Source organism: Oncorhynchus keta, chromosome 31, assembly GCF_023373465.1.
Source record: "Oncorhynchus keta strain PuntledgeMale-10-30-2019 chromosome 31, Oket_V2, whole genome shotgun sequence".
Taxonomy (NCBI): Eukaryota; Metazoa; Chordata; class Actinopteri; order Salmoniformes; family Salmonidae; genus Oncorhynchus; species Oncorhynchus keta.
In genome coordinates, this window is record NC_068451.1 from 14,559,509 (window position 1) to 14,703,687 (window position 144,179).

Sequence of the window (144,179 nt, forward strand, 5' to 3'; positions counted from 1 at the left end):
CGAGGTCATTGAATTAGTGCCTCAGGTAAGGAGCTGTAATATGCACAATTCTACATCATACACACTCACAGTTCTAGCTTTCTGTGTTCTATGGAGAGGTTAGTATAATAATAACCATCCTTCTCTTTTCTGCCTGTAGAGATGTGACTCTATCACTGCTCCAGTGATGGTTGTTAAGGGTCAAGCCCCCCCAGCGCAATGCCAAGTCCTCATCGAGCAGCCCCCACCATGCCAGCCTGGCACAGGCACCGGCTAAAGCACCCAAACACCACTCCACTTTACCCCCCCAAGCCCAGTCCCCTTAGCCTGAGAAATGAATGGCTGTTCTATGGTTCCTCCACCTCACCTGCCCACCAACGCCTTAGCCATAGTCTGCCTATTGCAGCGTCCAGTCGTAGTTCTAGCAGTGAATGAGAGAGAGATTGAGAATGAAACTGAGAGTAAGAGATGATGTGTTGAGGACTTCTGTTGAATGTCCAATACCACAAACAAAAAAAGGTATTTTATAATAGCTTCAAGTAAAAGTAGTACCAATGTAGTCATGAGTAACTATTGAGATTTTAACCCCATGTATTTTACACCAAAGCTGAAAGCCTTATTTTAACATTTTATTTTTAGTTCCATGGAAATGTATTGATAGCCATAGAGGAAATGGGCACAGACCATTTATTATTCAAAATGACTCATTAGGTAAAATGCTGCTGGCTCATCTCTGAAGATAACTGCAATATTACTATATTCCTTATATTTTCTATGTGGTATTGGACATTGTGCATCTTCTTAAAACCAAAACCCATAAATAGCTTCATTTTATGTCATTTTAAGTTAATGGCCAATGGTGCCATTTTCAGGTTCTGATAGATATATTGAGGCCTTTCACCAGTTTGAACAGTAAACGTGGCTCTCAGATAATTAGATGTTGAGCTTGAGTTAATGGATGAGATAGAAAGTCTATCAGTCTTACATTGAGGCCAGTACTAAAGTGATTTCTCTGTTCAGCTTGTGAAACAGTAGATATAGTGACTGTTTTCAGTTGATAGGTGTTCTCTGGATAGCTCCACAAGATTGTACCTCAGGGCTACGTAACGTGGTCTGCTTTAGCCTTGCTAATTGATTGTTGTCTCACCATGTTAGCCTTGAGGCGGTCTGGTGTCGAGTGATCACAGATTCAGCCATTTCTGTTCAACCCCCTATCCCAAACTCTTTGTTAACTTTCTGCTCCCCCACCAAAACGTTTTACCTCCAAAGATAGCTACCTCAGCCTGACGAGAACGTCAGAGCTATCAAGGTAACCATTTTGCCTGTCGTGCTGCTGGTCAAGCATACCTACCTCAACCAAAAGGGTACTTCTGTGCCCCCTTTTCCTTTTCTTTTTGGGTGCCAATGCCAGTCCTGTGCCAGCTGCCACTCCTTGTGTTCAGAGGGTGGTACACTCTTTCTATTCCTTACTGTCAAGAAAAGCAGGAGGCCTTGGATTGTGATTGAATGTCACTAGGCCCCTCTTCTACCCAGAATGTAACTGGTTGGATCTGTGGGTTTGCCAGTTCACATATGTTGTTTGACATTGTATGATTCCTGATCGCCTATTCTCTGCAAGAATCGCCTACCAGCTTCCAACCCCACAATTGGGACTCAACACCATGTCCAAATCCTGAACGTCTGCCTTAATTTAAAGCGGTTCATTCAGAGTTGGGTCACTTCAGCTACTGACATGCAGTATGGAAGCACATGGATATGCTTCAAGTACATATTCTACCTCAGACTCATCAGCTTCACAAATGGGTAATGGAGAGACAACCATCATTGATGATGTCACAACAAGCTGTCTCGGAGCCCAGCTGTGGAGCACTACAAGAACAACAGACATGTCTCCTCAGTCAAACAGGAAAAGCGAGATGAATGTCTCTTTATTAAGGCATCACCGGCTGGAGGAAGACATGACTCAGAAACGTGGAACAGGAAACAATGTTGGAAGCCTGACCAAAAGTGAGCGATAAATATGAACGCACAGCATTTTTTCAACTTTGAACATTGCATGAAAGTATGGACATTAAGGAATATAAAGCCCAAGTTTCACCATTCTGTTATGGATGAATTTGCTGAATTTTTTGCCCTTTCCTGCAGAATTCCAAAATGTAATTAGAAATGTATATTGTTGCTGAGACGGCCATTTTCAGGAAGCTTTCTGTCACCAACTAAAGGTGATTGCTTTGCAGTGCCTCAAATACCTTTGTTGTCATGGGAACCTTCTGTTCAGCAGACCATGGTTAACTTTCTTGAGTGACTAATTTGTTTTGTATTTTGTCTTCATGTCTACTCATATTCAATTCTTACCTCACACTTACCGCACAAATGACACTAGCTTTTACCGTAGATCGCTGTTTCAACAAAACTTTCCAAATATTCTATGAAAACCAAGTCGAACGATATCCAAAGATGTATGATTGTTAGGGTTTTCAGTCTTTCCTCGATTAACCTTTTCGTAAAAAAGTTGTTTTCAGGTGGGTTCCTGTTTTAAGGGGCTGCCATTAGCCAATGACGAGACAAACTAAGAAACACAAGCAGCTTACATAAACAGCTTACGTAAACCAAAAAAACTAATTAGAAAGATAATTCAAGAAACCACCTGTAACACTGTAAAATGTTCGCAGGTTGTTTTCCATGTATCTCACTGGCAGACCACTTGAGGCATGGAATTCCACATATTTTCAGTTTCCAAAAATGGGATATTTTCATATATTGTTACAATGATGGAGTTGAAATGGCCAAATAACTGTCCTTTGAATTATACAAATACTATGACCAATACTATGACCATATTCTAACATTTTCAATCATTTCTGTTCCATTTATTAATGACCTAACCACATGAATATCCATGTTGTGATAGAGCACCGCCTTTCCCCTTTTTGTAACAACTGAATAAAACCCCAGTCAATTTGCTGGAGATACTTGAGAAAGTCTCCATCAAGCATGAGAGAATTCCATTTAAGTACATTTGTTTTCAGATCCTCCAAATGAATTGTGTTGTAAAACTGTGAAAAACTTAGCCTCACTACAAGTTTATGTCTCTGTTTTGTGTGGAGGTCCGTCTTTCATTGCCAGTTTCTGAATCTAGTATTCTGTGCAGAATTGGATTAGCTGCCGCCACATACCCTAATGAAGTCACATAGTGCCACTGTCCTCAAGGTTTTAGATCAACTGTTTACTCCATGTATCACTGATACCTTCCTTTTTATTACTGTTTACTGTGAATACCTTATCTACCATTTTTGTTTATTGGAGTATGCTAAAATAAGTGTGATACCAAAAGGAAAAAATTAAAAACATTATGGTCAATATTTTATTATTTGAATAACAAGGCATAAGTTGACCCAAAATGTCTTTGAACAAAACAAAAAAAGAATGGAAAAAAGATGATATGCTTTTCTTTTTATAGAACTTTTCTTATTCTTTAATTTTATAAATGTTCCCTCTCAAGGCTGTCCTGCTGTGTATGGGAAATCTTGCCAAAATGAAGACGTTCCCTTTTAAAATGTTATTATTGTTATTAATATTATAATTATTGCCATTTTTGGATTCACTCCCTTTCATTTGGATTTTCATATTGGTTGGCTCGTTTTGTTTCTGTTTTATTTGTAGTTGAAGGATGTGAACATGTTTGATAGAAATGTGAGAATTCTAAATAGAACGGTGTGTTGTCAGAAAAGGGTTGTGTAAAAAACTGTATTTTGACATTGAAGGAACGATACCTCAAACTGTCTTGTATTCTCCAAATGGACATTTCCTCTCTTAACTCCTTTAGCAGCAGCTCAGCCACAACCATGTTAAGTTCATTTGCAAAGATGGACACTTGCCATACTAAAGTAAGCCATATAGGAGTTTTCCTAAGCCATAATTTACCCTACTGTCGTGTATTGTAACCTGTCAACTGAGTACAGTAGTTCTTGATGCCAGACGCACAACCAACCTGTTGCTAAACATCTACACATAACAGAAAACAGCTGAAACGTAGAGAAGTAGTGAATGAATTCTAGAACCGATGAAAAAATAAATGCATTAATGTTCATAATTTTCTTTTCTCTCAAAAAATATGTTTGTGTGTTTCATAAGAACCCCCACAAAGCTTTACACTGCTTTTAAACTAGTTACAGACCAGATGAAAGAGAGGAAGACGTGTATGTGTACCATTATAGCATAACTAGAGACGTAACATTTTTCAAAACTTTACAAATGGATGGTTTGGTTATTAATTGAATTGAACTAACGCAGAGTAAGATCACATTGTGGTGGTTTTTGTCCCCGACTTTTGAACCGTAGGTCTCTGGTTGATATGACTGTTTGAATATGTCAGCTGTTTCTTTAAGTTTCTCCTTCTTTCAACTGAAATGACACCTGTACGCCAAATACAACTAAGATCATTATGTAGACATCAGTCTTCCTGGAGAGTTCATTTATAATGCTGCTGATACCCTTAAAATGAATGAAAGTTTAAATGTATTAAAACGATTCAAATGTTCATAGCTTCCAAGCACTTTATTGATGATTCAAATATGTTAATTGTAGACTTTTATCAAAAAGCTATACGCCAGACCTGAACCAGCTCAAATTTGAATATTATAATGAAATGGTTCATGTTAAAACCAATTTCATTTAAAATAAGTGTTGCCTGGTTTCAACCAGTCAACCCTGTAGAGACGCCTAGTTTAAAGTTGATAGGCCACTGTGGAGTGGATTTAAAGTGGTTTAAATGGACACATAAAGTCTTATTTTTGATTTGTCAATAACTCAATAACATATTTTGACCAATCCCATTGCTTTCTCAAACTAAGTTAAGAAATGTACCATGGGCCTACATTACAAAGGTGGTGTCTTTAGGTTCTATGGTTCATGAAAATAAGATTTTGAAGTATTGTTAGCAGCATCTACTGGTCATCTGGTCATCTAGCATCTATCTTCTCAAACTCTTTAGGGACTATTATGATGAGTCCAAAGACCAAATCTGGAGTGAATCTACGTTTAGCCCATGAGAAGAAGATTTTTAAAGATTATTTGAAGCATTACATGCTGACCAGACCGCTCGTGCACATGTGGATTTTGTCCACACACACCAGATGCGATCAGTACATGCAGGTCGAAATATCAAAACGAACTCTGAACCAACTATATTAATTTGGAGACAGGTTGAAAAGTATTAAACATTTATGGCAATTTAGCTAGCTAGCTAGCTTGCTGCTGCTAGCTAATTTGTCCTGGGATATAAACATTGGGTTGTTATTTTACCTGAAATGCACAAGGTCCTCTACTCCGACAAGTAATCCACAGATAAAAGGGTAAACCGAGTTAGTTTCTAGTAATCGCTCCTCATTCAGGCATCTTCTTCTTTGGACTTTATATGGCGGTTGGCAAACAACTATAAGGTGCAATAACACTACCAACTGGACTGGAGTGTGAACCTCAGTTCATCTTTCAATCACCCACGGGGGTGTATGCCCCTTAAGGCCAATGAGGAGATGGGAGAGGTGGGATTTGCTGCGCGGTAAGTGTCACAAATAGAACCAAGTTCTATTTAAGCATCTGACTCGAAAACTATCAGATGCTGCTACAGTGTAGAGTGTACCAGCCTACTCAGCTCTGGCATAAAGTAGATGTGTGTTTATGTATGGCCTGCTGTCCCTACACTCTTCCCAGGGAGTCCAGGCTACTGCCAGCCCCAACACCTGCTGAGAACCCGATGAGGCCTGATGCCAGGTAGAGGAGAGAGAAGCTCTTGCCAAGGTGAACATTGAGTCAGCATTTAGCAATTAGATTTACCAAGGGACTGAAGAAAGTTTTTCAGATAGGTTAAAATACTTGTTTAAAAGTGTTTTTCTTCTGTTGGTTTGCAGTTTAATGTCTCTGTAGACTCAGCAAGGGGAGAGAGAGCATTTCTTCAAAGGTGTTTTGGGGTTTGTATAAGGCCTTAGAAAATCATGAAATGGATAGAGCTCATTTTGTGGTGGCAAGTAGCCTAGTGGTTAGAGCGTTGGACCAGTAACCGAAAGGTCGAATCCCCGAGCTGACTAGGTAAAAATGGGTCTTTCTTCCCCTGAACAAGGCAAGTTAACCCACTGTTCCTAGGCCGTCATTGTAAATAAGAGTTTGTTCTTAACAGACTTGCCCAAGATAAATAAATATAAAAATCTGATAGTGCTGTGTGATGAAGAAATCTGCTTAACCTGTGAAAAAATTGTCATTTAACTATAGTATACTGTACAGGGGACAAATGCCATTTAATGCCCTTAAGTCATATATGACCAGGTGATCCCAACATGTATAGTGTCATCTCCACCGTTGCAAAATCAGTCTAGAAAAGTCCAGCCCTGTGTATAATAATAATAATAATATATGCCATTTAGCAGACGCTTTTATCCAAAGCGACTTACAGTCATGTGTGCATACATTCTACGTATGGGTGGTCTCGGGAATCGAACCCACTACCCTGGCGTTACAAGCGCCATGCTCTACCAACTGAGCTACAGAAGTGTATGGTAGTATTCAGTGGTAATGTGATGCAGACAGCAGTTTGAGCAAACTGCCTCCAACAACCTGCTTTATCAGAAATATTTGAAACATTTTCAAGATAATTAGCGGTCTTAATGTTGACATCTGCAAGCTGGAAAATGTCTCCATGGGGAAATAGATAGATAGATAGATAGATAGATAGATAGATAGATAGATAGATAGATAGATAGATAGATAGATAGATAGATAGATAGATAGATGTTTCACTCCTTGTACCTGCTTCGTCTCTCCAGCATCAATTACTTGTGACAGAGGCTTCTGCATTCTGTCACATAGATGACGCTGGAGAGAGGAAGCAGTTACGGGGAGTAAAACATCTAATAAAGAAGAGACATGGAACAAGGCAGGAACCGCATCAGCAAACTAATAATACAGACAAAAAAGTATTAATCCAGAAGCGGGGCACAGAGCTGAGGAACTGACCAATATAGGGGAGGTAATAACAGGTGATGAGTGAGTCCAGGTTAGTCCAATATCACTGATGCGCGTGACGAGGGAAGGCAGGCATGCATAATGGATGATAGGAGTGCATGATGCGGGGGAGAGAGCGGGAGCAGATGTGACAGATAGATAGATAGATAGATAGATAGATAGATAGATAGATAGATAGATAGATAGATAGATAGATGGGGAAAGGAAAGCTAATTTGACCATTATCTGTAATGCTTATGATCGTTTCACCAGGCATGTTCTCACCTGTGTGTGTAATTGACAGGATATAACTTTGCTCAGAGAATAATGACCATCCACAGTGTGTGAATCCTCATGTGTATTTATAGCCATTATGAATAATAGATATGATTCTTAAAAAGGGGAGAGAAAAAGAGGAAGGGGTGAGCTTAGGTGACACAAAAGTGGCAGGCTTAACGAGACGTCACTGAGATATCAACGAGACCCATGAGAGGCATAAAGCTGTCTATACGCTCTTGATGTCCGGCTGAATCCCTCTCTCTTGTTCTCGGCAGAACTAAAGTTAATGAGATGCTCAATGCACATTGCTTACCTCACAATCAGGAATAACGTATTTATTTGAAGATGTCTCTCAGGAGATGTTTCTCCGCACTGGGATTTCTTTCATTAAGTTTACTGTGGGTTTGAATCCTTTCATGACTTTCAGACAGTTAACTGAAAATGTCTACCTTTAACATTGTTAGTGTTCCTGCTGGACTACTGTATTTGAGTACCACATTTTTGTGGTTGCAGTTTTATAATGCTATTCTTGTCATGAGGGTAATAAAGATAATTTCCTGCAATTCTACACTTTTGCCATGGGTCATAGAGAAAATGTTGCAGTTTTAAAGCTAATTTCCTGCTATTGTTCCCATTTTGCGATGAGGCTGAGAGAGAATTTTGTAGTTTTAAAGCTAATTTCCTGCTATTCTACACATTTTGCTATCATATGCTATCTGGGGGGTTGGGGGGTGCCTGTAGGTTGGGGGCCCCAGTGCCCGTTTCGTAATCTGGCCCTGAACATACATGACTGAGAGACAGATACTCATGGAGCTAACTTAATATTTGTATACTACGAGCAGCGATGTGACTATTGGAAAGAAAAAGGGGTAAAGATATGAGAACATTCCTCTCCATGTCTCCTTTCCTTTCTGAAATGATGTGAACGAACTGGATAGGTGAAAGTTAACTCCTGGTAGTCATCATTTGTCTGTTCTTTCATGTCAATGCAGTAAGGAAAGGAGATGAGGAGCCATGTTAGAGTGAGATGCACCCACTTTCTCTTTGGAGTTTATTTTGTTGTTTTGTCTGGTATTGAAATCCTGCTGGTGATAAAATGTAGAGTCTCATTTTGGATTACAGGCCATTTACCATTTCAATCATACTCCAATGAGCTTAATGTCATAACAGGTTAATGGCCAGTCTGACTATTAGCACTATTAGCCCAGCATGGCACTTCATATCCTCATCTCCCATGGACACAACTGGGGACAGTTTTTTAGAATGTGTAATTCAGATCAAAATGATCCTGCCATGCCCATGTTATACTGACATTGTCAAATAAGGTTACCAAAACTTCAAATCAAAATTCATTTTGAAGGTCGATAACCACCATCTGAAAACCATCAATCATGTTGTAGTGCAGTGGTGGCGTCTTTCGACATGACAACTCTCTGTGGCAGGGAGAGGTGAGGGGAGTGGTTATTGAGGGGAGATATTTTGCAGCCCCCCTGGCTCCACGCCAAAGCCTTATATGGACATCCTGCCCCAACTAGGCGAGGCTGTGGGTCATTAAGCCAGGGAGTGCCTGGTGATAAAGGAAGAGGCAGCCTGCACAAAGGTGCAGAGAGCGGGAGAAGAGAGAGCGGGAGAAGAGAGAGCGGGAGAAGAGAGAGCGGGAGAAGAGAGAGCGGGAGAAGAGAGAGCGGGAGAAGAGAGAGCGGGAGAAGAGAGCGCAATATCTTTGTTATTGAACTTGGTGACGTGGAAACCCCACACCCTTGAGCCTGCTACACATCAAACATTTAAATATATTATTAGAATATTAGAATATACTACATAAGACCTGACAGTCACAAACTGTTCCCGACACAACAATAAAATAAAATCAAATCCAAGTTATCTTAAGCCTCATGTCAGTGGAATCTTCCATCTAATTTTCCATAGGACTAGGAACAGGGATTTCTGGTAGTGTCTGTTGTCACATGTTGGGTTGTGTGGGGAATACATATGTTTTCATCCATTTGCCCCTTGACCCCACAGAAATAGACTGTCATTTCAAATTCAACTTGGCATTTATTTGATCTCTGGCAGGTGTGACTCTTCCAGACAGGATCCACTGCAGCTTCTGGCCCAGGGCGCCCTCGGGGAATTGCGTTCAGTTTACCCCAGAGCATACAGTACTGAAGAAGACAGGACAGTACTGTATGAGTGCTTGAAGTTGCACAGCTATCTGTAGGCTCTTTGGCAACTGTTCCCATTTTTTATACTGAGTTCACGCTCTGGGTTTATATGTTAATACTATGGTCATCAAACCTCATACTGAAAGTATGAGAACAGGAAGCTGTTTGTGTGTGTACTGTTTTACCAACTTTTGTGGCACAGCTTTTTTTTTACACAAGATAAGACATTTGTTGCTCTGTTGTAACAGACCTATGACAGACAGGAATGACAGAGCTATTTTGGAGGATCGTCAGATGATTAACCCAGGTTAATTATCAGTCATAGAGAGTGGAACAAAATATGATGAGCAAATAGTTGTCATTTCACCTTTCTCATCATCCTCATTTTGAGAAAGACATAAACATGTCCTCCTACCTGACTAGCAGAGAAGCAGGCATAATGAGCAAGCTCACTTTAGTTGCAGGTAAAAACACTTAAATATGTTCATGTATGTTCTGTTTGTGTAATGTGCAACATATCTTTATTGACTCTAAATCTGTGCTCCTGAAGGTTTGTTCTTGGCTCTGTGCCACTTGGGTGAGTTTCCATTCTTTCCCACGCAGATTAAATCAACATGAGACATGTTTTATTCAAATTGTCACTCAATATTATCAAGATGATGAAGTTGATTTAGTTCCATAATACTTTGCATTTCCAACAAACTCAGATCTAGGGGCTATATTCAATACGTATCTTGTAAGATTAAGGTCACTATTGGTCACTCGCACACTATTGGTCACTCGTCCAACTGAAACTTGACCTCTGCTTTTAACCCATCCCCTCCTACAGGTTTTGGAGAGACTTGGCGCCCCCCTATTGTGAGGGGTTAAGTGCCTTGATCAATGGCAGGCAAAGGCCTCAAGGATTTGATACCAGCAATAACCCTCCAGTTGTCAGCTCACTTCCTGTCAGATTTTTTCCGTCGGACCCAGGATTCAAACTGGCAACCCGCAGTTGCTGGCGCTCCTCTAACCACGAGGCTACCTGCTGGCCATCTAGCATGTCTGAAATGTTCATGTAATTTCTGAATGAGCTGACATGAATGCGGGAAAACTTCCTTCATTTCAATTGTGCTATAGTGCGGATATTCCGCCATGCGTCTTGTATCTATGCCCTAATTGCTATCCCTCAACCTTTCAGACCAAACTGATGACAAATCCCCTGCCCTTTCGTCAGCAAAGCATGCGCAAGATTAAACATTTCTGGTTTATGTAATCTGACTCCGGTAGACCCTATGTAGGTGGTGGTAACAAGTATTTTTTAAAGACAGTAAAGAGCTATTTGATCCTCCTTTCCTGTTAGGAAGTTTACCTTTAGTTGACTTGACAGTGTGTATGGAACGTTTTGGGAGTCTGCTGTGACATGGTATTGATTTAAATGTTTCAGTCTCATCTCTAGAGGGTCATTATGTTATACAGGCCTAACCATGGAAACAACCTGCAGATAACACACAATACAGTCCTGGAATGGAAGGACTTCTTCTTGGTGTGCCCCTGTAGTTGTAATCGCATTCGCAAACTTCCAACTTAATAATTACAAGCAATAATTGCATCTGTACAGCTGTGCATTTCAATTTCACATGCGCAGACTGTTGGCAGTGTTTTAGCGCCCTACCATGAGAAAAATATTTGTAGATGTCCAAACAGGAATTTGCAAGCAAGGAGAGATAGAGCTAGAGCTCTGGGAGGGGGGACCTGTTTCTTCTAACCAATCAGATGAGATTTTCATAGACCAACATACTCTACACTGGTTGGTTGGTGACAGCTCACATGCATCGGCCTTGTTGTCTGACGCAACCACCTGTCAAGGCCGCTTGGATGCGAGTAGGCTAGTGGAAGATGGTGGAACAGGAAATAAGGAAGAAAGTAATTGATGAATTAACATGGAGTGGGGAATTGCACAGGCCTTCTGACAGATCTGGTGAAGGAGAAGATGGACAATAAAAAAAAGAGACATGGAATATTTTTTGATTGAATATGGAATGGAGGATCACACAACTTTTGGAAGAGCTTCAGGAGGAAATGGAACATGACGAGAGTGAAGATGAATGGTGGCAGGTGAGGGGTGATTGCTGAGAAGAAGTTGAGTGTAGAGGGAAGTAGTAAGGGGAGGAAGGTGGGTGTCAAGTGCAAAAACAAGGAAATGTGCTCCAGTAGTTCAGAGACGGAACTTGTTGAGAGTGAGGGTGAAGTACCTACGGCTTTCGGGCCTCATCCCAAGGATGATAAAGAGGATTTTGTTGGAGTGAGATTTATAGAGAATGGATCCATATGTGGTGTCAGGTTGGGTGGAGGCGAGGTTGGGGACTGTTGAGATGGTGAAGGTAACTCTGAGTGGACTCGTGATGATTTATTGTGTTTCTTCCACCCAGAGGGAGAGGGAGTGCCAGATTATGAGATTAGAGACAAGAATTGTGACATGCTTTGCTCTATAGAGCAGGGTGCCGTTGAGAGGAGTGATAATGGGTGTGGCATTACAGTAGGTGTTAAGGAGGAGCAGTTGAAAGTGACGATCCCGGTGTCTGACACCCGCCGCTCGATGAGACGTAGATCTGGTGGGAAACTGAGAAGACATTATCTGTCATGCTGAGTTTTGATGCAGAATCATTACCAGATAAGGTCAATGTAGGAAGTGTCAGTTATCCTGTTAGAGTTTATGTTCTGAGAATATTAAAGTGTTTTAGGTGTCAAGGTTATGGCCATATTGTAGCAGTGTGTAGGAGGGCATGAGACTAAGGAATGTGTGGTATCGGTGGAGAAAGTTGTGTGTTAGTTGTGGGCTTGATCATGGGGCTTATAGATCAGAGGTGTCCAGAGAGAGTAAGGCAGCTTGAGGTTCCCAGGGTTAGAGAAGTACAAAAAGTATTATATGCCAAAGCAGTGACGAGAGTACTAGAGGAAGATGGGTACAGGGTGAGGAAACCTGAAAGGATTCCTGTGAGTAGGCAGAGATCAAGAGAGAGTGAAGAAAATGTGCTTCAGTAAGGTAGGCTTTTTAGCATTCACAGCCATGGTTGTTAACTGTACTGCAGAAATTAATCGAAAGACCGAAAATAGTGGTTGTAGTGGCAGCGGCACAGAAGAACTTGCGATTGCGATGATTTACTGCAGAACAGCTGCAGGAGGTGTTGAGTGGTAGTGTTATGTCCTCTCAGACTGTTTGTCTGGAGTAGGACTAGGTAGGGTTAAATAGTGGAATGTGTGGTGTTTTTTTAGATAGGGCTAACAGGTGGTAGGGTCATTTTCCTTTCTCCCCAATCACGATGTGCACAACCAGGTTACAGCTGAGACTGATTGCACAATGTCCACCAAAGAAGCCCAGCTATTAGCTCTCATGGCTGGTAAAGTTTTAATGTCTTTCTTTTATGGCTAGGTAGCATTATTTGTTTCTTATTTTTAATGTTTTGGGAAACTATTGTCCAAGTCATTGTAATTAAGAGTTTGTAACTAACATTGGAGTCTGATGCTAGCTACTGAAATTGACTAGGTAAAGTTATGGAGCCATAGCTAGCTACAGTAGCTAGCATTATTATTAGAAAATTAGTTCTGCTAAGAACTAGCAACTGACAGAATACCATCCAGTTAGATCTGGAGTTTTAGTAGAAGCATGACTGAAGGAAGAAATATATTTGTTTATCTTTGACATTGGTTGCATTCTGGGAATGTTGTCGTGGAAATGTCCTCTATTTACCAAATCATGGGAGCAAACCACACACACAAGTCAGAGTTAGTTATCAAAGTCCATCTTTAATTATATGAGCTCTATCACAATCCTGTGACTCTCAGGTAATTCAGTGTCCCTCAGTGAATTCTCTGAGAGCCCCTTCCACATTTCAAATGAGGTCCTTTATAGCAAAGACACACACAGGATAAGACAGCATCGGCATAATTCATCGTTCAGCTTTGTCTCCTTTCTCAAACCCCAGAACCATAAACCAATCCTCCATATCAACAGGCATATATCAAATTGTCATTTAGATACAACCAATTCTAAATACAACCAATCCTGGACAAACTCACGGAGAGTAGAGTGAGGCTATAGGTTAAGATAAAAGGGAGCATGAGAATGATTCCAGACACTGCCATCCTCCTTTTCCCCGATGGGAAACATAGGGAGTGACTGTCACACACACAGTGGAGCAAAAGATATGTTTACACATGATGACACTTTGACCTCTCCCCTCTCTGCGGCCCATGCAACTTAGTCTTGACATAGAACAGGTAACTGCAACCTCGCCACAGTATTATACAAAAATACCATTCTGATGAGAAGTAACTTACACACATTTGATGAATATAAAACATCTTACATATGTTACCAACAAATTCTGATTATTCCCTAACAATGTGCACTGCCCTTTGATTAATGTAAAACCCTATCTAAACCATTTACAATTGTGTGTCCCAACTCTCCTATTATATATTTATTGCAATTCGATACTGATTTTATTGCGTTCCAAACATAATTCTCACCATATTGTTTTCTGCAGAGAGCCATATGAAAATGAGTTTTGATCAGTCTTGGAAATGCAGAATTTTTTTCTTCCTATTTTACAAAAAGATGGGGGGAAATATTGCAATTTTGTGTAGGTACAGCCAACTAGCGAAAAATAATATTACGATTTTCTCAAAATGATACGATTTATTATCAAAAATAATAACCCGATATGTATATTTTTATTTTATGTACTCTATCACTAATCAGTGATATCTGGGCTCTAATCCAAACTATCTACCTCGCTGTCTACATACCACCACAGACCGATGCTGGCATTAAAACCGCACTCAATGAGCTCAATACCGCCATAAGCAAACAGGAAAACACTCATCCAGAGGCAGCGCTCCTAGTGGCCGGGTACTTTAATGCAGGGAAATTTCAGCATGTTAAACGTGCAACCAGAGGGAAAAAAACTTGAGACCATCTTTACTCTACACACAGAGACACGTACAAAGCTCTCCCTCACCCTCAAATTGGCAAATCTGACCATAATTCTATCCTCCTGATTCCAAGTAAAAATTCAAGCAGGAAGCACCAGTAACTCAGTCATTAAAAAAGTTCTTCACTCACACTGCTGCTACTCTCTGTTTATTATCTATGCATAGTCACTACCCCTACCTACATGTACATATTTCCTTAATTACCTTGACTACTCTGTAACCCTGCACATTGACTCGGTACCGGTACCTCTTGTACTTAGCCTTGTTATTGTTATTTTTATTGTGTTACTAATTTTCCTTTAGTTTAACACATTTTTCTTACTTACTTTTTTAAATACTCTGCATTGTTGGTTATTAAGGACTCGTAAGTAAACATTTCAGGGGTAAGGTTGTATTCGGCGCATGTGACAAGTAAAATTGGATTTGATTAGGCCTAACTACTTGACCTGAACACTACACTATTACTTCCTGTCACGTTCTGACCTTTATTTCCTTTGTTTTGTATTCATTATTTAGTATGGTCAGGGCATCTATGTTTGATTTTCTATGATTTGGGGATTTCTATGTTTCGGCCTAGTATGGTTCTCTTCTTCTTTTTTTTAACCCCTTTTTCTCCCCAATTTCGTGGTATACAATTGTTGTAGTAGCTACTATCTTGTCTCATCGCTACAACTCCCGTACAGTCTCTGGAGAGACGAAGGTTGAATAATATATAATATAATATATAATAATAATATATGCCATTTAGCAGACGCTTTTATCCAAAGTGACTTACAGTCATGTGTGCATGCATACATTCTACGCATGGGTGGTCCCGGGAATCGAACCCACTACCCTGGCGTTACAAGCGCCATGCTCTACCAACTGAGCTACCAACTGAGCTACAGAAGGACCATGCGTCCTCCGATACACAACCCAACCAGCCACACTGCTTCTTAACACAGCGCACATCCAACCCGGAAGCCAGCCACACCAATGTGCCGGAGGAAACACTGTGTACCTGGCAACCTTGGTTAGCGCGCACTGCGCCCGTCCCGCCACAGGAGTCGCTGGTGCGCGATGAGACAAGGACATCCCTACCGACCAAGCCCTCCCTAACCCGGACGAGGCTAGGCCAATTGTGCGTCGCCCCAGGGACCTCCCGGTCGCGGCCGGTTACGACAGAGCCTGGGCGCGAACCCAGAGTCTCTGATGGCCCTTAACCACTGCGCCACCCGGGAGGCCCTAGTATGGTTCTCAATCAGAGGCAGGTGTCATTAGTTTTCTCTGATTGAGAATCATACTTAGGTAGCCTAGGTTGCACTGTTTGTTTGTGGGTGATTGTCTATGTTGATTGCTTGTTTCGGCACAGTTCTCATTAGCTTCACGGTTGTTATTTAGTTTATTGTTTTTGTATAATGTTTCAGTGTTCAGTGTTTTCTTTATTAAAATTAATGATGAACACATACCACGCCGCATTTTGTTCCTCCGATCCATCTCGCCTCTACTCTTCAGATGAAGAGGAGGACGACCGTGACACTTCCATTTTCCCAGATCTAAACCATTATAGAGCAAAGGAGGCATCTTTATTCAACTTCATTCCCACATCCAAGAACATTTTAATGTTTTCTTTCTAATAAAACAATCCTTCTATCACAGTTGACGGATGATTCTTAGTTTAGAGGTTATTCACATAATACACTTTCTCTAATTTCAAGCCAAATCTGAAATGTAGATAATTTCAGTTTACAAGGAGTGGAATGCACTTGACATGAATGGACTTCTGTATAGTGAAAGTTCCCAGAAGCCATGCTGAATTTCACAGATGACTCCATGTCAAATCTGACCATAATTCTATCCTCCTGACTCCTGCTTACAAGCAGGAAAGCATGAAGCACCAGTGACTCGGTCTATAAAAAAGTGGTCAGATGAAGCAGCTGATATACTACAGGACTGTTTTGCTAACACAGACTGGAATATGTTCCGGGATTCTTCCGATGGCATTGAGGAGTACACCACATCAGGCACTGGCTTCATCAATAAGTGCATCGATGACGTCGTCCCCACAGTGACTGTACGTACATACCCCAACCAAAGGCAACATTCGCATTGAACTAAAGGGTAGAGCTGCCGCTTTCAAGGAGCGGAACTCTAACCTGGAAGCTTATAAGAAATCCCGCTATGCACTCTGACAAACCATCCAACAGGCAAAGCATCAATACAGAGCTGAGATCTAATCATACTACACCGGCTCCGACGTTCGTTGGATGTGGCTGGGCTTGCAAACTATTACAGACTACAAAGGGAAGCACAGCCGAGAGCTGCCCAGTGACACAAGCCTACCAGATGAGCTAAATAACTTCTATGCTCGCTTCGAGGCAAATAACACTGAAACATGCATGAGAGCATAAGCTGTTCCGGACGACTATGTGATCACGCTCTCCGCAGCCAATGTGAGTAAGACCTTCAAACAGGTCAACATTCACAAGGCCGTAGGGCCAGACGGATTACCAGGACGTGTACTCCGAGCATGCGCTGACCAACTGGCAAGTGTCTTCACTAACATTTTCAACCTCTCCCTGTCTGAGTCTGTAATATCAACATGTTTCAATCATGCGATGCAATCTATATTGCACTCCACACTGTCCTTTCCAAAAGGAACACCTATGTGAGAATGCTATTCATTGACTAGAGCTCAGTGTTCAATACCATAGTACCTCTCAAAGCTCATCACCATGCTACTAAACACCTCCCTCTGCAACTGGATCCTGGAGTTCCTGACAGGCCGCCCCCAGGTGGTAAGGGTAGGTAACAACACATCTGCCACGCTGATCTTCCACACGGGGGCCCCAAAGGGGTGCGTGCTGAGTCCCCTCCTGTACTCCCTGTTCACTCATGACTGCAAGACAATGATGAGACAGCCTATAGGGAGGAGGTCAGAGACCTGACCGTGTGGTGCAAGGACAACAACCTCTCCCTCAACGTGATCAAGACAAAGGAGATGATTGTGGACTACAGGAAAAGGATGGCCGAGCACACCCCCATTCTCATCGATGGGGCTGTAGTGGAGCAGGTTGAGAGCTTCAAGTTCCTTGGCGTCCACATCACCAACATACTAACATGGTCCAAGCACACCACGATAGTTGTGAAGAGGGCATGACAAAACATATTCCCCCTCAGGAGACTGAAAAGATTCGGCATGGGTCCTCAGATCCTCAAAAGGTTTTACAGCTGGAGCATTGAGACCATCCTTACGTGTTGCATCTCTTCCTGATATGGCAACTGCTCAGCCTCCGACCGCAAGGCACTACAGAGGGTAGTGCGTACGGCCCAGTACATCACCAGGGCCAAGCTTCCTGCCATCCAAGACTACTATACCAGGCGGTGTCAGAGGAAGGCCCTATAAGTTGTCAAAGACTCCAGCCACCCTAGTCATAGACTGTTCTCTCTGCTACCGCACAGCAAGTGGTACCAGAGAGCAAAATCTAGGTCCAAGAGGCTTCTAAACAGCTTCTACCCCCAAGCCATGAAACTCCTGAAAATCTTAGCAAATGGCTACCCAGATTATTTGCATTGCAAGTAACCATTTCACTGTAAGGTTTACACCTGTTGAATTCTGTGCATGTGATAAATACAATTTTATTTGATTTGTTATTGTGCATCTAGTTCCAACCACTGTCAGAAACATTAGAATAGAAAGGTATGATTGGACTGGTGCCCATATCACTGATGCTACATGAATCATAGAGAGCACAGTACAGACTTACTTTTGTAAATATGAATTGAGGACCCAGGTGAAGCGGTACACAAACCTTTTGGCCGTCAGGTCCTCTGTAGTCAGTTCCTGCACCCTCACGGACATAGTTTTGTGGATTGAGCTTGAAGAACCTTTCCAGGTGTTGTAATGTGTTGGGAAGCCTTGTCCATGGCGCACTGCAGCACTAACCACAGTTGCTTGACCAGGTCGTCCAACAGGCTCTCCACCCTGCCAAAGTAGTTTTGAATGAGGTTCATGTTGTGCGTGTTCTTGCTGCACATGTGGTACTGATCATACATGAGGTCATTCCATGAGCACTCCAGGTTCATCGGCTTGTGGTGGCCCTCCAGTAGCCCGGCTTGCTCTATCATTAAACTCAGTCACTGCACAGGAAAGTATGAGAAATATTACTACACAAATACATTGTAATTGTACAATGTCACATAAAATGTTATGCAAGGCAACAATAATAGTTCCCAATCAAGTGGCATGTTTGCAGCTGAACATACCTGAAAATATATTCTTCAGATTCACCACGACTGAGGCTAGCTGACTGTTGCATATTTTACATCCTTCAGGTTCTCAATAGTGTTGACGCTTTGCCTCCAGTCATTGCCAATATCTCCCAGGGAGATCTGAATGTCTTTCACATCCCCCAGGGCATTGTGGAGCTGGCGGAGGCCTGAATGGACCCTGTCTAACTGGGAGTGGATTGCAGCCTGGAAATTGTGGACAGACAAATGGTAAATGGTTTAGAGAGGGCTTTACATTTATCAAAGGGTAGTACAGATTCACAGAATGCAGCCAATGTCAAAGCTAAACCAATTATTTTCTACCTTCAGTCCCAAACAGGTCCCACCTCCCAGAGCTTCTTCTCTCACACACAGAAATCACTGTTTGCAGATCTACAAATATTTCTGTCCCAGTAGGGCCACTGTCTTTGATATGGCGCTAAAGCCCTGACAAAAGTCTGAGTGCGTGAAATGCTGGCAAATATTAGAATTCGATTACAACTACAAACTCATCAGTTACATGTTTGAGAATGTGCTTACAACTACAGATTATTATGTAATGTTCACAAATGATCAGTTACACACTGGACAATTGTGCTTACAACTACAAATCTATTCCACACACTCAAATCATCACGCCAATGACTTACTTTCAATGTTCTCTGTTTTCCACACCAAGTGTCCTTCTGAAGGACAGTTCCCTCTGTGTGGATGTGTGGGTCCTGCCTATTGTCATGCCTCGCCTCAAAATAGCCCTGTTAGACAGCCAGAGATTCATATCTCTCATCTACCTTTCAGCCAGGAAGATTGCACGCTGAAAAAACACTCCCCTTTGGAGTGTCCTTGTTAGCGTCAAACATTGCTTTTTCCCCTCCACACTCCAGGATATTCCCTGTATAGCTCATTTAAAAGGAATGAAAGCATTCAAGTGTTCAAAACATTCAAATGAAGCACTGTGCGTAGTGAAGCAATTCATAGTCAAACAATGCCAGCAAAGAGATCATTTCTAGAGCCTGTTTATTCAGTAGGACAACTGCTGCTTTGATGTTACGTTTGTATATTTCTTTCATTCATTTCCCTTAAAATCAAAAGGCATACTTGGATACATCTTCATTTTGGAGAGATCTTTTTATTTTTCCCCTTTCTATTCAGCTATCAAGACAATACATTTGAAGGCTGTCATATAGGATCCAGTAGTCTCTGAATGACATTTCTTCTCCATATCGCTGTCTCTTCACTAATAAGAGCTGTGCTTGTGCAGCATTGCCCTGAGAACAGTCTTGGTTTCATTGGTAGTCTGTCCTGAGCCTCATGTTATCTTTCAATTAAGTATCAACCAGGAAGGACATCAAAGAAATATGTAAAGATCCAATTAGTATTCATGGCTCTGAACTCTGGATTTTAAGGGTTGTTTTACCTCCTATTCCAGGGTTTGTGAAAGTACGGAGGTTAAGCAGTGTGTCCTCAAGATTAGGGTAGAATAGGCTGGCGATTGACTGTGGTGTTTTACACATCATGATGCTGTATCATGGTGAAGGTCTTGGCCGGTGTAATACATCTCTCTGTTGCTGCTCAGGTATTAAGCATGAGCCCATATTGGTTATTCTCAGCATGTGATGGATAAATAGGAATAGAAGACAGCCTCAAACAGATCACCCTTAATAGTACAGTATATGCCTTATAGGGAATGGAATGGATATTTCCAATGTTTTCAGTCCCTAGCTTTTTGGATTTGGGAGTAGAGGACTTCTCGGGTGCAAAATACTTGTCCTCGGGGCCATCAGACCCCGAACCGACTTGATAGTTTTTAATATAGGGGGACCCGGACAGACCCTGAGAACAATCAAACCCCAACCCGAATGGACCTGACAACAACCAGACCTAGACCTGACCCCTACCCTAACCAGTACCTGATTGGATGCGAGTGACAAAAACAATTATGTTAATCAGAAGTTGCTATTCTGGTTAACAAATAGGTCTTCATATGTTGGCTAGGCCTTCTTTAAGTCAATAAATTATTAGTGTAAAATAAATATGCTATAGACTATGCAGAGCTGTGGTCGGGTCCACTCAGGTCCATCAGCTGTAGTTACGTAGACCCGAGACCAGATAACACTCAAACAGGACCCGACCCGGACCTGAAAATAATTTTGGACCTTGACCCTCTCGGGTATTCGGGTTTGGGTGGACCCGTGAAGACCTCTAGTTGGGAGCAAACCACTTAAGTGTTCTGTTGCTTCAAATGAGTTTTCAAGAACAGAACTCCATAATAACATGTTAGGGCATTAGATGCTTTAACAGCCCGCTAGATTAAGAATATTATCTTGAGCACTAATGTTTGGGGCATTTTAAACTCTGTTGAGGAATTAAAAACAGGATTGATGTGGCAAATCCTCAGAACCTAAAGCCTGGAAAATTATGCCATGGAATCAAGAAAAGCAACAGGGGAGAAACCTTGATGGTACTTGCTTAATTATCAAGACGGAGCTCGACGCGTGTGTGTTCGCGAATGTAATGCATCATTGTTATTTACCCAATGTGAATCCTTGCGTCTAATCACTCGGCAGGGTGTTGTATGAGAATTTGTTTCTTCTAAAACACAGCTTGGCCTTCCACACTCTGCCTTCTTCAGCACCGAGCATCAATCAAACTCAACAGCAAGTATTCTGAATGTACATGTTGTTCCTACAACCTCCTCTAATGGCAGACAGCACACTTTTCTAGCCTGTAAGTGCAAGACTGCTGTCAATCTCTTCCTTACTGTATGCACAGTGCTTGACTCAACTCCAGCCACTTTAATAATGGGAATTGATGGGAATGATGTAAATTTATCACTAGCCACTTTAAACAATGCTACCTTATATAATGTTACTTACCCTACATTATTCATCGCATATGCATACGTATATACTGTACTCTATATCATCGACTGCATCCTTATGTAAAACATGTATCACTAGCCACTTTAACTATGCCACTTTGTTTACATACTCATCTTATATGTATATACTGTACTTGATACCATCTATTGTATCTTGCCTATGCTGCTCTGTACCATCACTCATTCATATATCCTTATGTACATATTCTTTATCCCCTTACACTGTGTATAAGACAGTAGTTTAGGAATTGTTAGTTAGATTACTTGTTGGTTATTACTGCATTGTCGGAACTAGAAGCACAAGCATTTCGCTACACTCGCATTAACATCTGCTAATCATGTGTATGTGACAAATACATTTGATTTGATTTGATTTTTGATTGGGACATAGTCTGTCACTCACACCTACACTTTTTGTCACCATTTTGTTTTAGATAGTAGTATGGAAAGTATGAAAAAAGATAGTATTCTTCCTATGAAAGATCTTAGCACATGTTTCTTATGTGTGTCAGACGGTATGATGAATCCTTCTCATGGCATGTAGTAATGATTCCTTTCGTCTCCATGTTCACACTTGAATGTTTTCACTTCCCACTGGGCAAAAAACGTGTTGAATCAACTTTGTTTCCACGTCATTTCAACAGAAACATTCAATGTGATGGCCTTGAATCCAGTAGGTTATTACCCATAACTAGCTGGGAAGGAGGAGGCATTTCATATTCCGGTATTCCAGGACAGTCTTCCAAGCCTCTGGGAGAGTCCCTCTGCACATCCCCTGAGCCTGGTGCTTTCTTCCCTTCTTGGAATATAATAATCAAGAGACAGCAAAAAGCACACACACGCTCGTGCTTGCACATGCACACGCTCACCACCTGCCCTTTTTAATGAGCAGCCTCATCCTGATGTCAGCACTGTGTGAAGGTGTAGGCTTGTGTGTGTGTGAATGAAGTCAAGTCTGACAGTATGGCTCTTTTTTTACCCCTTTTATCTCCCCAATTTCATGGTATCCAATTGGTAGTTACAGTCTTGTCTCATCGCTGCAACTCCTGTACAGACTCGGGAGAGGTGAACACAACCCAACCTCACTGCTTCTTGACACAATGCCCATCCAACCCGGAAGCCAGCCGCACCAATATGTCTGAGGAAACACCGTACACCTAGCTACCTGGTCAGTGTGCACTGCGCCCGGCCCGCCACAGGAGTCGAAGTGCACGATGAGACAAGGATATCCCTGCCGGCCAAACCCTCCCTAACCCGGATGACGCTGGGCCAATTGTGCGCCAGCACATGGGCCTACAGTATGGCTCTTTGAACTGTATGGGGAGCCATTATGGAGACCTTCCAGTAGATAAGAGGGCTGTTCTGTTCCTGGTTAACTAAACCCAGTCAGCTCAGCATCCTCTTCTGCCTCTATGGACCACAGGATGGTTGTTACCCCCACATATAACTAACACTGGCAGCTATGATAAATTCATTGATTCTAGTTGACACTGGTTTCCTACTCCATCCCTTCCTTTATCTCTCTCAAGCTCTATTTTCACGGTGATTATTCATGACACGATTCATTCATATCGAACACATGGAGCAATTCAATAAATGTGCAACTTCTGTGACTTCTGGAAGATTTGAACCCACTTAACCCCTAACTTCTCCATGTTTTCACAATCATTGTAAAGCCCTAGATTATTATTTATTTAATGTGATTTAGTATTCAATTAAAGTATGTATGGCCATCATTTTAAGGTCAATCTTGTTACGTGAACTGATCTCTCGTTTTAATATAGTGAAACGATTCCTTTTTAAAAATAAATAAACATTGTACACTAATAGTCAAATCAGCGTAAAAGCAGGTGGGAAACTGAGTGGGTCGAGCATAACACGTCAACTCTGTTACCCATAGACAGAAAGGCTAGAAATGTTTAAACAAATGTTTTTATTTCATTTTTAGCTTGCATTCAGTTGCCACTCCCTGTTGAACACACAGAACAAGCTTCCATTCCCCCTGTCACAAGGGGATTTTGTGGCTGATTTTAATACTGCACACTGAACATTACAATCATTCCAATGCCTTACACAGACGTACATTGTGTATTGATTCTAAATGCATTTACACACCTTGTTATCTTGCTTTATCTTGCTACCCTGCTTCATAAACAACGTCAGTTACTTGAAGTGGGTAAAAACAATTGTGTCGACATTCGTATAATTCTCTTTTTTTGTATAATTTGGCAAATGTCTGTTCAAGGCAAATCTCAAATCAAATCACATTTTATTTGTCACATACAGATGCAGACCTTACCGTGAAATGCTTACTTACAAGGCCTTAACCAACAATGCAGTTCAAGAAAGAGTTAAGAAAATATATACTAAATAAACTAAAGTAAAAAATATTGAATAAAAAGTCACACAAAATAACAATAACAGGGCCATATACATGGGGTACCGGTACCGAGTCAGTGTGCGGGGGTACAGGTTAGTCAAGGTAATTTGTACATGTAGGTAGGGGTAAAGTGACTATGCATAAATATTAAACAGCGAGTAGCAGCAGTGTAAAAACAAAGGGGGGAGGGTTCAATGTAAATGGTCCTTGGTGGCCATTTGATTAATTGTTCAGCAGTCTTATGGCTTGGGGGTAGAAGCTGTTAAGGAGACTCTTGGACCTAGACTTGGTATTTCCGTACCGCTTGCCGTGCAGTACCAGAGAGAACAATCTATGACTTGGGTGACTGGAGTCTTTGCCATTTTTTTGGGCCTTCCTCTGACAAGGCCTAGTATATAGGTCCTGGATGGCAGGAAACTTGGACCCAGTGATGTACTGGGCCGTATGCACTACCCTCTGTAGCGCCTTACGGTCGGATGCCGAGCAGTTGCTATACTAGGTGGTGATGCAACCGGTCAAGATGCAGTTGTAGAACCTTTTGAGGATCTGGGGACCCATGCCAAATCTTTTCAGTCTCCTGAAGGGGAAAACATTTTGTTGTGCCCTCTTCACGACTGTCTTGGTATGATTGGACCATGAAAGTTCATTGTTGATGTGGACACCAAGGAACTTGAAACTCTCCACCTGTTCCACTACAGCCCCGCCGATGTGAATCGGGGCCTGTTCGGACCTCCTTTTCCTGTAGTCCACGATCAGCTCCTTTGTCTTGCTCACGTTGAGGGAGAGGTTGTTGCATACTCTCCCTTTACGAGAACACTTAACAGCTCAGGAACATACAGATTTTGGGTGGGATGGAACAACCCCCCCATACCTCTCTGTATATGATATTCGGAACATTCCATAAGAAGGTGGGCATACCATATGTGTACTGTGTATGCTCCCAGGATAGACATCCCATGATATTCTTCTTACATGACCATCAATCTGGCTGCCTCAAGCCTCAGAGCACACCGTAGCTACAGGAGAATTGATTGGCTTAGCCCACTACTTGTGACCCTACTAACAAGTATCTTCTTGGCCCTTTAGCACAATGGTAAGATTAATGGGCTTGATGCATTATTGATTCCACCTGTCTACTCTCTGCTGCCATGTACAGTGAGTGTACAAAACACTGCTCTTTCCATGACATAGACTGACCAGGTGAATCCAGGTGAAAGCTATGATCCCTTATTGATGTCACCTGTTAAATCTACCTCAATCAGTGTAGATGAAGGGGAAGAGATAGGTTAAATAATGTTTTTTAAGCCTTAAGACATTTGAGACATCGATTGTGAATGGACAAGGGAAAATCAAATCAAAGTTTGTCATGTGCGCCGAATACAACCTTACAGTGAAATGCTTACTTACAGGCTCTAACCAATAGTGCAATTGCTGTACCAGGCAGTGCTCGGTGCTCCTTTTCTTGCAGTCCACAATCATCTCCTTAGTCTTGGTTACGTTGAGGGATCGGTTGTTATTCTGGCACCACCCGGCCAGGTCTCTGACCTCCTCCATACAGGCTGTCTCGTCGTTGTCGGTGATGTACTGGGCCGCGTCGTCAGCAAACTTAATTATGGTGTTGGAGTCGTGCCTGTCCATGCAGTCGTGGGTGAACAGGGAGTACAGGAGGGGACTGAGCACGCACCCCTGGGGAGCTCTAGTGTTGAGGATCAGCGTGGCAGATGTGTTGCTACCTACCCTCATCACCTGGGGGCGGCCTGTCAGGAAGTCCAGGATCCAGTTGCAGAGGGAGGTGTTTAGTCCCAGCATCCTTAGTTTGTTGATGAGCTTTGAGGGCACTATGGTGTTGAACGCTGAGCTGTAGTCAATGAACAGCATTCTCACATAGGTGTTCCTTTTACCCAGGTGGGAAAGGGCAGTGTGGAGTGCAATAGAGATTGCATCATCTGTGGATCTGTTTGGGCGGTATGCAAATTGGAGTGGGTCTAGGGTTTCTGGGATAATGGTGTTGATGTGAGCCATTACCAGCCTACCAAAGCACTTCATAGCTATGGACGTGAGTGCTACGGGTCTGTAGTCATTTAGGCAGGTTGCCTTGGTGTTCTTGGGCACAGGGACTATGGTGGTCTGCTTGAAGCATGTTGGTATTACAGACTCAATCAGGGACATGTTGAAAATGTCAGTGAAGGGCCTCCCGGGTGACGCAGTGGTTAAGGGCGCTGTACTGCAGCGCCAACTGTGCCATCAGAGACTCTGGGTTCGCGCCCAGGCTCTCTAACCGGCCGTGGGGCGACGTGCAATTGGCCTAGCGTCGTCTGGGTTAGGGAGGGCTTGGCCAGTAGAGATGTCCTCGTCTCATCGCCACTGCGCCACCCGGGAGGCGGCAGGGTAGCCTAGTGGTTAGAGCATTGGACTAGTAACCGAAAGGTTGCAAGTTCAAATCCCAGAGCTGACAAGGTACAAAATCTGTCGTTCTGCCCCTGAACAGGCAGGTAACCCACTGTTCCTAGGCCGTCATTGAAAATAAGAATTTGTTCTTAACTGACTTGCCTAGTAAAATAAAGGTTAAAAAAAAATATATATATATATATATTAAAAAAATCGCGCACCAGCGACTCCTGTGGCGGGCCGGGCGCAGTGCGCGCTAACCAAGGTTGCCAGGTGCACGGTTTCCTCCGACACATTGGTGCGGCTGGCTTCCGGGTTGGATGCGCACTGTGTTAAGAAGCAGTGCGGCTTGGTTGGGTTGTGTATCGGAGGACGCATGACTTTCAACCTTAGTCTCTCCCGAACCCGTACGGGAGTTGTAGCGATGAGACAAGATAGTAGCTACTAAAAACAATTGGACACCAATTGGGTAAAATAGGGGTAAAATAATATTTTTTTAAATAAAAAAAATTAAAATGTCAGTGAAGACACCTGCACATGCCCGGAGCACACGTCCTAGTAATCCGTCTGGCCCCGCAGCCTTGTGTATGTTGACCTGTTTAAAGGTCTTACTCACGTCAGCTACGGAGAGCGTGATCACACAGTCGTCCGGAACAGCTGATGCTCTCATGCATGCCTCAGTGGTGCTTGCCTCGATGCGAGCATGGAAGTGATTTAGCTCGTCTGGTAGGCTCGTGTCACTGCGCAGCTCGCGGCTGTGCTTCCCTTTGTAGTCTGTAATAGTTTGCAAGCTCTGCCACATCCGACGAGCGTCGGAGCCGGTGTAGTATGATTCAATCTTAGCCCCGTTTGATGGTTTGTCGCAGGGCATAGCGGGATTTCTTGTAAGCTTCCGGGTTAGAGCATATGCCTTTGAAGGGGGTACGGTAGTCGGTGCCAGGCGCACCAGTTTGAGTGTGTCAAGAACTGCAACGCTGCTGGGTTTTTCAGGCTCAGTTTCTCTCTCGTGTGTATCAAGAATGGTCAACCACCCAAAGGACATCCAGGGTCGAAAAAGGGTCATTGATGAAAGAGGACAGAGGAGGCTGTGACACGAATTGTGTAGAGCAGCAACAGACGGGCTACAGTTAGTCATGTTTTCGTGGCGCACATTGGGCCTATTGATAAAAGTGGAGCAAGTTTTGAACGCCACAGGATATCTGAACATCATTACCAATCAGATGCATCCCTGCAAGGCAGCAGTGTATGACTCATGGCACAAGGCTGGGATTGTCCAGGAATGGTTCCACAAACATGACAGACACTGCAGTAGCTGAATTGTCTTGCACAGCCACCAGATTTCAATCCAATTGAGCATCTGTGGGATGAGATGGAATTATCTATTCAGAGTAGAGATCCTCTACCAGCCAACATAGCACAACTGTGGGAAGCATTGGAGTCAACATTGGCCAGCATCCCTGTGGAACGCTTTGAAACCTTGTAGAGTTCATGCCCCGACAAACTGAGGCTGTTCTGAGGACAAAACGGGGTACAACTCAATATTAGGAAGGTGTTCCTAATGTTTTGTATACTCAATGTGTTATATTATACTGTCGTTGTGCTTTGGTTTTCAAGCCTGGATGGCTGAAGTGAATGCATGAATAGTAAATACAGTACAAATTATGTTGTTCTCCATGACATGCACTGAATGTGACAGTTCTCTGGACTGTTTGTCCTCCGAGTGAAACGGCCAACCATTTTATTGTACCATCAAATGCATTTGTAAATTTGTTTGTAATTTGACAGTTCTGTATAGTGATGTGTGGTTATGGAGATCATCTCATGCAGCCTGGCATTGTAAAGACACAGTGTTGCATGGAAAAGCAACCTGTAGGCAGACAGCGAGCAGTGTGACATACTGTAAGCAGCATGGTGAATATATATATATATAGATATATATATATATATATATATATATATATCAGGGGACAGCCAAGGGTTTTAATGGTTCGTAGAAAGTTGTGGAACGGCCATTAAAATGAGTTTGCCTTTCCATGTGATAGTAATTGAAATAGAATGGCATGTGCTTAACTGTTGCTGTATAACTGGATATCCAACGTTGGCAGGAACGTGTTGCAGCCCAGTGGGTTCTGTTCTGCCTCCCTCTGGACCTCTTGGAAACAACAAACCATTCATGTAAGTTCACAAGATCAGAGTGGCTCCAATGCTGTAGATTAGGCCCAGAAAACATGTATTTTCTGGGTAAAGTAATCCTGAAGGATTTGAACCCTTCAACCCTTGACTTCCAATATAGTTTTGTCTCTTTATCCATCTATCCCCTTTCATCTCAGGTTGGGCTTGACCCCTAACTCAAGTGCCTCCTCCCATGCTTCAACAATGTCCTCAAAATGTCAAAGATGGGCGTACAATCAGAGGGGAGACATTTTTGGTGGTGCTGTTTAGCCTGTCACTGTCTTCACCTCACAGAATAAGTAGATCGGTCTACATACTCCTTAGTAGCGCTCATTTCCAGGTCTGCTCTCCCTCAGCTCTCCAACCTTACAGATGTACTTACTGTCAGCGCCAGTCATCTAACGTCACCTCCAGTCTCTTTGGTCTGTTCCACACCGGGGGCGTCAGAGTCCTGCTCTCTACTGTGGGGGCCCTGGTGGGTGGACAGGCGGTCCAGAGACCTGGGCGACATATTAATGTCCCTTCTTCTATAGCACCAGCACATGGCCAGGTCGGCCCGGAACGAGGGCGTGTAGAAGCCATAGATGACCGGGTCAAAACATGTGTTCAGGTTGCCGAAGACAAACAAGGCATGGTGGATGTATTCAGGCGTGACCTGCAGCATCTCCGGCTGGAACCAGTACCAGATACCCAGGAGGTAGTAGGGCGTCCAGCAGACCACGAAGGACATCACAATGATGATGGTCATCTTTAGAGTCTTCATTCGTGCTTTGGGGATCATGTCTGTGCCACTGCGTCTCAGGCAGGACTCGCCAGCTGGAAATGTATGGCACTGGTTAGTAGCTTCCTAAAGCTAATGTATCTATCATATCTCGCCTAAACATTGTCAATGTATAATATCATGTTGGAACAGCATATAGGCCTACTGAGGTTGCCATTTTGGACATGCAAGTATTTTGGTTGCCAGATTGGAATAGCTAGCTTGTACCTTTGTTCCTGTGGAGTTGCTGATTGATCTCAATGAGGATGTGTGTGTAGCAGAAGCTCATGACCAGCAGGGGGAACACGTAGAGAGTGACGAAGTAGAACATGTTGTAGACCGTCTCCTGCCATCGCTCTTTGAAGCTGCCATGGGTCACACACTGGGTGAAGTCTACGCCCTCTGCCTTGATGGCCCGGAAGATGAACAGCTGGGGAACAGGAAGTCACTGAGTAACAACAACATCTAAGATGTATGACAATCCACCTACTGTAAATACAGAAGTACCTTTCACACAGGCATACACTGGGCTACTACAGTACTACTTTAGGTTGTGTTGAGGATCATTTAATCTACCTTCAAAGTATAAAACTCAGTTGAGGTCTTGGCTGCTATTTTGTGCTGGCACACTGGCCAGAAATGGGTGGTTTAATGAAAAAATGCAGTGGCTGAGTCATGTCTGCAGTATTTTCTGATTAATGAATGCAGTGGTCAGTAGCATCACAATAGCTTTCAAGGTGGATCCATATTCTGCATTGGCTTTCAAAATGATTTGAGGACATAAATCACCATGACAGACATATATAAATACTGAATTGATTTATGATTTTATACTTTCAGTTGTATCCAATCTGAGTTGTTAGCCTTTTGCAACAATGCAATTTTACTTGTTTTCCAATCCCCAATGTATTAATAAAATGTTAGATTGTTTTCAGTGTTTAAATACTTGCTTTTACATCTCCCTCCTCCCTCTGCTGATGTTGCACATTCCTAATTCTCAGGAATATAATCACATTTCACACTCTGGGGGGCACAATTAACTAACTAATATCAGCATGCCAGGAATTTAAAGATTTCTCGCTGAAATGCCTCCTCATTTCCAGGAAGACTCCAGAAGGCATGTCCCCCTATCTGTCTATCTACCCCCTTTTCCGTGCCCCAGTGCTGCATAGGGGCGGTGATTACGTGGGATCTCAGACGGTGTGGCACTGATACGTAAATCCTGTTGTGCCCCTCTGCTGCATAGGGGCGGTGATTACGTGGGATCTCAGACGGTGTGGCACTGATACGTAAATCCTGTTATGCCCCTCTGCACTCTGCAGCCCTGAGAATTAAATTACAGGGGAAGAGCCTGAGGCAAGACGTTCAAGATGCTCATGCACTGTGGTGAATCACTCGCCTACCAGCAGGTGCACTGATAAAACTCCCAGCAGCCCCGGAGCCACTCTGGCAGCAAATTAGGCTTATTTGTCTACTCAGATACATAAATATATCCTCATGAGGGACGCATGCTGTTTCTCCCCCTTTGAATCTCCCGTTCCACACCCTGACACTCTACCCCCTTCAAGCAAACAGTCACTCTCCTGCAGCTTGAAGTAAGCCATCCAAACAATGTAGAGAAGCCTGGACTACTTTGAAGTTGTGGTGCAGTAGTATGCCATTACTCTTTGAAACCATTTTACATACTGTGCAAGAATATACCCAAGAACAATCCAAACTACGGTAAGTTAATAACTGTACATTTTCTATTTCCTTAGGCTACATTCTAAATCAGATGACTTGTAATATATTTTCTACAGGGGAAAAAAAGATGCCCCGCATTGTGAGCTTGAATTGGTTGTAGCCAAAACCAAATTCAAGATCACACTGTGGGGCAGTTTCTTTTTTATAATAATAATATATTACAAGACATAAACCACTCTGTCAAGTTCAGAGGAAATATTTAATTTCCCTGTCAAAGTGAATCCATGAATGCATCCATCCACATTTCCCTCTACACCGGCTGTCCTTACAGACCAGACCATTAACTATCACTTTCACATAATCCTTAATGCACTGCTTTTGTCAAGGGGTTTTCAGGAAAGCATTTTTCAATGACACGGTGGACAGGACTGTGTTTTTGATTCAAGGAACACATTGCCAAAGAGCCAGGGAGATCCTCAGCCTATATTCATTAAATCCCCATCTAGGTCCATCAGTATGTGTGCACAGTAGGCGAAGCGGTTTCAATTTCTGGATGAGATGAAAGTTGAGTACAGCACACCATGCAGGAACAGAATCGTAGGTAATGCCACCTCGTTTGTCACTGTGTGTGTATGTGTGTGTGTATTAGATGTACGCTTGACCTTGACCAGATTAATTCAGTATCTGTCACAAATGGTGACCTCAGCCATCCTTTCACCTGTCATCATTCACCACAGTGCATCAGCCACTGGGTCGAGAGTGTTAAACTGGCACTTGAAACATCTGTGCAAACTGATTGATTATGTGTACACTCCCGCTCAGCCCAGTCAAAGCTCCTCTCTGTCCTGGCACCCCAATTGTGGAACAAGATTCCCCCTGAAGCTAGGACAGCAGAGTCTCTGCCCATCTTCCAAAAACAACAAACCCTACCTCTTCAAAGAATATCTTAACAAACTTCTGTATTGAGGCAAAATGTACTTACGACAACTGTGATATGTGGTTATTTCACCTAGATATCTATTTATTTATTAATGTCATTTTTACCCCCTTTTTCTCCTCAACCTTGTGATTAAGATCATGTCTCATCGCTGCCGGGCTCGGGAGAGGCGAAAGTAGAGTCACGCGTCCTCCGAAACATTACCCGCCAAACCGTGCTTCTTAACATCTGCCTGCTCAACTCGGAAGCCAACTGCTCCAATATGTCAGAGGGAACACTGTTCAACTGACGACCGAGGTCAGCCTGCAGGCACCCGGTCCGCCACAAGGAGTCACTAGAGCGCGATGAGCAAAGTAAACCCCCCCCCCCGGTCAAACCCTCCCCTAACCCGGACGATGCCCTATGGGACTCCCAGTCATGGCCGGTGATCAAACCCCAGGCTGTAGTCATGCCGCAACACGGTGATGCAGTGCCTTAGACCACTGCACCACTTGGGAGGCCCCCACCTAGCTATCTTAAGATGAATGCACTTACTCTAAGTACCTTTGGATAAAAGCATCTGCTAAATTACTAAAGTGTAAATACACACTTCTAAGTGCCTTGACTAACCCACAGCAATGAGCTGCACTTGGCATGAACACGTCATCTCAACAACATACCTGGAATTAACTAAATTACTTTAATTTGAAGGAATTTACCTTGAATTTCTTGGAGTGCCACACTAGTTATAGTAAACAAGGCTACCAGGGTTTTAACTCACCTGTGGTAAGGCCAGAAGCACGCTGAGGCCCCAGGCCAGACCCAGCATCCTCTTGTTCCGGTGGTGGGAGTTGAGTGAGTCCAGCGGGTGCAGGATGGCGTGGTGCCTGTCCAGACTGACCACCACCAGGATGAAGGCTGACGAGTGCATGGCAAACAGCTTGAGGAAGCATAGCATCTTACACATGGCGTCCCCGCCATACCACTGCACCGTGATGTTCCAAATGGCATCCAGTGGCATCACCACAAAGGTCATCATTAGGTCGGCGGCGGCCAGGCTCATGATGAGGGGTCGCAAGTGAGAAGCCAGGCGCCGGCCACGCCCCCGGCACACACTGATCAATAACGCAAGGTTGCTGCAGGCAGCAAATAGGAAGAGGATTAAGGTGGCGCCGACACGGAATTGGGCAGCTCGGGTGAAGGTGGGCACCTCCCAGTCAACCAGAGGTGGAAACTGGGACATGTTTGAGAGGGTGGGTTGCATTGATCCGGTGGCACCCACTAAGGGAGGCCTCAGGAGGGACAGGTTGCCAGACATCCTGGGTTGGAAAAGACAAGGTTTATATGAATGACAAAGTAAAACATGTATGTCATTATCGTGATTACATACATTATTATCATATACACATCAAAGTTTTTATGCGTCGTCAGATATTCTACGTTGCTCTTGATAGTATACGTGATTATTAATGTAAAGACCACAGTCCACCAACCAACTCAGAGAGAAGCGTACCCACTGGGTACACCACATAATTTCAACGTGGATAATATTTGGTTGAGACATTGAGACATCAATTAGATTACAACGTATATTCACCCACTCAAAAAGCAGTGGTGTAAAGTTCCTCAGTAAAAATATTTTAAAGTACTACTTAAGTAGTTTTTTGGGGTATCTGTACTTTACTATTTATATTTTTGACAACTTTTACAAAATATTGTACTTTTTACTCCATACATTTTCCCTGGCAACCCAAAGAACTCATTACATTTTGAATGCTTAGCAAGACAGGAAAATTGTGAAATTCATATACTTATCAAGAGAACACATGGTCATCCCTACTGCCTCTGGTTTGGTGGACTCACTAAACACAAAGGCATACCAAATACTTTTAGACTTTTACTCAAGTAGTATTTTACTGGGTGACTTTCACTTTTACTTGAGTAACTTTATATAAAGGTATAATACTTTTAATCAAGTATGACAACTGGGTACTTTCCACCACTGTCAAAAAGAAAGTCAAAAGTTAGTTGAATTGCCAGTGTGTTATCACTATGCTTTCAAACTTCTAAAAGCACAACCAAATGCCAATGGAAAAACAATGTCTGATTTTTGGTTTAATTGTCACCCAAATGTCGATCACTGCACTTTTAACCATCTTAAAGCACAGCAAAGTTCAAATGGGAATACAGTGTCAGATATTTTGTTAAATGTGTTATCACTGTGTTTAATTAATCTAATAGCAGAATCAAACCTGTATTGCAGTTGAGATTACATTAATGCCATTTGAGATTCTGTGCAGATTGTGACGATCTCCAAAGACCTGCAACATCCTACGCATACTATCTTGAACATGCATGCTTTATGTGATTACATAAGAAGAAATGTATAGTTACAGTAACATCAACGTGCGAATGGACGTATTACTAATTTTAAGGTGGAATGTTACATTAGTTTGGAAGATAACTTTAGGCTAAGGCTATTTTACTGTATTACAAAAGTGATATTAAATTCAGTTTGGTTGACAATGCAACCAAACACCAACATTTAAAGGAGATGTACTGTATATATCAAGTATGAAGGGAAGACCCAGATGCAGACCACGTCAAATAAACAATAGTTTAATGTTCCAACAGGGGCAGGCAAGACGGGTATGGGTCAGAAAACCAGAGGTCAGGCAACGGTACCAGACGGCAGGCAGGCTCAGGGTAAGGCAGGGTGGTTAGGCAGGCAGGCTCAGAGTCAGGACAGGCAAGAGTCAAAACCGGGAGGGCAAGAAAAGAGAGACTAGAAAAAGCAGGCGCTGAGACACAAACCGCTGGTTGACTCGAACAAAGACGATGAACTGGCAACGGACAAACAGAGAACACAGTCTCCACACCTGGAGGGGGTGGAGACAATCACAAAGACAGGTGAAACAGATCAGGGTGTGACAGTATATACTGCTTGGATAGTTAGATCTAAGTCACTGTCTTAATCCTATTCTTTAATTTATATTTTTGGTTGAGTTAGAGACATGAATCCAACATATCATTTGTTAACTTGTGGACAATTTCAAAGGTGATATTGAATTGTTTTTGATTGTAAATGCAACAAAATACCAACATTTGAAGGAGATCTATATTCTGCATGGATAGCTCCATCTGTGCCACTGACTTAGTCTGGCTTTAATTCCAGTTTGTCTAAAAATTAATAATTGATATGTTGGATTCACGTCTTTATCTCAATAAAAAATAAAAGTTAAAGAATAAGACTAAATCAAATCATACTTTAAATGCATTTTAAATTAAGTTTGTATTGTTGAATTGTTGAATTCTGGGTTTAATTTAAACAATAGCTGTTAACTTTTCAAATGCTACAGGCCTAAATAGCATCATTGATGTTATATGATTGTGTAACGGCGTTCTTCGTTTGTCGAAAGAGAGTCGGACCGAAATGCAGAGTGGTGGTTACTCATGTCTTTAATGAAAACAATCGCGATACATGAAATAACTTATACAAAACAACAAAACGGAACGTGAAAACCTAATACAGCCTATCTGGTGAACACTACACAGAGACAGGAACAATCACCCACGAAATACACAGTGAAACCCAGGCTACCTAAATATGGTTCCCAATCAGAGACAACGAAAATCACCTGACTCTGATTGAGAACCGCCTCAGGCAGCCAAGCCTATACTACACACACCCCTAATCAACCACAATCCCAATGCCTACAAAAACCCCAATACGACAACACAAAAAACCCATGTCACACCCTGGCCTGAACAAATAATATAACGAAAACACAAAACACTATGACCAAGGCGTGACAGAACCCCCCCTAAGGTGCGGACTCCCGGACGCACCTCACAACCATAGGGATGGTCCGGGTGGGCGTCCGTCCATGGTGGCGGCTCCGGCTCGGGACGTGGACCCCACTCCATTAATGTCATAGTTCCTCCCATTCGCGTCCTGGGATAATCCACCCTCGCCGCCGACCTTGGCCTAATAGTCCTCACCCAGAACCCCACTGAACTGAGGGGCAGCTCATGACTGAGGGGCAGCTCGGGACTGAGGGGCAGCTCGGGACTGAGGGGCAGCTCGGGACTGAGGGGAAGCTCAGTACTGAGAGGAAGCCCAGTACTGAGAGGAAGCCCAGTACTGAGAGGAAGCCCAGTACTGAAATGAAGCTCAGGCAGGTAGTAGGCTCCGGTAGATCCTGGCTGGCTGGCGGATCTGGAAGATTCTGGTTGACTGGCAGATCTGGAAGAGACTGGTTGACTGGCAGATCTGGAAGAATCTTGTAGACTGACAGCTCTTTGCAGACTGGCAGCTCTGGCTGCTTCATGCAGACTGGCAGCTCTGGCTGCTCCATGCAGGCTGGCAGCACCTTGCAGACTGGCAGCTCCTTGCAGACTGACAGCTCTGGCTGCTCCATGCAGGCTGACAGCTCCTTGCAGACTGGCAGCTCCTTGCAGACTGGCAGCTCCATGCAGACTGGCAGCTCTGGCTGCTTCATGTAGACTGACAGCTCTGGCTGCTCCATGCAGGCTGACAGCTCCTTACAGACTGGCAGCTCCTTGCAGACTGGCAGCTCCTTGCAGACTGTCAGCTCTGGCTTCTTCATGTAGACTGACAGCTCTGACTGCTCCATGCAGGCTGGCAGCTCCTTGCAGACTGACAGCTCTGGCTGCTTCATGTAGACTGACAGCTCTGGCTGCTTCATGCAGACTGACAGTTCTGGCTGCTTCATGCAGACTGACAGCTCTGGCTACTCCATGCAGACTAACAGCTCCTTGCAGACTGACAGCTCTGGCTGCTCCATGCAGGCTGGCAGCTCCTTGCAGACTGACAGCTCTGGCTGCTTCATGTAGACTGACAGCTCTGGCTGCTTCATGCAGACTGACAGTTCTGGCTGCTTCATGTAGACTGACAGCTCTGGCTGCTTCATGCAGACTGACAGTTCTGGCTGCTTCATGCAGACTGGCAGCTCAGGCTGCTCCGAACAGGCGGGAGGCTCCGGCAGCGCAGGAGAGTCGAGGCGCACTGTAGGCCTGATGCGTGGTGCTGGCACTGGTGGTACTGGGCCGAGGACACGCACAGGAAGCCTGGTGCGGGGAGCTGCCACCGGAGGGCTGGTGTGTGGAGGTGGCACAGGATGGGCTAGACCGTGAAGGCGTACTGGAGATGTTGAGAGCAGTGTTGGCACAGGACGTGCAAGGCTAGGGATGTGCACAGGAGGCCTGGTGCGTGAGGCTGGCACCAACTTCACCAGCCGACTATCACGCACCTCAGGACGAGTATGGAGCGCTGACCCAGGTGCCATCAAATCCCTGACACGCTCCGTCGGACGAATCTTGTACCTAAAGCACCAAGCTAGCAACTCCCTCATTACTCTCCACTCCACTTCCCCCCCAAAAAAACAATACGACAACACAAAAAACCCATGTCACACCCTGGTCTGAACAAATAATATAACGAAAACACAAAACACTATGACCAAGGCGTGACAGATTGATAAAGTATGGTCACATTTCATTTGCTCTGTTAAACCTACCCTGTGGAATGACTTTGATTGCAACAGTGAATCTATTTAGTTTTAAGTGGAGATCTCCCCACAATAATTCTCATGATCGCACATTAGTAATAGTCAGTGAACAAAATCATAGCTAAGCAGGGCTGGGATTAGTTAAAAACTTAAAACCCTGGATGGGAGACCAAAGGGTAGATTCTCCAGTAGGAGGTGCGGCCCAGCCTATTGTTGTTTTCTGACAGTGGATTTTTTAACTTTGAAGATCTGACGTTGTTTTAAAGGTACAAATTCAACATATTTTACACAAGTAAAACAAGTGTTGTCTATGTTTACATTTGGTTACTGTAATGAGTTTCCTCCTCTTCTTCCGAAGAGGAGAGGCGAAACGGATCAGAGGACCAATACGTTGCGTGGTAATTTTCCATGGTACTTTTTAATGCTATAAGGTACACATGAACAAAACTAACAAAACAAGAAATGTGAAACTCAAAACAGTCCTATCTGGTGCACACACAGAGACAGGAAACAATCACCCACAAACACACAGTGAAACCCAGGCCACCTAAGTATGATTCTCAATCAGAGACAACTAATGACACCTGCCTCTGATTGAGAACCATACTAGGCCGAAAACATAGAAATTCCCAAAACCTAGACAAACAAACATAGACTGCCCACCCAACTCACGCCCTGACCATACTAACTAAACACAAAACACAGAAAATAAAGGTCAGAACGTGACAGTACCCCAAAGGTGCGGACTCCGGCCGCAAAACCTTGACCTGGGGAGGGTCTGGGTGGGCGTCTGTCCGCGGTGGCGGTTCTGGCGCGGACGCGGACCCCACTTCACCCTTGTCTTTGTCCGCCTTATTTTCCGCCTCCGTGGCTTTCTCACCATGGCAACCCCTCTCAATGACCCCACTGGACAGAGGGGCAGCTCGGGACAGAGGGGCAGGGGCTCTGGACAGAGGGACAGGGGCTCTGGACAGAGGGACAGGGGCTCTGGACAGAGGGACAGGGGCTCTGGCGCCTCTGGGCTGAGGGGCTCTGGCGCCTCTGGGCTGAGGGGCTCTGGCGCCTCTGGGCTGAGGGGCTCTGGCGCCTGGGCTGAGGGGCTCTGGCGCCTCTGGGCTGAGAGGCTCCGGCAGCGCGCCGGACAGGCGGGACGCCCGCAGCGGCGCCGGACAGGCGGGAGGCTCCGGCAGCGGCGCCGGACAGGAGGGACGCTAAAGCAGCGGCGCCGGACAGGCGGGACGCTTCCGCAGCGGCGCCAGACAGGCGGGACGCTCCGCAGCGGCGCCGGACAGGCGGGACGCTTTGCAGCAGCGCCGGACAGGCGGGAGGCCCGCAGCAGCGCCGGACAGGCGGGAGGACTTCCGGTAGCGGCGCCGGACAGGCGAGAGGCTCCGGTAATAGCGGCGCCGGACAGGCGGGAGGCTATCCGGACAGGCGGGAGGCTCCGGCAGCGGCGCCGGACAGGCGGGAGGCTCCGGCAGCGGCGCCGGACAGGCGGGAGGCTCCGATCCGGCAGCGGCGCCGGACAGGCGGGAGCACCTGCAGAGAGGAGACAGAGAGACAGCCTGGTGCGTGGAGCTGCTACAGGAGGCAGCGGCGCCGGACAGGCGGGACGCTCCAGCAGCGGCGCCGGACAGGCGGGAGGCTCCGGCAGCGGCGCCGGACAGGCGGGAGGCTCCGGCAGTGGCGCCGGACAGGCGGGAGGCTCCGGCAGCGGCGCCGGACAGGCGGGAGGCCCGGACAGGCGGGAGGCTCCGGCAGCGGCGCCGGACAGGCGGGAGGCTCCGGCAGTGGCGCCGGACAGGCGGGAGGCTCCGGCAGCGGCGCCGGACAGGCGGAACGCTCCGGCAGCGGCGCCGGACAGGCGGGAGCACCTGCAGGGAGGAGAATGAGAGACAGCCTGGTGCGTGGGGCTGCCACAGGAACTACCAGGCTGGGGAGACTTTCAGGAGGCTTGGTGTTAGGAGGAGCCTGAAAGACCGGGCTGTGGGGAGCACTGGAGCTCTGGTGCGCAACCTTGGCACCACTTCCCCAGGCTGGACAACTACTCGAGCCCGGACCCTCAAGAGTGCAGGCACAGGTTGAACCGGCTGTGGGTAAGCACGGGAGATCTAGTGCTTACTACACGCACCTCTCCCCTAGGCTCCACTCCCACAGTTGCCCGGTACGAGCGGAGCGCAGGCAGAGGACGCACTGCACCCTCCCAGCGCCCGGAGACACAGCACGCAGAGCCCGCAGGATAACCTGGACCAAGACTGCGGTCACCGGCGACCAGACCCGCTGAGCAGGCACCATACGCCCTGGCTCAATGCCCACACTCGCATGGCACTCTCGGGGCTGCCCTATAGCGCACCGGGCTATGGACACGCACTGGCGACACCGTGCGCTCAACCGCATAACACGGTGCCTGACCAGTAATGCGCTGCTCATAATAAGCACGAGGAGTGAGCTCAGGTCTGCTACCTGGCTTAGTACCACACCTCGTGTGCCCCCCCCAAAAAAAAAATTTGGGGCTGCCTCTCGTACCTGTCGCACTGCCGTGCTGGCTCCTCATATTGCCGCCGATCAGCTTTCGCTGCCTCCAGCTCTGCTTTGGGGCTGCGATTTTCCCCAGCCAACCTCATTCTCCTGTAACCTTCCTTGCATTGCTCCATCGAATCCCAGGCGGGCTCCGGCACTCTCCCTGGGTCGACCGCCCACCTATCTATCTCCTCCCAAGTTGTGTAGTCCAGATTCAGCTCTGATGCTGGCCGCTGTTGTTGTTGCTGCTGCTGCTGTCGTCGCTGTCCTTTACCACGCCGCTTTCCGATTGTGGTGGGTGATTCTGTAAATGAGTTTCCTCCTCTTCTTCCGAAGAGGAGAGGCGAAACGGATCAGAGGACCAATACGCGGCGTGGTAATTTTCCATGGTACTTTTTAATGCTATAAGGTACACATGAACAAAACTAACAAAACAAGAAATGTGAAACTCAAAACAGTCCTATCTGGTGCACACACAGAGACAGGAAACAATCACCCACAAACACACAGTGAAACCCAGGCCACCTAAGTATGATTCTCAATCAGAGACAACTAATGACACCTGCCTCTGATTGAGAACCATACTAGGCCGAAACATAGAAATTCCCAAAACCTAGACAAACAAACATAGACTGCCCACCCAACTCACGCCCTGACCATACTAACTAAACACAAAACACAGAAAATAAAGGTCAGAACGTGACAGTTACCATAATGACATAATCCTGAGGATGAAATACCACCCTCAAAACAACAGTTGATGACTTTTTTCAAATCCAATGTATTTTCCATGCAGATTCCACATCACAATACGTTGACAAATTAAGTTGAAACAACGTTGATTCAGCCAGTTTGTGCATGGTGGGTAATGGTATCAAGATGATAAACAATTATCCCACTGACAGAATCGCAGGGTAACATATTGTAATATCTTGGTAATCAGAATATGACGCTGCCTGTTATTGCTCAACTATACACAGAAGGCCAGTGGAGAAGTATGGGTATTCAACACACTGTTGTCACTAATGAGACATGAGGCAGCCTCCCCTGCTAATAACAAACCTCTGCAATATAACTCGCACAGTAGTCGCACAAGCACTGCATCTTCCCTACTCATTGCTGTTGTTTGTATGGCTCTAGTTGGCCTCCCAAATATCCCTCTATTCTGTTAGCTAGACACAGGTTTGGCATGTCAGCTAAACTCTTGCCCAGTGTAACATATTCAGCTGAAGTCCTGAACACCAAGAAAATGGCCATATAGATGCTACTGTACTTTTCACGACAGATGTTTGTGAGGAAATGTACATAGGATGTATGTTTGAATGGAAGGCTCTGTGTGGAATTGGACTTGAGATAAATGCACTGTATTGAAAAAACATACATTAAATCCTATGCTCAATAAGAAATACAGGACCAGCTGTTTCAAATAAGCTGTAGTGTTGGTGAGAAGCATTGCAATCATTAATTTGCAAAACAATGATGCAACCTGATCCGATTCAGTGACCCCAATTGGGTTGTAATAGAGGCCTACCTACCTGTAAATAACCACGTTGACTCTGACCATGATGGATCTGTATTTATACCACTTTATGGCCAATGCAAATCAGCCCACACACAGAGCACAATAACTGGCCTGTGTTGTGTCCTAGCCCCAGAGGACTGCAATCAGTACCCTAAAGCATCATTGTGTGCACTGTTTGTGGACTGATTCATAATGGCACAGTGATGTGCAGAACACCATGGATCATAGTGGGGGAGCGAGATGTCTTTGCATATCAAAGTGTAATGACAAGCCTAAAGCCTAAAGTGAGAGGCTGATCCAGGAGGACTTCATGTACTGTATATCACACACATAGAGGTAATAAGGTTGGAAATAGGATTATGATGAGATAAATTATCAGTATTCATCATTCATTTGATCTTACAGCTTAATATCAAATGAGATAAGATGATCCGTTCATTGACCTGGCCAAGGCTTTCGACTCTGTCAATCACCACATCCTCATCGGCAGATTCGATAGCCTTGGTTTCTCAAATGATTGCCTTGCCTGGTTCACCAACTACTTCTCTGATAGAGTACAGTGTGTCAAATTGGAGGGCCTGTTGTCCTGGCTTCTGGCAGTCTCTATGGGGGTGCCACAGGGTTCAATTCTTGGACCGACTCTCTTCTCTGTATACATCAATGATGTCGCTCTTGCTGCTGGTGAGTCTCTGATCCATCTCTACGCAGACGACACCATTCTGTACACTTTTGGCCCTTCTTTGGACACCGTGTTAACAACCCTCCAGACGAGCTTCAATGCCATTACATCTCTCCTTCCGTGGCCTCCAATTGCTCTTAAATACAAGTAAAACTAAATGCATGCTCTTCAACCGATCGCTGCCTGCACCTGCCCGCCCGTCCAACATCACTACTCTGGATGGTTCTGACTTAGAATATGTGGACAACTACAAATGCCTAGGTGTCTGGTTAGACTGTAAACTCTCCTTCCAGACTCACATCAAACATCTCCAATCCAAAGTTAAATCTAGAATTGGCTTCCTATTTCGCAACAAAGCATCCTTCACTCATGCTGCCAAACATACCCTTGTAAATCTGACCATCCTACCGATCCTCGAATTTGGCGATGGCATTTACAAAATAGCCTCCAACACTCTACTCAGCAAATTGGATGCGGTTTATCACAGTGCCATCCGTTTTGTCACCAAAGCCCCATATACTACCCAACACTGCGACCTGTACACACTCGTTGGCTGGCCCAAGCTTCATACTTGTCACCAAATCCACTGGCTCCAGGTCATCTACAAGACCCTGCTAGGTAAAGTCTCCCCGTATCTCAGCTCGCTGGTCACCATGGCAACACCCACCTATAGCACGCGCTCCAGCAGGTATATCTCTCTGGTCAACCCCAAAACCAATTCTTCCTTTGGCCGCCTCTCCTTCCAGTTCTCTGCTGCCAATGACTGGAACGAACTACAAAAATCTCTGAAACTGGAAACACTTATCTCCCTCACTAGCTTTAAGCACCAGCTGTCAGAGCAGCTCACAGATTACTGCACTTGTACATAGCCCATCTATAATTTAGCCCAAACAACTACCTCTCCCCCTACTGTATTTATTTATTTAGCTCCTTTGCACCCCATTATTTCTATCTCTACCTTGCACATTCTTCCACTGCAAATCTACCATTCCAGTGTTTTACTTGCTATATTGTATTTACTTCGCCACCATGTCCTTTTTTTGTTGCCTTTACCTCCCTTATCTCACCTCATTTGCTCACATCGTATATAGACTTATATTTCTACTGTATTATTGACCGTATGTTTGTTTTACTCCATGTGTAACTCTGTGTTGTTGTATGTGTCGAACTGCTTTGCTTTATCTTGGCCAGGTCGCAATTGTAAATGAGAACTTGTTCTCAACTTGCCTACCTGGTTAAATAAAGGTGAAATAAATTTTAAAGATCAGACAGTATGTCAGTGACTATACATCTTCTCTTAGCAAGTGCAGTAGATTTAAATACCACCAATCAACAATCGTCAAAACATTATTAACGAGTACTCAAACACATGAACTGTTCACCTAGAGTAAGATGGAATGACGCTGAACCTGGAAACAAGAAAAGCCAGTGTTGTTTAGACTACATGTGTCGTCTGCCTGCTGACTATTGGCTTGAAAGTCAATGTAGAGGACTGCAGAGCCTTTACCTTACCCCACTCCAGAGCTGTCAACACCCTCTCCAAACACATTGGCCTGTGAATACTAAAGAAAAGAAGAAAGATAATGTGTTTCTACAGCAGGGACATTGGGACAGGGAGACTTCTGCTCTTCGCCAGAGAGAAATGTCACACCAGAATGTGCTGAAAAAGCCGACTGGTGCAATGGATTTCTCGTCAGCTCATTTCGTTTGTCAGCCTACCCTGGGAATTAACAGAGTTTATAAATATTTTACAAAGGGCATTGTCATGTGTAATGACTCATATGCAGAGATGGTGTTCGTTCTTGGTTTGTATAACACAGGGAAAGGCACATTAAATTGATATAATGGTCATTTTCAGCCTCTTCTGACCATGACTTGTTTCAATTCGGCCCCTTCAGATCCCTGATGGCCCCAGTACTGATGCTGAGAACATTGACACAGCACTGCACTTAAAGTAGCAGCACAAAGACAACCTTTACCCTTTCAGTTTAGATGACTGTGGACTAAGTGTGTGTGTGTGTCCTATGCCCCACACACACACACACTCCCTCTATCTATTTGTGGCTGTGGTTGTTTTCCCATCCACTGAAGAATCCCTGGCACCGGCACGCAAAGGTGTCTGAAGGACATTGGGATCAAGTTTCACGCAGTAAATCGATCATCCCAGCATGCACCAGTAGCCTACTAGGGTCTTCAATCAGTGTTTACGATGTACACTCATGAATAATTGTTTTGCATCACTGCAAAGCAGCGGCAATGTAAGTCCTACATCGAAACCCCTGAGCCGTTCTACTCTTCAGCAAGGCAGTTAACCCCCAACATCAACTGCTCGCCGGCCGCCGTTTACGTTGTAAGGCAGCTCCCCGCACCTACCTGATTCAGAGGGGTTGGGTTAAATGCGGAAGACATATTTCGGCTGGCGTCACTGTTTTTGCTATATTGGCGTGTATGTATTCACGTAAAAACGTCAGGGTCGATTCGGAAACAACAGCAATCTGATGGATGGGTCAATGGGATTCTAAACTTTAAGTGGGGCGAAAATCCTTTTACTTAACCTTTGAAAATGGAAGGTAAAAAAATGAAAGTATAAGATCTATATATTTGCAACGTTTTGCCTTTATATTTTGGACATTTGTTTGTTTTCATGGAGTAAATGGACAAGAAGCGTAGATATGCAGGGTTATTGCATATTTTATTATATTGATTGTTTCGTACCATATAGTCCTTTAGCAAATTAGGATATGTATTTTTATGCCACTATAATGTAGGCTATACAAGTTACTCCAATGTATCCTATAGCACGTTTATGTATGCTAGTCATCTGTCCACATGATGACAACATGCAGTGCGATATATTACAGGACAATGCTCACTCTTACCTTGTTTAACGCTCAACTCACTTGGAATGCGCGCATTCCCTCACAATACGCCACAAAGCACACTTTCTCTCCGATACAATGTTGTGTATTCCAATTGATCAGCTCAGCCGTAATGCAATGATAAATCTGTATTATCTTCAGTTGCCGCAGCATCAAGGATCATTGAAAACCATAATTACGTATTCGTCTCCAAAGTAGACCTACAACAATTTCAGCGTTTCGGTTGATCCATCTTTCACTCAGTTTTCTTTTTGTATATCTCAATATCCATCGGAGTTTAAAAAGAATGATCCAATGTCCAATCCTTGTCGGGCTCCGAGGTTGGCGAAATAGGTTCTGCAGCTACAATGCAATTCAACAGACCACTCTATCCCACTACTTGCCTTCATCAAAAATAGACATGGGAGGGGAGCTGTCCATAGACGCAGGTGCTGAAGTGCTGAAAAGAAACCTGGTGCATCAAAAGCAGACTACAGATTATTTGGCAATACTGATTTGCAGGCGCGTGCACAATATGGGTCTACCTGTGCCAGAACACCTGCCCCTTTTCCCTCCCACTTGCCAAGTGGTCTTTTGTGTGGTGGTATAATTTAATATTTTTGTACAGTTTGTCATTGTTGTTCTGAACCCACTTCCACCTAGTTGTCGTTATGACGTCAAATTCGCCACCCCCTGTATGGAGATTAGTGCTGAGCGATTAGTTTTTTTTTGGAGGTAGGTTCAGTTTCGATTTCAGTTTATTTTTTATACATTAAATGCACTATGCATTATGTGGGTCGAATGTTGTAACAACACATATAAAACAATTAAAAGTAAAAATGTTAGTGATAATAATAATAATAATATATGCCATTTAGCAGACGCTTTTATCCAAAGCGACTTACAGTCATGTGTGCATACATTCTACGTATGGGTGGTCCCGGGAATCGAACCCACTACCCTGGCGTTACAAGCGCCATGCTCTACCAACTGAGCTACATAAGGACCATTACTGCTTATCACTTAACCACAATGTATTCACATTACTTCACTTTATTTCATTCCAAGTCATCTCATTTCTATAGAGCTGCTGCCTATAGTCTGCCAAATCAACATTTTAGTAGTTCTTCAAAGTAAATAAAACAAACATTTATGACTACTGAATGCCATGTATCAATCACCAATCTGCTCCACACGGTTCTTATTATAATAGCTCAGTGCTCCACACAGACCGGACAAGTATGCAGGTGACCAATGGATTATTGTCATTATAGTTAATTACCATGTTTTCTGTGCTAATATGTAGCCTATTGGCCTGTTGGAAACTAAAATAACCTACGACATTGCATAGTTCAGGCTTGATCTGATTGATCTCTACATAAACTGCACATTGAGCACACGGAAAAAAAACCTCTTAAAATGAAATTCAAATCATTTAAACTTGGTCAATTAGTTGTTTAAAACCCCCAAAACAACCGACATACCGGTTAATTTCTCAGCACTCATGGAGATTGCGCTCGCCCATTATCCAAACATGCATGGCTTTAAATGCAGTCACTGGTGGAGTGTGTGTAGCAAGCTAACTAGTTTAAATATAAACAGTAATGCCAGAGCAGCATAACATTTGATTTACACTTTATGACACTTGATTTACATCATCACCAAAATTCGGTCTGGATGGCTGATAATAGCCTATGTGCAGCAGCACTTAATCATATTTTTCCTTATACAATCGTAGCAGCGGGAATGGTGCGGTAGGTGCTGGCAGCACCCCTGATAAGGGACTGCACGTTATTGATAATGAGGGATACCTGGAGAAAATCGGACCTCTCTGAAATGAAAATGGATGTCCCCACCCTGAACGCTTGAAAAAAAATAGTGACCCTCCCCTATACCCAAAATAATAATTAAAACAAAGTGGATAACAGAGAACATGCCTACGTTTACCCTCACTCCTATGACAGACCAGGGTTTCCCAAAAGCATCGTAGCACTGAGATCATCCTAATTCCACTGACACTAAATGGACAGAAGAGTATATTCGTGCTACGATGCTTTTATGAAACCGAGCCTTAGATATGCAGTTTTAGAAACTGCTCTTCGATTTGTAAACATTACATACCAAAATAGCTAGAAGATTGTGGATTTGCAGACAAGGGTAAGGATGTGTAACGAACCTCGAACCTCGAGAAGCGAGAAGGATCGGAGGACCAAAACGCAACATGGTAAGTGTCCATAATGTTTATTTTAAAACATAAACGTGAAATTAACGAAACAGTCCCGTGTGGCGACAAACACTGACACGGAAGACAAACACCCACAACCCAAAAGTGAAACCCAGGCAACCTAAGTATGATTCTCAATCAGGGACAACAATTGACAGCTGCCTCTGATAGAGAACCATACTTGGCCGAACTCAAAAACCAACATAGAAAAACAAATAGACTGCCCACCCAACTCACGCCCTGACCATACTAAAACAAAGATAAAATAACAGAACTAAGGTCAGAACGTGACAGGATGAAAATATAATAATTATAATAAAAGCACTGCATGAATCCACCATCTTATTTGCAGTCCGATTTTTTTGTGGGCCTTTTATTAACGCATTTCTTGCAATTCTACGTCATTTTACATGACTGGAGAGGAGCAGAATATTTTTAAATGGCACAACAAAGTACGACAACGAATGAGCGAATGCTGCAGCACCAAAGACATTTAGATTTCTATAAAGGCTATTGTTAAAGAGTATAGTCTAAGTTTGGAACAGTGCTAAAGTTGTCTATCAACTGTAAACATTTTGCCAACAGAACCAGTTACAACTTTAGTATCTGATCATCAATGACTTAGAGAAAAAGCCATTTGTTATTTAACACAACCTAAAACCTAAGGTTGAATTTATTTGCACCGAAGAAAATAAGTGATAAACAACAATACAGTTAAAAACAAATAAATAAAAAACGGTGAGCAAATATGGTTGGAAGCCCAAGGGCTTATAAAAAAACAACACAAACTATATTCAATACATAAGTACAAAAATAAAAAAGGTTTGTTAAAACAGACAACCCTTTTTTGGGGTGTCCAATTGGTAGTTACAGTCTTGTCCCATCGCTGCAACACCCGCATGTACTCGGGAGAGGCGAAGGTCGAGAGCCGTGCATCCTCCGAAACATGACCCAGCCAAGCTGCACTGCTTCTTGACACAATGCTTCTTAACCCGGAAGCCAGCCGCACCAATGCGTCAAAGGAAACACCGTACACCTGACGACCGTGTCAGCGTGCATGTGTCCGGCCCGCCACAGGAGTTGCTAGAGCGCGATGGGACAAGGAAATCTTGGCCTGCCAAACCCTCTCCTAACCTGGACGATGCTGGGCCAATTGTGCGCTGCCTCATGGGTCTCCCAGTCACGACCAGCTGTGACACAGCCTGGGATCGAACCCTGGTCTGTAGTGACACCTGCAAATTGATTTTAACAAACAATTGGTCCCCCAAAAAATGCAACCCTCAGTTGAATTTCAAAATCCCAATGTGGCCCTCGAGCCAAAAGGTTTGCCCACCCCTGGCCTATAGAATAGGCTATGGATAATTTTATTGAGACCACACTAGGCACACTTGATATTGCACACCCAGCATAGAGTCAGGGTTTAGTGCAGCATCAGGCACACGAGATGCTAATTCTCAAACACTGAGCAATGACATTTAAATCGATTACAAATTACATGACCCTCCCCTGGACTAAATAAAAAATATATAAAAATGGATAAAAGACTAAACCCTCTCCCTGACTGAAATTGAAAAAGAATGACCCTCCTCTGGGTAACAATTGTGGATATTTAATTACAGGTTAGGCCTATTTTCTCATAGTGTGACCTTTAGTAAAACCAATTGAAAAAATATTGAGTGCTTGTTCTTTTTTTGTGTTTTCTTGTAGCAATGATCAACGGTGATGGCTTTGTTAAGCGTTGTGGTGACTATAAATTTACAAAGGATCAGAGTTAAATAGTTCAAAAACAGATGACATGTCATCCCCCCACAAATGACTAACGTATGTACAGTTGATTACTATAGCCCCCCCGGCCCAAAACGTATAATTTTGTCATTTTCAGAACTCTATAGCATGACTAATCATTCACCCAAATTTTGTCAAAATTGGGCCAGTGGTGTCTGAGATATCGTGTGGGTTAGCTCATATCCCTAAACATGTGTGCCAAATTTCATCACTAAGTCAAACAGATCAACAGATATATGCCCGTTATAGCGCCACAGCAAGGTCAATATGAATGTTCTTGCATATGTTGACTCTTGACAGGGTTTATCAAATTCTGTTACAATACGAATGTCTTTGACTGATTTATATGCAGTTATGTGCCAGACCACACCCAGGTGAATGTTTATTGGTCAATAGCGACCATGTTGATTTAGCTACCAGTCTGGAAAATATTGCGTTGAGAGATCGTTTTCCATAAATGCCACATGTCAAGTTTCGTGCAGATTGGTCATTCGGTATCAGAAGAGTAGGGTTAAGTGTTTTTCACACAATTCAAAATGGAGGAAAATCCATCATGGCGGAACTTATGGGTCCAGAGGCAAATTTGTTCCTTGTGAAGACAGGAACCGATCTACTAAATTTCATGATTTAAGTTATAATGGGGTGAGGGGCATGACCTTTCAAAGTTTGCATTTTCAATCTCGTTACAGGGCCACCATCTGGCCAATCAGTGTAATTTTCTAAATGCTGTAAAGCTATGGCAAGATGCATCATTCACCAAAGTTTAGTCAAACCGGGCCAATGCTGTCTGAGATAACGCTTGTGACTAACATATGAACGTACTAACAGACGGAAAGAGAGCCACAGTCCGTTCCCCAATTTCAGTGTGGGGGACAATGACCAGCATACACACAGTGGAGTGTTTGGAATACAAATGCAATGACAAGGCAACACTTGTACGTGCAGGAGACGAGACAGATAATGTTATACAGTAACACTTACATGTGCATTATAATTTTTAATACCAATGTGCAAAGAGCAGATTTGACCCATAGAAATACACTCAATAGAGTCATTCCTATGAATGCTTTCAATTAACCAACCACATTAACTTGCATCAAGTCACATGACTGTGCAGATTTAGGACTTCTGTTTCTTTAACAGGGTTATGGTCTCTTCATTATCTGTCGCACCAGTGGGTGAAACTTCGGCGCTTTCGGACAATGGAGTCTCACTAAAACACATGATACGTGTTCAGTCAGTATCAATGATTACTCAAACTGAAGCCGATCACTGGAAATAACTCACAGACAAACATTACGTACCTGTTAGTCTGTGTTGCCCTCGGTTTAATGCTCTCATATAAATGCTCGCCTACAGAGGGATTATAACAAACAGTAAAAATTGGTTGAACAAAGCTTTTGATAACATAACCATTACTTTCTTGTAACAATATGTGCAGAATGTGGATTTATTTATTTTTTGTTATTTTAACATGCTAGTGGTCCTCTGTCCAAATAAGGACTACTTAGCCCACACACTAGTTATAGCTAGCTACTTCCCCAATGGGAGATTTGTGCAAAAGTTCATGTTGTGCAACCATTTCTCAGGTTAAGATTGCGGGGAGTGGTTCTTACTCTGCTGGGTGAGTACAGGGTGGTTTGATGGGTCCTGGTTCTAATAATGGTGGTCGGGTCGGGCTGCTCATATGTATTATTCAGGTTCCTGGAGGTGAGAGGAAGAGGCACGCTTAAACATGATCATCTCAAAAATAACTTTTCAAGAATAATTTAAAATGACAAGCAGCAGCGTAACACTGGCCACACACACACAGCAATGCCAAGTTAAAGGCATCTTAGATATATGGTTACTCTGGGAACGGGAGAATAACAAACAGTGCAGCTATGCAGAAATGAGTGTGTGTGTGTTTTTACAGGGGGATGGTAGTGAATCATCAGTGGATGCCAAGGTCATCGCCATGTACATGAATTATGTATGCGGTTTTGTTTTCTCTGCTGGTGCTCTTCTGCTACATCTGTTGCTGGCTAATAACTCTCCATTTCCCTATTATACAATTATTCTCTGCAGAGCAGACACTCACAGAGCTCATCTTCTTCAGTGTAATTTAAGAAAACCCAATAGGTGTTTATACCTTAAAGACATTCTATCAAAATAAACAATTTAAGAGGCCGGAGTCTGGTGGCACGAAATGAAAAAGTGTTTGATTTTCCAGTGTGCTAATAAAGAATCAAAGTCAATCACAACAAGTGAAATTACTCTGGGTTTCTTTGAGTTGTCTGGATGGGTGTTATTGAGCGTATGCACATGTGTGTATAATTGTGCATCTATGCATGTGTGCTAATGTGTACAGTAAATGAGTGATAATGTGCACTGTGTGAGCATGTATGATGATGTTTACAGTGTGTGTGTCATAGTAATTTCCTGTATTACTAATTGAAAGGAGAGTTTACAAACCACACAAAAGTCAGAGTTATACTTTAAACTTCATATTTTAATAATATGAGCTTCACCATAGCCCTTGACTCTCAGATCAATTCAGTGTCTATAAATGAATTCTGTGTCAACATAATGACAACTGAGATCTTTCACAGCAAAGATCCACCCCTCTCAACTCACAATGACAAACCACAGGTCTTAGGAAAACTGCACAAAGGAAGACTTTTACTTGAGAGAGGAGTATCCCATAGCCAGACCGCATTAGCTATAAACTATCGTTCAGTTTGCGTTCTTAGACGTGGTTCTACTTCTCGTTCTTGGTACTTCATATTACCAAAACATTACCTCATCCAATGGCATATATCAATTGTCAATTCTAGATACTCCCATCTCAAATACAACCCACCCCTGGGCAAGCTCCCTGAGAGGAGTGAGCCTCTAGGTCATATACTATGAAAGACAAGTTTCGACATCAGAGGGGACATACAATGGTTCCAGACACTGCCAGACTCCTCCCCCCAATGGGAAAAGTAGGGAGTGACTGGTGTACAGACATTGTGGAGCCCTTCACATGGTTTAACAGATACCCTCACATATGAAGACAATCCTGACCTCTCCCCTCTCTGGGCCCCAAGTGACTTTTCCCACATAAGCATATTTATGAAAGTAGATAAAACATCTTATTTATCAATGTTACCTAACTAATTCTGCTACGACAGTGTGTGTGTTAAATGCCTTGCCTGTTTGCCCCTAGCAGCACAGTCAGATACCCCGGATTCTCAATGAGAGATCTTGTCACCGGTGACTGGGAGTCACATGCTTCTCCCATCGTCACTGTGTGACTGTTCTCCATCTGGACCCGGGGCTTCCTCCTCCTTCCCCTGCTCTCCGGTAGACACCTCTGCAGAGCCAGCTCCACTCACTAGGGAACAACAGCCCAGTCAGTACACTGGTGATGAAACTGTATAAACACATGAATACACTTACAAGTTCTACAAGATAATTGAAAGTGGCTTGAAATGGAAACACATTTTTCAGTCAACACACACACACACACACACACACACACACACACACACACACACACACACACACACACACACACACACACACACACACACACACACACACACACACACACAATTATAGTTCCCACCAACAGACCAGAAGTTGGTTGATACAGTGCCTTACAAAAGTATTCATCCCCCTTGGCATTTTTCCTATTTTGTTGCATTACAACCTGTAATTTAAATGGATTTTTATTTGGATTTCATGTAATTGGCATACACAAAATAGTCCAAATTGGTGAAGTGAAAAATAACTTGTTTAAAAAATAAAAAAAACATTACATTTAAAAAACGTAAAAGTGTTTCATGCGTATGTATTCAAACCCCTTTCCTATGTAGCCCCTAAATACGATCTGGTGCAACCAATTACCTTCAGAAGTCACACAATTATTTAAATAAAGTCCACCTGTGTGCAATCTAAGTGTCATATGATCTCAGTATATATACACACACCTGTTCTGAAAGGCCCCAGAGTCTGCAACACCATTAAGCAAGTGACACCACAAAGCAAGCGGAACTATGAAGACCAAGAAGCTCTCCAAACAGGTCAGGGACAAAGTTGTGGAGAAGTACAGATCAGGGTTGGGTTACAAAAAAATATCAGAAACTTTGAACATCCCACAGAGCACCATTAAATCCATTATTAAAAACTGGAAAGAATATGACACCACAACAAACCTGCCAAGAGAGGGCCACCCAATCAGAGAGCCAACAAAGAGACCAAATATAACCCTGAAGGAGCTGCAAAGCTCCACAGCGGAGATTGGAGTATCTGTCCATAGGAACATTTTAAGCCATACACTCCACAGAGCTGGGCTTTACGGAAGAGTGGCCAGAAAAAAGCCATTGCTTAAAGAAAGAAATAAGCAAACATGTTTGGTGTTTGCCAAAAGGCATGTGGGAGACTCCCCAAACATATGGAAGAAGGTACTCTGGTCAGATGAGACTAAAATGTAGCTTTTTGGCCATCAACAAAACTGCTATGTCTGGCGCAAACTCAACACCTCTCATCACCCCGAGAACACCATCCCCACAGTAAAGCACGATGGTGGTGGCATCATGCTATGGGGATGTTTTTCCATCAGCAGGGACTGGGAAACTGGTCAGAATTGAAGGAATGATGGATGGCGCTAAATACAGTGAACTTCTTGAGGGAAATCTGTTTCAGTCTTCCAGAGATTTGAGACTGGGACAGAGGTTCACCTTCCAGCAGGACAATGACCCTAGGCATATTGCTAAAGCAACACTCAAGTGGTTTAAGGGGAAACATTTAAATGTCTTGGAATGGCCTAGTCAAAGTCCAGACCTCAATCCAGTTGAGAATCTGTGGTATGACTTAAAGATTGCTGTACTCCAGCGGAACCCATCCAACTTGAAGGAGCTGGAGGAGTTTTGCCTTGAAGAATAGGCAAAAATCCCAGTGACTAGATGTGCCAAGCTTATAGAGACAAGAGACTTGCAGCTGTAATTGCTGCAAAAGGTGGCTCTACAAAATATTGACTTTGGGGGGATGAATAGTTATGCACGCTCAAGTTCTGTTTTTTGTCTTATTGCTTGTTTGTTTCACAATAAAAAATATTTAGCATCTTCAAAGTGGTAGGCATGTTGGGTAAATCAAATGAAAAACTCCCAAAAATCTATTTTTATTCGAGGTTGTAAGGCAACAAAATAGGAAAAATGCCAAGGGGGGTGAATACTTTTGCAAAGCAACTGTATATTATCTGGTTATAGTGTTGGTATATTAACTAGATACTGACTGATAGATAAATAAATTTGTTTGTTTTCCTGCAACTGAGTATGATGGTCAGGAGTGTGGTGACCAGACAGTACCTACCTGGGGTTTTCCAGGGGTGGTCAGTCGGGACGGGACAGACAGACAGACAGACAGACAGACAGACAGACAGACAGACAGACACAGACAACGTCATCACTTTTTCACTCACTTAAAAAAAGCATAAGTAGCTATGTTACGTTCACATCCCCAACAGCTTGTGGGCTGCCGAAAAAAACATGTCTTAGAACCGTTACATGCACATACGCACAAGACATACCAGTGTGTGAGTCACTCAGTGGTGCTGTGGTAAGCACTCTGTAAGTCCCTATGGGATTGCCTCGGTGGAATCTCAGCCACACACACCCCTGCGCGCGAGCACACACACACACACACACACACCTCTCTTGCTAATGTGAGAGCTGCTCACAGAGACAGATTAGAGGCATGGAGAGCACTGGACACACCCAGATACTGTAAAGGATTAATCAGGGTATAATGAAATGTTTGAGGAATGGTCTGCCCCTCTGCCTAAACAATTACTCCTACACGCCTCAGGTAACATGTTCCTCACACACACATGATTCTCTGCGGCTCAGTTGGTAGAGTGCTTGCACCACTCATACAAAAACAATATGCACGCAGAGTACTTTGGAGAATAGCGCATGCTAAATGGAATATCATTATTACATGCAGTACATAACAGCACTGAACTTTGCAGAAAATACAGTATAACTATACTCTCCAGCGTAAGTGATGTAATAAGCTCACCATGCAGGCTGGCTGTCTATCGGTGGTAGTCCAGGGCCTGCCGGTATTGGCTCAGTGTGTTGTGAACGGCTCCCAGGTTCTGTAGGACCACGGCCAGCCTTTTGGGCCTGGTGCTGACCAGGGGCAGGGCCCGCTCAGAGCACCAGGCTGCCTCCTGGAACAACTTCAGCTGGGAGAAACTCAGGCCCAGGTCATTGTACACCTTACCTGAAAGGCTGAGGGATAAAGTCACAAAACTGTGACCAAATTGTTGACTGACAACACTGTTACTAATTTGATTTTTCCTCAATTCAGTTAATCTGACAGTTTACCTACCGAGGAACTCTGGGTTTTTGATGTTGTTGCTCAGCTCGAGGCAATCAGTGAGCACAGTGATGATATCATCCATGGTGAAGTCAACTGATTGGAGCATGTGACTCCCTGCCTATTTGAAGGCCGTGGCGGCTGAGTCCAGCTTGCCTGCCATCCTGTAGCTCTCCCCAGCCCTCTGGAAGCTCTAAGCTGCCTGGGTCCAGTCCTGAAAACACACAGCTTGAATCAAAACCAGCTCTATGTAGGACAGTCAGTGAGCTGTCAGTATATAGACCTGGCTGCTACACATCTCAAATGAGTCAGTCAGACACTGCAGCTCTTAAAAATTAGGGATGTGCATCTTTACCCTTCAAGATGATTCGATACATGGGCTACAATACCATACAGGAACGATAAGTTTAAAACGATCTGTGCGATTCGGTTTGTTTAGAGGAACGAATCGATGCGATTCAGTTCGATGCAATGCACTAACATTTGTTGCATAAACACATTCCTTTTCCATTCTAAATTAAAATATGCTGCTGATGGAGCTTATGAGCTGGGCTTCTCTGAACTGGATCTGTCTGAGCCGACTTCTCTGTGTGTGTGTGTGTGTGTGTGTGTGTGTGTGTGTGTGTGTGTGTGTGTGTGTGTGTGTGTGTGTGTGTGTGTGTGTGTGTGTGTGTGTGTGTGTGTGTGTGTGTGTGAACGATGTAATGATGTACTGTATATGTCTATGTTGTATGTAGGCACCTGGGCTGAGCCATAAGGGAAACTGGGTATCTACCTTGCTTTTGATCTGAAATCCCCATCACCCACTAATTCAGTTGTCATTTTTGCATATTAAAAAAGTGTTAGCTAGTAATGTAGCAATATTTATTAGTAAACAATTTGCTATGACATGACCAATGAATATAAAGCACAACTTTGGATTTCACCCGTGTCTCAGAATGGACTGGTTTCGGAAGTTGGACCTTTTGGACTCGAGTGAGCTCCTCTTCTTCTCCCGCTTCGACCATGCAGTGCAGGTAGCAAAAGTGATTGCTGTCCTCATTAAGAAATTATCAACTTTACCTTGTATATCTAAAAATGACCGTATTTACTCATTGTTTCAAGCAAAACTACCAAAACTATTGCTGATGGTGAACCTGAACAATCAAAATTAAACCCAATGTAAGCCCTGATCAGCATGTATAGCCAGAGGAGAGCAGTGTGTCCCATGATAGCTTAGGCTACTTTTATTCCGGTAAAACACAATTTTCAACAGCGCATTTGATAAACATAATCTAGCAAATTACATTGGTTGTCACTCAAGTGATAAAGCCTAATATTGCACAAGACATTTTCAAACATCTGAATGCTGAAGGTGAAGTGCAGATGTGCCAGATCAGAAATAGGAATGCCTTGCGTTGGTCAGCGAGCGAAGCTGGTCGCAGTTTGACTACTGATTGTGCTTGGGGTTGTTCGGCATGCAAAATGACTTGTAGATCAATGACGGTCAACACAATTGTATGCTAAGTTTGACACTGAAGGAGAAGGAAGATACAGATGTCACAAAAGATAAGAGACATTTTCGGGAAGGCAGAAGGAAAGTAATTTGAGCAACACCAAATTGTAAACAGGCGATTTGTAAAGGTTTGAATTGATTTTCGGACATATGCATGTTACATTTGGATCGGTTTGGGGTCCCGCTGACCGATGCACTCAAATCATAAACATTTCAACCGGGGACTGATGCATACACAGTTGAAGTCGGAAGTTTACATACTTTGGTTGGAGTCATTAAAACTCGTTTTTCAACCACTCCACAAATGTCTTGTTAACAAACTATAGTTTTGGCAAGTCGGTTTGTGCATGAAACAAGTATTTTTTCCAACAATTGTTTACAAACAGATTATTTCACTTATAATTCACTGTGTCACAGATCCAGTGGGTCAGAAGTTTACATACATTTACATTACATTTAAGTCATTTAGCAGACGCTCTTATCCAGAGCGACTTACACTAAGTTGACTGTCTTTAAACAGTTTGGAAAATTCCAGAAAATGATGTCATGGCTTTAGAAGCTTCTGATAGGCTAATTTACATCATTTGAGTCAATTGGAGGTGTACCTCTGGATGTATTTCAAAGCCTACCTTCAAACTCAGTGCCTCTTTCCTTGACATCATGGTAAAATAAAAAAAAATCAGCCAATGATATTTTTTTGAGACCGTCGCAAGTCTGGTTCATCCTTGGGAGCAATTTCCAAACGCCTGAAGGTACCACGTTCATCTGTACAAACAGTGGTACGCAAGTATAAACACTATTTGACCATGCAGCCGTCATACCGCTCAGGAAGGAGACACATTCTGTCTCCTAGAGATGAACGTACTTTGGTGTGAAAAGTGAAAATCAATCCCAGAACAACAGCAAAGGACCGTGTCAAGATGCTGGAGAAAACAAGTACAAAAGTATCTATATCCACAGTAAAACATGTCCTATATCGACATAACCTGAAAGGCCGCTCAGCAAGGAAGAAGCCACTGCTCTTAAACTGCCATAAAAAAAGCAAGACTACGGTTTGCAACTGCACATGGGGACAAAGATCGTACTTTTTGGAGAAATGTCCTCTGGTCTGATGAAACAAAAATAGAACTGTTTGGCAATAATGACCATTGTTATATTTGGAGGAAAAAGGGGAAGGCTTGTAAGCCAAAGAACAACATCCCAACCGTGACGCACGGGAGTGGCAGCATCATGTTGTGGGGGTGCTTTGCTGCAGGAGGGACTGGTGCACTTCACAAAATAGATGGCATCATGAGGCAGGAAAATTGTGTGGTTTTATTGAAGCAACATCTCAAGACATCAGTCAGGAAGATAAAGCTTGGTCGCAAATGGGTCTTCCAAATGGACAATGACCCCAGGCATACTTCCTAAAGTTGTGGCAAAATGGCTTAAGGACAACAAAGTAAAGGTATTGGAGTGGCCATCACAATGCCCTGACCTCAATCCTATAGAAAATGTGTTGGCAGAACTGAATAAGCATGTGCGAGCAAGGAGGCCTTACAAACCTAACTCAGTTACACCAGCTCTGTCAGGAGGCATGTGCCAAAATTCACCCAACTTATTGTGGGAAGCTTGTGGAAGGCTACCCAAAACATTTGACCCAAGTTAAACAATTTAAAGGCAATGCTACCAAATACTAATTGAGTGTAATTAAACTTCTGACCCACTGGGAATGTGATGAAAGAAATAAAAGCTGAAATAAATCATTCTCTCTACTATTATTCTGACATTTCACATTCTTAAAATAAAGTGGTGATCCTGACCTAAGACAGGGAATTCTTACTTGGGTTAAATGTCAGGAATTGTGAAAAACTGAGTTTAAATGTAATTGGCTAAGGTGTATGTAAACTTCCGACTTCAACTGTAGGTGAATCGTTACATCCCTATTATAAATGATACTCATTTATTGATAACACCCACACACTGCCTCTGGCAGTTCTCTAAATAATTTAATCGTGGCTCGACTCTGACACCAACTGAGGGTGTCCGAATAAAAAACAGACCATAATGACAGAGACTGGCCCTTCATCAGTGGCAGCTGGTGATCAGCAAAGATGAGGGAGGTGGGCAGGTTCACTAAAGATCTAAAAAGGTTAATGGCATGATTTGTCTTGGTGTTATAATTGTATTGATTAAACAAATTGCAAAGCATGATTTCTGAGCACCTAATACATTAGAAGGAAGATGGCTCATATGAATCAATCAACTGACAAAAAATTAAAGGAGAAGTTGTATTTTTACAACTAAATTTAGGTATCGCTCAAGTCGCACAAAAGGAAATATAATGTTGAGGATAAAGTTTGGAATGACACGATTTCATATGTAAAACATCTATAGCCCTACATCACTATACTGAGAGCTTTGCCGTTTCTAAAATGACATTTTTGGTTGTTTTTGGAGCCTTTGTTCATGTTTTTCAGGGCCCCCATACTATACGACGTGGATGAGGAAGTGATTTGCTGTTTGTTTCTAAAAGGTGTCTGGACCCTTCTATAACAAACTATTTCCATAAAAAAATAAACATTTCCATTTGTTTGTAAAAAAAAATAATTATTTAACAATCATTCAACTTTTGCAATTCACTCAAGATTTGAGTACTTGAGCATTTATTTTAGCAGAGAAGCTTGTTTTCTTCCTATTGTGGTATAGTTCTTACGTAACATTCCATTTTCAGTCTTGAGTATTCTAGGCCTCATGCGTAAGTATCTTATTATCTTTGCAGAAGATATGGGTGGGCTTCTAAATTCTGACTCAGCACAATCTTAATGTGCATGAAGGCAAATCTCCTGGTGGTAATATCTCATTATAAAAAAGCACAGCTTAGGCTTTTCTCGAAATCTATTGGATTGGTGTTAAATCTCTTTAGGAGAGTATCCCACCTAAATTTTGGAATGGCTTAAGGTGAGGAAGGTAAGTACAGTTTACTGCTGTTTTACAGTTCTCCTCTAATGGTTAGGGGTTGAGATTTTTGGCAGGGTAATTTGATTCTCGAGCTGAACTATAAAAAACATACACCTTGAGCTGACTGACCTTTAGGAGCAGGTGACAGTGGGACATTTTCATGCAGGTCTCCCCCTCACTGGCCCCGTCCCCCTGGGAGCGGTACAGCTGGGCTGCCTGGAGGCAGTGAACAGCTGCCTGGCTGTGGTTCCCCAGGGGCTCATGGGCTACGGCCAGGTTGAACTGGAGGTCTGCTATCCGCTCGCCCCTCTCTCCTGGCTGGGCCCGCTTCAGGAAGTCCAGCCCCTTCAGGGATTTACCCGCCTCCACGTAGGCAGCTCCCAGGTTAAAGGCACATGCCACCTGGACCCTGGTCTCCTTTAGCTGTGGGTGATAAGAGTATGGTAAGAGAGAATACTTAAAAATTATAAAAGCTAAAGTACCAGTGAACATTATGCAGCATATTTGACTTTCTTCCATACAGTATGTCTAAATATGGGGGTTGTCAGATGTATGTCATTGTGAAAACCAATTACTATTTGGGGACAATAAAGATTGTGTAAACACTGTAATCCATTTGGACTTGGAACCAGACAAGTTTTTGTTGCCTGGACATTTTCCAAACACTAAAATCAGGTGCTCAGTTCTCCCTCTTACAGTTTGAGCAAGACATATATTATATGGGTGAGGTGCAGGACAAAATGTCTCAACATGGACAACAAGGAAGTAGCCAAAGTAATGTCACCTCTATGGAAGCTTTGAAGGCCTTTTTGAAGAGGCTGAGGGCTTCTTCACAGTCCCCTTGCTGTAGGGCAATGTGGCCAGAGGCTGTGAGCTCCTCAATGTCCACCTGGACCTTCAGGACATCAGCCTTTGCTCTTTACACCCCGTCACTCTTATTTTTCCTGCCCTCGTGTAATTGGTAGCTATCAGATGCCATGTTGGTTTCGCCAGGGGGTGGCTACAGTATAGCATTATGAGGAAACTGATGGAAAGAGGAGAGCGAAATAATTATGAAGGTCTGATTGTCACACTCACTCAGGTCATGACACTTAAAGAACTGCCCTCCTTTGGTGATAGTGAGAACTTGCTATGTGGCAAACAACATGAGGACTCACTCAGTGCCTGTCCTTTCAAATACATTTTTAACCAAGTCTATTATGAGCTCACTGAAAGGCATTTATTTTAGGCATATATAGCCAGAATTATCGCATAAAAATAAACATTTTTGAGAAGTAGCATGGACAGATGTTTATCCTGTTTGCTAGCTAACTTACTTACTTGAAACCAAGTAGTTTGTGGAGCCAGGGAAAGCTATGAAGTAGCAGGTATGTTGCTATGGCAATATTAAATAGGAAGTGAGGAGTAGTTGGCCATATAAATTATTTTCGGCACAATTAACAAGGAGACTGAAGCAGCAACTTAAATGTCGTATTGCTAGCTATGATTATTTACAAAATGTTTACATTATATATATATATATATTTTTTTTTTTAAGTAACAAGTAAACATCTCCCAGAAGGTTATTTATGGTTATCACGTATGTTTCGAACGTTTCCAAAATACACTTCATGTACCACAATACAAAGTGACCAACTGCATTAGCCAATCAGAACAGCTTCTGATTAGCCAATGAGTGGATGGCGGGATATTCAAAGTTCAAATTTGACAGAAAAATGTGTGTACTGCAGTTGAATCAGTAGGAAGGACTGTGCATTTTTTATTTTAGAATGTGGGAACAGCATCGACAATTTAATTAAAACACTATCCAAATGCGAAAGTCATATCGATAACTTGAGACCAGAAAATATAACTAGCGTTTTGAGAGAACGTGCTAGTAATCTGTCGAAGAAGAAAATGGGAGATACGGGAACACAAACGCGTTCAGGTGGATGTAAGTTAAGCGACCTTGCAACCTAATTAACATTAAGTTTGTTAGACAATAAATAGTAAACTGGTTGTTTTGCCTGTTTTAAGTGGGTGGCTAACTATAGATCGCAGGTAACATTAGCAAATGATCTAACCTTAACGGCTTACTGTAACGTTGTAGCTAGCAAACTTGCAAGGCTAGCAATGTAACTTTTTTCAAGTCCATGTCAACTCCGGTATTTAGTTAAGTTAGCTTGCTAGATGGTACTTTGTATAAAGTTATATGATTGTTTGACATTTTGTTACAGATGAGCGGTTGACAGCTGAGGAGATGGATGAACAACGCGTCCAGAATGTTGCCTATCAATACCTGTGCCGTTTGGAAGAGGCTAAAAGGTAAGAACAGTTAACTTTCTTCTCAGTTGGTTTCAGACAATAACTGACGTGTACTTAAGACTATATCAGTATTACTTCACCCTATCATGGATAGCTAACTTGCTTTTGAAGACCGAGGTAAAGACAGTTTCAAGTTTGATATTCGCGCTTTCAAACCACTTGAGCCACATACTCCAAATAAGTGTCATGATGTTGGAAAAATTGCACAGGTCTTACCTTAACGATTTTGACATTATTTCGCTTTCTAAATTAATAAACATGTGGAAGTGTGAGCAGCGTTTTGTATTCCTAGTTGAATTAGTTAGGGAGCGTAAACAAAGTACAAACATTTATTTACATTCGAATTTCAATAGCTCCTTGGTCATGTGACCTACTTGACTCAAACAAGGTTCAGAATGTCCATTGACTTCTGTATTGCACACCTTTTAGTTTGTCCGTTTTCATCTCTTGATTTAACATGAATTTTTCTAATTATAAAATTTCAATAGCTCTTTGGTCATGTGACCTAGCGACTCAAACAAGGTGAATAAATCTAGAGTGTTTGTAGACTAAGAAAAAAATATTAAGTGACAGTTTCATTTGTACTTACTTGAAGTCATCACAGATGAGAGTCCACCAAATCTATGACAATAGAGAATGAATTGTTAGCACCAAAGTGTTTTTGTTAAAATAATATCTGAAAATCTCAGTTGTTGAACATAAATTGCGATTGCAAATAGAAGTATTATGATATATACTTGTTATAAACTGGCTAAATAAAAAATGTTTATTTTTTTATATACTGTATGTGGGAATGTCTGTCCTACATGTAGTGTAAGCTGCTCTGACAGCTTATGCTTAATCTTAGTTAGGGAGATAAGTCTCCAGCTTCAGTGATTTTTGCAGTTCATTCCAGTCATTGGCAGCAGAGAACTTAAAGGAAAGGAGGAATTGGCTTTAGGGGTGACCAGTGAAATATACCTGCTGGAGCGTGTGCTACGGGTGGGTGCTGAGATAAGGTGGGGCTTTACCTAGCAAGGACTTATAGATGACCTGGAGCCAGTAGGTTTGGCGACAAATATGAAGCGAGGGCCAGCCAACGAGACCAGCCATACAGGTTGCAGTGGTGGGTAGTATATGGGGCTTTGGTGAAAAAACGGAGGGCACTGTGATAAACAGCATCCAATTTGCTGAGTAGAGTGTTGGAGGCTATTTTGCAAATGACATCGCCGAAGTCAAGGATCGGTAGGATAGTCAGTTTTACGAGGGTATGTTTAGCAGCATGAGTGAAGGATGCTTTGTTGTGAAATAGGAAGCCGATTCTAGATTTAATTTTGGGTTGGAGATGCTTAATGAGTCTGGAAGGAGAGTTTAGTCTAACCAGACATCTAGGTATTTGTAGTTGTCCACATATTCTAAGTCAGAACCATCCTGAGTAGTGATGCTAGGCGGGCGGGCAGGTGCGATCGGTTGAAGAGCATGCATTTAGTTTTACTTGCATTTAAGAGCAGTTGGAGGCCACGGAAGAAGAGTTGTATGGCATTGAAGTTCGTCTGGAGTAGAGGTCGACCGATTATTCGGAATGGCCGATTTCAAGTTTTCATGACAATCGGAAATCTGTATTTTTGGACACCGATTTGTCCGATTATATATTTTTACACCTTTATTTAACTAGTCAAGTCAGTTAACAACACATTCTTATTTTCAATGACGGCCTAGGAACGGTGGGTTAACTGCCTTGTTCAGGGGCAGAACGACAGATTTTTACCTTCTCAGCTTGGGGATTCAATCTTGCAACCTTACAGTTAACTAGTCCAACGCTCTAACCACCTGCTTTACATTGCACTCCATGAGGAGCCTGCCTGCTACACGAATGGAGTAAGAAGCCAAGGTAAGTTGCTAGCTAGCATTACTTATCTTGTATTAAAAAAAATTAAAAAAAATCATAATCACTAGTTATTAACTACACATGGTTGATATTACTGGTTTATCTAGCGTGTCCTGCGTTGTATTTAAACGGTGCGCATTCGCAAAAAAGGACTGTCGTTGTTCCAATGTGTACGTAACCATAAACGTCAATGCCTTTATTAAAAGCAATACATAAGTATATATTTTAAACCTGCATATTGCCTGCTAACATGAATTTCTTTCAACAAGGAAAAATGTATCACTTCTCTTGCAACAGAGTCAGGGTATATGCAGCAGTTTGGGCCGCCTGGCTCTTTGCGAATTGTGACGACTGTCTTCCTAACAAAGACAGCCAACTTTGCCAAATGGGGGATGATTTAACAAATGCGCATTTGCGAAAAAAGCACAATCGTTGCACGACTGTACCTAACCATAAACATCAATGCCTTTCTTAAAATCAATACAGAGAAGTTTATATTTTAAACCTGCATATTTAGCTTAAATAAATCCAGGTTAGCAGGCAATATTAACTAGGTGAAATTGTCACTTCTCTTGCGTTCATTACACGCAGTGTCAGGGTATATGCAACAGTTTGACCCACCTGGCTCGCTGCAAACTAATTTGCCAGAATTTTACGTAATTATGACATAACATTGAAGGTTGTGCAATGTAACAGCAATATTTAGACTTACGGATGCCATCCGTTAGATAAAATGTGGAACGGTTCCGTATTTCACTGAAAGAATAAACATTTGGTTTTCGAGATTATAGTTTCCAGATTCGACCATATTAATGACCTAGGCTCGTGTTATAATTAAGTCTATGATTTGATAGAGCAGTTTGACTGAACAATGGTAGGCAGCAGCAGGGTCGTAAGCGTTCATTCAAACGGCACTTTCCTGTGTTTTGCCAGCAGCTCTTCGCAATGCTTCAAGCATTGCGCTGTTTATGACTTCAAGCCTCTCATCTCCTGAGATTAGGTTGGTGGAACCGATGTGAAAAGGCTAGCTAGTTAGCGGGGTGCACGCTAATAGCATTTCAAACGTCACTCGTTCTGAGACTTGGAGTAGTTGTTCCCCTTGCTCTGCAAGGGCCGCGGCTTTTGTGGAGCGATGGGTAACGCTGCTTCGAGGGTGGCTGTTGTCGATGTGTTCCTGGTTCGAGCCCAGGGAGGAGCGAGAAGAGGGACGGAAGCTATACTGTTACACTGGCAATACTAAAGTGCATTTAAGAACATCCAATAATCAAAGGTATATGAAATACAAATCGTATAGAGGGAAATAGTCCTTTAATTCCTATAACTTCTTACCTGGGAATATTGAACTCTCATGTTAAAAGGAACCACCAGCTTTCATATGTTCTCATGTTCTGAGCAAGGAACTTAAATGCTAGCTTTCTTACATGGCACATATTGCACTTTTACTTTCTTCTCCAACACTTTGTTTTTGCATTATTTAAATGAAATTGAACATGTTTCATTATTTATTTGAGGCTAAATTGATTTTATTGATGTATTCTATTAAGTTAAAATAAGTGTTCATTGTTCATTCAGTATTGTTGTAATTGTCATTATTACAAATCAATGTAAAAAAATCGGCCGATTTAATCGGCATCTGCTATTTTTTTTTTTTTTTTTGGTCCTCCAATAATCAGTATCGTTATTGGCGTTGAAAAATCATATTCGGTCGACCTCTAATGTTGAGGGGTGGTCGTTTGACCGCGGACCCATTACAGATGCAGGCAGTGATCGCTGAGATCCTGGTTGAAGACAGCAGAGGTGTATTTAGAGGGCAGGTTGGTCAGGATGATTTCTATGAGGGTGCCCGAGTTTATGGATTTGGGCTTCTACCTTACCTGGTAGGTTCCATGATAATTTGGGTGAGATTGAGGGCATCTAGCTTAGATTGTAGGACGGCGGGGGTGTTAAGCATATCCCAGTTTAGGTCAACTAACAGTACAAACTCTGAAGATGAATGGGGGACAATTAATTCACATATGGTGTCCAGTGCGCAGCTAGGGGCTGAGGGTGGTCTGTAACAAGCGGCAACAGTGAGAGACTTATTTCTTGAAAGGTAAATTTATAAAAGTAGAAGCTCGAACTGTTTGGGCACAGACCTGGATAGTATGACAGAACTCTGCAGGTTGTCTCTGCAGTAGATTGCACCTCCACCCTCTTTGGCAGTTCTGTCTTGGTGGAAAATGTATACACATACAAAGAGGCATTATTCAGTTATGATTTTACCACTCAGAATCCAGAATGGATATGACAATGTGGCAGCACAGGATGTAATACACCCTTACAACAATCTACTTTTTGATCTCCACTTCTAATCTGGTTAACTGCTACTGTGTGTCAAGAAAAGAGCCCCAATTTCAGGTTAGTGTACTTCAGTAAAAAAAAAGGTCTGGTTTAGATTAAAAACTATCGCCCCCTGTCCCCGTTCATAGGGGCATGAGGGACTACTCTGGTAGAATTGAGTTGGCACTTTATTGGCCCACAGACCCACAAGGTTGAGGTTACTCATGGACAGTAATTAGTCATTTATTTATTTTTTGCATTGATGCATTGTGTTTTCTAACTGTCCAAGAATAGGATCCAAAGTGTTAGGAAATATTTGTTCCCATGAATACAAAGGAGGATGTCTCTCCTCCTACCTCTGGCACTTTAGTCAAACTGCCAATCAGGAGAGAATACAAACAGGTCAACTGTGCCAATTGAAAGTCAAAGGGTGTGTCTGTGCCTTTTGGATTACTCTCTTTACAGAGAACCCCTGTAGTTCAAGTCAAGAGCTACCCTTCCCCTTCCAGTCTGCTCTGCGCATGTCTCAAAGTGACAGCCAGCAGTGAGTTTTTTTTACAGTATGTCATACATTCATAAGTGTAATAATATTTTATGTAAAATGCTAGTATGTATTAGATCCAGTACAATGGAATAACTAAGACCTGAATTTGAATGCAGTGTGTTCTGATTCCTCTTTCTGTACAGCAGGGTCAACCAAAAACACTTGGCCTGATGGTTCATGCAGATACTGGGGAAGCAATATAGAAATGTATTGATCCCTTAAATGATTTTACTATTAAATTACCCATATCACTACCCTCATACCTCTTCACAAAAATGTATCTAAATCAATTTTGGAAAAAGGATTTTACTCACAAAAGACTTAGACGTTTATTTTCCAAGTTAGAAATAGTAGGCCATACGTCAACTACTTTAATCTGGGAAAACGAACCCTCAAATGCACTATTGCATTTTGTAAGTTGTCTGCGGGTGGCTTGTTGCGAATGCACTCAAATATCAAGTCATTATCAGGTTTTGTAAACTGTTTTCTAATACTCAACATAGAAGGATTTGTCTTAATGTACAGTATATAAAAGAGATGCTATAAAAAGGATTCTTTCATGTTATCAAGCTCACTCTGTCTGACAAATCACTGCCTATTGCTGTGATTTAAAAAGAGTATATGAAACATTGTTTTTCATGAAGCCTACCTGTGCTCCTTCCTTTAAGCACCTCTGTTCAAACACTTCTCCTGTCCTTGATCCATACCACAGACATGTTTGGATCTTTTCAGTGTCCATATAACAGTTATTGCAAGGTTGGAACATTTTCATGTAAAATAAAGGCCTGCAAAGCTTACAGATTTAAGTATAATAGCATGAGATGAAAGTAGACCAACATCAGTGTGTGAAGGCAGAGTCAGTGGACATTCTGAACCTGGTTTGAAGTCACTAGGTCACATCACCAAGGAGCTTTGGGATTTTAAATTGAGAAATTCATCTAAAAACATGTGAGATGAAAATGGACAAACTAAAGGTTGTGCAATATAGAAAGGTAGTCAGTGGACATTCTGAACCTTGTTTGAGTCTAGTAGGTCATATGACCAATGAGCTATTCAAATTCAAAAATGTCAATAATTAAAATGGTGTGAGATGTAAATCTACATTTAAAAAATGTGTGCAATGTGTGTCTATGCCATCGGGTTAGCTAGAACCAGTTTTAGGAGTAATGGTTAAATAGCTATTGAATTTAGAAAATGTTGATTTGTCACTGACGGTCCCTAACTGTTGGTTGGTGGAGGTAAGGAAAACTACAGGCTAATATCCATATAATATCCAACCTGACACTGTCATTACCTCGGTCTTTTGAGATAATTGGCCAATTCACTTGTCTGCAGGAAATTGTAAAAGCAACTATCTGATTGCTCTTACTTCATGTTTTAACACATCACATGCAATACTTGGAAAAATCTTGCGTTAATATTCGCTAGTAAGTTGACATTAGACGTATGTTCTCTCTTTACAAGGTGGATGGAAGCTTGTCTCCACGAGGAGCTGCCTGCCCCGACTGAACTGGAGGAGGGGCTGAGGAACGGGGTGCTGCTGGCCAAGCTAGGCCACTGTTTTGCCCCCAAGATAATCCCCCTCAAAAAAATCTATGACCTGGACCAGGAACGCTTCAAGGTCTGTTCTATTGTTCGCAGCCCTATGGTTTTACTGAAATGCCTCTGTCAGTAAGAAAGACTGAGTTTCCTGCTGAGAAACTTTCTTTTGGATCTTTTGACAGTCTTGTCATTTATTTTTCTCTGAAAAATAACTCTGCCTCTTGCTTACCTTCGTGGTCCTTTAGAACAACCTATTTTCCCGAGTACCTGCTTTTCTGCTCTAATGTCTTTTCACATGTGACTGTGATTGAAAACCAACTCCTTTGAATGTGAATTAGTGCTGAGCAAGCATAATACTCTATTTCAAAGTCATTGAATAGTGTAGCTGAATATCAGAGGTGTCATAATGCAGATTTCTCCAACGGATCATATGTTTCTCCCTCAGGGTATGGGATTGCAGTTCCGCCACACGGACAACATCAACCATTGGCGCAGTGCGATGGCGGAGATCGGACTACCAACGGTACATTTTAAAGGGAGAAACTCTTTTTTTAGGCCTCTCCTCACGTATAACAGTCACAATCTTGTTTACTGTTACACCTGAACTGCACCTAACCTGTCCTTGTTGTTTCAGATGTTCCACCCAGAGACCACTGACATCTATGATAAGAAGAACATGCCCAGAACTGTGTACTGCATCCATGCTCTCAGCCTCTACCTTTTCCGACTAGGTTTGGCCCCTCAGATCCATGACCTCTGTGGCAAGGTCAAATTTACAGGTAGAGTCTTACTTAGTAACCCCTTACTATTCAATCACAACTGGTAACTGGGTTAATTAAGGGGAAAATATCATTAATATTCCTCTCTCATTCCTGTGTTTTTTGGGTAATATTTATTCTCCAGAGGAGGAGATTAACAACATGAAACGGGAGCTGGACAAATATGGCATCCAGATGCCAGCCTTTAGCAAGATTGGGGGAATCTTAGCCAATGAGATAACAGTGGATGAGGCTGCTGGTAAGTAGAGGCACAGATGTTTTGCTTTGATGTTTTCAGATGTAGAAAATACACCTTATTTCAAGTTAAAATATGAATTCACACTGGCCCAAAATGTGTTAGTTTTAGACAAGGGGTTGTCTGTTGGCACATTGGTACTCTACTTAAACTGATATGGATGGGATTCCAAAATTGAAACGCCTAGAGACGCATCAGATACTATTGAAGTTCCTTGGTCATCGACTGTCATCTAAGAGTCAATGTTTTCACTGTCCTTGAATAGTTTATCAAAATGTTGCCTCATCTCCCTTCTCTCTCCCTCCAGTCCACGCTGCAGTTATAGCTATCAACGAGGCGGTGGAGAGTGGGCATGTGGAGGTCACTGCCCAGGCCCTGCGGAATCCCAGCGCCATGCTCACCAACCTGGAAGCGCACCTGATGCCAGTCTACCAGGAGATGCTGCGCCAGGCACGGGCACAGAAGGCGGCTCTCGCCTACACCAAGGTGACTGACTGAATTAATATGATCATTTAAAAATGCATTTATAGCCATATCCCTGATACAGAGTTTCTGTTGGTGTCAGGATGGTAATCGTGTACTGAATTTCTAGTGTAAAGGTTCAGAAGAGAAGGATATCTATGAGGAATACCTGACCCAAAGTGAGATTCAAGAGAATATTGACAAAGTGAATGGTGAGTAGGACTTAACCATCAAACAGATAAATAAGAAGATGAAGGGAAAAAATCGGAACTAAATCAAATATTTTTGTCACTGTTTGCAGTGCGTGCGGCCATAGAGCAGGTGGACGAGGCCCTGGATTGTGGGGACTCTCTGGCCCTCCTGGCAGCCCTCCAGGTCCCCTGTCTGGCCCTGAGGGGCCTCCAGAGAGACCACGGGTCCTGGTACCTGGAGCAACTGGCCACTGACCGTGAACAGAAGGCCCTGGTGAGAAACTGCACATTAACACCGCGCACACACACACACACACACACACACATATACACACTGACCCCTGACCTTTGCTCACTGACATGTGGCAGGACCTGGGCTGTGTGGACCCTCTTGAGCGAGATGAGCTGCAGGAGGGTGTGTGTGTGGCTAACGAGGAGGCCCAGCGCAACCAGACAAGTTAGTACACACTCAACTAAATACTGTATCGTAGTCAGTTCTTATAACAAGGGGCATGCACTATATCAATTCTAGTGACTTGAGGTGCTGCATGTGTGCGTAAGTATATTAATGACTGGTCCTTTGCAGTCACAATGTTCTGTTGTAGATCCATCCAAACAAAGTGTGGGTGTTTATTCAGTGCAGAAAGCTGTAAGGTCCATCAATGAGGCTCTGCGCCTTGGGGAGCCCAGGCAGACTGTTCGTGCACTCATGGACCCTGATGCCCACCTCCCAGACGTCTACCCCTTTGCCTCAGCGCTCTACCAAAGTGAACTGGCCCCACTGCAGCGACAAAGTCCTCAGGTAGGTTAGGCTACAGTTCCCCACCTGGCCCGTCAAGTACCATGGCCACCTAATCTCCCTCATATCACTCAACTCCTTTCTCTGCAACTCTGTCTTAGACTGTTCCATTAACATTTTTTAATAAAAAAAAAAATAGATAGAATATTTCTATTGTCTATATAGTAATATAGAAATATAGGGGGAACTGACCAGGTTACTGAACTTGAATAACTTTGTTGTATGTAAACTAGTTGAAGTGAATGTGGTCCTCTGTGCCTGCAGGGGGACCTGCAGCAGGAGGAGCTGTACGTAGCAGTGGAGATGCTCTCGGCGGTGGCTCTCATCAACCAGGCGGTGGAGGCCAAAGATGTGGGAGCCTTTTGTGCCACGCTGATCAGCCCTGCAGCTGGTCTGGCCGATATTGACGACAGCCTAGTCCAGAGGTGGGTTTACAGTACCACTCTCCTGACAATTCTCCGTTGTCCCCATGTAGCCTGGTTGCAGATCTGTATACTTTAACGAACTCCTTTGTCATTTGCCTCAGGTACTTTGAGGAGCTGGGTGATCAGAGGAGGAAGGCTGGGAGAGCTCTGCTGACGTGGAACGATCTCCAGAGAGGACTAAACTCTGTAAATGCAGCAGCACAGGAAGAGCATGACCGTACGTTAAATTAACTGGACACCAACTCCCAGAAACACTGGGTTTAGGTCCATTGACAGCAATATTTTGTTGGATGCTATTTGATTCTAAAACAACCTAAACACCTTGTATTTGACTGGGTCTGCTTCCTGTTTGTCCCCAGAGATCCTCACCATCGGGCTGATTAACCAGGCCCTGTGCCGAGGCGACCCTCAGAAGACTCTGGCTGCACTGCTGTTGCCTTCTAGTGGCCTTGAGGAGGTGACGACACTCAATGCCCGCCGCTACCATGACGTACTGACCAGAGCCCGGAGGCAGAAGGCTGAGGTATGTCAGCCAGGAAGAAATAATAGTTTAAAACAGGGAATCTAAACAAGGTTTTGTGGTTCATTATTCAGTGCTGTGCCTTGTCCTATCACAGGTGAACTGTGACCCAGGAGCAGAGTTGTGGTTGGCTGACATTCAGGAAGGAGTGAGAAGAGCCAATCAGGACACTCAAAGAGCCCTGAAGAGTGAGTTGGCATGATACCCTCCACATCATCTTTTTAAAGCAATGGTGAAATTCTATCCTGATGGGTTTCCTCACAACAACTTTAATTCATGTTGTCACAAAATGTATACCGTTATCTTAACTGTGTGTGTTTCCCTGGCCAGTGTCCTTGGGCTTGGCGGCCGTGAACCAGGCGGTGAAGGAGGGCAAGGCATCCCAGACGCTGCGAGTCCTGCGTCTGCCAGAGGTGGCGCTGCGGAGCGTGGTGGCAGAATGTGCTGGAGTGTACCAGGCTGAACTCACCGCCCTACTCGGAGCCAAATCTGTGGGAGGTCCGTACCCACTACCGTGATTCACTTGTGTTCATGCTGGTGGTGATCTATGCACTTTAGTAGCATATTAGCTGCTCACAATTGGTCAGGATTAACTGTAGACTCAGCGACGCACAAAGTAAATGTCAATTTCAGCAACAACAGAGTTGAAGAATGAGGCTAAACGTCTCCACTGTTTTGGTCCCGTAGCCGCTACATTGTAGCAGAGTGAAGCATACCCGTGTTCATGCGCAGATACTATGTTGCATCGCGCTCATCTCAGTATCTGCGGTGCTGCTCCTGGCAACGTCTTAACACTGAGTCTACCTTTAAGCTTCTAGCTAGTGACAAGCCATAATCTCTATGTACTTGGACTTAGGAGACAACCGGAGCCCATGGCTGAAGACCAAGACTGAGGACAGCCCCTACTACTTCCACCTGCACAAGCTGGAGGGCACCTGGGAGAGACCGCAGGGCTTTGTCCAGTGCACAGTGTTCCTGGGCCACGAAGAAATACAGGTCAGAATTACCTGTAAATTCAGTAGAAACAAGTATGGCTGAAGAGCTAGAGTTTGTATTGATTAGATAAGCCAACAGTTATTATGGCTGACTGTCTCTGTGGTCTGTCTCCCTCTACAGGCAGTGCTGAGCAGTGTAACTGCTGCCCACGGCCGGGAGGTGCATTGGAAGGCCAGTGAGGGCCTGGTGGTGCAGCTGCAGGCCAGGGCCCAGGGATTCCTCCTCAGACAGAGGCTGGGTGCCCGTCTGCACTTCCTCAACACCCAGCTACCTGCCATCATCACCATCCAGGTCAGCTACCATAGAACGCATAGAACTACAGTGCAGACTAACGTTACATACCCAAATACATGTTTCAAAACTGAAAGGTGCTCAGTGTGTGTGTTTGTTTCCAGTCCCACTGGAGGAGGTTTGTACAGCAGAGAGCCTACAGAAAGAGGCTACAGTATCTCTACCAGAACTGGAGGGCTGTGGTCAGGGTAAGGTTAACTAAATAATATCTTTGTAAATTAAAGACGAACCCTGTGTTGAAGTTGACATTGGTTGTTCTTACTGTGTGTTAGGTCCAGGCCAGTGTGAAGATGTGGATTGCTCGGAGGAAATACCTTTCTCGTCGGCGCTTCTTCAGACGTCAAGTGAGTGCAACCAACCATCACCCCTGTAGACAAACCCTCAGCTCTAAAAATGGCTACATACCTTGAAATGTAGCCTGACCGTTGTTCTTCTACAGGTGGGCGCCATTATAAAGATCCAGGCATTCTTCCGAGCCAACAAGGCCCGTGAGGAATACAGAATGCTAGGTAGGTGGCCACTGCTCCACTCACAAGTCTGCCTGGTTTCCTACAATTGTTTTTATTTTTACAATTATCATAACTTTGGTGTTATGCAAAAGACTTGGTATATACATTGGACTAGTCTCAATTGCATTGACACACCCCCCCCCCCCGTATTAACACTGTGATCTTGTTCTCTTCCAGTCCACTCCACTACCCCTCCTCTGTCAGTAGTGAGGAAGTTTGCCCACCTGCTGGAGATGGGTGACAACGACATCCGCCAGGAGGGGGAGCTGCTGCGTATGAGGGAGGAAGTGGTGAGGACCATTCGCTCCAACCGCCAGCTGGAGACTGACCTGGACCTAATGGACCTCAAGATAGGACTGCTTGTCCGCAACCGTGTCACGCTGCAGGTCGGAGCCTATTTCATTCTATTATTACTACACCGGCTTCAGAAGTTCTATTCATTTTTGATTTGGAAGGTGCCTAGAAGGGTCTGTCGTCCATCACACTTCTCATCCATATATTTGATTAACTATCATGACTACAGGAGGTGGTTTCCCACTGCAAGAAGCTGACCAAGAAGAACAAGGAGCAGCTGTCGGACATGATGGCTCTGGACAAGAGCAAGGGACTCAAGGCCCTGAGCAAAGATAAGAGGGAGAAACTGGAGGCTTACCAGCACCTCTTCTATCTGCTACAGGTGAGCTGATGGAAGCGACTTTTTAAAGTAGGTATTAATGATACAGGGTCGACTATTTTATCTGCCCCCTCGTATGTGGCCTGTACTGAGTTTTCTGCAATGGCTTGCTTAATTTAAGTGTGTGTGTTCTCCAGACTCAGCCTCTGTACCTGGCCCAGCTGATCTTCCTGATGCCCCAGAATAAAACGACTCTCTTCATGGAGACGGTCATCTTCACCCTGTTCAACTACGGCTCCGACTGCAGGGAGGCCTACCTGCTGCTGCAGCTCTTCACCACCGCGCTGCGCCATGAGATCAAGTCAGTGTACACACATTATTCTCACACACACAGGCTGTCAAGAGGATCAAGTTCCACTGAGCTCAACTTCTCTCTTTCTCACTCACTCCCTCCCTCTCAGGTGGAAGGTGGACCAGCCCCAGGAGGTGGTGACTGGTAACCCCACAGTCATTAAGATGTTGGTGAGTTTCTACCGCCATGCCCGAGGTCAGACGGCGTTGAAGGAGATCCTGGGGCCGGCCATTAGAGAGGTGCTGCAGGACCGCACCCTCAGCATCCGCACGGACCCCTGCGAGATCTACAAGAGCTGGGTCAACCAGACCGAGACCCAGACCGGCCACAAGAGGTCAGCACTGAACCAGGAGCAAATGTAGTATCACAGCGACACACACTCATTCTCCTATAGAGAGCCATCTACTAGAGGTGACTAGACAGTTTTAGCTTGGCCACGAGGTCTGCATACAGCAAGAAATACTTATACTATGCAGACTGATTTACTTACTTTAGTTGAATGTACTGACTTGATATTCTCATGACTAGTATTTTAAAGATATGTACGCCGACACTCTCTGATTGGCTTCAAGAGGTCCATTGAGAAACGTACATCTATACAGACACAACATACTCTGTCTCCTCTCCCCAGCTCCCTGCCTTATGAAGTGAGTGCAGAGCAGGCCCTGGCCCACCCAGAAGTGCAGCGTCGCCTGGACATCTCTATCGTAAACCTCAAGAACCTCACAGACCGCCTGCTCAACGCAATCACCAGCAACCTGCATAAATTACCGTAAGAGGCCCTTCATATGCACTCTGCAGAGCTTCCTTTTCATTCTCAGTGCAATTCATTTGAATCACCAGCAACTTAATCAAACAGCTGTTGGCGGCTCACGTCTTCTCTCACCAGATTTGGCTACTTATTGATTCAGTTTGATTTCTTTCTCTGGTACTTTATATTCTGTGATGGGAGTTCAACACTCAGGCGTTCTCCTTCCTCCCACAGATATGGGATGCGCTACACAGCCAAGGTCCTGAGAGATTCTCTACATGAGAAGTTTCCTCAGGCCAGCGAGGACGAGCTTTACAAGGTACACTACTGACCAGACTTGATGATTAAATCACTTAGATACGGTTATCAGCTAGACAGGATCTGATCCTTCCATGTGTGATGACGTGCTGTTGGTTGTGTTGTGGTTAGATTGTGGGAAACCAGAGGGGTATTCCACGAAGATGGTTAAACAAATTCAGGATTTCCCAAACGTATCCGGCTTGTCTTGACCAGATGAGGGAGTTCAGGATTTCTTGGTTCCAGATCCGTTGCTTCTCGTTTAAGTTATTAGGCTTAGCAAAGCTCTGATTGATCTGACAACTGGCTCGTGCACGTAACATTCAAAAAGGTCCTCATGTCGATAGATATGGAGTCAAGACCGAACCCAATATTTAACAAGTCTAAAACAATTGTAACACAACATATTACAGCTTCTACTCTTCTGGGAAGGCTTTCCACTAGATGTTGGAACATTGCTGCTGGGATTTGCTTCCATTCAGCCACAAGCATAAGTGAGGAGGTCGGGCACTGATGTTGGTGGATTAGGCCTGGCTCGCAGTCGGCATTCCAATTCATCCCAGAAGTGTTTGATGAGGTTGAGGTCAGGGCTCTGTGCAGGCCAGTCAAGTTCTTCCACACCGATCTCGACAAATTTCTGTATGGACCTTGCTTTGTGCATTAGGGCATATGTTGTCATGCTCTTCAGTAAGGCTATTCTAATGCCAAAGTTTGTCTATGGAGATTGCATGGCTGTGTGCTCGGTTGTTTTTATACATTGGTACTGTACTTTTGTGTATATGTTGTGTATTTACCCCAAAAAAGTAATGCATCCACTACTGCAAAAGCCAGAGGGCCAGAGCCTGGCAGACAATTGCAGACAGTAAATGTGTGAAGTGGCATTATTCCAATATTTTAATAGGCCTAGCTTACACACATGGGTGACTAATGTTTTTACTTTATAATATATCACCGGCGTTGCAATAAAAATGCTTAAGTGTCAAGGCTATGCCCCAATAGCTACTACAACTTACATATGTCACAAATGCAATGCTAGGCCCATTCCATGGCCTATGTAGGATGAATAATTTATTGAATTCATAGTGCTTTTCATGACCACACGGGCAACAATGTGTTCTATGTTTCGTTGTAACCCCATGGTAGTCACAGATCATCTGACCAAAGAAGTAAGGACAATCATTGAATTGAATGACTGTTTCTGAAAATGATTTGGTTTGCTAGACGTGTTGGCTACAATATTCAATAGCTACCTGTTTATGCAGTGAAAATATTTTCTATTCACTTCGTCTCCTTCAGTTGGTCCAGAGGGTCTTTGAATTGGGAATGTGTCCCTCTACAGCACCAATGACTTTTGAAAATCTGAAGGGTGAATTGGGCTACTTTTATCATGTTGCCTAGGTTTATTAATGTGAGATTAGCAAAGCATCGCTGGCAGTCAACTGACCTCCGTTTACTCTACCTGCAGTTCTGTAGAAGTCCTCCATGATTATATGGAAAACCTGATAGCCAAGGAATGCAATAAAGACATCTTCAATGTGAAGCACCTCGTATAGCTCTACACACAGTTGCCCTGCCAAATAGTTCGGCAATCTTATTGGTGGAGAAGTCCTGTATTCACCAAGACAGGCTAAGATCAAGTTAACCTAGTAGGTAGCAGTTTTACTTCAGAATTCGGTGCTACTATGGTTTCTGACCTATGGTTTCAAGCTCTTTGTCTGGAACCGGAAAGTTCTGGTGTGACGCTTCTCTCTAAGTCACTAGTCTGGCTTTCTGGAATACTGGTGTTGTGGTCAGATTGTGGGGAACATGATGGTTGTGTTGTGGTCAGATTGTGGGGAACCTGGTGTACTACCGCTACATGAACCCAGCCGTGGTGGCGCCGGATGGTTTTGACGTGGTCGAGTTCTCGGCCGGCTCCTCCCTGCTCCCCGAGCAGCGCCGCATCCTGGGTTCCATCGCACGCATCCTGCAGCATGCTGCTGCACACAAACACTTCCATGGTGACAGCCTTCACCTGCGTGCCCTCAATGACTACATTACCCTGACGCACTCCAAGTTCCGGTGAGTCGTCCTGTCATTTTAGTACATTCTCCACCACCTTTTCAGAGGAGAGCTTTATTACTATAATTAGGCAAGATATGCTAAGTGGTTCTTAAGCACTGTTCATATGTCTTCCGCAGTAAGTTCCTACATGCTGCGTGTGACGTGCCGGAGCCCGAGGAGCGTTTTAACATTGATGAGTACTCTGAGATGGTCATCCTCAACAAGCCTGTCATCTATATTTCCATCAGTGAGCTCCTCAACACCCACAAGGTCTGGATGCCACTTAAGATAAAGACTCATCCAAACTTTTAGTTTAATGTTGGTTGGGTACAAACCTTTTCATTTTAGTAGATCCTGTGCACTAAAGTGTGTGTGTGTCTGTGTAGCTTCTGCTGGAGCACCAGGACTCCCTGTGTCCCGACCAGTCTGACCCGTTGCTGAATCTGCTGAGAGACCTGGGGAAGGTGCCCACTATCCACGCTCTGGTTGGTGAGGGGGCTGTGAGCGCTGCGGAGCCCCAGACAGAACAGACCCTGGCCCAGTACAGTAAGATGGAGGTGTCCCTCACACTCACCAGCAAGTTTGATGTATTCAGGGGCTCTGACGACCACCCTGACGCCAGGGGGATTCTCCTCAGGTAGGGGCTTAAACCATTTAACATTTCAGTGTGGTACGACTATCACACTGAAAATGGCATGTCTAATGTGAAGTGTGCTTGTTTTGCAGTACCAAACAGTTGATCATCGATGTGATCCGAGCCCAGCCTGGAGACACACTGAGTGAGGTCCTCAGGGCCTCCTCCTCTCAGGATCAGGTATATTCCACAGCTCTTCACTGGGCTCCCACACACTGTCTTCCTCACATTCATCCCTCCGCAGGGAGTTGGTAGTAGTTAACCCCCTAACCGCTGGTGTACTCCTCTCCTCTCTCAGGAGGTGCAGCATGGGTGGATGATGCATCGCCGCGCCCAGAGGGACGCCCGCACCCCCGAGAAGATGAAGAGGAACCAGTCGATCGTTGCCGACGGCAACCTGTCTCTGGAGGAGAAGAAGCGGAAGATCCAGCGTAGCCTGAGGAGGCTGGAGAGCCTGGGGGTCCTGACTCCACCTGACTCTGAGACACAGATACTACAGCTCATAGCCAAGGTGGATAGAGACACTACACATCACACACAATGACATTTTAGTTGTAAAGTTATCATACCAAATCCACTACACCTAAACCAAGATGGTATATCTCGTCACAATTGGCCGCCATTTGGATTTGCCCCCCCCAAATGTAACCCTCTTTCCAAACCATCCTTCCCAGGACATCCGCCACCAGCGTCTGTACCGGCAGCGTCGTCAGGCTGAGCTGGTCAAGCTGAGACAGACCATGGGCAGCCTTCACTGCAAGAGCTCCTTCCACAGCGAACAGGTGGACTTCTACAGCCAGTACATCACCACCTGCCTGGATAACCTCACAGCCAAACACAGGTACACATAAACACATGTGGGAGTGTGACCACACTGTTTGAAGTTCAGGAGTAAAACGGCTGCAGACTGCTACCATGCTGAGCTGTCTATCTCTCCCCCCTCAGTAAGGTGAGTGGAAAGAAGTCAGCGGAGAGCAAAGGGAAGAAGAGCAAGCAGCCCACTCTGACCTACACTGCTGCCCGTTTACATGAGAAAGGAGTCCTGTTGGAGATTGAGGACCTGCCAGTCACACAGTGAGTATACACACACCCAAGCAGGAACATGCGCACACACACCACCCTACCAAATCACCATGTATGGTTACTTGGGGCCTCAAGAAATGTAATGTATTTGATTTATCTCTCCTCAGGTTTAAGAATGTGATCTTTGACATTGTGCCCGGTGAGGAGGGCGGCACGTTCCAGGTAAAGGCTCGCTTTATGGGGGTGGACATGGAGAAGTTCCCCCTCAAATACCAGGTGAGTCTGGGTGGTAGTAGAAAAAAATAGAACTGACATTTCAATGCAAACCTATGATCTGTGATTGATGCATATCCCAGTCTCACTGAAATCAGTGCTCTATATTGTATGTGATGCAATGGTAAATGATTTAGTGTTGCTATTTGGAAAGACCTTGGATTTCAGAACTGTGTGTGTGTGTGTGTGTAGGACCTACTGCAGCTCCAGTACGAGGGAGTGGCGGTGATGAAGATGTTCGACAAGGCCAAAGTCAACGTCAACCTGCTCATCTTCCTTCTCAATAAGAAGTTCTTCAAGAAGTGAGGGGTTAGAGGAAACTGCCAGGTCTCCCACCCCAAAAGGCTATTTTCTTTGTGTGTACTTTGGCTACTTTTTGTAAATGTACCAATGGACAGATTTAGTTCCAATCTAACTACATTTATCAAATGAGTTCATTTAGAGTGATATTATTCAAACAGGAAATTCAAAAATGTAGTTACTAAGGATGAGGGTTGGTCATCTAATAATAATGAATTTGTCTGAATTGGAAATGTGTTTTTTGCATATCCCAACTCCTGAGCCACCCTCAGCGAGTTGGTCAGAGCCAGCTAGGGGCAGACATAACCCCAATTGCTCCAGGTAGGCCGTTAAAGGTTCTTGCCCAAGGGCATTATACAGATTTTTCACCTTGTCGGCTTCGGGATTTGATCCGGCGAACTTTCGGTTATACTGGCCCAACGCCATTGTCTTACGTCAGATCGTGTCACTCTTACGTGATGCTTGTCCCTTAACCTCAATTCAGTGCAGACTGCCGTCATGCTATCTGACGTGAGACAATGAGGCCAAACGCTAACCTTGAGGTTACCTGCTGCCCAACTATTTGCCTTGAGTGATGTTCCTCGTTCTGCTTGTTGGGATGACAGGGCTATCGTAATGTTCCTCGTTCTGCTTGTTGGGATGACAGGGCTATCGTAATGTTCCTCGTTCTGCTTGTTGGGATGACAGGGCTATCGTAATGTTCCTCGTTCTGCTTGTTGGGATGACAGGGCTATCGTAATGTTCCTCGTTCTGCTTGTTGGGATGACAGGGCTATCGTAATGTTCCTCGTTCTGCTTGTTGGGATGACAGGGCTTGTTGGGATGACAGGGCTTTCGTAATGTTCCTCGTTCTGCTTGTTGGGATGACAGGGCTATCGTAATGTTCCTCGTTCTGCTTGTTGGGATGACAGGGCTATCGTAATGTTCCTCGTTCTGCTTGTTGGGATGACAGGGCTATCGTAATGTTCCTCGTTCTGCTTGTTGGGATGACAGGGCTATCGTAATGTTCCTCGTTCTGCTTGTTGGGATGACAGGGCTATCGTAATGTTCCTCGTTCTGCTTGTTGGGATGACAGGGCTATGCCTCGTTCTGCTTGTTGGGATGACAGGGCTGTTCTTCTGGATGACAGGGCTATAGTAATGTTCCTCGTTCTGCTTGTTGGGATGACAGGGCTATAGTAATGTTCCTCGTTCTGCTTGTTGGGATGACAGGGCTATAGTAATGTTCCTCGTTCTGCTTGTTGGGATGACAGGGCTATAGTGATGTTCTGCTTGTTGGGATGACAGGGCTATAGTATGCCTCAATTTGTATTAATCTCACCCTCCCAGATTTACATTGTTTTCTTTTATATCTTCTTGAAAATATTCAAGCAGCTTTACTTTAAGGGATTTTAATCAAAAAGACTGCAACCTTATTTACATGCATTTTTTTTTTAATCTCTAGTGGCTCTGTGTACAAACGGCTTAATCTATTATCATTTATTTAATCCTGATGTTATATGACTGTATCCTAATCATTTTTCAAAAACTCACTAAGAAACTTGTCATACAGTATGGATGGATTTGTTTAAATAGAAACACTACATTTTGCCACATAGCAGCTGACACAATCCTCTAGTATTTTGTGCACTACTTAAAATGGGCACAGGACCGCCGCTAAGCCGCATTTGCCTCCCACTCCACATACATATGCTCTCAAGGCATTTTTATGTTGTGCAGCTTAATGTTTCAAATGCCACATTCATTAGCCTAGCAACAGGAAATGGTACTGTAATATGTGCCTTGGGACGTCGTCCTGTGATTATGGTTTGTCTCCCTGATGTGTAGGTTACTGACAGGTCTGGCCACATTGTAAGGTATTTAACCCTAAAGCCAGATGACATTGCAATGAAGGTGACTCCATTTAGCTAGGCTTCTGTCAGCTGGAGATGTGGTTGGTTGAGCCTTGTTGTCCAACCTTTGACCTCTAACCTAAGAGGCTTGACCTTTTGTTAGTCTGTGCTTGAAACTTTGTTCAAACTTATGTACATATTTTCTGTCATTAGTTTCTCTTCTCTTTGTATTTTCATCGGTCATTCCGCTACCCTAATGTCAGTCTTGATTAGTGTTTTCTTTCACTTTTTCTTTTCAACACTAATGTTCAGGCCAGTCACAATTAGTTGGTAAATATGGACCAACATGACAATAAAACTAATTTCTTTACATGTCAGTGCTGTAGCTGTAAGGGAAATGTCTATTTTCTGATTAGATGAATTAACCAACTGCCTGATTTAAATTGTTCTAATGAATCTGACACTGCAATGGAAACTGTTAACACTCCTGTTTTTTACTTTTATATTCTAATAAAAATGTAGTTTTTCTGTCATAGTTTTGGATTTTACAGTTTAATCAAGTATTTTCTTCACTTGTTATTCTTAATGATAGTTTATTTCTAATGAGAGATTTTATTTTCATAATAGCCATAAAAATATGCATGATTGCTCTGTGAGCTCCACTAACTGGTAAATAACAAGCCATATATATTCACCATGTATGCTACATGACCAAAAGTATGTGGACAGCTACTTGTCAAACATCCCATTCCAAAATCGTGGTATTAATATGGAGTTCCTCTATAATAGCCTCCACTCTTTTGGGAAGGCTTTCCACTAGATGTGGGAACATTACTGCGGGGACTTACATCCATTCAGCCACGAGCAATAGTAAGTCCGGCACTGATGTTGGGCGATTAGGCATGGCTCCCAGTCTGCATTTCAATTGATTCAGATGGTGTTGAGGTCAGGACTTTGTGCAGGCCAGTCGAGTTCTTCCACATCGATCTCAACAAACCATTACTGTATGGACCTCGCTTAGTGCATGGGGGGCGTTGTCATGCTGAAACAGGAACGGGCCTTCCCCAAACTGTTGCTTCAAAATTGGTAGCACAGAGTCGTCTGGAATATCATTGTACGCTGTAGATTTAAGATTTTCCTTCACTGGAACTAAGGGGCCTAGCCGGAACCATTATTCCTCCACCAAACTTTACAGTTGGCGCTCTGCATTCAGGCTGGTATCGTTCTGTCATCTGCCAAACCTAGGTTTGTCTGTAGGACTGCCAGATATCATCTCTCCAGAGAACACGTTTCCACTACTCCAGAGTCTAGTGGTGACAAGTTTTATGCCACTCCTGCCGACATTTGGCGTTGTGCATGATTATCTTAGGCTTGTGTGCGGCTGCTCGGCCATGGGAACCAATCTGATGAAGCTCCCAACGAACAGTTCTTGTGCTGAAGTAGTGTCCAGAAGCAGTTCGGAACTTGACAGTGAGTGTTGCAACCGAGAACAGTTCACAATAACTGTACTTTGACCGGGGCAGCTCTAGCAGGGCATACATTTGACGAACTGACTTGTTGGAAAGGTGGCATCCTATGACCGTGCCACGTTGAAAGTCACTGAGCTACTATACAGTAACGTGCCCTAGCAATACTACCAGGTAGCCACTAGAGGGCACAGTTAGCATTTCGGTCAATAGCTTCCAGGCAAGCATCCTGTGCAGAATAAATAGACAATGGTTTAACAGTATTTGTTCAACTAAATTGTAGAAGCATAGGGCTGATAATCTTTGTTTAATGGTAGCTTACAAAAGTTGGAATGCCAATTAAAATGCATGCAGATTTGCATGTCGGCCGTTAAGTGTTTATTACTCATGGCAATTAAATGACCTTTGTTTATTGTTAGACCGGGCATAATGCATGCTGAATATGCGGGTCCCATACTGGTAGCTTACCTCAGCCGTGAAATATGTTTAACATAAGGTCCAAGTGATTGCATAAGAAATAGGCTACAAAAACCTGACAAAATTGTCCCTTGACGAAAAATAGTATAAATGCATCAAAGTAGGCCCAGTAGCCTACAATCAATTAATTCGACGTGATGTCTACACTAGAATAACTGACGACATGAGCATATGTCACATTTTTGATGGCATATAGCCTAAATGTTGTATTGTTCACAGGATGGGCATCTCGGTCAATTTCTCCTCTTTTCTCCCCTCCAGACAACAACATACACCTTTTGAGTAGAGGCGCGTCAGTGACACAAGCGCGGTCCAATAATTTGTCTGTCTGGTTACGGACAGAGAGCGTGAGAGCTTGTCGGGGCCCAATCAGCGCTTTTGTATTGCCTGCCAGTGCCGGGGACTGACTGGTTGTGAGTGTTTACTGCAGCGCCCCAGGATCCCAAAGCCAAAACCGAAGCCAGTGGAACCTGCGGGGTGAAGGCGAGTCAGGTGAGACCGAGGATTTTGCCGCGGCCTATCTGAAGTGAAGTTTAACTAAAAACCTCAATGCCCAGATCATGGTTCTAGATGTGATGAGACTCCAGACTTCAGTCCAACTGAAGTACTGGGACAATGTGAGATGAGGAGCGAAATAACGGTTACATAGTAGTTCTATTGGGTTAATAGTGATGCGCTTTGCCGTTATTTTTAGTTCCAAAATGTAGGTAATGAGAGAGGTCTGCCTAAAACAGCGGACACAAACGTTGATAATGTTTTAACGTTCCAAATGTGTTTACATTGTAGCAATAAATGATACAGTGAGCGCGGATCATATTGATAGAATACTTTTATTGTTTAATCTCGAGTCCCTTGAGGTTAAACTAGATTGGTTGGGGGGAAAATGCGTCTTCGTGGTGTCGTTATGAACAAAATGTTAATCTGAAACCGATGGTTGTAATTTGATTGTTGAAATATATTTATCAACGTTGCTACGATCGAGTTTGTGAATATGAAGGATATTTTTTTTGCGCGAACTGGAGACAAATGGCATGAAGTGTTGTACATATGTCATACAATAAAATTAATTCAAAATGCATCAGCCATTTACGTAAGTGAAGACGTGTTCACCCTCTCAACTTGTTTCCTAGCCCTATGCAAATGGCCACCATGGTTGGCGATGACAAGTGCTGTTGAAGGAATCAGTGAATGCCTGTAGTGATACGTGGGGCAACCAGATTATCAGAGTTCTTATCAGTTGACTTTAATCAAATTTTGTTCAGCTGGTGTCAACTTCGTTTTTATTCTTTGAGTTTCATGAACATTTCAGTGGCAGGTCAATGTATGACAGGTTAATGTATGTTTCGGTGACAGGTCAATTGATGTATTTTTGCATCAGAAATGTCACTTGTGAAAACCAATAGATAAGCAGATAATCTATTTTGTGTATGTATGTGTTTTATTATCATTTTGTAACTGTTGTATTTATTCCCACTAGGGTTTGACTTTACCTTTGTTTTTTGTGACCAACACAGAGGGACAATGTTTCACTAGTCAGTGCCACTTTTTCCACGAATCCAATAGTAAATATTTTCCATCCTTGAGAACTACTTGTTCAACCTATCATGGCATTTACTCATGGAGGTCAAACAGAGACCGTACCACCCCTATTCAGTTAAACTGAATTATACAAAGATATAACGAACCGTAACAAACGGATACATCTTAGATTTATGACAAATTTTGACTGTCACGTTCCTGATGATTTAGAACTTGTCTAGTTGACTTTGACTTTTGCAGGTGAGATGAGAGTTTGGAGATTCCTCTGCCATACATGTTATTTTTGGAATAGAAATGCAGAAAGGGGGTGGGTCTGTCATTCTAGTCTCCATTTGTAGATCTCCTGGCTTCAAATTATACATCTCTTGGGCTCTTTATCTCCAGAAGCAAATTGGACTGAAGTGTGCCATTAAAGGAGCACAGCCAGGGTTGAACTGAAGTGGGACCCGAACTGGCAACTCTTCAGGGTTCATATACCTCACATCATCATCACAACACAAACCCTGACATGAGTGGTTGACAGACGATGTGTGGGTTAATGTAGGTTAGAAGTAGTGTGGATGGTTTGAAAGGCGTCCACAATACAAACTCCATAGAACTAATCTGAATTTTGCACATCATGCGTTTGTACACCCGCCCCTCACACACATACCCACCTCTCTCTCTCTCCCCCGTGTGACATCACTAAAGGCTTCATATTAAGAGATCATTCCATATCCTGAGGTTATAGACCGGCTCAGACTGGCTAGCGCGTTAGGACAGTGCTTGGCACCACAGGGGAACAGAAAGGAGAGATAATGGGTGACTCTTGTTCTTAAAGGGACAGGGGGCCCAACTCTGTGACCCATGTTATAGGCTAGGCCTTATCTACCTAGATGGGATAGGCCTTATGACAGATGCAATGCATTTGTGTATGGGGAATTCCACGGTAACAGAATGATGCTGAGACTGACATGTTTCACTTTAAAATGTATGTCAAACAAAAACCAATGATTGCAAAACTAAACAAATGATACAACAATTCAGAATGACTACTTAAACAATTTCCACTGAAAATGTTACAAACACATGAACAATGCAAATGCAGAATGATGGGTTGTGCTCTTTTGTGCCGTCCTTCTTTTACCGAACTTTGCATCTGCACTGTTCTTCAGCTAAATGTGTTTTTGTAACATTTTCTGTGGAAATTGTTCAAACTCATCCTTGTGCATATAATTTTTTGGTTTGTTTAACTTTGCAATCATTGTTTTTTGTTTTGCATACATTTGAACCCAATTAGTCCCATCGTCACATTTTGGACTTTTGACCTCCTTTAAACATCATGTGTTTGACCTACAGACCATCATGCTCTGAGTGGCACAGCAGTCTAAGGCATTGCATCTCAGTGCAAAAGGCAACACTACAATCCCTAGTTTGAATCCAGGCTGTATCACATCCGGCTGTGATTGGGAGTCCTATAGGGCGGCACACAATTGGCCCAGCGTTGTCCATGTTTGGCCGGGGTAGACCGTCATTGTAAATAAGAATTTGTTCTCAACTGACTTGCCAAGTTAAATAAAGGTTAAATAAAAAAAAACTAGTATGTATGATTAACAGGGGCTGAGCTAGAGCGGTGTTTGTGAGACAAGGGCGGATCCCAAAGGAGCCCAGGGACGGATCTTTTTATAAAAACGTCAGAATGATTTGTGCTACGAACTAATAAAAGCTATCTATGGAAGGCTGAGACCCTCACACACACATGTAGCACATTTTGCTCTATGACGCTCAAGTTTAATATGCTGTAATAAGCTCACATAGTTGCGGTCACAAACTCCAAACTATACACAGTTGTCACTGACCAGCTGCATATTAATTTCTCAGTGAGCAAACAATTTCTGTACGTACAGCATTCAATTTTTATCAGGTTTTTACTTTGGCTGACCATTTTTTAAATTGACATTTGTCAATAAATCTCATCAATGCAACGGTTTGTCAAACTGATTTGAGTTTTACTTGTGCGCAAAGGAAATGTATTTGTGCGCCAACTGAAATTTACTCCTAAGGTGCTAACCTGTTGCACCCTCTACAACCACTGTGATTATTATTATTTGACCCTGCTGGTCATCTATGAACATTTGAACATATTGGCCATGTTCTGTTATTATCTCCACCTGGCACAGCCAGAAGAGGACTGGCCACCCCTCATAGCCTGGTTCCTTTCTAGGTTTCTTTCTAGGTTCCGGCCTTTCTAGGGAGTTATTCCTAGCCACCGTGCTTCTACATCTGCATTGCTTGCTGTTTGGGGCTTTAGGCTGGGTTTCTGTACAGTACGTTGTGACATCAGCTGATGTAAGAAGGGCTTTATAAATAAATGTGATTGACGTATAATTAAGACAAAGGTATGGATGTCTCTGTAGGAAATGCAGCATCTCCACTGTAAACAGAATACAAAACTCTGACATCTCTACTTTCTCCTCCTCTTCTTCTTGCTCCCTTTGTCCCTTGCTCCCTCCTTTGCTTAGGCAACCGCAGAAATTAAATTGATTAGTGGTGCGGTCTATAAATAGACAGGCCATAGTTGCCATGGCAACCATGTGATAAGTGTTGTGTGATGAAGAACTGGGCCTCCTAAGTGTTGTTGTAGTGTAGTGGGAGCAGGAGGATGGGTGTGGGTGACAGTGTGTAGGTTCGTTTGTCTGGATTATGTGATCTGACACTAACAGGTGTGATATGATATCACAGTGTAATGTTGGACTGTGTGTTTGTGTGTGTGTGTGTTTTGCATTTGCTTTGTGCTAGATTCATTGTGTGAGTAAATGGATTCATCCAATTGAATAGATTCTGTTTTTTTAAATATTTTATTCTGACTTTTTTGTCAAGGTGACCAGCAACCCCTTGGTTTCCATGGACACTGTTTCCTAATCAGTCTCATGTCAGGAACCCTCTGTACTCTGGGGTTGATCGTGTGATGAAACCCTATTGGTTGTAGACAACAACCCCTGATGCCATCACTGCCATGTCCTCATATTTTCCCCTTTCTTTTCAGTCAATACAGTTTTCATCAGGCTACATTTATGAGATAGATAAACTTAAGGCCCTGTTAATTATTTGCGTCCTGTCCTAATTTCTCTCCTCCCCCCCATAAACACACTGATCTTGAATGGAGTTAGATATGATTGTGTTTGATTCCCTCCTAATGACCACAGTGACCCGGCATGAACCACCCATGTTCTTTATGAACGGATCATTACATGTTATTATAGTAATAATGGTGATTTATAATGATGATAGGATTTTTAGATTAGCCTTATAGTCATTCTAGGGATTCAGTCTGACAGTACATATTCATTTAAATTAAATACAACTTTATTTATCCCCTCGGGGGCAATTATGAATGTTTATGAAAGTATCACAACACAACAAACATAAAAGTAGCTAGTTTTAATATTACACAGACCAAAGAATAAGTAAAAAATATCACCTTAGCAGAGGACAGAGAAAGGTATATTTTTAAACCTAATTTCCAGCTATTCTACAAATGTTGCCATGGAGCTGAGATTCTTTTTGTTGCTGTTATTAGCTCATCTCCTGCAATTCTACACATTTTTGTGAATGGGGGCCTGATAGTCTAGCATTTATTTTGTTGTATGTTGTCAAAGATTATAGGCTATTCTATAGGTCCATTATCTTTTCTACATACATTAAATTTGCTTTTAGTCATTTAAGTTGACACAGCTTTTTTCCATTCCAAAAATGTATTTCTAAATATGTGCAATGCGCAAAGAACTGTAATCACGCGACCCACCTGGTCCTGACCCACTGTTTGGGATCCACTGCTATATGGTATTCTGTTGGAACAAAGGCTAAAACCAGATTATTTTTGCTGTTGGTGTATTTTCAGAATTTAGCTCAGGATTCTCCCACATTAAGTCAGGACATGGATGGGATCATGGCTGATTCCTTTCTTCCATTCGGTTGCACCTTGCTACCAATGTGTTGTAAAGTGTGGTGATCATCAGTACTTCATTATTTGCATACAACCTGTGCTCTCTCATTGACAGGTTAGGCGGTGGGTTGGTGGGTTTCTAACGCTGCTTCTGCACTGATTTCTGCTAGTACCAAGCAACAATAAGGTTAACGAAGTAAATCACATCTCTGTTTGTAATCTACATTCATCACGTACATGCACATACTTGGTCCCTACATAAATGAAAGCCCTTGGGACTATATTGCCAACAGTAAGACATAAGCCCTTATTCGTCACTTCCCTTCCCCCCTCGGGGTCTTGCAAACACAACTATGCAGCATATGTTTACGATAAAACAAAGTTGTATTTTCTCCCCAGTGTTTTTTGAGGGATGGATGGAGGGAAGTGGAGTTAGGACAGGGGAGGGGGAGGGGGTGAGTGTTTATACGGGTGCTTTGTTGGCATCGCACAACTGTAGGAAAATGGAGGAGGGGTGGGGGTTGAGGAACGGGAACAAAGGAGCCTTATGTTGGCATGGTCTCTGAAATCCCAGTGTGTGTGTGTGTGCGTGCGTCCGTGTGTGCGTGCGTCCGTGTGTGCGTGTCTTCTCACAGGGCTGGGTATGGCTGAAGAATACTGTACATATCTTTATCTGTTACTGTGTCAAAGTCTTCTATTGTGTAGCTCTCAATTACAGGATATAGGCTACAGTGACTATGATATATATATATATACTGTATCATAGCAGTCTGTCTGTTGTCCCTGTAGGATTGTTTATTTTGAATGCCAATATGATCATTGTAAAAAAGAGAAAGGACAGTAAGACAGATTTGTGTATATCACTGCATCTTTTATCCGAGGGTGCTGGTCCCAGTAGAATGTATTTTTGTCCAACCTCTACATCACTTCAACAGTAGCTTCACTTTGCAGGATAATGATTATGTAGCTTTGGGGAATGTTAGTCTGACTGTCTGTCTGTCTGTGTCTGTCTGTGTGCTGTTTAAGTATGTCTGTGTGTCTGTACTTATGCTGATCTCCCCCTCTCGTTTACCATCCTTCCATCTTAGCACCCCCTTTTTCTTCCTCCTCTCTTCCTCTCGCGGTATGGAGGCGTCTGACTTGTGTTGTTTGGCAGCGTGCCCAGAGTGTGGTGTGTGTGCGTGCATGTCTGTCGATGCGTGTTGGGGTTGGGCGCTGTGGGAGGAGACTGGTGGGAGAGAGAGATAGATGGTGGTTTGTTGCAGCTGAGGGAAACAGTCATCACATTATATAAGGAGCAATAGGGACAGAGAAGGGGGGGGGGGCAAGAGGTGCTGGGTAAAGATGGTCGCATGTACAAACACAAAAACACACACCACAAGAACATTCTGATTGGCTTGTTAGCCACGTTTGGTTTTACTCACACTTACTCACTATTCTTCCTTCTCATCTCTCTCGCTCTTGCTCTCTCTGTCTCTCTCTCTCTCCACAGTTTTCTATGTGGGTTACCACTTCCTTTTTCCTTTTGTAAAAGACGTGGTAACTTCCATGTCTCATGCATGATGACTCTCTGGACCTGGAGAGAGAGAGTAGTAAACATATTTTTTTGTATTTATTAATTGTTACATTGAAAAATCATACTGTGTGTTTCCTTATAAATGGGTGTGGTAGTGTGTGTGTGTTAGTATGTGTACACAAGAGTGCTACCATTTCTACATAGCAAGGCATTATGCTCTAATTATAACCAGTCCACCATCCTAGTCCCCTGACAACCCCTCCCCCCTCTTCCTGGCCAATCCTCATCCCTCTCCAACTTCTTCAAGCGTATCATTGGTCGAAGTTGCAGGGCAAACTAACTCCCTGTGGCACAACCTACATTGTCTGCCTGTGCATCCTCAACCAACCTTTGTATGACTCAAGTGTGTCAAATACAATCGGATTTGCACACACACACGATGAACCATTTCAGGGCCTGATAGAGGACATGACATATGAGTTAATTGACCGTCTCTATGCGCATGTGTGTGCATGTATAAGTCATCATATGTGCCCATGCATGTTACAGTAACACACACACACGGTAAGGGTATACATCCATATAGATACAAAAAGCCCTCAAGCATGTTCTGTCTTGGGTACATATCATATTACATACCCCTTCAACTCAGACTGGAGAAGGTTAGGAAGGAAAACATGTGTGTGTGTGCCTTTTTCTGTACCTGCAACCATGTTAAAGGACAGAAAATATTTCTCCCATTGTTTTCTGTTGGCTTTGATGGAAATATGAACTTTTAGGATAGAAGTATGAATAGTTATTATTGGAGTTGTAACAGTTGTTACACATGCTTATTTGACTCTTAATTCAATAGGATAGCTGTGTGTGCTGTACTGTGTTAGCCTGCTGCTAGTCTATGGTTATGGGACAGGGGTAATGACAGATAACTGTTAGCGCTGTCTGAGGTGGCAAAACAAACAATATGGGAGAGCAGCAGACCAGTCAGCTATCCTTCACTGTGGCTGCTGCAACATTTTTCCATTGAAAATGAGCAACTTATTATAAGCTGTGGAATTATGATCAGTCGAAAGGGTCCCACAGGTATGCTGGCCCATGTTGACTCCAATGCTTCCCACAGTTGTGTCAAGTTGGCTGGATGTCCTTTGGGTGGTGGACCATTCTTGATACACATAGGAACTGTTGAGTGTGAAAAACCCAGCAGTGTTGCAGTTCTTGATACACTCAAACCAGTGCGCCTGGCACCTACTACCATACCCTGTTCAAAGGCACTTAAATATTTTGCATTGCCCATTCACCCTCTGAATGGTGCATACATACATACATACATATACAATCCATGTCTCAAGACTTAAAAATCCTTCTTTCATCTGTTTCTTCCCGTTCATCTACACTGATTGAAGTGGATTTAACAGGTGACAATCAATTTTTCTTTTGGCTAATTTTTTTTGTATGTTAAACTAGCTGGATAGCTTGATGAATACCATTTACACTTAAGAGCTTAGAATTGTGACGCAAAACATTTGCTAAATCTAGTTATCCTTATGTCTGCATTGCCATTGTTGACTTGACTGACAGTAGGTTGAGTTCTTTGTTGCTCGTTTGTTAGCTGACAAATTCCAGTACCAATGTGTCAGTCAACAGGCAACAAAAAGCTATAGGAGATGAGTAAATAAATGGGGAAATTTAGGTTAAGTTCATATGCTATTCATGGCCATATTGCTTATAATTGCTCCAGTGTCTCATACCCTACTCCGTTGCCCGCAATATTGTCTCCAAAAATTGCTAGTGTATCATTAGCTCAAGTATGCCCACTGTACGTACAAGTGAAGATATTTTCTTTCTTTGCTTGAGTAGAGGTTTTCATTGTTTTTGTGTTTGAGTTGCACATTTCAATATATGTCATAATCATATTTGTTTTATCTTAGTGTAACAGTATAGCTTCCGTCCCTCTCCTCGCCCCAACCTGGGCTCGAACCAGGGACCCTCTGCACACATCAGTCACTCACGAAGCATCGTTACCCATCGCTCCACAAAAGCCGCGGCCCTTGCAGAGCAAGTGACGTCACCGACTGAAACACTACTAGCGCACACCACCGCTAACTAGCTAGCCATTTCACATCGGCCACATTAGGACAAATAATCACGGCTAACTTAAGAGATTTCCTACGTACTCCTCTCCATCCCTTTATCCCCGTCTCTCTCTCTCTCTTTCATCCATCCAGTCCAGTATGGAGCGACTGAATGAGGAGGCGGTGCGGCTGAGCCTGCTGAAGCGAGGCCTGGACTCCTCCTCGCCTGCAGGCGGCGCCATGAGCAGTGAGCGAGATGAGCTGCTCTCCAAACGCATCAAGATGGAGGGCCACCAAGCCATGGAGCGCCTCAAGATGCTGGCCTATCTGAAACGCAAGGACCTGGCCGGCCTGGAGGGGGGAGGATTGGGAGGGGTCTCAGGAGGCGGGGCCCTAAGGGGTGAGGTCAAGGGTCATGGGTCTTCAGGGGGAGGGGCTTATGAGGAGAAGACCAATGGGAGCCTCCGTGGTCAGGTTGTGGGAGCCCATGGCATGGTGGGAAAGAGCGGAAAGGAGAACATGGGCGAGGAGCCAGTGGATTTCAGCGCCCGGAAAGGGTGAGTGGATGAGGAGAGAGGGGGAGTACAAGATATACATATATAAAAAACAATATAAATCCTTCTTACAATTAAGAATCAGTCAGTCAGAGTTGAAAGTGTGTGTGTTCCTCCACAGTGACGCGGACCGGGAGCGACACACACCCTCCCCTGATGTGATCGTCCTGTCAGACAATGAGGCGTCCAGTCCAAGAGGGCCCAGCCAAGGGGAAGAACGCCTGAGGGCAGCGAACCTGGAGATGTTTAAGGTGTGTGTTTGTGTGTGTTACAGCACATATTAGCGCAGTCTTGACAAATGTTGAAGTATGTGCATATTGTCTTTTTGTGTGTATGAGTGTTAGAATAGTGCATAGTTGTATAGAGTTAATACATTCATTTAAAAAAAATACATTGTGGACCACTCGGATAGTTGAGACACTGTAGGCAAACAGTACAGATATTAATTTGGTATTAGCTATAATACATTATATAATCTATACATAACTGGTATCAGCTATAACACAATCTATACACAAAAACCAAGTACAATAGATAAAATGTTTTATAGTTGTATATGTGGGTATGGAGAGGAATGGCAGAAGTGGGTGCAGTATGTGTGCTCATTTGTTTCTATGTGTGTGGTTCAGGGTAAGACAGGGGAGGAGAGGCAAAAGATGATCAGGGCTCTGAGAGAGGAGCTGAGGCTGGAGGAGGCCAGGCTGGTGCTCCTGAAGAAGCTGAGGCAGAGCCAGATGCAGAAGGAGAACCTGGTGCAGAAGGTCAGTCATTCACCCACCCAATGCTGTCCCATCCATCCTCTATACTCATCTGCTTCAGTCATTCACTCGCTCATCCCTCTGGCATCCACTGCTCACTCTGTCACACTCTCAGCCACCGCACTCATCCCTCTCTCTCTCAGCCACTGCACTCATCCCTCTCTCACTCACTCATCCCTCTCTCACTAACTTACTGCTTTTGCATTAACACTTTACACTCGGGGGAATTGGCCTATACGGATAGGGCCTAAACATAAAAAAAGAAGCATATGCATAACCATTGTAGCAATTGAAAGGGAACACTTTAGAGATTATGGGGAAACAAACAGTTCCCCTGACACAAGAATCCAAACATTACGCTGTCCATTTTATCTGCATTTGACATTTCTTGCACTTTCTGCAGCATTTGTTGATAAAGAAATATGCAAATACTCTGGACACATAACACAATGAGAATATCCATGCAACATTTGGGGTAGATGCAGTATAAGACAAAACAATTTCAGGGTCAGAGGTCAAATTGGTGTCTCCAAGTTGCTACACCCCACACCGGTGTGTGCACAATTCCTAAGCACCCTTGTATTTTTGGGGTTTGGAACACAGCCCCGCATCCACACCATCACACAATTACTGTTGTTAATGCAATGCAAAAATGGTCCATTACAAATTGCAATCAGGGTGAGGTGTGCATATTTGAATGAGTATTATATTGCCAACATGAGTAGCGAAGTTCTATAATCTGATTTTTAGTGTTAGGCTTTCACAAGGCACTTCAGAGGAACAGAATTGTTGGTGCGCATGGAATGGAGCCATGGGTGCATTCGGGTGCTAATTCACGGATCATTTTCTTCACATTACGCTCGAATATAGGCTCATTCTGTTCAGAACAACAACCCAGGGTATGACGCTGTAATTGTACATCAAACATAACAATCATTAATGCCAAAGTAACCCAATTGGCGCGAAGGATCATCTTCTTGTTGCAGGTGGTGCTCCCGCTTGTAATGTCTGTCAGTTGATTCCCATGTCATGTGTTGCTGCCATGCTATGTTTTCGTCTTAGGTCTGTCTCTATGTAGTGTTGTGGTGTCTCTCTTGTTGTGTGTTTTGTCCTATATTTTTATTTCATCTATTTTTATTTTTAATCCCAGCCCCCTGTCACGACTCCTACCGAAGGTGGCTCCCCTTCCTGTTCGTGTGGCGGTCGTCGTCACCGGCCTACTAGCTGCCACTGATCCCTTTTCCCTTTTCTGTTTATTGGTTTCACCTGTTTTGTGTGTAGGCTGATTAGTCGGGCTATGTTAGCCAGTAGGCCCGCCTGCTCCTTGTGCGGGATGGTTTTGTGTGTAGGCTGATTAGTCGGGCTATGTTAGCCAGTAGGCCCGCTGGCTCCTTGTGCGGGATTGTTTTGTGTGTAGGCTGATTAGTCGGGCTATGTTAACCAGTAGGCCCGCCTGCTCCTTGTGCGGGATGGTTTTGTGTGTAGGCTGATTAGTCGGGCTATGTTAACCAGTAGGCCCGCTGGCTCCTTGTGCGGGATTGTTTTGTGTTGCTCTGAGCACGTTCGATGTTGACGTGTCTCGTTTGTGGGTTTTTCTCCGGACTGTTTGAGTCCCCGTGTTTGGGGCATTTGTTTTGTGTGCTGTAACGGTTTTGACTTGAGTTTATTATTTATTGGGGTGCCAGGTAGGTTGTGCCTACCAGAGAAAACATTGGTTTCTCCTTTTAGTTTGGGTGGGAATGAGTCCCATCTGGTCCGTCAAGTCTACACCAATACAAAGGACTTATGTAAAAGTCAGGATGGAAATAAACTTTTCATAAACCCTTAAAACATTGGAAAGAACTTCAAAAACAACTATATTATTTTGCGTGGGTTGTATTAGCAACAACAATGATTACACACACACATATAATAATATCACAATGAGTTCTGGTTCCTCCAGAAATGTCCTGTACCTCGGGCCTAAAGAGTCCAGCCCGGTAAAGGAGTTCAGTGAACTCAAGTGACTTTTGTCACGCAATGTTTGTCCGTTCATTCAGTGTAGCGTAAACCCAGTATTAAACATACCATCAATATAACAATTATTTTACCATAGAACTTAAAGCGTATCAACTCTTACTAAGTCCTCAACTACAACTAACTACATAAATCATCACAGTATACCTCACGTCAAAACAAATGAAATACCGTATACAAAAAGGTTGTGGTCAGTCAGACTATCCAATCCGCCAATAGATCTCCAGCGGAGAAAGGCCACGGAGAGGGGTAGGCCACGGAGAGGGGTAGGCCACGGAGAGGGGTAGGCCACGGAGAGGGGTAGTCCACGGACGCAAAGATTGGATCCGATCCTGGTTAAACTCTATTAGGCAACAAAACACATGTTTAATGGGAACTGAGGGTTGAACACATCCGCAGTCACGTCTCCATCACAACCCCACTTTTGCGCAGCTGATGCTGGCTATTTAATAGGGAATTAAAGGGAAAGCGCCCGATTGGAAGGAGCTGCACTGAGACGGTTCAGAAAATTCGGGGCCGTCACAGTGCGCCCTGTGTTTCGTGGGGTGGCTTATGTTCGCCGTGTGTGCAATAAATAGCACTACCCTGTACTCTCTGCTTCATGCGCCTGACTTTGCACTCACTACACCCAGAGCGTTATACCTCCATCCCCCTTTTGCCTTTTGGTAGGCCGTCATTGTAAATAAGAATGTGTTTTTAACTGACTTGCTTAGTTAAATAAAGGTTAAACAAAATTAAAATTAAATATACCGCTTTAAAATGGATACCCAGAGCTCTGACGTAATGTATAGTATATTACTATACTGCTATCCAATTAATGCACATATCAGTGACCAAATCTGCTATATTCACCCAATATAGAGTGAAAAGCGCTTACCTATAAGTTGCTTAGGATAAAAGTGTCAGGTAAATAACCTTATTACGTTAATATTATTCTATGTTTGACCCCTCTTATCACCTCTACCCTCCGTCCCCCTTAGGTCCCTGTGGTCCAGAACACAGCATCTGCCCTCCAGAGCGGTGCCGTCCACGGTGCTCAGAGCATGAGCAAGATGTCTGGCCGCCCTGGCCACCACACCCCAGAGCCCCAGAACCATCGCACTGCACAGGTGGGCTACAGCACTGCACAGGTGGGCTACAGTACTGATTCTCTTTGGGTTCCCTTTGTACCTTGGGTCGGTCACAATGCAAGTTGGGCAGGCGCAAGGAAGCCAAAGTTGGGGGATGGGATTGAACAATGATTTTTTTATATTTAGCTTGAGAACCATCTCACAATAAAGCAGTCTACTGTTTCAATAATAGCACAGTGGTGCCATCTCGTGGTATGAAGAGGCATAACCCTCTTAAATAATCGCTGGTGAATATGAGCAGGAAAATGACATGACACTGAAAACTGACAAAAACCACCATCCATGTCCTATTTATGATCTTTTTCTCCTTCTCTTCCTCCTTCTTCTCCTCTTTCCTCCCCCAGGGTCACTCGGTGATCAGGTCAGCCACCAACAACTCCATGTCTCAGATGATGATGTCACAGAGCAGGGTGATAGCGCCCAACCCTGCCCAGCTGCAGGGCCAGAGGCTGGCACAGCAGAAGCAGGGTGGCATGCGCTCCTCGACTGGCAGCTCTAACAACGCCATTAGCTACCAGCAGGTAAAACCCCAATGTCATCCCTGTTATTGGTCATAATCATCATAGAGCAGTGGGAAAAAATGAAATAAGAGTATAGATTATTATAGGGGATAGTACTAACTTTTTTGAAAGATAATTAGAAAATACTATTTTATTGATTAAATTGTATTTATTGGTTCTCTCAAACTAAAGGGATAGTTTACCCAAATTACAAAATCACATATTGGGTTCCTTAATCTGTAAGCAGTCTATGGACAGGGTATGTTCATAGAAAAAGTGCTGGGAAAGTTTAAATACCACTGTCATAGAGGTTCAAAATCAGTTGCTTCCACTCAGATGCCAGGTTTGGAGTGTTGTTATATCATTTTTAGCAGATAAATGTAGCTGTCGTGCCATCGGACTTAAACGTAAAACCACTGTTCTGAATGACGGGTATGGTTCTCTGTGTTTACTTGCAGTCTTCCACCCAGCAGGTGGCAGCTTCTCAGCGCTCTGGCTCCTCCTCCTCCTCTGCCATCTACATGAACCTGACCCAAATGCAGGCGGCCGGAGCCGCGGGAGGAGTCAGCGGGGTGTCGGGGGTGGGGGCGGTCAGCCCCTCAGCCACACACAGCCCAGGGGGGACATCGGTGGGCTCCTCCATGGCAGACACAGCCAGCAGTCAGGCAGCTGCCAAACTTGCCCTGAGGAAGCAGTTGGAGAAAACCCTGCTGGAGATCCCTCCTCCCAAGCCGCCAGCGCCGCTCCTCCACTTCCTGCCATCAGCGGCCAACAGCGAGTTTATCTACATGGTGGGCCTGGAGGAGGTTGTGCAGAGTGTCATTGACAGTCAGGGTAAGGGAAGGAACTGGAACCCTTTTGCTGATGGCGAGCTAGCCATTTGTCCTGCGCACAACCATCAAACCAACAATGTTATCAGATGAGTCGGTTTGGAATTGGGTTCTTCCCCCCTCATTGAACTCTTGTGGCTCTCTCTTTAGGTAAACTGCGTTTGCCCTCCTCCATGGAGCCCTTCTCGTGTGCCCAGTGCAAGACGGACTTCACCCCTCACTGGAAGCAGGAGAAGGGTGGGCGCATACTTTGCGAGACCTGTATGTCGTCCAATCAGAAGAAGGCACTGAAGGCCGAGCACACCAATAGGCTGAAGAACGCCTTCGTCAAGGCTCTACAGCAGGAGCAGGTCAGCATTCCATTGGTTTTCCCGTTGCTCTGTTCAGGCAACCATTGTTTATAGGGTGTGTGTGTGTGTGTGTGTGTAACCATATTTTACTAAATGTGTCACAGGAGATTGAGCAGAGAATCCAGTTGCAAGCCGCTCTTGCCACCAGTTCAGCTCAAACTGTTCCAAGCGTCAGTAAGGCTGAGTCTATGAGCAGACATCACACACACAGACAGGTATGTCACTGTCACCGCTGTTAGTAAGTGCTACCTGCTACAACAGACACCCTGTCATCTAGCATTGTTCAGCAAAGTTGATGAAAGGTCCAATTGTAACAGCTGCGTAATGGATACTTGATCAATCTTTTTTTAATTGATCAAATATTGACTGAATTGTAGCTCATAAACCACATAAACCTCTCTCTTGTGTAATATTAAACCCCCTATTTATGAGATTTGGTTGTACATTTTGGGGAGCGACTGGCTGAGTTACTTTGTAAACACTTCAAATGAATTAAATCTGAACTTTTTAAAACTTTACAAAAATCTACCACCGTCTTATGCAATGATCACTTTCTCTTGTGTCTTTAATCCCCGTCTAAGGTGGGCGTTAAAATAGATGTATATCAAAAACCACATATGCCATTGATGACATTTTGAACTGGACTGGCATGTGTTTGAGTGGTCGTTAAAAAGCAATCGCAAAATCAATTGGGAAGTGTATTTACAAGCAAGGGTTGGAATGTACATTGCTTTCACGTGGTCCTCTGTAGCTCAGTTGGTAGAGCATGGTGCTTGCTGTGCCAGAATAGTGTGTTCGATTCCTGGGACCACCCATACTTAAAATGTATGCACGCATGACTGTAAGTTGCTTTGGTTAAAAGTGTCTCCTAATTGGCATATATTATTTTTAAATAAATCCATCCAGTGACGATTATGTGACAAAAACAGGGATAAAATGGCTGCAAAAGGGGGAATCCTGAGGTAGGCGGGGAATGTGCATTGATACTTTCAACCATCATCACACCCCCTTTAGTTGTTGAGGATGTCCCGTGCTGACAAATGGACTCTCCATCTGATGTGTATATGTGTGTGTGACCTCCAGGCGCCTCAGCCCCAGGTGACCCAGTCACAGGCCTCCCTCCAACGGGGTCTGTCTGGCTCGGCCCGGGGCGTACTCTCCAACTTCGCCCAGGCCTCCCAGCTCTCGGTGGCCAGCAGCCTGCTGGGCATGACTGGAAAGCGCAGTGGACAGCTGGGCACTAGTGGGCACAGCCGGGCACAGCAGCAACAGCAGCAGCAGCAGCAGCATCACGACAACCGCCGCCAGCTCTACAGCATCCCTGGTGAGTAAACAGACCAGGGCTGGGGATGGGACTGAGATCAGCCAAATAACTTTATAGACCAGGGGCTGAGGATGGGACTGAGATCAGCCAAATAACTTTATAGACCAGGGGATGGGACTGAGATCAGCCAAATAACTTTATAGACCAGGGGCTGAGGATGGGACTGAGATCAGCCAAATAACTTTATAGACCAGGGGATGGGACTGAGATCAGCCAAATAACTTTATAGACCAGGGGCTGAGGATGGGACTGAGATCAGCCAAATAACTTTATAGACCAGGGGATGGGACTGAGATCAGCCAAATAACTTTATAGACCAGGGGCTGAGGATGGGACTGAGATCAGCCAAAGAACTTTATAGACCAGGGGCTGGGGATGGGACTGAGATCAGCCAAAGAACTTTATAGACCAGGGGCTGGGGATGGGACTGAGATCAGCCAAATAACTTTATAGACCAGGGGATGGGACTGAGATCAGCCAAATAACTTTATAGACCAGGGGCTGAGGATGGGACTGAGATCAGCTAAAAACTTTATAAACCAGGGGTTGGGCTGGGTTTGGGACGGAAATCAGCCATACAACTGTATGGACCAGGGGTTGGGATGGGGCTGAGATTAGCCAAATAACTTTATAGACCAGGGGATGGGGCTGAGGCAGGCTTTTCTGACAGTCTCACACTGCCTCCCTTCCTCTTCCTCCCTCTCCAGGGGTGAACATTGCCTACCTGAACCCAGGCAATGTGGTCGGCCACAAGGGGTCCAGCCTGGCTGACCGCCAGAGGGAATACCTGCTGGACATGATCCCGCCTCGCTCCATATCCCAGTCCATCAGCGGACAGAAATGAACCTCACCCCGCCCCGACGCAATACCACAACCCTTCCCCACACCACACCCCAACCCCCATCGCATGCAGTGCCTGTTAGTGTGCCTACCAAACTAACCTGTATGAAGAACACAATCAACGAGTCAAAAGAGGCCACCAAACTCTGAAATGACTTTTCATTTGAACGTGATGCAACCCCCTTTTAATTCCTCTTGTTATTACTATCGTCATTAGTGCTATGGATGTTGTTACTACATTACCGCTACCAGTTATGAGCGTGCCCATCTTTGTGGAGAACCCCTGTCTTTATATGCTTGTGGCAGTGTCCCAAGTGTGGGGTGTCTTTTGTTTTGGATTTATGTGCTTGTTTTTGAAGCAATATTTTGTCTCGCTTGAGCTTTCCTTACCAAACTCAAGTCTTTGTTATGTCTGGAATTACCAAGCTATCTTTTTGAGAACTGCAGCACTCTGAAATCCCTGCTCTTTCTCTGATTTCTGAATTCAACCATCACCCTGTTTTTCCACATTTGGCTGTGAATTATTGGAAGAGAAATTCTACCAGACCGGCCAAACCTTTGTTTTAAAAAGGTGATTGTGATGGTTTAACTTTGACCTGACTCTCTCAAGCCTTTGAGCCTGAGCTTTCTTCAAAGATTTGTGGGGAGAAAAGAGGATGATTGAGACCCTGGAGTTGTCTGAAACAATGCCTTTCTAACTGATTGTTGAAACAAGGATGGATACATATCCCACAAAGAGAGACAGCCCAATGCACCATCTGGACTTGGATTGGATGCACCGCTGAAAAAATACTACTCCCATTGGATATGAAGGCACAGAAACTGAACCTATAGCAGAGTTGCCCTGTATCCTTTCACCTTTTCATCTGAGGTAGCCTGGGGGCTGTAGTTCAGAAGTGATGGAATTGAGGAGTTAGTATCCTAAAGCATATATAATTGATCGGGTATTGATTGGAGAGATCATTTAGAGGGATTTGATTGGATGAGAGCTCATGTGAACATACTGAGAGATCAGGTGAATAAGGTTTTTATTTAATTGGAGAGGATACAGGTATTGGATTTGGTGGGAGGGATCATCCTTAGACTCAAAATCTAAGGCGTTTCCCATAGGACCATGGTGTGTACTTATTTAGGAGTGGGAATGGGGGGAAGAGACACAGGGGTTCCCTCTCTCCCCTGTTTTCATCTCTTAGCTAATAGGATTTGCTATTGTTCACTCTACCCTGTCATTCAAAGTTATGGATTCCGTTTAGATGCTATTTGAACTTTCTTATGTCAACATTATCCCCATGGTGTCTGGGAGGCATTTGAAAACGGTCAGGGAGAGTGGCTAGCTAGCTATTAGCTTTAAACCTGCTCTAAGCTATTTAGCCTGCTCTAAGCTATTTAGATGTTTTGTGTCTTCTGAAGTGTTTGCGTATCTGAAAGGTACTTTGAACAGGAGACAATAAATAAATACAGAATGACAAATGCAACTTGAATATCTACATAAATCAAAAAGTTCTATAGAAAGAGATATTTACAGGATATACAGTACCAGTCAAAAGTTTGGACATACCTACTCATTCAAGGGTTTTTCTTTATTTTTACAATTTTCTTATACTATGAAATAACACAATGGAACCATGTAGTAACCAAAAAAAGTGTTAAATAAATCAAAATATATTTGAGATTCTTCAAAGTAGCCAATCTTTGCCTTGATGACAGCTTTGCACATTCTTAGCATTCTCTCAACCAGCTTCACCTGAAATACTTTTCCAGCAGTCTTGAAAGAGTTCCCACATATGCTGAGCACTTGTTGGCTGCTTTTCCTTCAATCTGCGGTCCAACTCATCCCAAACCATCTCAATTGGGTTTAGGTCGGGTGATTGTGGAGGCCAGGTCATCTGATGCAGTACTCCATCACTCTCTTTCTTGGTCAAATAGCCCATACACAGCCTGTAGATGTGTTTTGGGTCATTGTCCTGTTGAAAAACAAATGAGTCCCACTAAGCACAAACCAGATGGGATGGTGTATCGCTGTACAATGCTGTGGGAGCCATGCTGGTTAAGTGTGCCTTGAATTCTAAATAAATCACTGACAGTGTCACCAGCAAAGCAAACCCACACCATCACACCACCTCCTCCATGCTTCATGGTGGGAACCACACATGCAGAGAGCATCTGTCCACCTACTCTGCATCTCACAAAGACATGGTGGTTGGAACCAAAAATCTTAAATTTGGACACATCAGACCAGTCTCCTCTGAACAGTTGATGTTGAGATGTGTCTGTTACTTGAACTCTGAAGTATTTATTTGGTATGCAATCTGAGGCTGGTAACTGTAATGAACTTATCCTCTGCAGCAGAGGTAACTCTGGGTCTTCCTTTCCTGTGGTGGTCCTCATGAGAGCCAATTTCATCATATCGCTTGATGGTTTTTGTGACTGCACTTGAAGAAACTTTAAAAGTTCTTGGAATGTTCTGGATTGACTGACCTTCATGTCTTAAAGTAATGATAGACTGCCGTGTCTCTGCTTATTTGAGCTGTTCTTGCCATAATATGGACTTGGTCTTTTACCAAATAGGGCTATCTTCAGTATACCAACCCTACCTTGTCACAACACAACTGATTAGCTCAAACGCGTTAAGAAGGAAATAAATGAACTTTTAACAAGGCACACCTGTTAATTGAAATGCATTCCAGGTGACTAACTCATGAAGCTGGTTGAGAGAATGCCAAGCGTGTGCAAAGCTGTCATCAAGGCGAAAGGTGACTACTTTGATGAATCTCAAATCTAAAATATATTTGGATTTGTTTAACACTGATTACTACATGATTTCACATGTGTTATTTCATAGTTTTCATGTCTTCACTATTATTATACAATGTAGAAAATAGTCAAATCAAAGAAAAACCCTGGAATGAGTAGGTGTGTCCAAACGTTTGACTGGTACTGTACATGATGGGTTATGGCAATGCACAGGACTGTACATGCAGAGCACTTAGGTACAGAGAGTAGGGATATTGTTTCTGTCCACCAGGAATCCAGGGTGAATTGATTGATTATTATTGAATTGATTATTGTTCCATCTCATGATAATTGTGGCTCTATTTCAGCAATGCCTGATGTTGAATTATTTCAGGATCAAATTTGGAAGTAACAAATACTAGTGCATCCATTTTAAAGCAGCAGGAAATATTAATTCCAATTTAATTTTCTTCTTGCAAGCAGGAGTTGCCTGGTTATTGCCTCTTATACCCTGCAGTTTTAAAACATAACATTAAACATATTGCCAGAGAGCAGTGGATTACTCCTTGCCCTTTTTGATAAATTTCAAAAACAGGTGCAATATTTTGAGACACAGAGAAGACAAAGTTCATTCAAGTATTTGTGCTGAATGTTACTATTTTATCCATTTATTATCCCAACTAGTTAGGTAGCCTTACTCCCATATACAGTAGTATAAGCACTATTTTTGTTGCACCCAGATGGAACAGATGTTGTATTGGCCGTGTTCAGTAAGCACCAAACTGAAGCAAATATTTTAAACAGAGGTAGTACTACCTGCACTTGTCCTATAGGGCCGTTCATTTCTGTTGTCCGTCTGAAAACCTTTCCTACTGTTCGTGCCGAATGAACACGACCCAGGGTTTGCGGTAGTCCAATAACACAGAACACCCCACAGCTAGATCACTGTTTGGGATGGACAACAGTGACCCATGGGTGATTTTCAGCCTCACTGTTTTTGATAGTTATCTTTGTCCTCTTTGTTGTATGTATGCGTTATGGAATTACTTCATCATCAATATTTCTCTCTTTCTCAAACTATGCCAGATGCACCATTTTAACATTTTTGTTTTAAAGAAAGTAAAGAAAAAAAACACAGGAAAAATAGCATTTTCAGATGTCATTTTTGTAAGGTTTCAAACATTTAAAAAACTACATTTTGCTGACCTGTCTATTCAATTTCATTTCTAACAATGTTTTACAAACAAATGGGGGAAAAGAAAAATCAAGAAATATAATTAACTTAAGAAACTGTCAGGTAATATTATCTTGAACGGCTGTAGTTATAATAATGATGTATTTATTGTACATATGCGTTCCTCCTTTGTGGAATAAGACACATTGAATTCAAGGTGGGTATGCATTGTATAGAAAAACTAACAAAAAGCCATGGATATTGTGAAGCTTGTCATTTTGTTTATTGATCACTGTATATTCCTGTGCCACAAATGTGCAAAAATGTGTGGGGTTTTTCTATTTACTATCAAAAGCATTCTCAACTTTCTATATCTTGTTTTCTAGTACTTAGAGGCAGTAGGATCATCTTTTATGAAGAGTTGTTTGATCTATCCCAGGACCACTTTGTCTATACATTGTATGAAGTGCTCTGCTGTTATTACATGCTTTACTTTCAGCAGCATTGATGTTCAGTTAGCGATTAGTTCATATTATTATCATTATCGTACACTTTGAAAAATTTCTCCTCGTAAAAATTATTGTAAGGCTTGGCGTAGATCAGACAACTGGAATGGGACATTTCATTATCTTTTTTTTTCTCCTAGTATATATTTTCCAGGGAAAGGCAGTGCATGGTCCACATATAAGTAAGAAAGAGACTCATGAGATGAACAACCCGCTGTGTGTTTAAAATACAGTCCTAATGGATAAGCTATGTGCTAACCTAGCCATGGTCATAAAGCAAGTCTTCAAATACCCCTTTTAAAAGATGAAGGAGTACTAGATGTTGTGTCAAACAGAGCATGGAATACTCTCAACAACACAACGCAATACTGTCACAATATGACTCCAAATGGCTTGCATCATATTCTGTCAATAAAGTTTAAGCGATGTTTTGAACTATTTGGTGTGGTCAAATGATGATGATATGGTCTATGATATGTGGACCTTTTATTATGTAATGGAAACATAAAACATCTGAAAGAATACACTCGATATTTGAATAAATAAATGGATTCAAGTGTTTTGTGCTGTGGCCGTGTGTGACACAGACACACCTCCCCTTGCCCGTGTGTCAAGGTCATTATGGTTCTGACTAAAAGAAGTACATCTACGACCAGAAGAGACTTTAGTAGCAGGTCAGAAGAATTTACGCAGCAGGTTAGGATAATTAATGTGGCAGGTTAGGAGACTTAAGGTTAGGAAAAGGGTTAGGGTTTTGCTCTCCTAACCTGCTATTAAAAGTCACTACGGGTGATAGCTGTACTCCTTATAGTCACATCTGGTCATTATGGTCGACATGATCTACATCACTTGTCTGTAAACAAGAATTATACAATTGCAAAAATAAATGTTAAAGAATACCCAAATGATATCCTAATAATCTCCAGGGCAGGCTGCTGTATATTCCATCCACCTCTCAACCTAAAGAGATTGCATTGATCTCTCATTATAATAATGTTTTCAGCCCCTTCAGAGACTCATTTTCCTATGGAAATGTTATTGTGTGGACAATGAGGTAATTATCTTTTTCGGGACATCCAGTCACATTAATTTGGGTTGTGTTTTAATATTCTAAAAAGTGATGCCAGATCAATTTTCAACAAAGTATTTTGTCTTATAACAATCATTGACAAAACTAACATGGCCAAACTGTGGTTCCTTTTCTTTGATAAATGTAATATTTTCACACAATTCTGGCTGTCAGTTAAAGAACAAATATAAATAAATGACAAATACATTTAAAAATGATGCTATGATATTATTAACCATATAGCTAGTTAACATAATTAGAGAAGCTGTGGACAACAACACACACCATCAGTCCTTCTGTAGCTCAGTTGGTAGAGCATGGCGCTTGTAACGCCAGGGTAGTGGGTTCGATTCCCGGGACCACCCATACATAGAATGTATGCACACATGACTGTAAGTCGCTTTGGATAAAAGCGTCTGCTAAATGGCATATATTATTTATTATTATCAGTATAATAGTGTCGTCACAGCGATGTGCTAGCCATTGCCCGGCTTTCAATGGAAACATAGATAACAACAAAAATAGTGACACAGGACATCATAGGATATTTATTACCTTGACAATGACATACAGTGCATTTGGAATGTATTCAGACCTCTTGATTCTTTGCACATTTTGTTACATTACAGCCTTATTCTAAAATGTATTAAGTCGTTTTCCCCCTCATCAATCTACACACAATACACCATAATGACAAAGCAAAAATAGGTTTTCAGAAATGTTTGCAAATGTATAAAAAAATAAGAAATATCACAGATGGTGCCGACAGAGATGGTCACCTTTCTTCAACTATGCAGTATTTAGTTTTTTAACGTATTATTGCTTACATTGCTACACCTGGAAATCTTAAGTCTTATTACATACAGCCGGGAAGAACTATTGAATATAAGAGCAACATCAACTTACCAACATCACGACCAGGAATACGACTTTCCTGATGTGGATCCTCAGTTTGGACCACCAGCCAGCTCTAATCCCAGTAGCCGACCCAAAACAATGGCGCCGTTGAAGGGGCAGACGGAGTGGCCTCCTGGTCAGGCTCCATAGACATGCACATCGCCGACCGCTCCCTAGTATACTACTCGCCAATGTCCAGTCTCTTGACAACAAGGTAGACGAATTTCGAGCAAGAGTTCCCTTTCAGAGAGACATCAGAGATTGTAACATTCTCTGTTTCACGGAAACATGGCTCTGTCGGGATATGTTGTCGGAATCAGTTCAGCCACCGGGCTTCTCCGTGCATCATGCCAACAGAGATAAACACCTCTCTGGGAAGAGGAAGGGCGGGGGTGTATGTTTTATGATTAATGGCTCATGGTGTAATCAAAACATACAGGAACTCAAGTCCTTCTGCTCAGCCAACCTAGAAATGCCGACCAAGAGAATTCTCATCAGTTAAATTCACAGCTGTGTACATTCGCTCTCAAGCAGACGCCAAGACGGCCCTCAAGGAACTTCACTGAACTCTATGTAAACTGGAAACCACATTTCCTGAGGCTGCACTTATTGTAGCTGGGGATTTTAACAAAACAAATGTGAGAACAAGGCTACCTAAAATTCTATCAGCATACTGATTGCACTACACGCAAGGGTAATACTCTCGACCACTGCTACTCTAACTTCCATGATGCAAACAAAGCCCTCCCCTGCCCTTTCTTCGGCAAATCCGACCACGATGCCATCTTGCCCCTACCGTCTTGGAGGCAGAAACTCAAACAGGATGTACCAGTGACGAGAACCATTCAACTCTGGTCTGACCAATCGGAAGCCACGCTTCAAAATTGTTTTGATCACATGGACTGGAATATGTTCCGGTCAGCCTCAGAGAACAACATCGACCTATACGCTGACTCGTTGAGTGAGTTTATAAAGAAGTGCATTGGAGATGTAGTACCCACTGTGACTATTAAAACCCACCCTAACCTGAAACCGTGGATGGATGACGGCATTTGCATAAAACTGAAAGCGCAAACCACCGCATTTAATCATGGAAAGGGGTCTGTAAATATGGCTGAATATAAACAGTGTAGTTATTCCCTCCACAAGGCAATCAAACAAGCGAAATGCCGGTACAGGGACAAGGTGGAGTCACAATTCAACGGCTCAGACACGAGATGTATGTGGCAGGGTCTACAGGAAATCACAGACTACCGCCCCATAGCACTCACTTCTGTCATCATGAAGTGCTTTGAGAGGCTAATCAAGGATCATATCATCTCCACCTTACCGGCCACCCTAGACCCACTTCAGTTTGCATACTGCCCCAACAGGTCCACAGATGACACAATCGCCATCACACTGCACACTGCCCTATCTCATCTGGACAAAAATAATACCTATGTAAAAATGCTGTTCCTTGAATACAGCTCATCATTCAACACCATAGTACCCTCCAAGCTCATCATCAAGCTGAAGGCCCTGGGTCTCAACCCCGCCCTGTGCAATTGGATCCTGGAATTACTGAGGGGCCGCCCCCAGGTGGTGAAGGTAGGAAACAACATCTCCACTTCGCTGACCCTCAATACTGGGGCCCCACAAGGGTGTGCTCAGCCCTCTCCTGTACTCCCTGTTCACCCATGACTGCGTGGCCATGCACACCTCCAACTCAATCATCAAGTTTGCAGACGACACAACAATAATGGGCTTGATTACCAACAACGACAGGACACCCTACAGGGAGGAGGTGAGGACACTCGGAGTGTGGTGTCAGGAAAACAACCTTTCACTCAACATCAACAAAACAAAGGAGATGATCATGGACTTCAGGAAAAAAGCAGAGGGAGCACGCCGTTATCCACATCGTCGGGACTGCAGTGGAGAAGATGGAACGTTTTAAGTTCCTCGGCATACACATCACAGACAAACTGGAAATGGTCCACCCACACATACAGTGTGGTGAAGAAGGTGCAACAGCGCCTCTTCAACCTCAGGAGGCTGAAGAAATTTGGTTGTCACCCAAAACCCTGACAAACCTTTACAGATGCACAATCGAGAGGATTCTGTCGGGCTGTATCACAGTCTGGTACTGCAACTGCATCGCCCTCAACGGCAAGTCTCTCCAGAGGGTGGTGCGGTCTGCACAACGCATCACCGGGGGCAAACTACCTGCCCTCCATGACACCTACAGCTCCCGATGTCACAGGAAGGCCAAAAAGATCATCAAGGATGACAACCACCCAAGCCACTGCCTGTTCACACCGCTACCATCCAGAAGGCGAAGTCAGTACAGGTGCATCAAAGCTGGGACAGAAAGATTGAAAACAGCTTATATCTAAAGGCCATCAGACTGCTAAACAGCAATAACTAACTCAGAGAGGCTGCTGCCTACAGTGAGACCCAATCACTGGCCACTTTAATAAATAGATCACTAGTCATTTTAAACAATGCCACTTTAAATATTGCCACTTTAATAATGTTTACTATATCTTACATTACTCATATCACGTGTATACTGTCTTTTATACCATCTATTGCACCTTGCCTATGCCGCTCGGCCATCGCTCATCCATATACTTATATGTACATATTCTCATTCAACCCTTTAGATTTGTGTGTATTAGGTAGTTGTTGGGGAATTGTAAGATAATTTCTTAGATATTACAGCACTGTCGGAACTAGAAGCACAAGCATTTCGCTACACTCGCATTAACATCTGCTAACCATGTGTATGTAACCACTAACATATTTTATTTGATTTACATAAGTATTCAGACCCTTTACTCAGTACTTTGCTGAAGCACTTTTGGCAGCGATTACAGCCCCGAGTCTTCTTGCGTATGACGTTACAAGCTTTGCACACCTGTATTTGGGGAGTTTCTCCCATTCTTCTCTGCAGATCCTCTCAAGCTCTGTCAGGTTGAATGGGGAGCGTCGCTGCACAGCTATTTTCAGGTCTTTCAAGAGATGTTCGATCAGGTTCAAGCCTGGGCTCTGGCTGGGCCACTCAAGAACATTTAGTGACTTGTCCCAAATCCACTATTGTGTTGTCTTGGCTGTGTGTTTAGGGTTGTTGTCCTGTTGGAAGGTGAACCTTCGCCCAGTCTGAGGTCCTGAGGGCTCTGGAGCAGGTTTTCATCAATGATCGCTCTGTACTTTGCTCCGTCCATCTTTCCCTCAATCTTGACTAGTCTTCCCGTCCCTGCTGCTGAAAAACATTCCCACAACATGATGCTACCACTACCATTCCTCACCGTAGGCACGGGCAGACTGAAACAATAATTCAGGCTGGGAATTTGACTCCATCCCAGGCCACCCTGTTCATGCAAACCTCCAGACTGCTAATTTTGTAGGCTAACCCTATTTGTTGATGTAACGGGTACCAAACTAGTTACCAAACTCCTTTTCTGTTGCCATCAAATGGAACGCTTCAAGGTTCTCTTGAGTGAGGGAGGTTCTTTAGGTTCTTCACAAATTTCAGGGTGGAGAAGGTCCTCTCACAAGCCACCTGAGTGATGGATAGGGTGAGGAGGAACTTGTAGCCCAAACCAATGATGTGATACACATCCGTGAGCAAATTGTACTAAGACAGGAGAAGATCGCAGCATATCGGGCAGTTTTTACATGTGGAAAAACTTCTGCTCACTAACTCCACACTTTCATCAGGATCCTCAAAGCCTTCCCCTGATTCATCATTGGTGGCGGCAGCCCTGGTGTTGTACTCCTCCAATGCTGACTGTTTCAGACTTTCCCACTGTTGTGCAAGGCTGATCAGTTCAACAGTGGCATGTTAATCAAATTCCAGTAAGCATTTGCTTTAACTTTAACTACATCAATCACACGTTCCATGACCTGCCTCCTCTTTCTGACCAGGTCTCGTTGAACTGACATTTGCTTATCACTCAGAAGGGTACAGATGTCTGCTTTGCTGGCTCTGAGGAAAAAGGCTTCTGTGCTTTCTCTATGGGTCTTGCACTCTCCTGCACTCTCTGATGGGCATGTTTCCAGGCCTGCATGCCTCCTTTGACAAATGCACTATCACTGGCTGAAGGTTTTGCGAATGCAAGACATACTGAGCAGAACAAGGAGTGAGTTACTTCATTGTATGTCAGCCATTTTCTGTTTGTGCCATCTTTGGAGTGGAATACATTGGGAATGACTCTGAGGGGGTTGTTTTGGGTGGTACTAAACAAATAAGTCAAAATCCTTGGACTGAGGACGGGCAAAATAATCAAATGGATTTTCAGTGCTTTCGCTGTCCCTTTCTATTTTCCCTGTACTGCGCTCTGAACCTCTCTCTCTCTCTCTGAACATGTGGTTGCTCTGCAGAATGAGATTAACATTGTAAATAACCTAGACATAAACTTGTATTACTTGTGCAGTCATCACTTGTATGCCCCCCAATTACAGTTCTACTGATAATCTCATAAATAAAGCGCATATTAATCCAAAATCATAGCCTACATGTTTAGGTTTGTGCTCTTAAGTTGTACCTGAAGGTTCCTGCTCTGAGTCAGACTCTGAACTAACCACCATCTCCAGTTCTGCAGGAGCACCTGAAGCTCTAGTGCCGCTTCCTTCTCCACCTTTGCAAAGAAAAAATACTATATTATCATACTCACTATCATTAGTGTATCGGTAGGCTACATTATTACAGCTCTGGAAAAAATTAAGAGTGGTCTCTTAATTTGGAGTGGTCTCTTAATTTGGAGTGGTCTCTTGATTTTTCCCAGAGCTGTATATTATTCTAGTAACTTGTAATGCTGGTACTAATGGCGCTAATGATCTTTGTCATTGCTTGTGCTGTGTCACACAGGCTACTGTGTTACGTTCATGGATGGTTACATTGCTGTAGCCTGTTTTGCTGTACAGTGTATGTGCACATTCCCTAGCTTATGTGGCATGAGTCATGACCGAATGCTGGCAAGTCCATAGTCTAGGTTTACTATTTTTTACGAGTTGAAACATATTGCCTTCAATGTCATAATATGATCGCTATGTTGCACTCATTGTTATGATATAATTCCTCCACAAAGACATAGGACGTGCCAACTGTTTGAGCCTACCGGCCGCTGTGTCACTATTATTAGCTAGGCTACTTAGCTTGTCATGCTGGGTGTCGTGTGTGTGTGTGTGTCAGTGTGTGTGTTTTAGCTAGTGTTTTTGACTGACCTGGTCCCTTACTGGCGAACATGCCGCTTATTTTGCAGCATTTAGCTGTGTCTTTGGCAAGGGCCTTTCTCTTTTTATTCTCGCCCTGCCACTGACATCATGTCAGTGATTCTCTCTTTAACACAGGTGTGAGTGACGAGGACAAGGCTGGAGATCACCCTGTCATGCTGATTGAGTTTTAATAAGAGACTGGAAGCTTCAAAAGGAGGGTGGTGCTTGGAATCATTGTTCTTCCTCTGTCAACCATGGTTACCTGCAAGGAAAACACGTGCCGTCATCATTGCTTTGCACAAAAAGGGCTTCACAGGCAAGGATATGGCTGCCAGTAAGATTGCACCTAAATCAACCATTTATCAGAACATCAAGAACTTCAAGGAGAGCAGTTCAATTGTTGTGAAGAAGGCTTCAAGGCGCTCAAGAAAGTCCAGCAAGCCCCAGGACTGTCTCCTAAAGTTTATTCAGCTGCGGGATCGGGGCACCACCAGTACAAAGCTTGCCCAGGAATGGCAGAAGGCAGATGTGAGTGCATCTGCACGCACAGTGAGGCAAAGACTTTAGAAGGATGGCCTGGTGTCAAGAAGGGCAGCAAAGAAGCCACTTCTCTCCAGGAAAAACATCAGGGACAGACTAATATTCTGCTAAAGGTACAGGGATTGGACTGCTGAGGACTGGGGTAAAGTCATTTTCTCTGATGAATCCCCTTTCCGATTGTTTGGGGCATCCGGAAAAAAAACTTGTCCGGAGAAGACAAGGTGAGCGCTACCATCAATCCTGTGTCATGCCAACAGTAAAGCATCCTGAGACCATTCATGTGTGGGGTTGCTTCTCAACCAAGGGAGTGGGTTCACTCACAATTTTGCCTAAGAACACAGCCATGAATAAAGAATGGAACCAACACATCGTCTGAGAGCAACTTCTCCTAACCATCCAGGAACAGTTTGGTGACGAACAATGCCTTTTCCAGCATGATGGAGCACCTTGCCATAAGGCAAAAGTGATAACTAAGTGGCTCGGGGAACAAAACATCAATATTTTGGGTCCATGGCCAGGAAACTCCCCAGAAGTTAATCCCATTGAGAACTTGTGGTCAATCCTCAAGAGGTGGGTGGACAAACAAAACCCCACAAATTCTGACAAACTCCGAGCATTGATTATGCATGAATGGGAGGCCATCAGTCAGGATGTGGCCCAGAAGTTAATTGACAGCATGCAGAGGTCTTGAAACAGAAGGGTCAACACTGCAAATATTGACTCTTTGCATCAACTTCATGTAATTGTCAATAAAAGCATTTGACACTTTTATTGTAATGCTTGTAATTATACTTCAGTATTCCATAGAAAAATCTGACAAAAATATCTAAAGACACTGAAGCAGCAAACTTTGTGGAAATGAATATTTGTGTCATTCTCAAAACTTTTGGCCACGACTGTATGTTCGTCGCGGAGAGACCTGATTGTCATTTTTGGCATGCGCACCCTCGCACGGGGACACTGCAGCGAGAGAGTGAGAGTCGCGCCTGATGCGTGGATTCTCCGTCAACTCATTCCTGCTTGCTATATTATCGCTGGTCAAGTTGACTAAATAATGTATAAATACATTCGTTGCCAACATTTTGGAGAAATAAGCTTTTTGTGTGTATGGAGAATGTCTGGGTCTTTTATATCAGTTCATGAAACATGGGTGTCACGCCCTGACCGTAGAGAGCGTTTTATGTCTCTATTTTGGTTTGGTCAGGGTGTGATTTGGGTGGGCAGTCTATGTTCTATGATTTTCTATTTCTATGTGTTTGGCCGAGTGTGGTTCTCAATCAGAGGCAGCTGTCTATCGTTGTCTCTGATTGAGAACCATACTTAGGTACCCTTTTCCCCCACCTGTTTTGTGGGAAGTTAACTTTGTCTTTGTTCAGGGCACATAGCCCAAAGCTTCACAGGTTGGTTTTTGTTCTCTGTTTTGTTGGCGTCATTTTTGAATAAAGAGAAAATGTACGCTTACCACGCTGCACTTTGGTCCAGTCCTTCAGCCAGCCGTGACAATGGGATCAACACTTGACATGTTGCGTTTATATTTTGTTCAGTATATATTAGTCATTAGATAATATATGTCATTAGATAATTAAGAGATTATGAAGCATTACCTCAAATGAAAGATTTTTTAAAAATAGCATAAAAAACAATTGGAATGCATTGTTATTCAAAACTACATGATTCAATTATAAAGATGTTTACATTGTTTTTACATGTACATTGTTTACATCACATACAATGATGGATCCCTAGACAAATAAACTGATTTCTCCAATACTGTCTATCTGTGGTGCTGTAATCATTACAATTCCTATCAACAGCATCATCGAACCAATCATTAACTGTTTGATCTGTGGGAGAAAATCAAATTAGCTTCTGCCTGGATTTAAATGAATAAACCATATAAAACTTCTTAAAGTAGCATAGTACAATGGCTCATTGTGTAGTAAAATAGTATTATAGTACATTTTGCTAAAGCCACAAACCAAAATGTTGGTTGGAAAATAAATATAAATGATCTTAAACTGAAATTACCCCCAGCACTTTTGGATGCCCCATCCGCAATCTTCCCAGCACTGAGAAGACTGTCTGTCCCAGACAGTGAGGGAGAGAAGTGTCCTTCATTCAGTTTCCAGAAGGATGCACATGGGTAATGACCACTACTCCATTAGTGGTTGTTGCCCGAAAAATTGTCAAATCAAATTTATTTATATAGCCCTTCGTACATCAGCTGATATCTCAAAGTGCTGTACAGAAACCCAGCCTAAAACCCCAAACAGCAAGCAATGCAGGTTTAGAAGCACGGTGGCAAGGAAAAACTCCCTAGAAAGGCCAAAACCTAGGAAGAAACCTAGAGAGGAACCAGGCTATGTCGGGTGGCCAGTCCTCTTCTGGCTGTGCCGGGTGGACATGATAACAGAACATGGCCAAGATGTTCAAATGTTCATAAATGACCAGCATGGTCAAATAATAATAATCACAGGCAGAACAGTTGATACTGGAGCAGCAGCACGGCCAGGTGGACTGGGGACAGCAAGGAGTCATCATGTCAGGTAGTCCTGAGGCATGGTCCTGGGGCTCAGGTCCTCAGAGAGAGAGAAAGAAAGAGAGAATTAGAGAGGGCATACTTAAATTCACACAGGACACCAGATAGGACAGGAGAAGTACCCCAGCCACCCCAGTCATAGACTGTTCTCTCTACTAACGCATGGCAAGCAGTACCGGAGTGCCAAGTCTAGGACAAAAGGCTTCTCAACAGTTTTTACCCCCAAGCCATAAGACTCCTGAACAGGTATGATCACCAATGGCTACCCGGACTATTGCATTGTGTGCCCCCCCAACCCCTCTTTTACGCTGCTGCTCCTCTCTGTTTATCTTATATGCATAATCACTTTACCTATACATTCATGTGCATACTACCTCAATTGGCCCAACCCAGCAGTGCTCCCGCACATTGGCTAACCGGGCTATCTGCATTGTGTCCCACCAACCACCAACCCCTTTTTTACGCTACTGCTACTCTCTGTTCATCATATATGCACAGTCACTTTAACGATACCTACATGTACATACTACCTCAATAAGCCTTGCTACTCTCTTTTCAAATGTCTTTCTACTGTTGTTTTATTTCTTTACTTAACTACACACACACATACCTTTTTTTGGCACCATTGGTTAGAGCCTGTAAGTAAGCATTTCACTGTAAGGTTTACACCTGTTGTATTCAGCGCACGTGACAAATAAACTTTGATTTGTTGTTACAGAGCTGGACATCTTCAGAGAGGAGAACAGGATGTTTGTAATAAGAGGTGATCTGACCAGTCAGTGGTGTATTGATGAGCCTGGTTATTTGTACTCTACCTGAAACCTCTAGGTGTGACCTCTGTTAGTCATCCATCTGTGACGAAATTACATAAATGAACAGTGTGTCAGCTAGTCATTCTGCTTACAATTCTCTCTCCTTCGAATATAGGCTACTAATGAACGTTTCCAACATTGCAGGAGCTGCATTTACTTTACTTTGTTATGGGACAATGTGGACCGCGTTGACTTTCAATGTAGCAACTGCTTGCTTGCGGAGGACTACAGGAGTGAAGTAGGAACTCTTAGCAAGCAAGTAGCAAACCTACATAAGCTACTGGGGAACCCACACCCACCTACTTTTTATTTTTCTTCCACCCCAGTAGCCGGACGCCGCTCTGGTCTGGTGGATGTTTTGCTGCCACTGGCACAAAAAACACTCCCTGATGCTTCACATAGGTGAGGCGTTATTTTGTAAAGATGTGCGCTGAGAGTCGGGAAGCAAGTTCAGGGAGTGAGTGATTAAATAAAGAAACACAAGAAACACAAACAACACATAGACATGACACTGGAACAGAAACAACGCCTGGGAAGGAACCAAAGGGAGTGACATATATAGGGAAGGTAATCAGGGAAGTGATGAATGCCAGGTGAGTCTGATGATGCACAGATGCGTGTAACGATGGTGACAGGTGTGCTAGCAGCCTGGTGACCTAGAGGCCTGAGAAGGAGCGCACATGACAGAAGTCATCTAAGTCACAACAATAGACAAACTGCGCTTAAACTAATAACACAGAAATTATTTTATTTTTCTTGTCCATATTGAATACATAATTTAAACATTCACAGTGTCGTTTGGAAACAGTATGTGAACCTCTAGACTCCTATTGGAGTCAGGAGTCAGTGCACCTGGAGTCCAATCAATGAGACGAGATTGGAGATGCTGGTTAGAGCTGTCTTGCCTATAAAAAACACTCACAAAATTTGAGTTTGCTATTCACAAGAAGCATTGCCTGATGTGAACCATGCCTCGAACAAAAGAGATCTCAGTAGACCTAAGATTAAGAATTGTTGACTTGCATTAAGCTGGGAAGGGTTACAAAAGTATTTCTAAAAGCCTTGATGTTCATCAGTCAAATTGTCTATAAATGGAGAAGGTTCAGCACTGTTGCTACTCTCCCTAGGAGTGGCCGTCCTGCAAAGATGACTGCAAGAGCACAGCGTAGAATGCTCAATGTGGGTTAAGAATAATCCTAGTGTCAGCTAAATACTTAGTGTCAGCTAAAGACAGAAATCTCTGGAACATGCTAACATCTCTGACTAGTCTACTATACGTAAAATACTAAACAAGAATGGTGTTCATGGGAGGAGCCACTGCTGTCCAAAAAAAAACATTGCTGCACGTCTGAAGTTTGCAAAACTACAGTTGAGTTGTTTGGAAGGAACACACAACACTATGTGTGGAGAAAAAAAGGCTCAGTACACCAACATCAAAACCTCATCCCAATTGTAAAGTATGGTGGAGGGAGATTCATGATTTGGGGCTGCTTTGCTGCCTCAGGGCCTGGACAGCTTGCTATCATCGACGGAAAAATGAAGTCCCAAGTTTACCAAGACATTTTGCAGGAGAATGTTAGGCCATCTGTCCGCCAATTGAATCTCAACAGAAGTTGGGTGATGCAACAGGACAACGACCCCAAACACACAAGTAAATCAACAGCAGAAGGGCTTCAACAACAGAAAATACTCCTTCTGGAGTGGCCCAGTCAGTGTCTTGACTACACCCCGATTGAGATGCTGTGGCATGACCTCAAGAGAGCATTTCACACCAGACATCCCAAGAATATTGCTGAACTGAAACAGTTTTGTTAAGAGGAATGGTCCAAAATTCCACCTGACCGTTGTGCAGGTCTGATCCGCAAGTACAGAAAACCTTTGATGGAGGGTCAACCAGTTATTAAATCCAAGGGTTCACATACTTTTTCCATCCTGCACTGTGAATGTTTACATGGTGTGTTCAATTAAGACATGAAAATGTATAATTGTTCGTGTTATCAGTTTAAGCAGACTGTGTTTGTCTATTGTTGTGACCAAATTGTATGACCAATTTATGCAGAAATCCAGGTATTTCCAAAGGGTTCACATACTTTTTCTTGCCACTGTATATGAGTGACTGAGTCGAACACAACACCTCCCGTTGTTATGTTGGCATCTACTGACCAAACAATAGGTGAGGTGAGGACGTCTCATAATAATGGCTGGAACGAAGCAAATGGAATGGCATCAAACACCTAGAAACCATGTGTTTGATGTATTTGATACCATTCCGCTGATTCTGCTCCAGCCATTACCACGAGCCCATCCTCCCCAATTAAGGTGCCACCAACCTCCTGTATTTGAATCCTAAGCAATCTGCCCGCACATTGTTGGAGGTACAATAAACCAACATAGATATCGTAGTAAGTCAAAGCTGTGTGCTGGAAAACCTTGGTAGAGCATGGGTGAAGGATGCACTGTGATGCTCATGTGAATTTCCTTCATTTTTTCGGCTTCAGACCAATGCCTACTTCACGCGCCCTCCAGTTTCACCAGAAGTTGACCTTCTAGCGGACACCGATCCTTAAGAAGTTTTAAAACTTTGTTTTTTGTTTTTAATATCAATATGGCAAAGGCCTGTTCTATATGTGCTCTGTGACACACAACAAGAAGTGCACTCAAATAGGCTAAAAAAACGTTTGCTATAATATTTTCTGTATACTGAAGCAGTAAATGTACTTTGGCTGCAGCACAGAGCCCCTTTGTATCAGCATTCAGCAGTCAGGTCGCTCCCTGTAGCTCACGCCACAATCAAAGAAATGCAGGGGTCACACCGTCTGGTTTCAAATTAAACTGGGATGAGCTGGCCTCAACAGTGATAGAATTCCTAATGGGATTTTCCTGAGAGGAATGCAGTCCCATGGACACATTGTCACATGGTCAGTTGTACAGTGGAAAAACGTAAATTATTACTATTTCTTTGTCTTTGTTGTGTTTGAATGTCACTAAAAATAACAGAGATGCTGTTTACGTCAGCCTGATTTACATACATAGAGGTTTGTGACAGTGAAAAAAAAATCATGATTAAAAAAAGCATTGCAGCTTTGCACTGTCAGTGCAAATTTGGAAATAATAACCAACGGGAAAGTCCTATTCCCTCGTCTCCTTTGGCAGATTATTGCATTCTGTGGTGTCACAGTGCAAATTGCTACCCAATTGATTTTCATCCGAACACTCATTCATCAGGGCTGCAAGGAGTATTCTCAGTCCCAAAGGCAATGCATAGAGTAGAGTGTAAATGAGTGTTGCACTGCAATGCCAGGGAAAACATATACTACCATGATGGGATACATACTTTCACATATGCTATATAGGCATATAAACAGCAGATCCTTAAACAGGGCGGGAGTAATGTAGGGGCTTACAGGGGCTGCATAATAATGCATACCGTAAATCAAATATACAGTTGCAAAAACAAGTATGTGAACCCTTTGGAATTACCTGGATTTCTACATAAATTGGTCAACAAATGTGATCTGATCTGCCTCTAAGTCACAACAATAGACCAATACAGTGTGCTTAAACTAATAACACACAAATTATAGGTATTTTCTTGTCTATATTGAATACATAATTTAAACATTCACAGTGTAAGTTGGAAAAAGTATGTGAACCTCTAGGCTAATGACTTCTCCAAAAGTTAATTGGAGTCAGTAGTCAGCTAACCTGGAGTCCAATCTATGAGACGAGATTGGAGATGCTGGTTAGAGCTGCCTTGCCCTGTAAAAAACACTCACAAAATTTGAGTTTGCTATTCACAAGGTGCATTACATGTTGTGAAACATGCTATGAACAAAAGAGATCTCAGAAGACCTAAGATTAAGAATTGTTGATTTGCATTAAGCTGGAATGGATTACAAAAGTATTTCTAAAAGCCTTGATGTTCATCAGTCCACGGTAAGACAAAATTGTCTATAAATGGAGAAAGTTCAGCACTGTTGCTACTCCCCCTAGGAGTGGCCATCCTGCAATGATGACTGCAAGAACACAGCGCAGAATGCTCAATGAGGTTAAGAAGAATCTTAGACTGAATCTAAGCTAAAGACAGAACATCTCTGTTGACGAGTCTACAATACATACAACACTAAACTAGAATGGTGTTCATGGGAGGACAACACGGAAGTTCTGAAGTTCGCAAAAGAGCACCTGGATGTTCAAAAATGTTATGTGGACAGATGAAACTAAAGTTGAGTTGTTTGGCAGGAACACACTATGTGTGGAGAAAAAAAGGCACAGCACAACAACATCAAAACCTCATCCCAACTGTAAAGTCTGGTGGAGGGAACATCATGGTTTGTGTTGCTTTGCTGCCTCAGGGCCTGGACAGCTTGCTATCATCGACGGAAAAATGAATTACCATGTTTATTTTTCCGGTCACAACTTGCAGGCTTGTTTTCGAGTTGCTGTGCGTTTTGTTGCCAACCTATTTTGCTACCTGACAACTTTACGGTTTTCACTTTTTAATTACCGTTCATATATTTATTTATTTTTTCCTCAACTTTTTCACTCCGGACGCTTTATCTGGACACGATTCGTCAGGACCTCCAACAGCCGAAGCTAAGTAGTAACATTAACATGATGCCTACTATTTGTAGTCGCTGTACTCGCCTTGCGGTGAGGATAGCTGTGCTACAAGCCTAGCTTCAGATGCAATCGTTAGGCAAGGGTAATTTCAGTGTAGGAAAGGATGAAACCGCGTCTGTGCCACCAGTAAGTACAGATAGTAGTATAAATCCCCTGGCACAGTCCCCGCAGCCGGACAACTTTCTCACGGTTTCTGGAAGGAAATGCTGTAGGAAAGCTCAACCGGTGTCACTCATTCAGCCGACAGAAACTTTCAACCGGTTTTCCCCATTAAGCAGCGGGTCGGAGTCAGAGGCCGAGTCTTCTCTGGTCTCTACTCCTCCCGTTACGGGGTCTGAGACGCCGAAGCTTCCCACCATTAGCTCTGACAAATTGAAAACTCTAGTCATTGGCGACTCCATTACCCGCAGTATTAGACTTAAAACGAATCATCCAGCGATCATACACTGTTTACCAGGGGGCAGGGCTACCGACGTTAAGGCTAATCTGAAGATGGTGCTGGCGAAAGCTAAAACTGGCGAGTGTAGAGAGTATAGAGATATTGTTATCCACGTCGGCACCAACGACGTTAGGATGAAACAGTCAGAGATCACCAAGCGCAACATAGCTTCTGCGTGCATATCAGCTAGAAAGATGTGTCGGCATCGAGTAATTGTCTCTGGCCCCCTCCCAGTTAAGGGGAGTGATGAGCTCTACAGCAGTCTCACAACTCAATCGCTGGTTGAAAACTGTTTTCTGCCCCTCCCAAAAGATAGAATTTGTAGATAATTGGCCCTCTTTCTGGGACTCACCCACAAACAGGACCAAGCCTGGCCTGCTGAGGAGTGACGGACTCCATCCTAGCTGGAGGGGTGCTCTCATCTTATCTACCAACATAGACAGGGCTCTAACTCCTCTAGCTCCACAATGAAATAGGGTGCAGGCCAGGCAGCAGGCTGTTAGTCAGCCTGCCAGCATAGTGGAGTCTGCCACTAGCACAGTCAGTGTAGTCAGCTCAGCTTTCACCATTGAGACCGTGTCTGTGCCTCGACCTAGGTTGGGCAAAACTAAACATGGCGGTGTTCGCCTTAGCAATCTCACTAGGATAAAGACCACCTCCATTCCAGTCATTACTGAAAGAGATCATGATACCTCACATCTCAAAATTGGGCTACTTAATGTTAGATCCCTTACTTCAAAGGCAATTATAGTCAATGAACTAATCACTGATCATAATCTTGATGTGATTGGCCTGACTGAAACATGGCTTAAGCCGGATGAATTTACTGTGTTAAATGAGGCCTCACCTCCTGGCTACACTAGTGACCATATCCCTCGTGCATCCCGCAAAGGCGGAGGTGTTGCTAACATTTACGATAGCAAATTTCAATTTACAAAAAAAAAAATGACGTTTTCGTCTTTTGAGCTTCTAGTCATGAAATCTATGCATCCTACTCAATCACTTTTTATAGCTACTGTTTACAGGCCTCCTGGGCCATATACAGCGTTTCTCACTGAGTTCCCTGAATTCCTATCGGACCTTGTAGTCATAGCAGATAATATTCTAATCTTTGGTGACTTTAATATTCACATGGAAAATTCCACAGACCCACTCCAAAAGGCTTTCGGAGCCATCATCGACTCAGTGGGTTTTGTCCAACATGTCTCTGGACCCACTCACTGTCACAGTCATACGCTGGACCTAGTTTTGTCCCATGGAATAAATGTTGTGGATCTTAATGTTTTTCCTCATAATCCTGGACTATCGGACCAACATTTTATTACGTTTGCAATTGCAACAAATAATCTGCTCAGACCCCAACCAAGGACCATCAAAGCTCGTGCTATAAATTCACAGACAACACAAAGATTCCTTGATGCCCTTCCAGACTCCCTCTGCCTACCCAAGGACGCCAGAGGACAAAAATCAGTTAACCACCTAACTGAGGATCTCAATTTAATCTTGCGCAATACCCTAGATGCAGTTGCACCCCTAAAAACTAAAAACATTTCTCATAAGAAACTAGCTCCCTGGTACACAGAAAATACCCGAGCTCTGAAGCAAGCTTCCAGAAAATTGGAACGGAAATGGCGCCACACCAAACTGGAAGTCTTCCGACTAGCTTGGAAAGATGGTACCGTGCAGTACCGAAAAGCCCTTACTGCTGCTCGATCATCCTATTTTTCTAACTTAATTGAGGAAAATAAGAACAATCCGAAATTCCTTTTTGATACTGTCACAAAGCTAACTAAAAAGCAGCACTCCCCAAGAGAGGATGACTTTCACTTTAGCAGTGATAAATTCATGAACTTCTTTGAGGAAAAGATTATGATTATTAGAAAGCAAATTACGGACTCCTCTTTAAACCTGCGTATTCCTCCAAACCTCAGTTGTCCTGAGTCTGCACAACTCTGCCAGGACCTAGGATTAAGAGAGACGCTCAAGTGTTTTAGTACTATATCTCTTGACACAATGATGAAAATAATCATGGCCTCTAAACCTTCAAGCTGCATACTGGACCCTATTCCAACTAAACTACTGAAAGAGCTGCTTCCTGTGCTTGGCCCTCCTATGTTGAACATAATAAATGGCTCTCTATCCACTGGATGTGTACCAAACTCACTAAAATTGGCAGTAATAAAGCCTCTCTTGAAAAAGCCAAACCTTGACCCAGAAAATATAAAAAACTATCGGCCTATATCGAATCTTCCATTCCTCTCAAAAATTTTAGAGAAGGCTGTTGCAACTCACTGCTTTCCTGAAGACAAACAATGTATACGAAATGCTTTGACCCAGAAAATATAAAAAACTATCGGCCTATATCGAATCTTCCATTCCTCTCAAACATTTTAGAGAAGGCTGTTGCAACTCACTGCTTTCCTGAAGACAAACAATGTATACGAAATGCTTCAGTCTGGTTTTAGACCCCATCATAGCACCGAGACGGCACTTGTGAAGGTGGTAAATGACATTTTAATGGCATCGGACCGAGGCTCTGCATCTGTCCTCGTGCTCCTAGACCTTAGTGCTGCTTTTGATACCATCGATCACCACATTCTTTTGGAGAGATTGGAAACCCAAATTGGTCTACACGGACATGTTCTGGCCTGGTTCAGATCTTATCTGTCGGAAAGATATCAGTTTGTCTCTGTGAATGGTTTGTCCTCTGACAAATCAACTGTAAATTTCGGTGTTCCTCAAGGTTCCGTTTTAAGACCACTATTGTTTTCACTATACATTTGACCTCTTGGGGATGTTATTCGAAAACATAATGTTAACTTTCACTGCTATGCGGATGACACACAGCTGTACATTTCAATGAAACATGGTGAAGCCCCAAAATTGCCCTTGCTAGAATCATGTGTTTCAGACATAAGGAAGTGGATGGCTGCAAACTTTCTACTATTAAACTCGGACAAAACAGAGATGCTTGTTCTAGGTCCCAAGAAACAAAGAGATCTTCTGTTGAATCTGACAATTAATCTTAATGGTTGTACAGTCGTCTCAAATAAAACTGTGAAGGACCTCGGCGTTACTCTGGACCCTGATCTCTCTTTTGAAGAACATATCGAGACCATTTCGAGGACAGCTTTTTTCCATCTACGTAATATTGCAAAAATCAGAAACTTTCTGTCCAAAAAATGATGCAGAAAAATTAATCCATGCTTTTGTCACTTCTAGGTTAGACTACTGCAATGATCTACTTTCCGGCTACCCGGATAAAGCACTAAATAAACGTCAGTTAGTGCTAAATACGGCTGCTAGAATCCTGACTAGAACCAAAAAAATGTATCATATTATTCCAGTGCTAGCCTCTCTACACTGGCTTCCTGTCAAAGCAAGGGCTGATTTTAAGGTTTTACTGCTAACCTACAAAGCATTACATGGGCTTGCTCCTACCTATCTCTCTGATTTGGTCCTGCCGTACATACCTACATGTACGCTACGGTCACAAGACGCAGGCCTCCTAATTGTCCCTAGAATTTCTAAGCAAACAGCTGGAGGCAGGGCTTTCTCCTATAGAGCTCCATTTTTATGGAACGGTCTGCCTACCCATGTCAGAGAAGCAAACTCGGTCTCAACCTTTAAGTCTTTACTGAAGACTCATCTCTTCAGTGGGTCATATGATTGAGTGTAGTCTGGCCCAGGAGTGGGAGGGTGAACGGAAAGGCTCTGGAGCAACGAACCACCCTTGCTGTCTCTGCCTGGCCGGTTCCCCTCCTTCCACTGGGATTCTCTGCCTCTAACCCTATTACAGGGGCTGAGTCACTGGCTTACTGGGGCTCTCTCATGCCGTCCCTGCAGGGGGTGCGTCACCTGAGTGGGTTGATTCACTGTTGTGGTCATCCTGTCTGGGTTGGCGCCCCCCACCCCCACTTGGGCTGTGCCGTGGCGGAGATCTTTGTGGGCTACACTCAGCCTTGTCTCAGGATGGTAAGTTGGTGGTTGAAGATATCCCTCTAGTGGTGTGGGGGCTGTGCTTTGGCAAAGTGGGTGGGGTTATATCCTTCCTGTTTGGCCCTGTCCGGGGGTGTCCTCGGATGGGGCCACAGTGTCTCCTGTCCCCTCCTGTCTCAGCCTCCAGTATTTATGCTGCAGTAGTTTGTGTCGGGGGGCTAGGGTCAGTTTGTTATATCTGGAGTACTTCTCCTGTCCTAATTCGGTGTCCTGTGTGAATCTAAGTGTGCGTTCTCTAATTCTCTCCTTCTTTCTTTCTCTCTCTCGGAGGACCTGAGCCCTAGGACCGTGCCCCAGGACTACCTGACATGATGACTCCTTGCTGTCCCCGGTCCACTTGACTGTGCTGCTGCTCCAGTTTCAACTGTTCTGCCTTGTTATTATTCGACCATGCTGGTCATTTATGAACATTTGAACATCTTGGCCATGTTCTGTTATAATCTCCACCCGGCACAGCCAGAAGAGGACTGGCCACCCCACATAGCCTGGTTCCTCTCTAGGTTTCTTCCTCTCTAGGTTTCTTCCTATATATATATATATTATATATATATATTATATATATATATATATATATATATATATATATATATAATATATATATATATATATATTATATATATATATATATATATATTATATATATATATATATATATATATATATATATATATATATATATATATATATATATATATATATATATATATATATATATATATATATATATATATATATATATATATATATATATATATATATATATATATATATATATATGCCATTTAGCATATAGCAACCTTCCTAGGTTTTGGCCTTTCTAGGGAGTTTTTCCTAGCCACCGTGCTTCTACACCTGCATTGCTTGCTGTTTGGGGTTTTAGGCTGGGTTTCGGTACAGCACTTTGAGATATCAGCTGATGTACGAAGGGCTATATAAATAAATTTGATTTGATTTATCAAGACATTTTGCAGGAGAATGTTAGGCTACCTGTCCGCCTTCTGTTAGGCTACCTGTCCGCAGAACTGGGCCTTCTGGAGTGGCCCAGTCCTGACCTCAACCCGATTGAGATGCTATGTCATGACCTTGAGAATGGTTCACACCAAGAATATTGTTGAACTGAAACAGTTTTGTAAAGAGGAATTGTCCAAAATTCTTTCTGACCATTGTGCCGGTCTGATCCGCAACTACAGAAAATGTTTGTTTGAGGTTATTGCTGCCAAAGGAGCGTCAACCAGTTATTAAATCCAAGGGTTCCCATACTTTCCCCACCCTGCACTGTGAATGTTTACACAGTGTGTTCAATAAAGACATAAAAATGTATAATTGTTTGTGTGTTATTAGATTGAACAGACTGTATTTGTATATTGTTGCAACTTAGATGAAGATCAGATCAAATGTTATGTCCAATTTATGCAGAAACCCAGGTAATTCCAAAGGGTTCACATATTTGTTCTTGCAACTGTATATTAAATATTTATTATATGTTTTTTATTGTTTTACTGAAACCTTCAACCACAGAAGGATTCAGGAGCCCACTCTCAACGAGTGTAGACAGCCTGCAGCTGCCTGCTGCCGCTCTGCTAATCGTCAGATGGGGGAGGAGAGGAGGTAGGGAGCCCACGTGGGTAACTGATTGATTGGGATTAATAAAATAAACGGCATAATTCATCCTCGTGAATTGTGTGAGTCGGTGGCTGGGCCCAAGAGGCAAAATAAAATAAACAATTCACATAAAATAAAAATCCTACCACAGGAGCCCGCTCTCAATGTTCAAAATACACCAGAGAGCACGATTAACCACAAAGGACCAATAGTAAAAAAAAACATTTAATCACAAGCACATACAGGTAACTTCCAAAATAAAGAAAATGTTACGCCGTGACCTTAGAGAGCCTTTTTATTTCTCTATTTGGTTAGGTCAGGGTGTGATGTGGGGTGGGCATTCTATGTTTTGTTTTCTATGTTTCTTTATTTCTATGTTTTGGCGGGGTATGGTTCTCAATCAGGGACAGCTGTCTATCGTTGTCTCTGATTGGGAATCATACTTAGGTAGCCCTTTTTCCTTCCTTTCAGTGTGGGTAGTTGACTTTGTTAGTGGCACTATAGCCCACTTAAGCGGCACGGTTTCGGTTCTTGTTTTGTTTGGTGACATTTCAAATAAAAGGAAAATGTACATTCACCACGCTGCGCTTTGGTCCACTTATTCCTTCCAGGAAGAACGCCGTGACAGAACTTCCCAACACCAAATGACCAAGCAGCGTGGCCAGGAGAGGCAGCCCCCAGACATTTTTTTGGGGGGGGGGGGTGGCACACGGGACGGTTGGCGGAGCTGAGGATGGAACCAGAGCCAGTCGGGGTGAAATTGGAAGGGAGCGAAGCAGAGACAGTGAAGGACTTGATGGGGAGATTGGAGGAGAGAGCTATGAGAGAGCTACTGTGCTGGTGCATGAGACACGACATTCGCCTTACGGAGCGTGTCCTCGGTTTGATGTCACCTGAGTCAGCTCTCCATACTCGTCCTGAGGTGCGTGCTAGCCGTCTGGTGAAGACTGTGCTATCCCCACGCACCAGGCCTCCTGTGCGCCTCTCCAGCCCTGCACGTCTTGTGCCAGCTTGGCGCTCCAGACCTCCAGTGCGCCTCCACAGCCCGGTGAGTCCTGCGCTGGCTCTACGCACATTTCCCCAGTTCACCAGGAGAACCCAGTGTGGCCTGTTCCAGCTCCCCGCACGTGCCGGGCTAAAGTGGGCATGCAGCCAAGAGGACCAGTGTAAGTGCTAAGCACCAGAGCTCCAGTGCTCCCCCACAGCCCGGTTCGACCTGTGCCTGCGCTCTGGAGGTGCCGGGCTAGAGTGGGCATTCAGCCTGAAAGAATGGTGCCAAGGCTACGCACCAGATATCCAGTGCTCCCCCACAGCCCGGTCTATCCAGTGCCTCCTCCACGGACCAGGCCTCCAGTAGGTCTCCCCAGCCTGGTTCATCCTGTGCCTCCTCCACGGATCAGGCCTCCAGTAGGTCCCCCCAGCCTGGTTCATCCCGTGCCTCCTCCACGGACCAGGCCTCCAGTAGGTCTCCCCAGCCTGGTGTGTCCGGTGTCTGCTCCAAGGGCCAGTCGGGTGTCTGCTCCAAGGTCCAGTCCGGTGCCTGCTCCACATGCCAGTCTGGGGCCCGCAGTGAGGGTGCCCAGTCCGGGGCCCGCAGCAAGGGTGCCCAGTCTGGGGTCGGCGGCGAGGGTCCCCACACCAGAGGCGCCACCAAAGTGGGTTGAGCCAGAGGTGGAGCGGGGTCTACGTCCCGCACCGCAGTTAGATGCCCACCCGGACCCTCCCCTATAGGTTCAGGTTTTGCGGCCGGTGTCCGCACCTTTGAGGGGTACTGTCACGCCTTGACCTTAGAGCTGTTTTATTTCTCTATTTGGTTAGGTCAGGGTGTGATGTGGGTGGGGCATCCTGTTTTGTTTTCCATGTTTCTTTTTCTATGTTTTGGCCGGGAATGGTTCTCAATCAGGGACAGTTGTCTCTGATTGGGAATCATACTTAGGTAGCCCTTTTTCCCTCCTTTCAGTGTGGGTAGTTGACTTTGTTAGTGGCACTATAGCCCTCTTAAGCTTCACGGTCGTTTTGTATTGTTTTGTTGGCGACATTATAAATAAAGTAATGTACGCTCACCACGCTGCGCTTTAGTCCACTTATTCCTTCCAGGAAGACGGCCGTGACAGAAAACACCAACATAAAGTGTCTTAAGTCACACTTAAGGGTGTTGGGCCACCACGAGCTGCCAGAACAATGCGCCTTGGCATAGATTCTACAAGTGGACCTAAAACATGCCAGGAAAATGCACCCCACACCATAACATCAAATTTGAATCACTCATTTACTCAACTGTTTCCTTTATTTTGGCAGTTACTGGTTTCCTATAGTCGGGAAGGCTGCAATTTGGGCAGCATGTGCACAAAATAAACTATGATTTCTTAATCTGGCCATGTCCTTAAAGATGCAGCCTGATAAATAGTGATGTTTGAATAAGTCCTGAATTTGTATTTATTTATATCAAACTCACATCCCTGATCTATGTGTATGTGGCCTAGTCTAGCCATATACTGTGGTATCCAAAATGATTGGATCCCTTGATAAAGATTAGCATATGAGACTTGGTAAAAAAAATTGGGAGGGATCTTAGACCATTCCGCCATACAGAACCCTTCCAGATCCTAGATGTTCTTTGTCTGCACATAAGGACTAACCTTTTCAATTCAAGCCACAGGTTTTCAATGGGGTTCAAGTCCGGAGACAGAGATGGCCAAAACAGGTGATCCAAAAATGTTGACCACTATCTTTTTAGATTTGTTTTTATTACTTGTTAAACAAAATTGCTTTCTTTCTCTGAGCAATTGTATTAGTATAAAATAATATACTTTTTCCATTTATTTGAGCATACAATATAACAAAGTATTTGTATTATTAGTATTTTTGTATTTTTTTTGCTCACCTTTATCAAGGGATCCATTGACATTGGACCCCACTCTATTAGAAAGTTTGTCACTTTCACAAAACATACTTTATTAACCATGTCCAAAGTTCTGCTTTTATGGAGATTAAGTCTACCTCACCAAATGACTCCTTTATCCATTGCAGTGTTAGTGTATGTTGTCTCACGCTTAGCCTATGATGATGCAATCTAAAGTCCCTCCTCCAGGCCTTTGCCAAAGAAGACATCATCCACCTGCGCTGGAGTGCATCTTGTTTAACAGATGAATGTGTGGAGGTCACTTCTGGCTAAAATAAATATTTCCCGCCATGTGCAGCGGAGTCAGGCAGGCTTCTAATCAATATTGGTCGTGGTGGATATTTTGCTCAATTAAGATATGATTTTGTCATTCATGCTGGATAATAGTCTCAAACCTGTACTGAATACCCAATACCTACGACTAGTATGGAACCTGTACTGAATACCCAATACCTACGACTAGTATGGAACCTGTACTGAATACCCAATACCTACGACTAGTATGGAATCTGTACTGAATACCCAATACCTACGACTAGTATGGAATCTGTACTGAATACCCAATACCTACGACTAGTATGGAATCTGTACTGAATACCCAATACCTACGACTAGTATGGAACCTGTACTGAATACCCAATACCTACGACTAGTATGGAATCTGTACTGAATACCCAATACCTACGACTAGTATGGAACCTGTACTGAATACCCAATACCTACGACTAGTATGGAATCTGTACTGAATACCCAATACCTACGACTAGTATGGAACCTGTACTGAATACCCAATACCTACGACTAGTATGGAATCTGTACTGAATACCCAATACCTACGACTAGTATGGAACCTGTACTGAATACCCAATACCTACGACTAGTATGGAATCTGTACTGAATACCCAATACCTACGACTAGTATGGAACCTGTACTGAATACCCAATACCTACGACTAGTATGGAATCTGTACTGAATACCCAATACCTACGACTAGTATGGAATCTGTACTGAATACCCAATACCTACGACTAGTATGGAATCTGTACTGAATACCCAATACCTACGACTAGTATGGAATCTGTACTGAATACCCAATACCTACGACTAGTATGGAATCTGTACTGAATACCCAATACCTACGACTAGTATGGAATCTGTACTGAATACCCAATACCTACGACTAGTATGGAATCTGTACTGAATACCCAATACCTACGACTAGTATGGAACCTGTACTGAATACCCAATACCTACGACTAGTATGGAATCTGTACTGAATACCCAATACCTACGACTAGTATGGAATCTGTACTGAATACCCAATACCTACGACTAGTATGGAAAGTGTGTTGCACCCTGTGATTCTTGCCATCACAGAAAATGAAGCGTATCATTTTTTTTTTACAAATATCCAAATTAATGGAGATTGGTTGATTCTTGATACTGAAAGTACAGTATTATCAATTTTATGATTACACTTAAGTCAAATTGACATGACAAATCTCATATTAAAGACACATGACAACTAAAGGTTGCTATAATTCACTTATGAACATTTAACAAATGTTTATTTCACAATCAAATTACAATCAAGTTCAAACGTGAAAATAGATTACATATTAGAATTTACTTTGCTATTTCCTAACAGGCATACAAAAATATGTATTTTTTGTTTGTATTTCTCTTAAACTTCAAGTAACCTACATTACAGTTCAATCGACAGGAGGTCAATATTAAACCTTGTAGCACATAAACATTATTTCATTAAAGACAGAAATATTTCAAATGGAAGCGGGACAAGCAGTCACATTGTAAGCTTGGTAAACATTTTCTAACTTTTTTTTCTCTTAAATCTCACTATACAAATGGGAATTATTTAAAAGTGACAATCTAAATGTGTAAGTAACTGTAAATGTTAGTTCTGTGAGCCTAAAACTCTCCCTTTCGGCAAATCTGTGTACAGTAAATGTTAAGAAGTGCTTCAGATTGCTTTTAATGTACAATTTGTAAAGACAACTTCACGTCCACCATAGATGAAGGATATCCATTGACATTACAGTACAGCATATTGCACATGGACATATTTCATAAGCAAATTAGGTTTGTCTTATCTTTACATTATTTACAGTTAATATGTGCTAGGAGCTCTTTCCATATGGAAAGGCACAGCATCAATGTGCAATTAATTGAGGTTAATTCTTCTAAAAGCCATCTAACAGTATTCACACACTCCAATGTAAACAAACATGCTTTCATGGGATTTCTTTGGAATTTTGTATGAAATTAATTGCACCTCAATTGACTTGTATTTTTTTTTTTTTTATCAATTGATAACAACATTATTACAGTGTGATACTCATAAAGAGTCCCACATGTTGATTTTTTATTTATTTTTATCAATTGATAACAACATTATTACAGTGTGATACTCATAAAGAGTCCCACATGTTGATCCCACTGTAGTCGTCAGGGTAAGTCAGGCGTGTGGTTTGACCATACAGCTAAATAGCTCTCTAAAACACAAAATCTCAAGTGATTAAAAAGTAAAGGCAAATAAATACAGTGAAAGTAGATAACAGCAACAATACAATGACAGTGAAATCTTCAGGCAATATGTCTTGAAAACTATTTAATGGAATGCAGCATTATTCTCCCCCAAACAAACCCATCAACATGAGAGCATTTTAGGCTTGAAGTTTGACGTTTTAAAGCAGCTAACGCAAGAATTGAAAATCGGGAAGACAGGCCATTCAGAATGACAAGGTAAGCTGTTGCTAGCATCTCTACTGTTGATTTTTTTCTTTCAACTTAAAGTGTCATAGATAGATAGGGTGACTGAATTCAGAAGGGAAGAAAATGTATTCAGCACACGGAACAACAGGCATGACATTGGCGCACATTCTGCAGTGTGTAAACATCTAAAAACACAGAAATACGTTTCTATTTCTGTTGACTGCAAATGGTATATTAATAAATAATTTGAGGAGAAATGAAAAGAACATCTGCTGTATACCGTATTACTCAATCAACCAGCTTTCTGTGACAGCACGGAAAGGAAACACAACAAATTAAAATAGGTCACCTATAAATAAAAATAACCACCTGCACTCGACACAGAACAAGGATGGGACTGAGGTCTCACTCTGAATGAGCCAAATTCACGTTACTAGTCCTGGTTTAAGCACTGATTGAGGATAATGATGGACTAATTAGATAGACTAATTGATCCACCACTGTACCCTCACATGTCCTTTTAAGTCTCAGTCCCCGTTGGACTCAATGACCTTCTCTGTCAGGATCTCCTGGAAGGTGGAGAGCTGATTCATCTGTTCTGTCTGCATGGAGTGCCTCCTCATCAGTTTCTTCTTCATCTTGAAGTCTGGGCCTCTCTTGGGTGAGGCAGGGGCAACTGGAACCAGGCTCTTGGGACCAGAGTGGACGGGGGAAGTGGGCTTGCCATTGGCCCGGATGTCTGGGATGGGCCGGTGGGGGTTGACATTGAGTGGGGGCAAGAACCCGGGGCGGGTGTGGGAGATGTGGTCCAAAAGGAGGGTGCCTGAGCCCCTGCGCTCCAGGAGGCCTGGGGGCCGTCTGCGCATGGTGATGGGGGAGACAGAATTGGGGATGCTCTCAAGGGACTCCCGGGAGGAGGTGGTGAGCAGAGAGAGGGGCGAGGCGTTATACTTCCTCCGCTCCACAGACACGCGCCCCGAGTCTGGAGATCCAGGGATGGACTCAGGACACAGGTGTGTGTCTGACTCATAGTGCTCCATACGTGTAAGTTTGGGGTGAGTCAGGGTGCGTGAAGCCACCCCCCCTGTATTTTCCTGAGACTCCGGCGCGGTGTTCCTGCGGTACAGGATCTGGTGCTGTTGGACCTTGTCGGCCCAGGAGGAGCTACAAAGGGCTGCACAGTCCTCTGAGCAGGATCGGTCAATGAGTTTGGGCGAGCAGGGGTCATGTGTTTCAATGCTGTGCCGACGAGACAGGAGAGGCCTGCCAGGACCCGAGATTGACAGACCATTCATCTCAGTGATGATCCTACCTCCACCTTCCTCCTCCAGTCCACCATCAACCCTCTCCTGTGGGACCCTGCTGAGCACTGAGGGTGCTACCAGCCCCCAAGGCTCAGAGTTGAGCCTCTTCAGGAGTTTGCGGGGAGGCGGCCTTTTCTCCCCTAGGGTTCTAGTGGAGGGTAGGGGTAAGGCTGATGTCAGCGCAAAGCTGAAGATACTGTCCTCCTCCTCAACCTTCTCTGCTGCTGGGGAATTGGAGGTCCGGATCGCTACCTCTGAGGGCGACATGCAGGCCACGGGCGAGAGCTTGTCCACCACCCCTGGTGATGGGGGGGAGTTGAGATACTGCTTGGTCTTCTTGGTGCCCGAGGGTGACGTGTCGGTGGTGATGATGATTACCTCCTTGCCCTTGGCCTTGCAGGCGTCCAGCAGGACCTGGAGGGTGTCTCTGTCACCTCTGTTAATGGCATGGACCAGGGCGGAGGAGCCTGTGTAGTCCTTGAGGCTTGGGTCAGCTCCATTCTCTAGGAGCAAGGACACCACCTCTTTGCCCGCCTGCTCGACACAGGCATGCATCAGGGCGGTCCGCCCAGACTTGTCTGGGATGTTGGGATCGGCTCCTTTCTCCAGGAGGTAGCGCACCATCCTCTGGCGGCTCTGGGGGTCCTCGTAGCCAGCCAGGCAGGCAGCAGAGATGGGGGTCTCGCCCCGCTCGTTGCCTTCGTTGATGTAGGCACCCCCTTCCAGGAGGAGCCGGGTCAGTCGCAGCTTGCCCTGGAAGACGGCTTTGAGGAGGGCGTTCCCCTCCGTATGGAGGGCTCCTCCATCTCCCATGGTGCCTCTGGCACCTCTTCCTCCAGTCAAATCTGCTACACCCAGCTAGTTAGCTTAGCGCTGACTGGCCATCTTCAAGAGGAAGCTGGTAAACCTGTGATGAAAAACAAAGTGATGTCAGAATTCTAAATGTACAGTACAGACAGGCAGTGCTAAAAGGTGGTTAAGATGGTTAGTTTGGTTGGTCTATGCATATATCTAGTGTCTAGTATGCAGCAGTACAACAGTTATACTGCATTACCAATGCCATCTCAGAGTGACTGCAATTGAAGCCTTTGATATGTAGTGTGTCTGTAAGAGCAAGACAGGGAGTGTCTGGATAGCCATCTCATGAGGTGAAATGACAACAAGATGCAGCTCCCATCTGGTGTAACAAAAACATTTTAGACAGTCTTTTTCAAAGGGAAAGCGTTTTTTCTCCCTCAAGATTGACAACATCTCTGCCATGATTGGTGAATGCATGATACTGATCCTTGACCGCACTATGCTAAGATTGGCTTATTTTACTAACTTTCCTGGTATTTTTAAACTATACCTATGCAGAGTTGAATAAAGTTAGACTTTGCAGAGAATTAACTATGCATGACTTGGACTTTTTGCCTTCCCATCAGCAAAAGAGCAACTCCCCGCTGCAGTAACATGGTAATATGTAAAACGGTGAATAATTAATCATTTGATGCTTGAAAGTGAGATTATCTCAAAATCTGCAAGTATGAGATACAGAAAGATGAGGTAATGTCTCAAAAATTAATAATCAGATATCCAACAGGATATAAGGTGAATTGACTTGTCTAAACTTTTAAATGACTCCTAATACTGATTTAATTATTATTATATTTTTTTCTGTGACTGAAAATCAACATAATGATGTTCTTGGGATATTCATTCTACCAAACCTTCCTCTAAGTAATCTATTTAAATGATCTCAAACGATTGATTATTATCCACCTAATAGACAGCGACAAAACAATCCAGCCACAACTTTCACCGTGACCCAAGAGGAGGAGGGACTGGTTGCCTGTGGCTCACCAGTGGTTCCCGACCCACCCTATGGGATCTAGTGATCAACTGGAGAGAAGGAGATGCATCTTGTGCAGAGAGAAATAAACAGCTGTCTAGCAATGAATGAGCTTCAACTGGGATATTTAGTTCTATGCTAAGGTGATTCAATGTGCCCTGTTCATGTTAATAAACAACTCTATTTCATAACCCAGGTGAACAACGGGCATGGGGACAGACAGTGGCTATACAAACCGAAACAGAGAGTGTAATCATCTGGGTATAATAGAGAAGTAGTTAGTGGTGGTTGTGGGGAAGGGAGTTGAGGAGCCAGAATGAAGAGGGAAGATATTATTTGTTCTTCATTCCCCCTGAGTGTAGCAATATATCCAACAACCTCACATGAAATAGGTTGAGAGACTTGTGACTTCTGTTACAACAATATTATAGGCCAGAGTCTTTCTTTGGCTGTGTTGAAACACATATTGAGACGTCTAACTAACCATCCCTAAGCACGCATATTATAATACACACTGTAAAAATAGAATGTCTCAAAACACCATGATTGTGTAATGAAACCATGAAAAGTAATGCACCTAAGCTGAGATCAGGTGTTTGAAAGGGTGTTTGAATGAAAACCTAACGTAAGTGTTTTAATACACAGAATGTGTACACATTGTTTTAGAGAGAGGAAACGCCACCAAATGAGAAGGTATCTAATTCTGCACTAAACAGGACTCGAAACAACAAAATAGTGTTTTCAATCTTTTCTGTTCGGGCTCCCAGTCCCTGGCAAGGTGTTGCATAACACTTGATTAAGTGGTGTTACTACACACCATGTTATGTTTCAACACATATCAGGATGATGTGTTTCAATACTCCTGAAAAGTTCAAACCTCCTGCAAGTCGTCTCATTCAAATTGGTGGCAGCTCAGTTGCCACTAGTTTTGGTGTTACAAAGCACTTCATTTCAACAGTGCAGCATTTACAAACACAGTTTAATTTGAGTGAATCGGAGTAATTCCTTACAATGGCTAGGGCTCAGTCTTTCTTTCATTCAGACTGTGATCAATACACTCAATTACATTTAATCCACCCACCCCTTTTTATTATGGCCTATGTGCCTAAATAATTCTGTTGGGAATCAATGGCAGTTTAATAATAACAGTTGTTACTTCGTCATTACTGGCTCGCTGCCAGGGGACTCCGTGGGTGGAGTGGGAAGCAGTTGACAGGTGCTGAGTTGAGATGGGCTGAGGGAGAGGCTCTCTATCCTGAGAATGTGGCTACGAGGCTGCCACCTACAGCTCTCTGTGTGTGTGTGTGTGTGTGTGTGTGTGTGTGTGTGTGTGTGTGTGTGTGTGTGTGTGTGTGTGTGTGTGTGTGTGTGTGTGTGTGTGTGTGTGTGTGTGTGTGTGTGCGTGCGTGCGTGCGTGCGTGCGTGCGTGCGTGCGTGCGTGCGTGCGTGCGTGCGTGCGTGCGTGCGTGCGTGCGTGCGTGCGTATCTATGGGTCTGACACTAGTCTGCCCATGCTAAAGACCCAATCTGTCGACTGGGGCGGAAGGCAACTTGACGATCCACAATGATCTGCATCAAAGTGGATGACGATCCAAAATGATCTGCATCAAAGTGGATTGATGCCTTTGAAACAATGTATTATTATTACAGTTACTGGATTCACCACCATTATAGATTATTAGCGTTTCAGAATTACAGAGATACTCTCCTTTCTCTATATATTGTTCCCCTACAATATTAAATAAATACATCAATAAATTGTTGAAGACTCCAGCCACCCAGGTCATAGACTGTTCTCTTGGCTACCGCATTGCAAGCGGTACCGATGCACCAAGTCTGGAATCAACAGGACCCTGAACAGCTTCTACCCACAAGCCACAATACTGATAAATAGTTAGTCCATCACATACGCTGCTGCTGCTGTTTACTATCTGTCACTTTATTCTTCGTTATATGTACATATCTACCTCTTCCCTTGTACCCCTGCACATCAACTGGTACTGGTAGTCCTTGTACAGCCAAGTTATTATTACTCATTGTGTATATATTATTACTTTTATTATTACATGTTTTAGTTTTCTAGTATTTAGCTATTTTCTTTCTCTCTGCTTTGTTGGGAAGGGCCCGTAAGTAAGCATTTTACTGTCAGTCCACACCTGTTGTTTACAAAGCATGATACTACTGTATACATACAGATGTAGGATCTTAATTTGAGCCAGTTTGCTACCGCAGTAAAATAATCCTGCAGCAATAGGAAATGTTCATTATTATGCAGATTATAATTTGTGGGGGTTGTTACATTTTTCGTTAAGGCAAATCAATCATTTCAATTGAAATGTCAAAGTGGAAATTACAAACGTTAGAAGCCTTTTTACAACTCAAATACATTACAAGTTTGCATATTTTCTGAGTAACCTAAATATTGAGTGGCTTTCGTCAAGCTGTCCACTCAAGAAACTGCTTCAAACTGTAACCAGTGCCTGCAACCTGGTTCAGGTTATCAGTCAACCTACCAGAGTATTCACAAACAGAACAGGAACTAAATCATCCACTTGTATTGATCACATCTAATACTGCAGAAATCTTCTCCAAAGCAGTATCCACACCCATCGGATGAAATGATCATAATATAATAGCCATATCTAGGAAAAACAAAGTTTCAAAGATGACCTAAAATAGTGTATAAGTGATCATACAAGAGGTTTTGCAATGATTCCTATGTTGAACATGTGTAATGAGGAACATCCTGACGCAAGCACTTAAATCATTTACGAAATTGCTTATTCCAGTTACTAATAAGCAAGCACTCATTAAGAAAATTATTGTAAAAACTATTAAATACCTGTGGATTGATAAGGAATTGTGGTTGGGGGGGATGAGGCAAAAGGAATGGCAAAATGTCTGGTTGCACAGCCGAGTGGCAAACGTACTGTAAATTGGGAAATCACGTGACTAAACTTAACAAAAAGAAGAAGAAATTACTATGAAACTAAAATAAATTATAGAAAGAATGATACTAAAAAGCACCTTAAATTAAATGTGGGGCAAAAAGGCAAACTCAGCTCCATCATTCATTGAATCAGATGGCTCATTCATTAAAAAACCCATTGATATTGCCAACTACTTCAAAGATTTTTTCATTGAAAATTCAGAAATGACATAACAACAACATATTATGAACCTACACCTCCATACATAACTGACCAAATGATAAAAGGCAAGTATTATAATTTTGAATTCTGTAAAGTGAGTGTGGAAGAGGTTAAATAAATGTTGTTTTCTATCAACAATGACAAGCACCCAGGGTCTGAAAACATGGATGGAAAATTACTGAGGATGATAGTGACTATATTGCCACTCCTATCTGCCATCTATTCAATCTAAGCCTTCAGGAAAATGTGTGCCCTCAGGCCTGGAGGGAAGCAAAAATAATTTCGCTACCCAAGAATAGCAAAGCACCCTTTACTGGCTCAAACAGCCTTCCAGAGTAAGCCTGTGTAAGCCAAATGTGTTTGACCAGATACAATGCTATTTCACAGTAAACAAATTAACCACAGACTTGAAGCACGCTTACAGGGAAGGGCATTCAACATGTACAGACGGCACTTACACAAATGACTGATGATTGGCTGAGAAGAATTGTTAATAAGGAAAAATGTATATGTTATGGCTTTACATCCCCTGCTATATTGTGGATCAAGACTTACCTGTCTAACAGAACACAGAGGGTGTTCTTCAATGGAAGCATTTCCAACATAATCCAGGTAGAGTCAGGCATTCCCCAGTGCAGCTGTCTAGGCACCTACTTTTTAAAATCTTTACCAATGACCTGCCACTGGCACTGAGATAAGCCTGTGTGTCCATGTATGCTGATGACTCAACACTGCACATGTCAGCTACCACAGCAAGTGAAATCACTGCAACGCTTAACAAAGAGCTGCAGTCAGTTTCAGAATGGCTGTCAAGAAATAAGCTGGTCCTAAATATTTCAAAAACTAAACGCATTGTATTTAGGACAAATCATTCACTAAATCCTAAACCTCAACTAAATCTTGTAATGAATAATGTGGAAATTGAGCAAATTAAGGAGACTAAACTGCTTGGTGTAACCATGGATTGTAAACTGTCATGGTCGAAACATATTGACGCAACGGTAGCTAAGGAAGCGGCGCAGGTCCTAATCCAGGCACTTGTCATCTCCCGTCTTGATTACTGCAACTCGCTGTTGGCTGGGCTCCCTGCCTGTGCCATTAAACCCCTACAACTCATCCAGAACGCCGCAGCCCGTCTGGTGTTCAACCTTCCCAAGTTCTCTCACGTCACCCCGCTCCTCCGCTCTCTCCACTGGCTTCCAGTTGAAGCTCGCATCCGCTACAAGACCATGGTGCTTGCCTACGGAGCTGTGAGGGGAACGGCACCTCAGTACCTCCAGGCTCTGATCAGGCCCTACACCCAAACAAGGGCACTGCGTTCATCCACCTCTGGCCTGCTCGCCTCCCTACCACTGAGGAAGTACAGTTCCCGCTCAGCCCAGTCAAAACTGTTCGCTGCTCTGGCCCCCCAATGGTGGAACAAACTCCCTCACGACGCCAGGACAGCGGAGTCAATCACCACCTTCCGGAGACACCTGAAACCCCACCTCTTCAAGGAATACCTAGGATAGGGTAAGTAAGGGTAAGTAATCCTTCTCACCCCCCCCCCCAAAAGATTTAGATGCAAGTGGCTGTTCCACTGGATGTCATAAGGTGTATGCACCAATTTGTAAGTCGCTCTGGATAAGAGCGTCTGCTAAATGACTTAAATGTAAATGTAAATGTAAATGTAAGATGGGGAGAGATCTGTCCATAATAAAGCACGACTATGCTTTCTTGACATCGCTATCAACAAAACAATTACTATAGTCCCTAGTTTTGTCACACCTGGACCACTGTCCTGTCATATGGTCAAGTGCCACAAAGAGACACATGGGCAAATGACAATTGGCTCAGAACAGAGCAGCACGGCTGACCCTTAGAGGTACACGGAGGGTCAGCATGTCTTTGTGAGAGATATTGACATGTTGAAATCCCCGAGCTGTCTGTTTAAGTAACTAGCGCACATCTCAGACACCTACTCATACCCCACAAGACATGCCACCAGAAGTCTCTTCACTGTCCCCAAGTCCAGAATAGACCACGGGAAATGCACAGTACTACATAGAGCCATTTCTACATGGAACTCTATTCCACATCATGTAACTCAGTCAAGTACATTTACATTACATTTAAGTCATTTAGCAGACGCTTTTATCCAGAGCGACTTACAAATTGGTGCATTCACCTTATGACATCCAGTGGAACAGCCACTTTACAATAGTGCATCTAAATCTTTTAAGGGGGGTGAGAAGGATTACTTTATCCTATCCTAGGTATTCCTTAAAGAGGTGGGGTTTCAGGTGTCTCCGGAAGGTGGTGATTGACTCCGCTGTCCTGGCATCGTGAGGGAGTTTGTTCCACCATTGGGGAGCCAGAGCAGCGAACAGTTTTGACTGGGCTGAGCGGGAACTGTACTTCCTCAGTGGTAGGGAGGCGAGCAGGCCAGAGGTGGATGAACGCAGTGCCCTTGTTTGGGTGTAGGGCCTGATCAGAGCCTGGAGGTACTGAAGTGCCGTTCCCCTCACAGCTCCGTAGGCAAGCACCATGGTCTTGTAGCGGATGCGAGCTTCAACTGGAAGCCAGTGGAGAGAGCAGAGGAGCGGGGTGACGTGAGAGAACTTGGGAAGGTTGAACACCAGACGGGCTGCGGCGTTCTGGATGAGTTGTAGGGGTTTAATGGCACAGGCAGGGAGCCCAGCCAACAGCGAGTTGCAGTAATCCAGACGGGAGATGACAAGTGCCTGGATTAGGACCTGCGCCGCTTCCTGTGTGAGGCAGGGTCGTACTCTGCGGATGTTGTAGAGCATGAACCTACAGGAACGGGCCACCGCCTTGATGTTAGTTGAGAACGACAGGGTGTTGTCCAGGATCACGCCAAGGTTCTTAGCGCTCTGGGAGGAGGACACAATGGAGTTGTCAACTGTGATGGCGAGATCATGGAACGGGCAGTCCTTCCCCGGGAGGAAGAGCAGCTCCGTCTTGCCGAGGTTCAGCTTGAGGTGGTGATCCGTCATCCACACTGATATGTCTGCCAGACATGCAGAGATGCGATTCGCCACCTGGTCATCAGAAGGGGGAAAGGAGGAGATTAATTGTGTGTCGTCTGCATAGCAATGATAGGACAGACCATGTGAGGTTATGACAGAGCCAAGTGACTTGGTGTATAGCGAGAATAGGAGAGGGCCTAGAACAGAGCCCTGGGGGACACCAGTGGTGAGAGCGCGTGGTGAGGAGACAGATTCTCGCCACGCCACCTGGTAGGAGCGACCTGTCAGGTAGGACGCAATCCAAGCGTGGGCCGCGCCGGAGATGCCCAACTCGGAGAGGGTGGAGAGGAGGATCTGATGGTTCACAGTATCGAAGGCAGCCGATAGGTCTAGAAGGATGAGAGCAGAGGAGAGAGTGTTAGCTTTAGCAGTGCGGAGCGCCTCCGTGATACAGAGAAGAGCAGTCTCAGTTGAATGACTAGTCTTGAAACCTGACTGATTTGGATCAAGAAGGTCATTCTGAGAGAGATAGCGGGAGAGCTGGCCAAGGACGGCACGTTCAAGAGTTTTGGAGAGAAAAGAAAGAAGGGATACTGGTCTGTAGTTGTTGACATCGGAGGGATCGAGTGTAGGTTTTTTCAGAAGGGGTGCAACTCTCGCTCTCTTGAAGACGGAAGGGACGTAGCCAGCGGTCAGGGATGAGTTGATGAGCGAGGTGAGGTAAGGGAGAAGGTCTCCGGAAATGGTCTGGAGAAGAGAGGAGGGGATAGGGTCGAGCGGGCAGGTTGTTGGGCAGCCGGCCGTCACAAGACGCGAGATTTCATCTGGAGAGAGAGGGGAGAAAGAGGTCAGAGCACAGGGTAGGGCAGTGTGAGCAGAACCAGCGGTGTCGTTTGACTTAGCAAACGAGGATCGGATGTCGTCGACCTTCTTTTCAAAATGGTTGACGAAGTCATCTGCAGAGAGGGAGGGGGGAGGATTCAGGAGGGAGGAGAAGGTGGCAAAGAGCTTCCTAGGGTTAGAGGCAGATGCTTGGAATTTAGAGTGGTAGAAAGTGGCTTTAGCAGCAGAGACAGAGGAGGAAAATGTAGAGAGGAGGGAGCGAAAGGATGCCAGGTCCGCAGGGAGGCGAGTTTTCCTCCATTTCCGCTCGGCTGCCCGGAGCCCTGTTCTGTGAGCTCGCAATGAGTCGTCGAGCCACGGAGCGGGGAGGGGAGGACCGAGCCGGCCTGGAAGATAGGGGACAAAGAGAGTCAAAGGATGCAGAAAGGGAGGAGAGGAGGGTTGAGGAGGCAGAATCAGGAGATAGGTTGGAGAAGGTTTGAGCAGAGGGAAGAGATGATAGGATGGAAGAGGAGAGAGTAGCGGGGGAGAGAGAGCGAAGGTTGGGACGGCGCGATACCATCCGAGTAGGGGCAGTGTGGGAAGTGTTGGATGAGAGCGAGAGGGAAAAGGATACAAGGTAGTGGTCGGAGACTTGGAGGGGAGTTGCAATGAGGTTAGTGGAAGAACAGCATCTAGTAAAGATGAGGTTGAGCGTATTGCCTGCCTTGTGAGTAGGGGGGGAAGGTGAGAGGGTGAGGTCAAAAGAGGAAAGGAGTGGAAAGAAGGAGGCAGAGAGGAATGAGTCAAAGGTAGACGTGGAGAGGTTAAAGTCGCCCAGAACTGTGAGAGGTGAGCCGTCCTCAGGAAAGGAGCTTATCAAGACATCAAGCTCAAGCTTGATGAACTCTCCGAGGGGACCTGGAGGGCGATAAATGATAAGGATGTTAAGCTTGAAAGGGCTGGTAACTGTGACAGCATGAAATTCAAAGGAGGCGATAGACAGATGGGTAAGGGGAGAAAGAGAGAATGACCACTTGGGAGAGATGAGGATCCCGGTGCCACCACCCCGCTGACCAGAAGCTCTCGGGTTGTGCGAGAACACGTGGGCGGACGAAGAGAGAGCAGTAGGAGTAGCAGTGTTATCTGTGGTGATCCATGTTTCCGTCAGTGCCAAGAATTCGAGGGACTGGAGGGAGGCATAGGCTGAGATGAACTCTGCCTTGTTGGCCGCAGATCGGCAGTTCCAGAGGCTACTGGAGACCTGGAACTCCACGTGGGTCGTGCGCGCTGGGACCACCAGATTAGGGTGGCCGCGGCCACGCGGTGTGGAGCGTTTGTATGGTCTGTGCAGAGAGGAGATAACAGGGATAGACAGACACATAGTTGACAGGCTACAGAAGAGGCTACGCTA

At 43.7% G+C, this 144,179-nt stretch overlaps 4 protein-coding genes and 2 long non-coding RNA genes across 11 annotated transcripts in view; 2 read left to right on the forward strand and 4 right to left on the reverse strand.

Moving 5' to 3' along the window:
* Window positions 1-28,297: 28,297 nt before the first annotated feature.
* LOC118364136 (gonadotropin-releasing hormone II receptor-like) lies at window positions 28,298-45,441 on the reverse strand. The gene is made up of 4 exons (XM_035745363.2): window positions 44,953-45,441; window positions 32,603-33,140; window positions 29,451-29,652; window positions 28,298-29,278 (listed from the first exon to the last, which is right to left on the reverse strand). The coding sequence occupies exons 2-4, from the start codon at window positions 33,137-33,139 to the stop codon at window positions 28,857-28,859; spliced, it is 1,161 nt and encodes a 386-aa protein (XP_035601256.1). The 5' UTR covers window position 33,140; window positions 44,953-45,441; the 3' UTR covers window positions 28,298-28,856.
* A 1,698-nt stretch (window positions 45,442-47,139) lies between these two features.
* On the reverse strand, window positions 47,140-50,647 carry LOC118364137 (uncharacterized). 2 transcript variants are annotated; one of them, XR_008087843.1, is made up of 3 exons: window positions 50,557-50,647; window positions 50,245-50,293; window positions 47,140-48,387 (listed from the first exon to the last, which is right to left on the reverse strand). It is a non-coding gene; the product is annotated as an uncharacterized LOC118364137 (long non-coding RNA). The 2 variants fall into 2 exon arrangements; XR_004821518.1 differs by lacking the exon at window positions 47,140-48,387 and adding an exon at window positions 48,466-50,153.
* An 841-nt stretch (window positions 50,648-51,488) lies between these two features.
* On the reverse strand, window positions 51,489-62,370 carry LOC118364525 (uncharacterized). Its single transcript, XR_004821603.2, has 6 exons — window positions 62,244-62,370; window positions 60,508-60,747; window positions 59,853-60,146; window positions 55,301-55,502; window positions 54,986-55,200; window positions 51,489-52,298 (listed from the first exon to the last, which is right to left on the reverse strand). It is a non-coding gene; the product is annotated as an uncharacterized LOC118364525 (long non-coding RNA).
* Window positions 61,414-80,611, forward strand: LOC118364524 (ras GTPase-activating-like protein IQGAP3). The gene is made up of 36 exons (XM_035746130.2): window positions 61,414-61,656; window positions 61,940-62,027; window positions 68,222-68,378; window positions 68,745-68,822; window positions 68,934-69,078; window positions 69,203-69,316; window positions 69,621-69,799; window positions 69,906-69,987; window positions 70,077-70,240; window positions 70,336-70,423; window positions 70,605-70,768; window positions 71,030-71,190; window positions 71,292-71,407; window positions 71,550-71,713; window positions 71,808-71,898; window positions 72,041-72,208; window positions 72,567-72,706; window positions 72,827-72,997; window positions 73,102-73,185; window positions 73,270-73,341; window positions 73,437-73,506; window positions 73,684-73,892; window positions 74,030-74,182; window positions 74,317-74,480; window positions 74,581-74,805; window positions 75,103-75,243; window positions 75,457-75,541; window positions 77,348-77,580; window positions 77,700-77,832; window positions 77,949-78,199; window positions 78,289-78,376; window positions 78,495-78,707; window positions 78,871-79,037; window positions 79,142-79,270; window positions 79,387-79,495; window positions 79,685-80,611. Exons 1-36 carry the CDS (start codon window positions 61,620-61,622, stop codon window positions 79,796-79,798), a joined length of 4,947 nt encoding a protein of 1,648 aa, XP_035602023.1. The 5' UTR covers window positions 61,414-61,619; the 3' UTR covers window positions 79,799-80,611.
* A 3,164-nt stretch (window positions 80,612-83,775) lies between these two features.
* On the forward strand, window positions 83,776-105,764 carry LOC118364526 (transcriptional repressor p66-beta-like). 5 transcript variants are annotated; one of them, XM_035746134.2, is made up of 11 exons: window positions 83,776-84,057; window positions 92,768-93,171; window positions 93,290-93,419; window positions 93,798-93,929; window positions 96,923-97,072; window positions 97,417-97,593; window positions 98,046-98,406; window positions 98,553-98,752; window positions 98,857-98,967; window positions 99,836-100,076; window positions 100,784-105,764. In XM_035746134.2, exons 2-11 carry the CDS (start codon window positions 92,774-92,776, stop codon window positions 100,918-100,920), a joined length of 2,037 nt encoding a protein of 678 aa, XP_035602027.1. In that variant the 5' UTR covers window positions 83,776-84,057; window positions 92,768-92,773; the 3' UTR covers window positions 100,921-105,764. The 5 variants fall into 5 exon arrangements, with proteins under 5 accessions (XP_035602027.1, XP_035602028.1, XP_035602029.1 ...); XM_035746135.2 differs by having other exon boundaries at window positions 96,923-97,051; window positions 98,031-98,406; XM_035746136.2 differs by having other exon boundaries at window positions 96,923-97,051; window positions 98,043-98,406.
* A 25,721-nt stretch (window positions 105,765-131,485) lies between these two features.
* The window catches only part of LOC118364138 (ankyrin repeat domain-containing protein 34A-like), a 22,673-nt gene continuing 9,979 nt past the window's right edge, over window positions 131,486-144,179 (reverse strand). The window contains exon 2 of the mRNA XM_035745364.2: window positions 131,486-134,898. Within this exon, the coding sequence (XP_035601257.2) occupies window positions 133,215-134,804 (1,590 nt within the window). The 5' untranslated portion in view covers window positions 134,805-134,898 and the 3' untranslated portion in view covers window positions 131,486-133,214. The remainder of the gene's footprint in view (window positions 134,899-144,179) is intronic.

Coding starts and splice junctions, on each gene's coding strand:
- LOC118364136 (XM_035745363.2), bottom strand. CDS start 33,139: ATGTCTGGCAACCTGTCCCTCCTGAGGCCTCCCTTAGTGGGTGCCACC. Junction 29,653..32,602: donor TGCTTCTGGCCTTACCACAG/GTGAGTTAAAAC, acceptor CCTGTTCCCCAG/CTGTTCATCTTCCGGGCCAT. Junction 29,279..29,450: donor GCAACTCCACAGGAACAAAG/GTACAAGCTAGC, acceptor ATACATTTCCAG/CTGGCGAGTCCTGCCTGAGA.
- LOC118364524 (XM_035746130.2), top strand. CDS start 61,620: ATGGGAGATACGGGAACACAAACGCGTTCAGGTGGAT. Junction 68,379..68,744: donor TGGACCAGGAACGCTTCAAG/GTCTGTTCTATT, acceptor TTTCTCCCTCAG/GGTATGGGATTGCAGTTCCG. Junction 78,377..78,494: donor CCTCCTCCTCTCAGGATCAG/GTATATTCCACA, acceptor CTCCTCTCTCAG/GAGGTGCAGCATGGGTGGAT.
- LOC118364526 (XM_035746132.2), top strand. CDS start 92,774: ATGGAGCGACTGAATGAGGAGGCGGTGCGGCTGAGCCTGCTGAAGCGA. Junction 93,172..93,289: donor GATTTCAGCGCCCGGAAAGG/GTGAGTGGATGA, acceptor GTTCCTCCACAG/TGACGCGGACCGGGAGCGAC. Junction 97,073..97,416: donor TGGGCTACAGCACTGCACAG/GTGGGCTACAGT, acceptor TTCCTCCCCCAG/GGTCACTCGGTGATCAGGTC.